This window comes from Hoplias malabaricus, chromosome X2 (assembly GCF_029633855.1).
Source record: "Hoplias malabaricus isolate fHopMal1 chromosome X2, fHopMal1.hap1, whole genome shotgun sequence".
Lineage (NCBI taxonomy): Eukaryota > Metazoa > Chordata > Actinopteri > Characiformes > Erythrinidae > Hoplias > Hoplias malabaricus.
This window is the reverse complement of record NC_089819.1, coordinates 33,242,851-33,387,029: the sequence shown is the minus strand read 5'-3', so window position 1 is coordinate 33,387,029 and position 144,179 is coordinate 33,242,851.

Here is a 144,179-nt window from a genome sequence, read left to right as displayed (position 1 = left end):
CAATCTATATCAGCGAAGTCAAATAGATTGGAAGTGCGATCCCACTTACATGTATTTGACATGACTGGAATAGACTGGAATTTGACCAGCATCCCACTTAAAATCTATTTGACAGGACTGGAATAAATTGGAATTGGACAAGCATCCAACTTACAATCTATTTGACATTACTGGAATAGACTGGAATTTCCCACTTACTATCTATTTGCCATGACTAGATTTGGACCAGCATCCCATTTACAATCTATTTGACAGGACTGGAATGAATTGGAATTGGACCAGCATCCAACTTACAATCTATTTGACATTACTGGAATAGACTGGAATTTCCCACTTACAATCTATTTCAAATGTTACTGGAATACATTGGAATTGGACCAGCATCCCACCTCCAATCTATTTCAAATGTGACTGGAATACATTGGAATTGGACCAGAATCCCACCTCCAATCTATTTCAAATGTGACTGGAATACATTGGAATTGGACCAGCATCCCACCTCCAATCTATTTCAAATATGACTGGAATACATTGGAATTGGACCAGCATCCCACCTCCAATCTATTTCAAATGTGACTGGAATACATTGGAATTGGACCAGCATCCCACCTCCAATCTATTTCAAATATGACTGGAATACATTGGAATTGGACCAGCATCCCACCTCCAATCTATTTCAAATATGACTGGAATACATTGGAATTGGACCAGCATCCCACCTCCAATCTATTTCAAATGTGACTGGAATACATTGGAATCGGACCAGCATCCCACCTCCAATCTATTTCAAAATATGACTGGAATACATTGGAATTGGACCAGCATCCCACCTCCAATCTATTTCAAATGTGACTGGAATACATTGGAATCGGACCAGCATCCCACTTCCAATCTATTTAGGTAGGCATCCCACTTCCAATTTATTTGAACGGCATCAAAATAAATTGGATCTGGGACCTCCGTTCGCCACCTGGTGCGATAGGGCCGAACTGCGGCAAAACGGCCAGAACTTTGACCATTTTTAGCTCGGAAACGGTCCGCGGCAGAGCTCCGCCGATCGTCACGGCGGCTCGTGGGGACCCCCCGAGGGCGCCTGACCCGCCCCCTGGTTCGAGAAAAATTCGTGCGCCTCGGCGCGCGCCGTCCGCCAAACGCCATCTAATAAGCTGCTCGTGGGACGTTCGGGTACTAACTAGAGACACCAGAACTCAAACGGGCAGACCCGAGAGTCCACGGTCCCACCACGTGAAATTATAGGCCGATACCCCGCCCGCTTCATGACCTTTGACCCCGTTTTCCATTCACGGCCTACAGAGCTCCATAGAGTCCAATGTAAACTGCTGTGGGAGAGTGCTCTCTTAACATCCCACTACCGACAGCTTAGCAGTAAACTCCTTCACCATAAGCGTCGCCTAGTGACCCACGCGGGTTTACCGTATCGAGGACCTCGCTTTAAGCGGGAAAGACGCGGATCGGGGGGCAGGGGTTTAGGCGGCGCAACATCTCGCGTTTCCTCCTGGAAATGCAGACCTCTAGTTATGTTGCGCCTGCTGCTTTAAGCAGCGGCGCAATATATTGTTCTTCTTAAGTCATATTATTATTTTTATTATTTTTATTATTCCGCGTTTCCTTGTCCGCCTAACTAGTCCCGCAGCTTTCGAGCTATCGACTCCGTTCCACCTGGAAATCGTGCGTCCTATAGCGACGATGTGGGCTTGTATACAGCTTTCCGATACCCGCACTCGTTCGTCCGCTACACTCGTTTATCGCTCCGTTTTTCCCCAGTCATTTCTATGGAATTAATTTTCAAAGTGCTCTAACTCGGTCATTTTTCAAGCTACGGACACGGGATTTCAGACGGTCGGACCCGGGCGTACCGGCTCCCATCACTTCCGTTTTCGGAATTTTTGCACTCATCCTTCCCTTTCTTTTCCTCCTTCAAAATCCCTCCATTCATTTCAATGGGAGGCTCTTAGAGTGGGGGTGATGTCATCCACTGTAGTTTCAGTGGCAAAAAGCCGTTTTTTCACTTTTCAGCCGAACAAATCGCCATAACTTCCTTATAGTTTCACCTAGAAACTTCATTTAAATTTTAAATGGTAGAGAAACTTGTCCTTTCTAAGACCTCTAAATTTGAACATTATTGAAAATACGGTTTTTGAGTTATGAATTTTTGTTCGGCACTAGGGAGGGTTTCGGCTCCCATAGGGTTCAATGTATTTTTGGAGCAGCTCAGAGTGCGGTTTCTAAAATTTTCTCCTGTTTTTAACTCGTCATAACATGCTCAATTCTCACTTAATCTGCTAATTTTTTATACCATATCGATCCCCAGACTCTCCTTGTCGCAACGGTATATACGGTTAAGTGATGTGGGGAAAACTTTCCGAGCTATAAGCATTTGTTCGGAGGGTGGGTACGCTCCCATAGGAACCCATTGAAATTATTTTTTTTCTTTTTCAATTTTCTGCCGAACATTTCACCATAACTTCCTTATACTTTCACCTACAGACTTCATTTAAATTTTAAATGGTAGAGAAATGTCCCCTTTCTCAAACTTGTAAGTTTCAGACCGTTTGATAATACCGTTCTTGAGTTATGAATTTTTGTTTGACACTTGGGAGGGTTTTCCTCCCATAGAGCTCAATGTATTTTAAGAGCGGCTCGGCACGCAGATTTTCAAAACTTTGCCTGTTTTTAACTCGTAATTACACCATCAAATCTCGCTCAAAGTGCAAAAATTTTTACACCATCTCGAGCACAAGACTCTCCTTGTCGCTACGGTATGCTTCGTTCAATTTTGGTTGGGAAAAGTTTTCGAGCTACGGGTGATTTTTTGGAGGGTGCTCCCCGGTCGAAATTCATTGAATCATGAGTCTGTCAGTTGTATTCTGTGAGCATGCGTGTGAGAGAGACAGACGGGGGAGGGGGAGGGGCAGAGGCAGAGACTGAGGGGAAGAGCTGTGAGGGCCACAGAAATACACAGGCAGTCTGTAACACTTTAAAGGTCATTTTTAAGGGGGACGTCTTAATTATCCAGGGTTTCTTAAGGTGGAATTTTTAAAGAATACCTCATTCACAATATACTGGCTGTCTTTTCAACATTTTAAGACGCGGATCGGGGGACGGGGGTTTAGGCGGCGCAACATCTCGCGTTTCCTCCTGGAAATGCAGACCTCTAGTGTTACGTTTGCTGCCCTTCATTCTGAGGATCGTTCATTCTTGTCCGGTTAACTCCGCCCACAGTTTTCGAGATATCGACTCCGTTCAAAGTTTCATTCGTAGGGCTTCCCTGTGGGATGCGGGCTTGTATACAGGTTTTGGAAAAGTTACATAGTTTTTGCACAGTAAGCATTTGAAGTTTCGTGTTTTCTCCCATAGGAATGAATGGAAAAATGTCCATAAACTTTTGTCAAACATTCAAACTGCTGTCAAACGCTCAGTTTTCGAGCTAGAGACACCAGAACTCAAACGGGCAGACCCGAGGGTCCACGGTCCCAGCACGTGAAACTATGGGCCGATAGCCCACCCGCTTCATGACCTTTGACCCCGTTTTCCATTCACGGCCTACACAGCTCCATAGAGTCCAATGTAAACTGCTGTGGGAGAGTGCTCTCTTAACATCCCACTACCGACAGCTTAGCAGTAAACTCCTTCACCATAAGCGTCGCCTAGTGACCCACGCGGGTTTACCGTACCGAGGACCTCGCTTTAAGCGGGAAAGACGCGGATCGGGGGGCAGGGGTTTAGGCGGCGCAACATCTCGCGTTTCCTCCTGGAAATGCAGACCTCTAGTGTTACGTTTGCTGCCCTTCATTCTGAGGATCGTTCATTCTTGTCCGGTTAACTCCGCCCACAGTTTTCGAGATATCGACTCCGTTCAAAGTTTGTTTCGTAGAGCTTCCCTGTGGGATGCGGGCTTGTATACAGCTTTTGGAAAAGTTACATAGTTTTCGCACAGTAACCATTTGAAGTTTCATCTTTTGTCCTGCCGAACATTTCACCATAACTTCCTTATACTTTCACCTACAGACTTCATTTAAATTTTAAATGGTAGAGAAATTTCCCCTTTCTCAAACTTGTAAGTTTCAGACCGTTTGAGAATACCGTTCTTGAGTTATGAATTTTTGTTTGACACTTGGGAGGGTTTTCCTCCCATAGAGCTCAATGTATTTTAAGAGCGGGTCGGCACGCAGATTTTCAAAACTTTGCCTGTTTTTAACTCGTAATTACACCATCAAATCTCGCTCAAAGTGCAAAAATTTTTACACCATCTCGAGCACAAGACTCTCCTTGTCGCTACGGTATGCTTCGTTCAATTTTGGTTGGGAAAAGTTTTCGAGCTACGGGTGATTTTTTGGAGGGTGCTCCCCGGTCGAAATTCATTGAATCATGAGTCTGTCAGTTGTATTCTGTGAGCATGCGTGTGAGAGAGACAGACGGGGGAGGGGGAGGGGCAGAGGCAGAGACTGAGGGGAAGAGCTGTGAGGGCCACAGAAATACACAGGCAGTCTGTAACACTTTAAAGGTCATTTTTAAGGGGGACGTCTTAATTATCCAGGGTTTCTTAAGGTGGAATTTTTAAAGAATACCTCATTCACAATATACTGGCTGTCTTTTCAACATTTTAAGACGCGGATCGGGGGACGGGGGTTTAGGCGGCGCAACATCTCGCGTTTCCTCCTGGAAATGCAGACCTCTAGTGTTACGTTTGCTGCCCTTCATTCTGAGGATCGTTCATTCTTGTCCGGTTAACTCCGCCCACAGTTTTTGAGATATCGACTCCGTTCAAAGTTTCATTCGTAGAGCTTCCCTGTGGGATGCGGGCTTGTATACAGCTTTTGGAAAATTTGCATAGTTTTCGCACAGTAAGCATTTGAAGTTTCATCTTTTCTCCCATAGGAATGAATGGAAAAATGTCCATAAACTTTTGTCAAACTTTCAAACTGCTGTCACACGCTCAGTTTTCGAGCTAGAGACACCAGAATTCAAACGGGCAGACCCGAGAGTCCACGGTCCCACCACGTGAAATTATGGGCCGATAGCCCACCCGCTTCATGACCTTTGACCCCATTTTCCATTCACGGCCTACAGAGCTCCATAGAGTCCAATGTAAACTGCTGTGGGAGAGTGCTCTCTTAACATCCCACTACCAACAGCTTAGCAGTAAACTCCTTCACCATAAGCATCGCCTAGTGACCCACGTGGGTTTACCGTATCGAGGACCTCGTTTTAAGCGGGAAAGACGCGGATCGGGGGGCAGGGGTTTAGGCGGCGCAACATCTCGCGTTTCCTCCTGGAAATGCAGACCTCTAGTGTTACGTTTGCTGCCCTTCATTCTGAGGATCGTTCATTCTTGTCCGGTTAACTCCGCCCACAGTTTTCGAGATATCGACTCCGTTCAAAGTTTGTTTCGTAGAGCTTCCCTGTGGGATGCGGGCTTGTATACAGCTTTTGGAAAAGTTGCATAGTTTTCGCACAGTAACCATTTGAAGTTTCATCTTTACTCCCATAGGAATGAATGGAAAAATGTCCATAAACTTTTGTCAAACTTTCAAACTGCTGTCACACGCTCAGTTTTCGAGCTAGAGACACCAGAATTCAAACGGGCAGACCCGAGAGTCCAAGGTCCCACCACGTGAAATTATAGGCCGATAGCCCACCCGCTTCATGACCTTTGACCCCATTTTCCATTCACGGCCTACAGAGCTCCATAGAGTCCAATGTAAACTGCTGTGGGAGAGTGCTCTATTAACATCCCACTACCGACAGCTTAGCAGTAAACTCCTTCACCATAAGCATCGCCTAGTGACCCACGTGGGTTTACCGTATCGAGGACCTCGTTTTAAGCGGGAAAGACGCGGATCGGGGGGCAGGGGTTTAGGCGGCGCAACATCTCGCGTTTCCTCCTGGAAATGCAGACCTCTAGTGTTACGTTTGCTGCCCTTCATTCTGAGGATCGTTCATTCTTGTCCGGTTAACTCCGCCCACAGTTTTCGAGATATCGACTCCGTTCAAAGTTTGTTTCGTAGAGCTTCCCTGTGGGATGCGGGCTTGTATACAGCTTTTGGAAAAGTTGCATAGTTTTCGCACAGTAACCATTTGAAGTTTCATCTTTACTCCCATAGGAATGAATGGAAAAATGTCCATAAACTTTTGTCAAACTTTCAAACTGCTGTCACACGCTCAGTTTTCGAGCTAGAGACACCAGAATTCAAACGGGCAGACCCGAGAGTCCAAGGTCCCACCACGTGAAATTATAGGCCGATAGCCCACCCGCTTCATGACCTTTGACCCCGTTTTCCATTCACGGCCTACACAGCTCCATAGAGTCCAATGTAAACTGCTGTGGGAGAGTGCTCTCTTAACATCCCACTACCAACAGCTTAGCAGTAAACTCCTTCACCATAAGCGTCGCCTAGTGACCCATGCGGGTTTACCGTACCGACGGCCTCTCTTTAAGCGGGAAAGACGCGGATCGGGGGACGGGGGTTTAGGCGGCGCAACATCTCGCGTTTCCTCCTGGAAATGCAGACCTCTAGTGTTACGTTTGCTGCCCTTAATTCTGAGGATCGTTCATTATTGTCCGGTTAACTCCGCCCACAGTTTTCGAGATATCGACTCCGTTCAAAGTTTGTTTCGTAGAGCTTCCCTGTGGGATGCGGGCTTGTATACAGCTTTTGGAAAAGTTACATAGTTTTCGCACAGTAAGCATTTGAAGTTTCATGTTTACTCCCATAGGAATGAATGGAAAAATGTCCATAAACTTTTGTCAAACTTTAAAACTGCTGTCACACGCTCAGTTTTCGAGCTACAGACACCAGAACTCAAACGGTCAGACCCGAGAGTCCACGGTCCCACCACGTGAAACTATAGGCCGATAGCCCACCCGCTTCATGACCTTTGACCCCGTTTTCCATTCACGGCCTACAGAGCTCCATAGAGTCCAATGTAAACTGCTGTGGGAGAGTGCTCTCTTAACATCCACCTACCAACAGCTTAGCAGTAAACTCCTTCACCATAAGCGTCGCCTAGTGACCCACGCGGGTTTACCGTATCGAGGACCTCGCTTTAAGCGGGAAAGACGCGGATCGGGGGGCGGGGGTTTAGGCGGCGCAACATCTCGCGTTTCCTCCTGGAAATGCAGACCTCTAGTGTTACGTTTGCTGCCCTTCATTCTGAGGATCGTTCATTCTTGTCCGGTTAACTCCGCCCACAGTTTTCGAGATATCGATTCCGTTCAAAGTTTGTTTCGTAGAGCTGCCCTGTGTGATGCGGGCTTGTATACAGCTTTTGGAAAAGTTACATAGTTTTCGCACAGTAAGCATTTGAAGTTTCATCTTAACTCCCATAGGAATGAATGGAAAAATGTCCATAAACTTTTGTCAAACTTTCAAACTGCTGTCACACGGTCAGTTTTCGAGCTAGAGACACCAGAACTCAAACGGGCAGACCCGAGGGTCCACGGTCCCACCACGTAAAATTATGGGCCGATAACCCACCCGCTTCATGACCTTTGACCCCGTTTTCCTTTCACGGCCTACAGAGCTCCATAGAGTCCAATGTAAACTGCTGTGGGAGAGTGCTCTCTTAACATCCCACTACCGACAGCTTAGCAGTAAACTCCTTCACCATAAGCGTCGCCTAGTGACCCACGCGGGTTTACCGTGTCGAGGACCTCGCTTTAAGCGGGAAAGACGCGGATCGGGGGAAGGGGGTTTAGGCGGCGCAACATCTCGCGTTTCCTCCTGGAAATGCAGACCTCTAGTTATGTTGCGCCTGCTGCTTTAAGCAGCGGCGCAATATATTGTTATCCGTAAGTCATATTATTATTATTATTCTTATTATTCCGCGTTTCCTTGTCCGTCTAACTAGTCCCGCAGCTTTCGAGCTATCGACTCCGTTCCACCTGGAAATCGTGCGTCCTATAGCGACGATGTGGGCTTGTATACAGCTTTCCGATACCCGCACTCGTTCGTCCGCTACACTCGTTTATCGCTCCGTTTTTCCCCAGTCATTTCTATGGAATTAATTTTCAAAGTGCTCTAACTCGGTCATTTTTCAAGCTACGGACACGGGATTTCAGACGGTCGGACCCGGGCGTACCGGCTCCCATCACTTCCGTTTTCGGAATTTTTGCACTCATCCTTCCCTTTCTTTTCCTCCTTCAAAATCCCTCCATTCATTTCAATGGGAGGCTCTTAGAGTGGGGGTGATGTCATCCACTGTAGTTTCAGTGGCCAAAAGCCGTTTTTTCACTTTTCAGCCGAACAAATCGCCATAACTTCCTTATAGTTTCACCTAGAAACTTCATTTAAATTTTAAAAGGTAGAGAAACTTGTCCTTTCTAAGACCTCTAAATTTGAACATTATTGAAAATACGGTTTTTGAGTTATGAATTTTTGTTCGGCACTAGGGAGGGTTTCGGCTCCCATAGGGTTCAATGTATTTTTGGAGCAGCTCAGAGTGCGGTTTCTAAAATTTTCTCCTGTTTTTAACTCGTCATAACATGCTCAATTCTCACTTAATCTGCAAATTTTTTATACCATATCGATCCCCAGACTCTCCTTGTCGCAACGGTATATACGGTTAAGTGATGTGGGGAAAACTTTCCGAGCTATAAGCATTTGTTCGGAGGGTGGGTACGCTCCCATAGGAACCCATTGAAATTATTTTTTGTCTTTTTCAATTTTCTGCCGAACATTTCACCATAACTTCCTTATACTTTCACCTACAGACTTCATTTAAACTTTAAATGGTAGAGAAATTTCCCCTTTCTCACACTTGTAAGTTTCAGACCGTTTGAGAATACCGTTCTTGAGTTATGAATTTTTGTTTGACACTTGGGAGGGTTTTCCTCCCATAGAGCTCAATGTATTTTAAGAGCGGGTCGGCACGCAGATTTTCAAAACTTTGCCTGTTTTTAACTCGTAATTACACCATCAAATCTCGCTCAAAGTGCAAAAATTTTTACACCATCTCGAGCACCAGACTCTCCTTGTCGCTACGGTATGCTTCGTTCAATTTTGGTTGGGAAAAGTTTTCGAGCTACGGGTGATTTTTTGGAGGGTGCTCCCCGGTCGAAATTCATTGAATCGTGAGTTTGTCAGTTGTATTCTGTGAGCATGCGTGTGAGAGAGACAGAGGGGGGAGGGGGAGGGGCAGAAGCAGAGACTGAGGGGAAGAGCTGTGAGGGCCACAGAAATACACAGGCAGTCTGTAACACTTTAAAGGTCATTTTTAAGGGGGACGTCTTAATTATCCAGGGTTTCTTAAGGTGGAATTTTTAAAAAAGACCTCATTCACAATATACTGGCTGTCTTTTCAACATTTTAAGAAGCGGATCGGGGGACGGGGGTTTAGGCGGCGCAACATCTCGCGTTTCCTCCTGGTGTTACGTTTGCTGCCCTTCATTCTGAGGATCGTTCATTCTTGTCCGGTTAACTCCGCCCACAGTTTTCGAGATATCGACTCCGTTCAAAGTTTCATTTGTAGAGCTTCCCTGTGGGATGCGGGCTTGTATACAGCTTTTGGAAAAGTTGCATAGTTTTAGCACAGTAAGCATTTGAAGTTTCATCTTTTGTCCCATAGGAATGAATGGAAATATGTCCATAAACTTTTGTCAAACTTTCAAACTGCTGTCACACGCTCAGTTTTCGAGCTAGAGACACCAGAATTCAAACGGGCAGACCCGAGAGTCCAAGGTCCCACCACGTGAAATTATAGGCCGATACCCCGCCCGCTTCATGACCTTTGACCCCGTTTTCCATTCACGGCCTACAGAGCTCCATAGAGTCCAATGTAAACTGCTGTGGGAGAGTGCTCTCTTAACATCCCACTACCGACAGCTTAGCAGTAAACTCCTTCACCATAAGCGTCGCCTAGTGACCCACGCGGGTTTACCGTATCGAGGACCTCGCTTTAAGCGGGAAAGACGCGGATCGGGGGGCAGGGGTTTAGGCGGCGCAACATCTCGCGTTTCCTCCTGGAAATGCAGACCTCTAGTGTTACGTTTGCTGCCCTTCATTCTGAGGATCGTTCATTCTTGTCCGGTTAACTCCGCCCACAGTTTTCGAGATATAGACTCCGTTCAAAGTTTGTCTCGTAGAGCTGCCCTGTGGGATGCGGGCTTGTATACAGCTTTTGGAAAAGTTACATAGTTTTCGCACAGTAAGCATTTGAAGTTTCATCTTTTGTCCCATAGGAATGAATGGAAATATGTCCATAAACTTTTGTCAAACTTTCAAATTGCTGTCACACGCTCAGTTTTCGAGCTAGAGACACCAGAATTCAAACGGGCAGACCCGAGAGTCCAAGGTCCCACCACGTGAAATTATAGGCCGATACCCCGCCCGCTTCATGACCTTTGACCCCGTTTTCCATTCACGGCCTACAGAGCTCCATAGAGTCCAATGTAAACTGCTGTGGGAGAGTGCTCTCTTAACATCCCACTACCGACAGCTTAGCAGTAAACTCCTTCACCATAAGCGTCGCCTAGTGACCCACGCGGGTTTACCGTATCGAGGACCTCGCTTTAAGCGGGAAAGACGCGGATCGGGGGGCAGGGGTTTAGGCGGCGCAACATCTCGCGTTTCCTCCTGGAAATGCAGACCTCTAGTGTTACGTTTGCTGCCCTTCATTCTGAGGATCGTTCATTCTTGTCCGGTTAACTCCGCCCACAGTTTTCGAGATATCGACTCCGTTCAAAGTTTGTTTCGTAGAGCTGCCCTGTGGGATGCGGGCTTGTATACAGCTTTTGGAAAACTTGCATAGTTTTTGCACAGGAAGCCTTTGAACTTTCATCTTTACTCCCATAGGAATGAATGGAAAAATGTCCATAAACTTTTGTCAAACTTTCAAACTGCTGTCACACGCTCAGTTTTCAAACTAGAGACACCAGAATTCAAACGGGCAGACCCGAGAGTCCAAGGTCCCACCACGTGAAATTATAGGCCGATACCCCGCCCGCTTCATGACCTTTGACCCCGTTTTCCATTCACGGCCTACAGAGCTCCATAGAGTCCAATGTAAACTGCTGTGGGAGAGTGCTCTCTTAACATCCCACTACCGACAGCTTAGCAGTAAACTCCTTCACCATAAGCGTCGCCTAGTGACCCACGCGGGTTTACCGTATCGAGGACCTCGCTTTAAGCGGGAAAGACGCGGATCGGGGGGCAGGGGTTTAGGCGGCGCAACATCTCGCGTTTCCTCCTGGAAATGCAGACCTCTAGTGTTACGTTTGCTGCCCTTCATTCTGAGGATCGTTCATTCTTGTCCAGTTAACTCCGCCCACAGTTTTCGAGATATCGACTCCGTTCAAAGTTTGTTTCGTAGAGCTGCCCTGTGGGATGCGGGCTTGTATACAGCTTTTGGAAAAGTTACATAGTTTTCGCACAGTAACCATTTGAAGTTTCATCTTTACTCCCATAGGAATGAATGGAAAAATGTCCATAAACTTTTGTCAAACTTTCAAACTGCTGTCACACGGTCAGTTTTCGAGCTAGAGACACCAGAATTCAAACGGGCAGACCCGAGGGTCCACGGTCCCACCACGTAAAATTAAGAGCCGATAGCCCACCCGCTTCATGACCTTTGACCCCGTTTTCCATTCACGGCCTACAGAGCTCCACAGAGTCCAATGTAAACTGCTGTGGGAGAGTGCTCTCTTAACATCCCACTACCGACAGCTTAGCAGTAAACTCCTTCACCATAAGCGTCGCCTAGTGACCCACGTGGGTTTGCCGTATCGAGGACCTCGCTTTAAGCGGGAAAGACGCGGATCGGGGGGCAGGGGTTTAGGCGGCGCAACATCTCGCGTTTCCTCCTGGAAATGCAGACCTCTAGTTATGTTGCGCCTGCTGCTGTAAGCAGCGGCGCGATATATTGTTATCCGTAAGTCATATTATTATTATTTTTATTATTATTTTTATTATTCCGCGTTTCCTTGTCCGCTTAACTAGTCCCGCAGCTTTTGAGCTATCGACTCCGTTCCACCTGGAAATCGTGCGTCCTATAGCGACGATGTGGGCTTGTATACAGCTTTCCGATACCCGCACTCGTTCGTCCGCTACACTCGTTTTTCGCTCTGTTTTTCCCCAGTCATTTCTATGGAATTAATTTTCGAACTGCTCTAACTCGGTCAATTTTCAAGCTACGGACACGAGATTTCAGACGGTCGGACCCGGGCGCACCGTGACCCGTCACTTCCGTTTTCGGACCTCTCGCACTCATCCCTCTCTTTCTATTCCTCCTTGAATATCCCTCCATTCACTTGTATGGAAGACATTTAGAGTGGGTGACATCATAGACACTCTGGGTTCACTGGCCAAAACCGTTTTTTCACTTTTCACCCGAACAATTCACCATAACGTTCTCATACTTTCACCTAAAAACTTCATTTAAATTTTAAATGATAGAGAAACTTGTCCTTTCTAGCATTTGTAAATTTGAACGTAATCGATAATACGGTTTTTGAGTTATGAATTTTTGTTCGGCACTAGGGAGGGTTTTGGCTCCCATAGAGTTCAATGTATTTTTGGAGCGGCTCAGAGTGCGGTTTCTAAATTTTTCTCCTGTTTTTAACTCGTCATAACATGGTCAATTCTCGCTCAAACTGCTAATTTTTTATACCAGCTTCTTCCTTGGACTCTCCTTGTCGCAACGGTATATGCAGTTTAGCCATTTGGGATATCTTTTCTGAGCTATAAGCATTTGTTCGGAGGGTGGGTACGCTCCCATAGGAATACATTGAAATGAATATGCCTGTCCTTTTTCGATATTCAACTTTTAGCCGAACATTTTGCCATAACTTCCTTATACTTTCACCTACAGACTTCATTTTACTTTCAAATGGTAGAGAAACTTCCCCTTTCTAAAATATGTAGATTTTAAATCATTTGAAGATACGGTTCTGGAGTTATGAAGATTTGTTTGGCAGTAGGACGTTTCGGCTCCCATAGAGTTCAATGTATTTTCAGAAAGCCAAATTTTCTCAAATTTGCCCTTTTTTAACTCATCTTTACACCATCAATTCTCGCTCAAACTGAAAAAATTTTTACACCATCTCGAGCACAAGACTCTCCTTGTCGCTACGGTATGCTTCGTTCAATTTTGGTTGGGAAAAGTTTTCGAGCTACGGGTGATTTTTTGGAGGGTGCTCCCCGGTCGAAATTCATTGAATCATGAGTCTGTCAGTTGTATTCTGTGAGCGTGCGTGTGAGAGAGACAGAGGGGGGAGGGGGAGGGGCAGAAGCAGAGACTGAGGGGAAGAGCTGTGAGGGCCACAGAAATACACAGGCAGTCTGTAACACTTTAAAGGTCATTTTTAAGGGGGACGTCTTAATTATCCAGGGTTTCTTAAGGTGGAATTTTTTAAGAATACCTCATTCACAATATACTGCCTGTCTTTTCGACATTTTAAGCTTTATTTCAAGTGGTCATTTTTAAAGGTGGACGTGTCAATACAACTGTGGGTTTCTTAAGGTGGAATTTTTATTAAGGTGGTATTTAAAATGTATTGGCCATCTTTTTTTGCTTTTAAGACTCTTTTGGCCTGTGATGTGGACATTTCAATACAATTCTGGGTTTCTTAAGGTGGAATTGTTTTTAAAGGTGGAATTCAGAATGTATCGTTTTCTATTCACACCCTACTGAGCTCCATAGAGTCCAATGTAAACTGCTGTGGGAGAGTGCTCTCTTAACATCCACCTACCAACAGCTTAGCAGTAAACTCCTTCACCATAAGCGTCGCCTAGTGACCCACGCGGGTTTACCGTACCGAGGACCTCGCTTTAAGCGGTAAAGACGCGGATCGGGGGACGGGGGTTTAGGCGGCGCAACATCTCGCGTTTCCTCCTGGAAATGCAGACCTCTAGTGTTACGTTTGCTGCCCTTCATTCTGAGGATCGTTCATTCTTGTCCGGTTAACTCCGCCCACAGTTTTCGAGATATCGACTCCGTTCACACACAGTGAGCATTTGAAGTTTCATCTTAACTCCCATAGGAATGAATGGAAAAATGTCCATAAACTTTTGTCAAACTTTCAAACTGCTATCACACGGTCAGTTTTCGAGCTAGAGACACCAGAACTCAAACGGGCAGACCCGAGAGTCCACGGTCCCACCACGTGAAATTATAGGCCGATACCCCGCCCGCTTCATGACCTTTGACCCCGTTTTCCATTCACTGCCTACAGAGCTCCATAGAGTCCAATGTAAACTGCTGTGGGACAGTGTTACGTTTGCTGCCCTTCATTCTGAGGATCGTTCATTCTTGTCCGGTTAACTCCGCCCACAGTTTTCGAGATATCGACTCCGTTCAAAGTTTCATTCGTAGAGCTTCCCTGTGGGATGCGGGCTTGTATACAGCTTTTGGATAAGTTGCATACTTTTCGCACAGTAACCATTTTAAGTTTCATCTTTTGTCCCTTAGGAATGAATGGGAAAATGTCCATAAACTTTTGTCAAACTTTCAAACTGCTGTCACACGCTCAGTTTTCGAGCTAGAGACACCAGAATTCAAACGGGCAGACCCGAGAGTCCAAGGTCCCACCACGTGAAACTATAGGCCGATAGCCCACCCGCTTCATGACCTTTGACCCCGTTTTCCATTCACGGCCTACACAGCTCCATAGAGTCCAATGTAAACTGCTGTGGGAGAGTGCTCTCTTAACATTCCACTACCGACAGCTTAGCAGTAAACTCCTTCACCATAAGCGTTGCCTAGTGACCCACGCGGGTTTACCGTATCGAGGACCTCGCTTTAAGCGGGAAAGACGCGGATCGGGGGGCGGGGGTTTAGGCGGCGCAACATCTCGCGTTTCCTCCTGGAAATGCAGACCTCTAGTGTTACGTTTGCTGCCCTTCATTCTGAGGATCGTTCATTCTTGTCCGGTTAACTCCGCCCACAGTTTTCGAGATATCGACTCCGTTCAAAGTTTGTTTCGTAGAGCTGCCCTGTGGGATGCGGGCTTGTATACAGCTTTTGGAAAAGTTGCATAGTTTTTGCACAGGAAGCATTTGAATTTTCATCTTTTCTCCCATAGGAATGAATGGAAAAATGTCCATAAACTTTTGTCAAACTTTCAAACTGCTGTCACACGCTCAGTTTTCGAGCTAGAGACACCAGAACTCAAACGGGCAGACCCGAGAGTCCAAGGTCCCACCACGTGAAATTATGGGCCGATAGCCCACCCGCTTCATGACCTTTGACCCCGTTTTCCATTCACGGCCTACACAGCTCCACATAGTCCAATGTAAACTGCTGTGGGACAGTGCTCTCTTAACATCCCACTACCAACAGCTTAGCAGTAAACTCCTTCACCATAAGCGTCGCCTAGTGACCCACGCGGGTTTACCGTGTCGAGGACCTCGCTTTAAGCGGGAAAGACGCGGATCGGGGGGCAGGGGTTTAGGCGGCGCAACATCTCGCGTTTCCTCCTGGTGTTACGTTTGCTGCCCTTCATTCTGAGGATCGTTCATTCTTGTCCGGTTAACTCCGCCCACAGTTTTCGAGATATCGACTCCGTTCAAAGTTTGTTTCGTAGAGCTGCCCTGTGGGATGCGGGCTTGTATACAGCTTTTGGAAAAGTTGCATAGTTTTTGCACAGGAAGCCTTTGAACTTTCATCTTTACTCCCATAGGAATGAATGGAAAAATGTCCATAAACTTTTGTCAAACTTTCAAACTGCTGTCACACGCTCAGTTTTCGAGCTAGAGACACCAGGACTCAAACGGGCAGACCCGAGGGTCCAAGGTCCCACCACGTAAAATTATAGGCCGATAGCCCACCCGCTTCATGACCTTTGACCCCGTTTTCCATTCACGGCCTACACAGCTCCATAGAGTCCAATGTGAACTGCTGTGGGACAGTGCTCTCTTAACATCCCACTACCAACAGCTTAGCAGTAAACTCCTTCACCATAAGCGTCGCCTAGTGACCCACGCGGGTTTACCGTATCGAGGACCTCGCTTTAAGCGGTAAAGACGCGGATCGGGGGGCGGGGGTTTAGGCGGCGCAACATCTCGCGTTTCCTCCTGGAAATGCAGACCTCTAGTTATGTTGCGCAAGCTGCTTCAGCAGCGCGCAATATATTGTTATCCGAAAGTCATATTATTATTATTATTATTTTTATTATTATTTTTATTATTCCGCGTTTCCTTGTCCGCTTAACTAGTCCCGCAGCTTTCGAGCTATCGACTCCGTTCCACCTGGAAATCGTGCGTCCTATAGCGACGATGTGTGCTTGTATACAGCTTTCCGATACCCGCACTCGTTCGTCCGCTACACTCGTTTTTCGCTCTGTTTTTCCCCAGTCATTTCTATGGAATTAATTTTCGAACTGCTCTAACTCGGTCAATTTTCAAGCTACGGACACGAGATTTCAGACGGTCGGACCCGGGCGCACCGGGACCCGTCACTTCCGTTTTCGGACCTCTCGCACTCATCCTTCTCTTTCTATCTCTCCTTGAATATCCCTCCATTCACTTGTATGGAAGACATTTAGAGTGGGTGACGTCATAGACACTCTGGGTTCACTGGCCAAAACCGTTTTTTCACTTTTCAGCCGAATAATTCACCATAACGTCCTCATACTTTCACCTAGAAACTTCATTTAAATTTTAAATGGTAGAGAAACTTGTCCTTTCTAAGACCTCTAAATTTGAACATTATTGAAAATACGGTTTTTGAGTTATGAATTTTTGTTCGGCACTAGGGAGGGTTTTGGCTCCCATAGAGTTCAATGTATTTTTGGAGCGGCTCAGAGTGCGGTTTCTAAATTTTTCTCCTGTTTTTAACTCGTCATAACACGGTCAATTCTCGCTCAAACTGCTAATTTTTTTATACCAGCTTCTTCCTTAGACTCTCCTTGTCGCAACGGTATATGCAGTTTAGCCATTTGGGATATCTTTTCTGAGCTATAAGCATTTGTTCGGAGGGTGGGTACGCTCCCATAGGAATACATTGAAATGAATATGCCTGTCCTTTTTCGATATTCAACTTTTAGCCGAACATTTTGCCATAACTTCCTTATACTTTCACCTACAGACTTCATTTTACTTTCAAATGGTAGAGAAACTTCCCCTTTCTAAAATATGTAGATTTGAAATCATTTGAAGATACGGTTCTGGAGTTATGAAGATTTGTTTGGCAGTAGGACGTTTCGGCTCCCATAGAGTTCAATGTATTTTCAGAAAGCCAAATTTTCTCAAATTTGCCCTTTTTTAACTCATCTTTACACCATCAATTCTCGCTCAAACTGAAAAAATTTTTACACCATCTCGAGCACAAGACTCTCCTTGTCGCTACGGTATGCTTCGTTCAATTTTGGTTGGGAAAAGTTTTCGAGCTACGGGTGATTTTTTGGAGGGTGCTCCCCGGTCGAAATTCATTGAATCATGAGTCTGTCAGTTGTATTCTGTGAGCGTGCGTGTGAGAGAGACAGAGGGGGGAGGGGGAGGGGCAGAAGCAGAGACTGAGGGGAGGAGCTGTGAGGGCCACAGAAATACACAGGCAGTCTGTAACACTTTAAAGGTCATTTTTAAGGGGGACGTCTTAATTATCCAGGGTTTCTTAAGGTGGAATTTTTTAAGAATACCTCATTCACAATATACTGCCTGTCTTTTCGACATTTTAAGCTTTATTTCAAGTGGTCATTTTTAAAGGTGGACGTGTCAATACAACTGTGGGTTTCTTAAGGTGGAATTTTTATTAAGGTGGTATTTAAAATGTATTGGCCATCTTTTTTTGCTTTTAAGACTCTTTTGGCCTGTGATGTGGACATTTCAATACAATTCTGGGTTTCTTAAGGTGGAATTGTTTTTAAAGGTGGAATTCAGAATGTATCGTTTTCTATTCACACCCTACTGAGCTCCATAGAGTCCAATGTAAACTGCTGTGGGAGAGTGCTCTCTTAACATCCACCTACCAACAGCTTAGCAGTAAACTCCTTCACCATAAGCGTCGCCTAGTGACCCACGCGGGTTTACCGTACCGAGGACCTCGCTTTAAGCGGTAAAGACGCGGATCGGGGGACGGGGGTTTAGGCGGCGCAACATCTCGCGTTTCCTCCTGGAAATGCAGACCTCTAGTTATGTTGCGCCTGCTGCTTTAAGCAGCGGCGCAATATATTGTTCTTCTTAAGTCATATTATTATTATTATTTTTATTATTCCGCGTTTCCTTGTCCGCCTAACTAGTCCCGCAGCTTTCGAGCTATCGACTCCGTTCCACCTGGAAATCGTGCGTCCTATAGCGACGATGTGGGCTTGTATACAGCTTTCCGATACCCGCACTCGTTCGTCCGCTACACTCGTTTTTCGCTCCGTTTTTCCCCAGTCATTTCTATGGAATTAATTTTCAAAGTGCTCTAACTCGGTCATTTTTCAAGCTACGGACACGGGATTTCAGACGGTCGGACCCGGGCGTACCGGCTCCCATCACCTACGTTTTCGGAATTTTTGCACTCATCCTTCCCTTTCTTTTCCTCCTTCTAAATCCCTCCATTCATTTCAATGGGAGGCTCTTAGAGTGGGGGTGATGTCATCCACTGTAGTTTCAGTGGCAAAAAGCCGTTTTTTCACTTTTCAGCCGAACAAATCGCCATAACTTCCTTATAGTTTCACCTAGAAACTTCATTTAAATTTTAAATGGTAGAGAAACTTGTCCTTTCTAAGACCTCTAAATTTGAACATTATTGAAAATACGGTTTTTGAGTTATGAATTTTTGTTCGGCACTAGGGACGGTTTCGGCTCCCATAGGGTTCAATATATTTTTGGAGCAGCTCAGAGTGCGGTTTCTAAAATTTTCTCCTGTTTTTAACTCGTCATAACATGCTCAATTCTCACTTAATCTGCATATTTTTTATACCATATCGATCCCCAGACTCTCCTTGTCGCAACGGTATATACGGTTAAGTGATGTGGGGAAAACTTTCCGAGCTATAAGCATTTGTTCGGAGGGTGGGTACGCTCCCATAGGAACCCATTGAAATTATTTTTTGTCTTTTTCAATTTTCTGCCGAACATTTCACCATAACTTCCTTATACTTTCACCTACAGACTTCATTTAAATTTTAAATGGTAGAGAAATTTCCCCTTTCTCGTACATGTAAATATCAGACCGTTTGAGAATACCGTTCCTGAGTTATGAATTTTTGTTTGACACTTGGGAGGGTTTTCCTCCCATAGAGCTCAATGTATTTTAAGAGCGGGTCTGCACGCAGATTTTCAAAACTTTGCCTGTTTTTAACTCGTAATTACACCATCAAATCTCGCTCAAAGTGCAAAAATTTTTACACCATCTCGAGCACCAGACTCTCCTTGTCGCTACGGTATGCTTCGTTCATTTTTGGACCTGGAAAAGTTTTGGAGATATTTGAGGTTTTTTGGAGGGTGCCCCACCGGTCGAAATTCATTGAATCATGAGTCTGTCAGTTGTATTCTGTGAGCGTGCGTGTGAGAGAGAGAGAGGGGGGAGGGGGAGGGGCAGAGGCAGACACTGACGGGGAGGGCTGTGAGGGCCACAGAAATACACAGGCAGTCTGTAACACTTTAAAGGTCATTTTTAAGGGGGACGTCTTAATTATCCAGGGTTTCTTAAGGTGGAATTTTTAAATAATACCTCATTCACAATATACTGGCTGTCTTCAACATTTTAAGACGCGGATCGGGGGGCAGGGGTTTAGGCGGCGCAACATCTCGCGTTTCCTCCTGGAAATGCAGACCTCTAGTGTTACGTTTGCTGCCCTTCATTCTGAGGATCGTTCATTCTTGTCCGGTTAACTCCGCCCACAGTTTTCGAGATATCGACTCCGTTCAAAGTTTGTCTCGTAGAGCTGCCCTATGGGATGCGGGCTTGTATACAGCTTTTGGAAAAGTTGCATAGTTTTCGCACAGTAAGCATTTAAAGTTTCATCTTTACTCCCTTAGGAATGAATGGAAAAATGTCCATAAACTTTTGTCAAACTTTCAAACTGCTGTCACACGCTCAGTTTTGGAGCTAGAGACACCAGAACTCAAACGGGCAGACCCGAGAGTCCACGGTCCCACCACGTAAACTTATGGGCCGATAGCCCACCTGCTTCATGACCTTTGACCCCGTTTTCCTTTCACGGCCTACTGAGCTCCATAGAGTCCAATGTAAACTGCTGTGGGAGAGTGCTCTCTTAACATCAACCTACCAACAGCTTAGCAGTAAACTCCTTCACCATAAGCGTCGCCTAGTGACCCACGCGGGTTTACCGTATCGAGGGCCTCGCTTTAAGCGGTAAAGACGCGGATCGGGGGGCAGGGGTTTAGGCGGCGCAACATCTCGCGTTTCCTCCTGGAAATGCAGACCTCTAGTGTTACGTTTGCTGCCCTTCATTCTGAGGATCTTCATTCCTTGTCCGGTTAACTCCGCCCACAGTTTTCGAGATATCGACTCCGTTCAAAGTTTGTTTCGTAGAGCTTACCTGTGGGATGCGGGCTTGTATACAGCTTTTGGAAAAGTTGCATAGTTTTCGCACAGTAAGCATTTGAAGTTTCGTGTTTTCTCCCATAGGAATGAATGGAAAAATGTCCATAAACTTTTGTCAAACTTTCAAACTGCTGTCACACGGTCAGTTTTCGAGCTAGAGACACCAGAATTCAAACGGGCAGACCCGAGAGTCCACGGTCCCGCCACGTGAAATTATGGGCCGATAGCCCACCCGCTTCATGACCTTTGACCCCGTTTTCCATTCACGGCCTACAGAGCTCCATAGAGTCCAATGTAAACTGCTGTGGGAGAGTGCTCTCTTAACATCCCACTACCAACAGCTTAGCAGTAAACTCCTTCACCATAAGCGTCGCCTAGTGACCCACGCGGGTTTACCGTATCGAGGACCTCGCTTTAAGCGGGAAAGACGCGGATCGGGGGGCGGGGGTTTAGGCGGCGCAACATCTCGCGTTTCCTCCTGGAAATGCAGACCTCTAGTGTTACGTTTGCTGCCCTTCATTCTGAGGATCGTTCATTCTTGTCCGGTTAACTCCGCCCACAGTTTTCGAGATATCGACTCCGTTCAAAGTTTGTTTCGTAGAGCTTCCCTGTGGGATGCGGGCTTGTATACAGCTTTTGGAAAAGTTGCATAGTTTTCGCACAGTAACCATTTGAAGTTTCATCTTTACTCCCATAGGAATGAATGGAAAAATGTCCATAAACTTTTGTCAAACTTTCAAACTGCTGTCACACGCTCAGTTTTCGAGCTAGAGACACCAGAATTCAAACGGACAGACCCGAGAGTCCAAGGTCCCACCACGTGAAATTATAGGCCGATAGCACACCCGCTTCATGACCTTTGACCCCGTTTTCCATTCACGGCCTACACAGCTCCATAGAGTCCAATGTAAACTGCTGTGGGAGAGTGCTCTCTTAACATCCCACTACCAACAGCTTAGCAGTAAACTCCTTCACCATAAGCGTCGCCTAGTGACCCATGCGGGTTTACCGTACCGACGGCCTCTCTTTAAGCGGGAAAGACGCGGATCGGGGGACGGGGGTTTAGGCGGCGCAACATCTCGTGTGTTACGTTTGCTGCCCTTCATTCTGAGGATCGTTCGTTCTTGTCCGGTTAACTCCGCCCACAGTTTTCGAGATATCGACTCCGTTCAAAGTTTGTTTCGTACAGCTTCCCTGTGGGATGCGGGCTTGTATACAGCTTTTGGAAAAGTTACATAGTTTTCGCACAGTAAGCATTTGAAGTTTCGTGTTTTCTCCCATAGGAATGAATGGAGAAATGTCCATAAACTTTTGTCAAACTTTCAAACTGCTGTCACACGCTCAGTTTTCGAGCTAGAGACACCAGAACTGAAACCGTCAGACCCGAGAGTCCACGGTCCCACCACGTGAAATTATAGGCCGATACCCCGCCCGCTTCATGACCTTTGACCCCATTTTCCATTCACGGCCTACACAGCTCCATAGAGTCCAATGTAAACTGCTGTGGGAGAGTGCTCTCTTAACATCCCACTACCGACAGCTTAGCAGTAAACTCCTTCACCATAAGCGTCGCCTAGTGACCCACGCGGGTTTACCATATCGAGGACCTCGCTTTAAGCGGGAAAGACGCGGATCGGGGGGCAGGGGTTTAGGCGGCGCAACATCTCGCGTTTCCTCCTGGAAATGCAGACCTCTAGTGTTACGTTTGCTGCCCTTCATTCTGAGGATCGTTCATTCTTGTCCGGTTAACTCCGCCCACAGTTTTCGAGATATCGACTCCGTTCAAAGTTTCATTCGTAGAGCTTCCCTGTGGGATGCGGGCTTGTATACAGCTTTTGGAAAAGTTACATAGTTTTCGCACAGTAAGCATTTGAAGTTTCATCTTTACTCCCATAGGAATGAATGGAAAAATGTCCATAAACTTTTGTCAAACTTTAAAACTGCTGTCACACGGTCAGTTTTCGAGCTAGACACACCAGAACTCAAACGGTCAGACCCGAGAGTCCACGGTCCCACCACCTGAAATTATAGGCCGATAGCCCACCCGCTTCATGACCTTTGACCCCATTTTCCATTCACGGCCTACACAGCTCCATAGAGTCCAATGTAAACTGCTGTGGGAGAGTGCTCTCTTAACATCCCACTACCGACAGCTTAGCAGTAAACTCCTTCACCATAAGCGTCGCCTAGTGACCCACGCGGGTTTACCGTATCGAGGACCTCGCTTTAAGCGGGAAAGACGCGGATCGGGGGGCAGGGGTTTAGGCGGCGCAACATCTCGCGTTTCCTCCTGGTGTTACGTTTGCTGCCCTTCATTCTGAGGATCGTTCATTCTTGTCCGGTTAACTCCGCCCACAGTTTTCGAGATATCGACTCCGTTCAAAGTTTGTTTCGTAGAGCTGCCCTGTGTGATGCGGGCTTGTATACAGCTTTTGGAAAAGTTACTTAGTTTTTGCACAGTAAGCATTTGAAGTTTCATCTTAACTCCCATAGGAATGAATGGAAAAATGTCCATAAACTTTTGTCAAACTTTCAAACTGCTGTCACACGGTCAGTTTTCGAGCTAGAGACACCAGATCTCAAACGGTCAGACCCGAGAGTCCACGGTCCCACCACGTAAAATTATGGGTCGATAGGCCACCCGCTTCATGACCTTTGACCCCGTTTTCCATTCACGGCCTACACAGCTCCATAGAGTCCAATGTAAACTGCTGTGGGACAGTGCTCTATTAACATCCCACTACCAACAGCTTAGCAGTAAACTCCTTCACCATAAGCGTCGCCTAGTGACCCACGCGGGTTTACCGTATCGAGGACCTCGCTTTAAGCGGGAAAGACGCGGATCGGGGGGCGGGGGTTTAGGCGGCGCAACATCTCGCGTTTCCTCCTGGAAATGCAGACCTCTAGTTATTTTTATTATTCCACGTTTCCTTGTCCGCTTAACTAGTCCCGCAGCTTTTGAGCTATCGACTCCGTTCCACCTGGAAATCGTGCGTCCTATAGCGACGATGTGGGCTTGTATACAGCTTTCCGATACCCGCACTCGTTCGTCCGCTACACTCGTTTTTCGCTCTGTTTTTCCCCAGTCATTTCTATGGAATTAATTTTCAAAGTGCTCTAACTCGGTCATTTTTCAAGCTACGGACACGGGATTTCAGACGGTCGGACCCGGGCGTACCGGCTCCCATCACTTCCGTTTTCGGAATTTTTGCACTCATCCTTCCCTTTCTATCACTCCTTCAAAATCCCTCCATTCATTTCAATGGGAGGCTCTTAGAGTGGGTGACATCATACACTGTAGATTCCTTCTCAGAAAACGGGTTTTTCACTTTTCAGCCGAACAAATTGCCATAACTTCCTCATACTTTCACCTAGAAAGTTCATTTAAATTTTAAATGGTAGAGAAACTTGTCCTTTCTAAGACCTCTAAATTTGAACATTATTGAAAATACGGTTTTTGAGTTATGAATTGTTGTTCGGCACTAGGGAGGGTTTCGGCTCCCATAGGGTTCAATGTATTTTTGGAGCAGCTCAGAGTGCGGTTTCTGAAAATTTTCTCCTGTTTTTAACTCGTCATAACATGCTCAATTCTCACTTAATCTGCAAATTTTTTATACCATATCGATCCCCAGACTCTCCTTGTCGCAACGGTATATACGGTTAAGTGATGTGAGGAAAACTTTCCGAGCTATAAGCATTTGTTCGGAGGGTGGGTACGCTCCCATAGGAACCCATTGAAATTATTTTTTTTCTTTTTCAATTTTCTGCCGAACATTTCACCATAACTTCCTTATACTTTCACCTACAGACTTCATTTAAACTTTAAATGGTAGAGAAATTTCCCCTTTCTCACACTTGTAAGTTTCAGACCGTTTGAGAATACCGTTCTTGAGTTATGAATTTTTGTTCCACACTTGGGAGGGTTTTCCTCCCATAGAGCTCAATGTATTTTAAGAGCGGCTCGGCACGCAGATTTTCAAAACTTTGCCTGTTTTTAACTCGTAATTGCACCATCAAATCTCGCTCAAAGTGCAAAAATTTTTACACCATCTCGAGCACCAGACTCTCCTTGTCGCTACGGTATGCTTCGTTCATTTTTGGACCTGGAAAAGTTTTTGAGATATTTGAGGTTTTTTGGAAGGTGCGCCACCGGTCGAAATTCATTGAATCATGAGTCTGTCAGTTGTATTCTGTGAGCGTGCGTGTGAGAGAGCGAGAGGGGGGAGGGGGAGGGGCAGAGGCAGAGACTGAGGGGAAGAGGTGTGAGGGCCACAGAAATACACAGGCAGCCTGTAACACTTTAAAGGTCATTTTTAAGGGGGACATCTTAATTATCCAGGGTTTCTTAAGGTGGAATTTTTTAAGAATACCTCATTCACAATATACTGCCTGTCTTTTCGACATTTTAAGCTTTATTTAAAGTGGTCATTTTTAAAGGTGGACGTGTCAATACAACTGTGGGTTTCTTAAGGTGGAATTTTTATTAAGGTGGTATTTAAAATGTATTGGCCATCTTTTTTTGCTTTTAAGACTCTTTTGGCCTGTGATGTGGACATTTCAATACAATTCTGGGTTTCTTAAGGTGGAATTGTTTTTAAAGGTGGAATTCAAAATGTATCGTTTTCCATTCACGGCCTACACAGCTCCATAGAGTCCAATGTAAACTGCTGTGGGAGAGTGCTCTCTTAACATCCCACTACCGACAGCTTAGCAGTAAACTCCTTCACCATAAGCGTCGCCTAGTGACCCACGCGGGTTTACCGTATCGAGGACCTCGCTTTAAGCGGGAAAGACGCGGATCGGGGGACGGGGGTTTAGGCGGCGCAACATCTCGCGTTTCCTCCTGGAAATGCAGACCTCTAGTGTTACGTTTGCTGCCCTTCATTCTGAGGATCGTTCATTCTTGTCCGGTTAACTCCGCCCACAGTTTTCGAGATATAGACTCCGTTCAAAGTTTGTCTCGTAGAGCTGCCCTGTGGGATGCGAGCTTGTATACAGCTTTTGGAAAAGTTACATAGTTTTCGCACAGTAAGCATTTGAAGTTTCATCTTTTCTCCCATAGGAATGAATGGAAAAATGTCCATAAACTTTTGTCAAACTTTCAAACTGCTGTCACACGGTCAGTTTTCGAGCTAGAGACACCAGAATTCAAACGGGCAGACCCGAGAGTCCACGGTCCCGCCACGTGAAATTATGGGCCGATAGCCCACCCGCTTCATGACCTTTGACCCCGTTTTCCTTTCACGGCCTACAGAGCTCCACAGAGTCCAATGTAAACTGCTGTGGGAGAGTGCTCTCTTAACATCCCACTACCGACAGCTTAGCAGTAAACTCCTTCACCATAAGCGTCGCCTAGTGACCCACGCAGGTTTACCGTATCGAGGACCTCGCTTTAAGCGGGAAAGACGCGGATCGGGGGGCAGGGATTTAGGCGGCGCAACATCTCGCGTTTCCTCCTGGAAATGCAGACCTCTAGTGTTACGTTTGCTGCCCTTCATTCTGAGGATCGTTCATTCTTGTCCGGTTAACTCCGCCCACAGTTTTCGAGATATCGACTCCGTTCTAAGTTTCATTCGTAGAGCTTCCCTGTGGGATGCGGGCTTGTATACAGCTTTTGGAAAAGTTGCATAGTTTTCGCACAGTAAGCATTTGAAGTTTCGTGTTTTCTCCCATAGGAATGAATGGAAAAATGTCCATAAACTTTTGTCAAACTTTCAAACTGCTGTCACACGGTCAGTTTTCGAGCTAGACACACCAGAATTCAAACGGGCAGACCCGAGAGTCCACGGTCCCGCCACGTGAAATTATGGGCCGATAGCCCACCCGCTTCATGACCTTTGACCCCGTTTTCCACTCACGGCCTACAGAGCTCCATAGAGTCCAATGTAAACTGCTGTGGGAGAGTGCTCTCTTAACATCCCACTACCAACAGCTTAGCAGGTAACTCCTTCACCATAAGCGTCGCCTAGTGACCCACGCGGGTTTACCGTATCGAGGACCTCCCTTTAAGCGGGAAAGACGCGGATCGGGGGACGGGGGTTTAGGCGGCGCAACATCTCGCGTTTCCTCCTGGAAATGCAGACCTCTAGTGTTACGTTTGCTGCCCTTCATTCTGAGGATCGTTCATTCTTGTCCGGTTAACTCCGCCCACAGTTTTCGAGATATCGACTTCGTTCAAAGTTTGTCTCGTAGAGCTTCCCTGTGGGATGCGGGCTTGTATACAGCTTTTGGAAAAGTTGCATAGTTTTCGCACAGTAAGCATTTAAAGTTTCATCTTTACTCCCATAGGAATGAATGGAAAAATGTCCATAAACTTTTGTCAAACTTTCAAACTGCTGTCACACGCTCAGTTTTCGAGCTAGAGACACCAGAACTCAAACGGGCAGACCCGAGAGTCCAAGGTCCCACCACGTGAAATTATGGGCCGATAGCCCACCCGCTTCATGACCTTTGACCCCGTTTTCCATTCACGGCCTACACAGCTCCACATAGTCCAATGTAAACTGCTGTGGGACAGTGCTCTCTTAACATCCCACTACCAACAGCTTAGCAGTAAACTCCTTCACCATAAGCGTCGCCTAGTGACCCACGCGGGTTTACCGTGTCGAGGACCTCGCTTTAAGCGGGAAAGACGCGGATCGGGGGGCAGGGGTTTAGGCGGCGCAACATCTCGCGTTTCCTCCTGGAAATGCAGACCTCTAGTGTTACGTTTGCTGCCCTTCATTCTGAGGATCGTTCATTCTTGTCCGGTTAACTCCGCCCACAGTTTTCGAGATATCGACTCCGTTCAAAGTTTCATTCGTAGAGCTGCCCTGTGGGATGCGGGCTTGTATACAGCTTTTGGAAAAGTTGCATAGTTTTTGCACAGTAAGCATTTGAAGTTTCATCTTTACTCCCATAGGAATGAATGGAAAAATGTCCATAAACTTTTGTCAAACTTTCAAACTGCTGTCACACGCTCAGTTTTCGAGCTAGAGACACCCGAATTCAAACGGGCAGACCCGAGGGTCCACGGTCCCACCACGTGAAACTATAGGCCGATAGCCCACCCGCTTCATGACCTTTGACCCCGTTTTCCATTCACGGCCTACACAGCTCCATAGAGTCCAATGTAAACTGCTGTGGGACAGTGCTCTCTTAACATCCCACTACCAACAGCTTAGCAGTAAACTCCTTCACCATAAGCGTCGCCTAGTGACCCACGCGGGTTTACCGTATCGAGGACCTCGCTTTAAGCGGTAAAGACGCGGATCGGGGGGCGGGGGTTTAGGCGGCGCAACATCTCGCGTTTCCTCCTGGAAATGCAGACCTCTAGTGTTACGTTTGCTGCCCTTCATTCTGAGGATCTTCATTCCTTGTCCGGTTAACTCCGCCCACAGTTTTCGAGATATCGACTCCGTTCAAAGTTTGTTTCGTAGAGCTTACCTGTGGGATGCGGGCTTGTATACAGCTTTTGGAAAAGTTGCATAGTTTTCGCACAGTAAGCATTTGAAGTTTCATCTTTTCTCCCTTAGGAATGAATGGAAAAATGTCCATAAACTTTTGTCAAACTTTCAAACTGCTGTCACACGCTCAGTTTTCGAGCTAGAGACACCAGAACTCAAACGGGCAGACCCGAGAGTCCACGGTCCCCCCACATGAAATTATGGGCCGATAGCCCACCCGCTTCATGACCTTTGACCCCGTTTTCCATTCACGGCCTACAGAGCTCCATAGAGTCCAATGTAAACTGCTGTGGGAGACTGCTCTCTTAACATCCCACTACCGACAGCTTAGCAGTAAACTCCTTCACCATAAGCGTGGCCTAGTGACCCACGCGGGTTTACCGTATCGAGGACCTCGCTTTAAGCGGGAAAGACGCGGATCGGGGGGCAGGGGTTTAGGCGGCGCAACATCTCGCGTTTCCTCCTGGAAATGCAGACCTCTAGTTATGTTGCGCAAGCTGCTTCAGCAGCGCGCAATATACTGTTCTTCTTAAGTCATATTATTATTATTATTATTATTCTTATTATTCCGCGTTTCCTTGTCCGCCTAACTAGTCCCGCAGCTTTCGAGCTATCGACTCCGTTCCACCTGGAAATCGTGCGTCCTATAGCGACGATGTGGGCTTGTATACAGCCTTCCGATACCCGCACTCGTTCGTCCGCTACACTCGTTTATCGCTCCGTTTTTCCCCAGTCATTTCTATGGAATTAATTTTCGAACTGCTCTAACTCGGTCAATTTTCAAGCTACGGACACGAGATTTCAGACGGTCGGACCCGGGCGCACCGTGACCCGTCACTTCCGTTTTTGGACCTCTCGCACTCATCCTTCTCTTTCTATCTCTCCTTGAATATCCCTCCATTCACTTGTATGGAAGACATTTAGAGTGGGTGACGTCATAGACACTCTGGGTTCACTGGCCAAAACCGTTTTTTCACATTTCAGCCGAATAATTCACCATAACGTCCTCATACTTTCATCTAGAAACTTCATTTAAATTTTAAATGGTAGAGAAACTTGTCCTTTCTAAGACCTCTAAATTTGAACATTATTGAAAATACGGTTTTTGAGTTATGAATTTTTGTTCGGCACTAGGGAGGGTTTCGGCTCCCATTGGGTTCAATGTATTTTTGGAGCAGCTCAGAGTGCGGTTTCTAAAATTTTCTCCTGTTTTTAACTCGTCATAACATGCTCAGTTCTCACTTAATCTGCAAATTTTTATACCATATCGATCCCCAGACTCTCCTTGTCGCAACGGTATATACGGTTAAGTGATGTGAGGAAAACTTTCCGAGCTATAAGCATTTGTTCGGAGGGTGGGTACGCTCCCATAGGAACCCATTGAAATTATTTTTTTTCTTTTTCAATTTTCTGCCGAACATTTCACCATAACTTCCTTATACTTTCACCTACAGACTTCATTTAAACTTTAAATGGTAGAGAAATGTCCCCTTTCTCAAACTTGTAAGTTTCAGACCGTTTGAGAATACCATTCTTGAGTTATGAATTTTTGTTTGACACTTGGGAGGGTTTTCCTCCCATAGAGCTCAATGTATTTTAAGAGCGGCTCGGCACGCAGATTTTCAAAACTTTGCCTGTTTTTAACTCGTAATTACACCATCAAATCTCGCTCAAAGTGCAAAAATTTTTACACCATCTCGAGCACCAGACTCTCCTTGTCGCTACGGTATGCTTCGTTCATTTTTGGACCTGGAAAAGTTTTTGAGATATTTGAGGTTTTTTGGAAGGTGCGCCACCGGTCGAAATTCATTGAATCATGAGTCTGTCAGTTGTATTCTGTGAGCGTGCGTGTGAGAGAGAGACAGAGGGGGGAGGGGGAGGGGCAGAGTCAGAGACTGAGGGGAAGAGCTGTGAGGGCCACAGAAATACACAGGCAGTCTGTAACACTTTAAAGGTCATTTTTAAGGGGGACGTCTTAATTATCCAGGGTTTCTTAAGGTGGAATTTTTAAAGAATACCTCATTCACAATATACTGGCTGTCTTTTCGACATTTTAAGCTTTTTTTAAAGTGGTCATTTTTAAAGGTGGACGTGTCAATACAACTGTGGGTTTCTTAAGGTGGAATTTTTATTAAGGTGGTATTTAAAATATATTGGCCATCTTTTTTTGCTTTTAAGACTCTTTTGGCCTGTGATGTGGACATTTCAATACAATTCTGGGTTTCTTAAGGTGGAATTGTTTTTAAAGGTGGAATACAAAATGTATCGTTTTCCATTCACGGCCTACAGAGCTCCATAGAGTCCAATGTAAACTGCTGTGGGAGAGTGCTCTCTTAACATCCCACTACCGACAGCTTAGCAGTAAACTCCTTCACCATAAGCGTCGCCTAGTGACCCATGTGGGTTTACCGTATCGAGGACCTCGCTTTAAGCGGGAAAGACGCAGATCGGGGGGCAGGGGTTTAGGCGGCGCAACATCTCGCGTTTCCTCCTGGAAATGCAGACCTCTAGTTATGTTGCGCCTGCTGCTTTAAGCAGCGGCGCAATATATTGTTATCCGTAAGTCATATTATTATTATTTTTATTATTATTTTTATTATTCCGCGTTTCCTTGTCCGCTTAACTAGTCCCGCAGCTTTCGAGCTATCGACTCCGTTCCACCTGGAAATCGTGCGTCCTATAGCGACGATGTGGGCTTGTATACAGCTTTCCGATACCCGCACTCGTTCGTCCGCTACACTCATTTTTCGCTCTGTTTTTCCCCAGTCATTTCTATGGAATTAATTTTCAAAGTGCTCTAACTCGGTCATTTTTCAAGCTACGGACACGGGATTTCAGACGGTCGGACCCGGGCGTACCGGCTCCCATCACTTCCGTTTTCGGAATTTTTGCACTCATCCTTCCCTTTCTTTTCCTCCTTCAAAATCCCTCCATTCATTTCAATGGGAGGCTCTTAGAGTGGGGGTGATGTCATCCACTGTAGTTTCAGTGGCAAAAAGCCGTTTTTTCACTTTTCAGCCGAACAAATCGCCATAACTTCCTCATAGTTTCACCTAGAAACTTCATTTAAATTTTAAATGGTAGAGAAACTTGTCCTTTCTGAGACCTCTAAATTTGAACATTATTGAAAATACGGTTTTTGAGTTATGAATTTTTGTTCGGCACTAGGGACGGTTTCGGCTCCCATACAGTTCAATGTATTTTTGGAGCAGCTCAGAGTGCGGTTTCTAAAATTTTCTCCTGTTTTTAACTCGTCATAACATGCTCAATTCTCACTTAATCTGCAAATTTTTTATACCATATCGATCCCCAGACTCTCCCTTCATTCTGAGGATCGTTCATTCTTGTCCGGTTAACTCCGCCCACAGTTTTCGAGATATCGACTCCGTTCAAAGTTTGTTTCGTACAGCTTCCCTGTGGGATGCGGGCTTGTATACAGGTTTTGGAAAAGTTACATAGTTTTTGCACAGTAAGCATTTGAAGTTTCGTGTTTTCTCCCATAGGAATGAATGGAAAAATGTCCATAAACTTTTGTCAAACTTTCAAAGTGCTGTCACACGGTCAGTTTTCGAGCTAGAGACACCAGAACTCAAACGGGCAGACCCGAGGGTCCACGGTCCCACCACGTGAAATTATGGGCCGATACCCCGCCCGCTTCATGACCTTTGACCCCGTTTTCCATTCACGGCCTACAGAGCTCCATAGAGTCCAATGTAAACTGCTGTGGGAGAGTGCTCTCTTAACATCCCACTACCAACAGCTTAGCAGTAAACTCCTTCACCATAAGCGTCGCCTAGTGACCCATGCGGGTTTACCGTACCGACGGCCTCTCTTTAAGCGGGAAAGACGCGGATCGGGGGACGGGGGTTTAGGCGGCGCAACATCTCGCGTTTCCTCCTGGAAATGCAGACCTCTAGTGTTACGTTTGCTGCCCTTCATTCTGAGGATGGTTCATTCTTGTCCGGTTAACTCCGCCCACAGTTTTCGAGATATCGACTCCGTTCAAAGTTTGTTTCGTACAGCTTCCCTGTGGGATGCGGGCTTGTATACAGCTTTTGGAAAAGTTACATAGTTTTCGCACAGTAAGCATTTGAAGTTTCATCTTAACTCCCATAGGAATGAATGGAAAAATGTCCATAAACTTTTGTCAAACTTTCAAACTGCTGTCACACGGTCAGTTTTCGAGCTAGAGACACCAGAACTCAAACGGGCAGACCCGAGAGTCCACGGTCCCACCACGTGAAATTATAGGCCGATACCCCGCCCGCTTCATGACCTTTGACCCCGTTTTCCATTCACGGCCTACAGAGCTCCATAGAGTCCAATGTAAACTGCTGTGGGAGAGTGCTCTCTTAACATCCCACTACCGACAGCTTAGCAGTAAACTCCTTCACCATAAGCGTCGCCTAGTGACCCACGCGGGTTTACCGTATCGAGGACCTCGCTTTAAGCGGGAAAGACGCGGATCGGGGGGCAGGGGTTTAGGCGGCGCAACATCTCGCGTTTCCTCCTGGAAATGCAGACCTCTAGTGTTACGTTTGCTGCCCTTCATTCTGAGGATCGTTCATTCTTGTCCGGTTAACTCCGCCCACAGTTTTCGAGATATCGACTCCGTTCAAAGTTTGTTTCGTACAGCTTCCCTGTGGGATGCGGGCTTGTATACAGGTTTTGGAAAAGTTACATAGTTTTTGCACAGTAAGCATTTGAAGTTTCGTGTTTTCTCCCATAGGAATGAATGGAAAAATGTCCATAAACTTTTGTCAAACTTTCAAAGTGCTGTCACACGGTCAGTTTTCGAGCTAGAGACACCAGAACTCAAACGGGCAGACCCGAGGGTCCACGGTCCCACCACGTGAAATTATGGGCCGATACCCCGCCCGCTTCATGACCTTTGACCCCGTTTTCCATTCACGGCCTACAGAGCTCCATAGAGTCCAATGTAAACTGCTGTGGGAGAGTGCTCTCTTAACATCCCACTACCAACAGCTTAGCAGTAAACTCCTTCACCATAAGCGTCGCCTAGTGACCCACGCGGGTTTACCGTATCGAGGACCTCGCTTTAAGCGGGAAAGACGCGGATCGGGGGGCGGGGCTTTAGGCGGCGCAACATCTCGCGTTTCCTCCTGGAAATGCAGACCTCTAGTGTTACGTTTGCTGCCCTTCATTCTGAGGATCGTTCATTCTTGTCCGGTTAACTCCGCCCACAGTTTTCGAGATATCGACTCCGTTCAAAGTTTCATTTGTACAGCTTCCCTGTGGGATGCGGGCTTGTATACAGCTTTTGGAAAAGTTACATAGTTTTCGCACAGTAAGCATTTGAAGTTTCATCTTAACTCCCATAGGAATGAATGGAAAAATGTCCATAAACTTTTGTCAAACTTTCAAACTGCTGTCACACGGTCAGTTTTCGAGCTAGAGACACCAGAACTCAAACGGTCAGACCCGAGAGTCCACGGTCCCACCACCTGAAATTATGGGCCGATAGCCCACCCGCTTCATGACCTTTGACCCCGTTTTCCATTCACGGCCTACACAGCTCCATAGAGTCCAATGTAAACTGCTGTGGGAGAGAGCTCTCTTAACATCCCACTACCGACAGCTTAGCAGTAAACTCCTTCACCATAAGCGTCGCCTAGTGACCCACGCGGGTTTACCGTATCGAGGACCTCGCTTTAAGCGGGAAAGACGCGGATCGGGGGGCGGGGGTTTAGGCGGCGCAACATCTCGCGTTTCCTCCTGGAAATGCAGACCTCTAGTGTTACGTTTGCTGCCCTTCATTCTGAGGATCGTTCGTTCTTGTCCGGTTAACTCCGCCCACAGTTTTCGAGATATCGTCTCCGTTCAAAGTTTGTTTCGTAGAGCTGCCCTGTGGGATGCGGGCTTTTATACAGCTTTTGGAAAAGTTGCATAGTTTTCGCACAGTAAGCATTTGAAGTTTCATCTTTACTCCCATAGGAATGAATGGAAAAATGTCCATAAACTTTTGTCAAACATTCAAACTGCTGTCACACGGTCAGTTTTCGAGCTAGAGACACCAGAATTCAAACGGGCAGACCCGAGAGTCCACGGTCCCGCCACGTGAAATTATAGGCCGATAGCCCACCCGCTTCATGACCTTTCACCCCGTTTTCCTTTCACGGCCTACAGAGCTCCATAGAGTCCAATGTAAACTGCTGTGGGAGAGTGCTCTCTTAACATCCCACTACCAACAGCTTAGCAGTAAACTCCTTCACCATAAGCGTCGCCTAGTGACCCACGAGGGTTTACCTACCGACGGCCTCGCTTTAAGCGGGAAAGACGCGGATCGGGGGGCGGGGGTTTAGGCGGCGCAACATCTCGCGTTTCCTCCTGGAAATGCAGACCTCTAGTGTTACGTTTGCTGCCCTTCATTCTGAGGATCGTTCATTCTTGTCCGGTTAACTCCGCCCACAGTTTTCGAGATATCGACTCCGTTCAAAGTTTCATTCGTAGAGCTTCCCTGTGGGATGCGGGCTTGTATACAGCTTTTGGAAAATTTGCATAGTTTTCGCACAGTAAGCATTTGAAGTTTCATCTTTTCTCCCATAGGAATGAATGGAAAAATGTCCATAAACTTTTGTCAAACTTTCAAACTACTGTCACACGCTCAGTTTTCGAGCTAGAGACACCAGAACTCAAACGGGCAGACCCGAGAGTCCAAGGTCCCACCACGTGAAATTATGGGCCGATAGCCCACCCGCTTCATGACCTTTGACCCCGTTTTCCATTCACGGCCTACACAGCTCCACATAGTCCAATGTAAACTGCTGTGGGAGAGTGCTCTCTTAACATCCCACTACCAACAGCTTAGCAGTAAACTCCTTCACCATAAGCGTCGCCTAGTGACCCACGCGGGTTTACCGTGTCGAGGACCTCGCTTTAAGCGGGAAAGACGCGGATCGGGGGGCAGGGGTTTAGGCGGCGCAACATCTCGCGTTTCCTCCTGGAAATGCAGACCTCTAGTGTTACGTTTGCTGCCCTTCATTCTGAGGATCGTTCATTCTTGTCCGGTTAACTCCGCCCACAGTTTTCGAGATATCGACTCCGTTCAAAGTTTGTTTCGTAGAGCTGCCCTGTGGGATGCGGGCTTGTATACAGCTTTTGGAAAAGTTGCATAGTTTTTGCACAGTAAGCCTTTGAAGTTTCATATTTTCTCCCATAGGAATGAATGGAAAAATGTCCATAAACTTTTGTCAAACTTTCAAACTGCTTTCACACGCTCAGTTTTCGAGCTACAGACACCAGAATTCAAACGGGCAGACCCGAGAGTCCACGGTCCCGCCACGTGAAATTATGGGCCGATAGCCCACCCGCTTCATGACCTTTGACCCCGTTTTCCATTCACGGCCTACAGAGCGCCATAGAGTCCAATGTAAACTGCTGTGGGAGAGTGCTCTCTTAACATCCCACTACCGACAGCTTAGCAGTAAACTCCTTCACCATAGGCGTCGCCTAGTGACCCACGCGGGTTTACCGTATCGAGGACCTCGCTTTAAGCGAGAAAGACGCGGATCGGGGGGCGGGGGTTTAGGCGGCGCAACATCTCGCGTTTCCTCCTGGAAATGCAGACCTCTAGTTATTATTATTATTTTTATTATTATTTTTATTATTCCGCGTTTCCTTGTCCGCTTAACTAGTCCCGCAGCTTTCGAGCTATCGACTCCGTTCCACCTGGAAATCGTGCGTCCTATAGCGACGATGTGTGCTTGTATACAGCTTTCCGATACCCGCACTCGTTCGTCCGCTACACTCGTTTTTCGCTCTGTTTTTCCCCAGTCATTTCTATGGAATTAATTTTCGAACTGCTCTAACTCGGTCAATTTTCAAGCTACGGACACGAGATTTCAGACGGTCGGACCCGGGCGCACCGGGACCCGTCACTTCCGTTTTCGGACCTCTCGCACTCATCCTTCTCTTTCTATCTCTCCTTGAATATCCCTCCATTCACTTGTATGGAAGACATTTAGAGTGGGTGACGTCATAGACACTCTGGGTTCACTGGCCAAAACCGTTTTTTCACTTTTCAGCCGAATAATTCACCATAACGTCCTCATACTTTCACCTAGAAACTTCATTTAAATTTGAAATGGTAGAGAAACTTGTCCTTTCTAGCATCTGTAAATTTGAACATAATCGATAATACGGTTTTTGAGTTATGAATTTTTGTTCGGCACTAGGGAGGGTTTTGGCTCCCATAGAGTTCAATGTATTTTTGGAGCGGCTCAGAGTGCGGTTTCTAAATTTTTCTCCTGTTTTTAACTCGTCATAACACTGTCAATTCTTGCTCAAACTGCTAATTTTATACCAGCTTCTTCCTTAGACTCTCCTTGTCGCAACGGTATATGCACTTAAGCCATTCGGGATATCTTTTCTGAGCTATAAGCATTTGTTCGGAGGGTGGGTACGCTCCCATAGGAATACATTGAAATGAATATGCCTGTCCTTTTTCGATATTACATTTTTAGCCGAACATTTTGCCATAACTTCCTTATACTTTCACCTACAGACTTCATTTTAATTTCAAATGGTAGAGAAATTTCCCCTTTCTAAAACATGTAGATTTGAAATCATTTGAAGATACGGTTCTGGAGTTATGAAGATTTGTTTGGCAGTAGGACGTTTCGGCTCCCATAGAGTTCAATGTATTTTCAGAAAGTAAAATTTTCTCAAATTTGGCCTTTTTTAACTCATCTTTACACCATCAATTCTCGCTCAAACTGAAAAAATTTTTACACCATCTCGAGCGCCAGACTCTCCTTGTCGCTACGGTATGTTTCGTTCAATTTTGGTTGGGAAAACTTTTCGAGCTACGGGTCATTTTTTGGAGGGTGCTCCCCGGTCGAAATTCATTGAATCATGAGTCTGTCAGTTGTATTCTGTGAGCGTGCGTGTGAGAGAGACAGAGGGGGGAGGGGGAGGGGCAGAAGCAGAGACTGAGGGGAAGAGCTGTGAGGGCCACAGAAATACACAGGCAGTCTGTAACACTTTAAAGGTCATTTTTAAGGGGGACGTCTTAATTATCCAGGGTTTCTTAAGGTGGAATTTTTAAAGAATACCTCATTCACAATATACTGGCTGTCTTTTCGACATTTTAAGCTTTATTTCAAGTGGTCATTTTTAAAGGTGGACGTGTCAATACAACTGTGGGTTTCTTAAGGTGGAATTTTTATTAAGGTGGTATTTAAAATGTATTGGCCATCTTTTTTTGCTTTTAAGACTCTTTTGGCCTGTGATGTGGACATTTCAATACAATTCTGGGTTTCTTAAGGTGGAATTGTTTTTAAAGGTGGAATTCAAAATGTATCGTTTTCCATTCACGGCCTACAGAGCTCCACAGAGTCCAATGTAAACTGCTGTGGGAGAGTGCTCTATTAACATCCCACTACCGACAGCTTAGCAGTAAACTCCTTCACCATAAGCGTCGCCTAGTGACCCACGCGGGTTTACCGTATCGAGGACCTCGCTTTAAGCGGGAAAGACGCGGATCGGGGGGCGGGGGTTTAGGCGGCGCAACATCTCGCGTTTCCTCCTGGAAATGCAGACCTCTAGTTATGTTGCGCAAGCTGCTTCAGCAGCGCGCAATATATTGTTATCCGAAAGTCATATTATTATTATTATTATTTTTATTATTATTTTTATTATTCCGCGTTTCCTTGTCCGCTTAACTAGTCCCGCAGCTTTCGAGCTATCGACTCCGTTCCACCTGGAAATCGTGCGTCCTATAGCGACGATGTGTGCTTGTATACAGCTTTCCGATACCCGCACTCGTTCGTCCGCTACACTCGTTTTTCGCTCTGTTTTTCCCCAGTCATTTCTATGGAATTAATTTTCGAACTGCTCTAACTCGGTCAATTTTCAAGCTACGGACACGAGATTTCAGACGGTCGGACCCGGGCGCACCGGGACCCGTCACTTCCGTTTTCGGACCTCTCGCACTCATCCCTCTCTTTCTATTCCTCCTTGAATATCCCTCCATTCACTTGTATGGAAGACATTTAGAGTGGGTGACATCATAGACACTCTGGGTTCACTGGCCAAAACCGTTTTTTCACTTTTCACCCGAACAATTCACCATAACGTTCTCATACTTTCACCTAAAAACTTCATTTAAATTTTAAATGATAGAGAAACTTGTCCTTTCTAGCATCTGTAAATTTGAACGTAATCGATAATACGGTTTTTGAGTTATGAATTTTTGTTCGGCACTAGGGAGGGTTTTGGCTCCCATAGAGTTCAATGTATTTTTGGAGCGGCTCAGAGTGCGGTTTCTAAATTTTTCTCCTGTTTTTAACTCGTCATAACATGGTCAATTCTCGCTCAAACTGCTAATTTTTTATACCAGCTTCTTCCTTGGACTCTCCTTGTCGCAACGGTATATGCAGTTTAGCCATTTGGGATATCTTTTCTGAGCTATAAGCATTTGTTCGGAGGGTGGGTACGCTCCCATAGGAATACATTGAAATGAATATGCCTGTCCTTTTTCGATATTCAACTTTTAGCCGAACATTTTGCCATAACTTCCTCATACTTTCACCTACAGACTTCATTTTACTTTCAAATGGTAGAGAAACTTCCCCTTTCTAAAATATGTAGATTTGAAATCATTTGAAGATACGGTTCTGGAGTTATGAAGATTTGTTTGGCAGTAGGACGTTTCGGCTCCCATAGAGTTCAATGTATTTTCAGAAAGCCAAATTTTCTCAAATTTGCCCTTTTTTAACTCATCTTTACACCATCAATTCTCGCTCAAACTGAAAAAATTTTTACACCATCTCGAGCACAAGACTCTCCTTGTCGCTACGGTATGCTTCGTTCAATTTTGGTTGGGAAAAGTTTTCGAGCTACGGGTGATTTTTTGGAGGGTGCTCCCCGGTCGAAATTCATTGAATCATGAGTCTGTCAGTTGTATTCTGTGAGCGTGCGTGTGAGAGAGACAGAGGGGGGAGGGGGAGGGGCAGAAGCAGAGACTGAGGGGAGGAGCTGTGAGGGCCACAGAAATACACAGGCAGTCTGTAACACTTTAAAGGTCATTTTTAAGGGGGACGTCTTAATTATCCAGGGTTTCTTAAGGTGGAATTTTTTAAGAATACCTCATTCACAATATACTGCCTGTCTTTTCGACATTTTAAGCTTTATTTCAAGTGGTCATTTTTAAAGGTGGACGTGTCAATACAACTGTGGGTTTCTTAAGGTGGAATTTTTATTAAGGTGGTATTTAAAATGTATTGGCCATCTTTTTTTGCTTTTAAGACTCTTTTGGCCTGTGATGTGGACATTTCAATACAATTCTGGGTTTCTTAAGGTGGAATTGTTTTTAAAGGTGGAATTCAGAATGTATCGTTTTCTATTCACACCCTACTGAGCTCCATAGAGTCCAATGTAAACTGCTGTGGGAGAGTGCTCTCTTAACATCCACCTACCAACAGCTTAGCAGTAAACTCCTTCACCATAAGCGTCGCCTAGTGACCCACGCGGGTTTACCGTACCGAGGACCTCGCTTTAAGCGGTAAAGACGCGGATCGGGGGACGGGGGTTTAGGCGGCGCAACATCTCGCGTTTCCTCCTGGAAATGCAGACCTCTAGTGTTACGTTTGCTGCCTTTCATTCTGAGGATCGTTCGTTCTTGTCCGGTTAACTCCGCCCACAGTTTTCGAGATATCGACTCCGTTCAAAGTTTGTTTCGTAGAGCTTCCCTGTGGGATGCGGGCTTGTATACAGCTTTTGGAAAAGTTACATAGTTTTCGCACAGTAAGCATTTGAAGTTTCATCTTAACTCCCATAGGAATGAATGGAAAAATGTCCATAAACTTTTGTCAAACTTTCAAACTGCTGTCACACGGTCAGTTTTCGAGCTAGAGACACCAGAACTCAAACGGGCAGACCCGAGAGTCCACGGTCCCACCACGTGAAATTATAGGCCGATACCCCGCCCGCTTCATGACCTTTGACCCTGTTTTCCATTCACGGCCTACAGAGCTCCATAGAGTCCAATGTAAACTGCTGTGGGAGAGTGCTCTCTTAACATCCCACTACCGACAGCTTAGCAGTAAACTCCTTCACCATAAGCGTCGCCTAGTGACCCACGCGGGTTTACCGTATCGAGGACCTCGCTTTAAGCGGGAAAGACGCGGATCGGGGGACGGGGGTTTAGGCGGCGCAACATCTCGCGTTTCCTCCTGGAAATGCAGACCTCTAGTGTTACGTTTGCTGCCCTTCATTCTGAGGATCGTTCATTCTTGTCCGGTTAACTCCGCCCACAGTTTTCGAGATATCGACTCCGTTCAAAGTTTCATTCGTAGAGCTTCCCTGTGGGATGCGGGCTTGTATACAGCTTTTGGAAAAGTTGCATAGTTTTCGCACAGTAAGCATTTGAAGTTTCATCTTTTCTCCCATAGGAATGAATGGAAAAATGTCCATAAACTTTTGTCAAACTTTCAAACTGCTGTCACACGCTCAGTTTTCGAGCTAGAGACACCAGAACTCAAACGGGCAGACCCGAGAGTCCAAGGTCCCACCACGTGAAATTATGGGCCGATAGCCCACCCGCTTCATGACCTTTGACCCAGTTTTCCATTCACGGCCTACACAGCTCCACATAGTCCAATGTAAACTGCTGTGGGACAGTGCTCTCTTAACATCCCACTACCAACAGCTTAGCAGTAAACTCCTTCACCATAAGCGTCGCCTAGTGACCCACGCGGGTTTACCGTGTCGAGGACCTCGCTTTAAGCGGGAAAGACGCGGATCGGGGGACGGGGGTTTAGGCGGCGCAACATCTCGCGTTTCCTCCTGGAAATGCAGACCTCTAGTGTTACGTTTGCTGCCCTTCATTCTGAGGATCGTTCATTCTTGTCCGGTTAACTCCGCCCACAGTTTTCGAGATATCGACTCCGTTCAAAGTTTCATTCGTACAGCTTCCCTGTGGGATGCGGGCTTGTATACAGCTTTTGGAAAAGTTACATAGTTTTCGCACAGTAAGCATTTGAAGTTTCATCTTTTCTCCCATAGGAATGAATGGAAAAATGTCCATAAACTTTTGTCAAACTTTAAAACTGCTGTCACACGGTCAGTTTTCGAGCTAGAGACACCTGCATTCAAACGGGCAGACCCGAGAGTCCAAGGTCCCACCACGTGAAATTATAGGCCGATACCCCGCCCGCTTCATGACCTTTGACCCCGTTTTCCATTCACGGCCTACAGAGCTCCATAGAGTCCAATGTAAACTGCTGTGGGAGAGTGCTCTCTTAACATCCCACTACCGACAGCTTAGCAGTAAACTCCTTCACCATAAGCGTCGCCTAGTGACCCACGCGGGTTTACCGTATCGAGGACCTCGCTTTAAGCGGGAAAGACGCGGATCGGGGGGCAGGGGTTTAGGCAGCGCAACATCTCGCGTTTCCTCCTGGAAATGCAGACCTCTAGTGTTACGTTTGCTGCCCTTCATTCTGAGGATCTTCATTCCTTGTCCGGTTAACTCCGCCCACAGTTTTCGAGATATCGACTCCGTTCAAAGTTTGTTTCGTAGATCTTCCCTGTGGGATGCGGGCTTGTATACAGCTTTTGGAAAAGTTGCATAGTTTTCGCACAGTAAGCATTTGAAATTTCATCTTTTCTCCCATAGGAATGAATGGAAAAATGTCCATAAACTTTTGTCAAACTTTCAAACTGCTGTCACACGCTCAGTTTTCGAGCTAGAGACACCAGAACTCAAACGGGCAGACCCGAGAGTCCAAGGTCCCACCACGTGAAATTATGGGCTGATAGCCCACCCGCTTCATGACCTTTGACCCCGTTTTCCATTCACGGCCTACACAGCTCCACATAGTCCAATGTAAACTGCTGTGGGACAGTGCTCTCTTAACATCCCACTACCAACAGCTTAGCAGTAAACTCCTTCACCATAAGCGTCGCCTAGTGACCCACGCGGGTTTACCGTGTCGAGGACCTCGCTTTAAGCGGGAAAGACGCGGATCGGGGGGCAGGGGTTTAGGCGGCGCAACATCTCGCGTTTCCTCCTGGAAATGCAGACCTCTAGTGTTACGTTTGCTGCCCTTCATTCTGAGGATCGTTCATTCTTGTCCGGTTAACTCCGCCCACAGTTTTCCAGATATCGACTCCGTTCAAAGTTTCATTCGTAGAGCTGCCCTGTGGGATGTGGGCTTGTATACAGCTTTTGGAAAAGTTACATAGTTTTCGCACAGTAAGCCTTTGAAGTTTCATCTTTTCTCCCATAGGAATGAATGGGAAAATGTCCATAAACTTTTGTCAAACTTTAAAACTGCTGTCACACAGTCAGTTTTCGAGCTAGAGACACCAGAATTCAAACGGGCACACCCGAGAGTCCACGGTCCCACCACGTGAATTTATGGGCTGATAGCCCACCCGCTTCATGACCTTTGACCCCGTTTTCCTTTCACGGCCTACAGAGCTCCATAGAGTCCAATGTAAACTGCTGTGGGAGAGTGCTCTCTTAACATCCCACTACCGACAGCTTAGCAGTAAACTCCTTAACCATAAGCGTCGCCTATTGACCCACGCTGGTTTACCGTATCGAGGGCCTCGCTTTAAGCGGGAAAGACGCGGATCGGGGGACGGGGGTTTAGGCGGCGCAACATCTCGCGTTTCCTCCTGGAAATGCAGACCTCTAGTTATGTTGCGCCTGCTGCTTTAAGCAGCGGCGCAATATATTGTTATCCGTAAGTCATATTATTATTATTTTTATTATTATTTTTATTATTCCGCGTTTCCTTGTCCGCTTAACTAGTCCCGCAGCTTTCGAGCTATCGACTCCGTTCCACCTGGAAATCGTGCGTCCTATAGCGACGATGTGGGCTTGTATACAGCTTTCCGATACCCGCACTCGTTCGTCCGCTACACTCGTTTTTCGCTCTGTTTTTCCCCAGTCATTTCTATGGAATTAATTTTCAAAGTGCTCTAACTCGGTCATTTTTCAAGCTACGGACACGGGATTTCAGACGGTCGGACCCGGGCGTACCGGCTCCCATCACTTCCGTTTTCGGAATTTTTGCACTCATCCTTCCCTTTCTTTTCCTCCTTCAAAATCCCTCCATTCATTTCAATGGGAGGCTCTTAGAGTGGGGGTGATGTCATCCACTGTAGTTTCAGTGGCAAAAAGCCGTTTTTTCACTTTTCAGCCGAACAAATCGCCATAACTTCCTCATAGTTTCACCTAGAAACTTCATTTAAATTTTAAATGGTAGAGAAACTTGTCCTTTCTGAGACCTCTAAATTTGAACATTATTGAAAATACGGTTTTTGAGTTATGAATTTTTGTTCGGCACTAGGGAGGGTTTCGGCTCCCATAGGGTTCAATGTATTTTTGGAGCAGCTCAGAGTGCGGTTTCTAAAATTTTCTCCTGTTTTTAACTCGTCATAACATGCTCAATTCTCACTTAATCTGCAAATTTTTTATACCATATCGATCCCCAGACTCTCCTTGTCGCAACGGTATATACGGTTAAGTGATGTGAGGAAAACTTTCCGAGCTATAAGCATTTGTTCGGAGGGTGGGTACGCTCCCATAGGAACCCATTGAAATTATTTTTTTTCTTTTTCAATTTTCTGCCGAACATTTCACCATAACTTCCTTATACTTTCACCTACAGACTTCATTTAAATTTTAAATGGTAGAGAAATTTCCCCTTTCTCAAACTTGTAAGTTTCAGACCGTTTGAGAATACCGTTCTTGAGTTATGAATTTTTGTTTGACACTTGGGAGGGTTTTCCTCCCATAGAGCTCAATGTATTTTAAGAGCGGGTCGGCACGCAGATTTTCAAAACTTTGCCTGTTTTTAACTCGTAATTACACCATCAAATCTCGCTCAAAGTGCAAAATTTTTTACACCATCTCGAGCACAAGACTCTCCTTGTCGCTACGGTATGCTTCGTTCAATTTTGGTTGGGAAAAGTTTTCGAGCTACGGGTGATTTTTTGGAGGGTGCTCCCCGGTCGAAATTCATTGAATCATGAGTCTGTCAGTTGTATTCTGTGAGCATGCGTGTGAGAGAGACAGAGGGGGGAGGGGGAGGGGCAGAGGCAGAGACTGAGGGGAAGAGCTGTGAGGGCCACAGAAATACACAGGCAGTCTGTAACACTTTAAAGGTCATTTTTAAGGGGGACGTCTTAATTATCCAGGGTTTCTTAAGGTGGAATTTTTAAAGAATATCTCATTCACAATATACTGGCTGTCTTTTCGACATTTTAAGCTTTATTTAAAGTGGTCATTTTTAAAGGTGGACGTGTCAATACAACTGTGGGTTTCTTAAGGTGGAATTTTTATTAAGGTGGTATTTAAAATGTATTGGCCATCTTTTTTTGCTTTTGGCCTGTGATGTGGACATTTCAATACAATTCTAGGTTTCTTAAGGTGGAATTGTTTTTAAAGGTGGAATTCAAAATTTATCGTTTTCTATTCACGTCCTACCGAGCTCCATAGAGTCCAATGTAAACTGCTGTGGGAGAGTGCTCTCTTAACATCCCACTACCAACAGCTTAGCAGTAAACTCCTTCACCATAAGCGTCGCCTAGTGACCCACGCGGGTTTACCGTATCGAGGACCTCGCTTTAAGCGGGAAAGACGCGGATCGGGGGACGGGGGTTTAGGCGGCGCAACATCTCACGTTTCCTCCTGGAAATGCAGACCTCTAGTGTTACGTTTGCTGCCCTTCATTCTGAGGATCGTTCATTCTTGTCCGGTTAACTCAGCCCACAGTTTTCGAGATATCGACTCCGTTCAAAGTTTGTTTCGTAGAGCTTCCCTGTGGGATGCGGGCTTGTATACAGCTTTTGGAAAAGTTGCATAGTTTTAGCACAGTAAGCCTTTGAAGTTTCATCTTTTCTCCCGTAGGAATGAATGGGAAAATGTCCATAAACTTTTGTCAAACTTTAAAACTGCTGTCACACGGTCAGTTTTCGAGCTAGAGACACCAGAATTCAAACGGGCACACCCGAGAGTCCACGGTCCCACCACGTGAATTTATGGGCCGATAGCCCACCCGCTTCATGACCTTTGACCCCGTTTTCCTTTCACGGCCTACAGAGCTCCATAGAGTCCAATGTAAACTGCTGTGGGAGAGTGCTCTCTTAACATCCCACTACCAACAGCTTAGCAGTAAACTCCTTCACCATAAGCGTCGCCTAGTGACCCACGCGGGTTTACCGTATCGAGGACCTCGCTTTAAGCGGGAAAGACGCGGATCGGGGGACGGGGGTTTAGGCGGCGCAACATCTCACGTTTCCTCCTGGAAATGCAGACCTCTAGTGTTACGTTTGCTGCCCTTCATTCTGAGGATCGTTCATTCTTGTCCGGTTAACTCAGCCCACAGTTTTCGAGATATCGACTCCGTTCAAAGTTTGTTTCGTAGAGCTTCCCTGTGGGATGCGGGCTTGTATACAGCTTTTGGAAAAGTTGCATAGTTTTAGCACAGTAAGCCTTTGAAGTTTCATCTTTTCTCCCGTAGGAATGAATGGGAAAATGTCCATAAACTTTTGTCAAACTTTAAAACTGCTGTCACACGGTCAGTTTTCGAGCTAGAGACACCAGAATTCAAACGGGCACACCCGAGAGTCCACGGTCCCACCACGTGAATTTATGGGCCGATAGCCCACCCGCTTCATGACCTTTGACCCCGTTTTCCTTTCACGGCCTACAGAGCTCCATAGAGTCCAATGTAAACTGCTGTGGGAGAGTGCTCTCTTAACATCCCACTACCGACAGCTTAGCAGTAAACTCCTTCACCATAAGCGTCGCCTAGTGACCCACGCGGGTTTACCGTATCGAGGACCTCGCTTTAAGCGGGAAAGACGCGGATCGGGGGGCGGGGGTTTAGGCGGCGCAACATCTCGCGTTTCCTCCTGGAAATGCAGACCTCTAGTGTTACGTTTGCTGCCCTTCATTCTGAGGATCGTTCATTCTTGTCCGGTTAACTCCGCCCACAGTTTTCGAGATATCGACTCCGTTCAAAGTTTCATTCGTAGAGCTTCCCTGTGGGATGCGGGCTTGTATACAGGTTTTGGAAAAGTTACATAGTTTTTGCACAGTAAGCATTTGAAGTTTCGTGTTTTCTCCCATAGGAATGAATGGAAAAATGTCCATAAACTTTTGTCAAACTTTCAAAGTGCTGTCACACGGTCAGTTTTCGAGCTAGAGACACCAGAATTCAAACGGGCAGACCCGAGAGTCCACGGTCCCACCACGTGAATTTATGGGCCGATAGCCCACCCGCTTCATGACCTTTGACCCCGTTTTCCTTTCACGGCCTACAGAGCTCCATAGAGTCCAATGTAAACTGCTGTGGGAGAGTGCTCCCTTAACATCCCACTACCGACAGCTTAGCAGTAAACTCCTTCACCATAAGCGTCGCCTAGTGACCCACGCGGGTTTACCGTATCGAGGACCTCGCATTAAGCGGGAAAGACGCGGATCGGGGGGCGGGGGTTTAGGCGGCGCAACATCTCGCGTTTCCTCCTGGAAATGCAGACCTCTAGTTATGTTGCGCCTGCTGCTTTAAGCAGCGGCGCAATATATTGTTATCCGTAAGTCATATTATTATTATTTTTATTATTATTTTTATTATTCCGCGTTTCCTTGTCCGCTTAACTAGTCCCACAGCTTTCGAGCTATCGACTCCGTTCCACCTGGAAATCGTGTGTCCTATAGCGACGATGTGGGCTTGTATACAGCTTTCCGATACCCGCACTCGTTCGTCCGCTACACTCGTTTTTCGCTCTGTTTTTCCCCAGTCATTTCTATGGAATTAATTTTCAAAGTGCTCTAACTCGGTCATTTTTCAAGCTACGGACACGGGATTTCAGACGGTCGGACCCGGGCGTACCGGCTCCCATCACTTCCGTTTTCGGAATTTTTGCACTCATCCTTCCCTTTCTTTTCCTCCTTCAAAATCCCTCCATTCATTTCAATGGGAGGCTCTTAGAGTGGGGGTGATGTCATCCACTGTAGTTTCAGTGGCAAAAAGCCGTTTTTTCACTTTTCAGCCGAACAAATCGCCATAACTTCCTCATACTTTCACCTAGAAACTTCATTTAAATTTTAAATGGTAGAGAAACTTGTCCTTTCTAAGACCTCTAAATTTGAACATTATTGAAAATACGGTTTTTGAGTTATGAATTTTTGTTCGGCACTAGGGACGGTTTCGGCTCCCATAGGGTTCAATGTATTTTTGGAGCAGCTCAGAGTGCGGTTTCTAAAATTTTCTCCTGTTTTTAACTCGTCATAACATGCTCAATTCTCACTTAATCTGAATTTTTTTTATACCATATCGATCCCCAGACTCTCCTTGTCGCAACGGTATATACGGTTAAGTGATGTGGGGAAAACTTTCCGAGCTATAAGCATTTGTTCGGAGGGTGGGTACGCTCCCATAGGAACCCATTGAAATTATTTTTTTTCTTTTTCAATTTTCTGCCGAACATTTCACCATAACTTCCTTATACTTTCACCTACAGACTTCATTTAAATTTTAAATGGTAGAGAAATGTCCCCTTTCTCAAACTTGTAAGTTTCAGACCGTTTGAGAATACCGTTCTTGAGTTATGAATTTTTGTTCCACACTTGGGAGGGTTTTCCTCCCATAGAGCTCAATGTATTTTAAGAGCGGGTCGGCACGCAGATTTTCAAAACTTTGCCTGTTTTTAACTCGTAATTACACCATCAAATCTCGCTCAAAGTGCAAAAATTTTTACACCATCTCGAGCACAAGACTCTCCTTGTCGCTACGGTATGCTTCGTTCAATTTTGGTTGGGAAAAGTTTTCGAGCTACGGGTGATTTTTTGGAGGGTGCTCCCCGGTCGAAATTCATTGAATCATGAGTCTGTCAGTTGTGTTCTGTGAGCGTGCGTGTGAGAGAGACAGAGAGGGGGGAGGGGGAGGGGCAGAGGCAGACACTGACGGGGAGAGCTGTGAGGGCCACAGAAATACACAGGCAGTCTGTAACACTTTAAAGGTCATTTTTAAGGGGGACGTCTTAATTATCCAGGGTTTCTTAAGGTGGAATTTTTAAAAAAGACCTCATTCACAATATACTGGCTGTCTTTTCAACATTTTAAGACGCGGATCGGGGGACGGGGGTTTAGGCGGCGCAACATCTCGCGTTTCCTCCTGGAAATGCAGACCTCTAGTGTTACGTTTGCTGCCCTTAATTCTGAGGATCGTTCGTTCTTGTCCGGTTAACTCCGCCCACAGTTTTCGAGATATCGACTCCGTTCAAAGTTTGTTTCGTAGAGCTTCCCTGTGGGATGCGGGCTTGTATACAGCTTTTGGAATAGTTACATAGTTTTTGCACAGTAAGCATTTGAAGTTTCGTGTTTTCTCCCATAGGAATGAATGGAGAAATGTCCATAAACTTTTGTCAAACTTTCAAACTGCTGTCACACGCTCAGTTTTCGAGCTAGAGACACCAGAACTCAAACGGGCAGACCCGAGGGTCCACGGTCCCAGCACGTGAAACTATGGGCCGATAGCCCACCCGCTTCATGACCTTTGACCCCGTTTTCCATTCACGGCCTACAGAGCTCCAGAGTCCAATGTAAACTGCTGTGGGAGACTGCTCTCTTAACATCCCACTACCAACAGCTTAGCAGTAAACTCCTTCACCATAAGCGTCGCCTAGTGACCCACGCGGGTTTACCGTATCGAGGACCTCGCTTTAAGCGGGAAAGACGCGGATCGGGGGGCGGGGGTTTAGGCGGCGCAACATCTCGCGTTTCCTCCTGGAAATGCAGACCTCTAGTGTTACGTTTGCTGCCCTTCATTCTGAGGATCGTTCATTCTTGTCCGGTTAACTCCGCCCACAGTTTTCGAGATATCGACTCCGTTCAAAGTTTGTTTCGTAGAGCTTCCCTGTGGGATGCGGGCTTGTATACAGCTTTTGGAAAAGTTACATAGTTTTCGCACAGTAAGCATTTGAAATTTCATCTTAACTCCCATAGGAATGAATGGAAAAATGTCCATAAACTTTTGTCAAACTTTCAAACTGCTGTCACACGGTCAGTTTTCGAGCTAGAGACACCAGAACTCAAACGGGCAGACCCGAGAGTCCACGGTCCCACCACGTGAAATTATAGGCCGATACCCCGCCCGCTTCATGACCTTTGACCCCGTTTTCCATTCACGGCCTACAGAGCTCCATAGAGTCCAATGTAAACTGCTGTGGGAGAGTGCTCTCTTAACATCCCACTACCGACAGCTTAGCAGTAAACTCCTTCACCATAAGCGTCGCCTAGTGACCCACGCGGGTTTACCGTATCGAGGACCTCGCTTTAAGCGGGAAAGACGCGGATCGGGGGGCGGGGGTTTCGGCGGCGCAACATCTCGCGTTTCCTCCTGGAAATGCAGACCTCTAGTGTTACGTTTGCTGCCCTTCATTCTGAGGATCGTTCATTCTTGTCCGGTTAACTCCGCCCACAGTTTTCGAGATATCGACTCCGTTCAAAGTTTGTTTCGTAGAGCTTCCCTGTGGGATGCGGGCTTGTATACAGCTTTTAGAAAAGTTACATAGTTTTCGCACAGGAAGCATTTGAAGTTTCATCTTTTCTCACATAGGAATGAATGGAAAAATGTCCATAAACTTTTGTCAAACATTCAAACTGCTGTCACACGGTCAGTTTTCGAGCTAGAGACACCAGAACTCAAACGGGCAGACCCGAGGGTCCACGGTCCCACCACGTAAAATTATGGGCCGATAACCCACCCGCTTCATGACCTTTGACCCCGTTTTCCTTTCACGGCCTACAGAGCTCCATAGAGTCCAATGTAAACTGCTGTGGGAGAGTGCTCTCTTAACATCCCACTACCGACAGCTTAGCAGTAAACTCCTTCACCATAAGCGTCGCCTAGTGACCCACGCGGGTTTACCGTATCGAGGACCTCGCTTTAAGCGGGAAAGACGCGGATCGGGGGACGGGGGTTTAGGCGGCGCAACATCTCGCGTTTCCTCCTGGAAATGCAGACCTCTAGTGTTACGTTTGCTGCCCTTCATTCTGAGGATCGTTCATTCTTGTCCGGTTATCTCCGCCCACAGTTTTCGAGATATCGACTCCGTTCAAAGTTTGTTTCGTAGAGCTTCCCTGTGGGATGCGGGCTTGTATACAGCTTTTGGAAAAGTTACATAATTTTTGCACAGTAAGCATTTGAAGTTTCATCTTTACTCCCATAGGAATGAATGGAAAAATGTCCATAAACTTTTGTCAAACTTTAAAACTGCTGTCACACGCTCAGTTTTCGAGCTAGAGACACCAGAACTCAAACGAGCAGACCCGAGGGTCCACGGTCCCACCACGTAAAATTATGGGCCGATAGCCCACCCGCTTCATGACCTTTGACCCCGTTTTCCTTTCACGGCCTACAGAGCTCCATAGAGTCCAATGTAAACTGCTGTGGGAGAGTGCTCTCTTAACATCCCACTACCGACAGCTTAGCAGTAAACTCCTTCACCATAAGCGTCGCCTAGTGACCCACGCGGGTTTACCGTATCGAGGACCTCGCTTTAAGCGGGAAAGACGCGGATCGGGGGACGGGGGTTTAGGCGGCGCAACATCTCGCGTTTCCTCCTGGAAATGCAGACCTCTAGTGTTACGTTTGCTGCCCTTCATTCTGAGGATCGTTCATTCTTGTCCGGTTAACTCCGCCCACAGTTTTCGAGATATCGACTCCGTTCAAAGTTTGTTTCGTAGAGCTTCCCTGTGGGATGCGGGCTTGTATACAGCTTTTGGAAAAGTTGCATAGTTTTCGCACAGGAAACATTTGAAGTTTCATCTTTACTCCCATAGGAATGAATGGAAAAATGTCCATAAACTTTTGTCAAACTTTCAAACTGCTGTCACACGGTCAGTTTTCGAGCTAGAGACACCAGAACTCAAACCGGCAGACCCGAGGGTCCACGGTCCCACCACGTAAAATTATGGGCCGATAGCCCACCCGCTTCATGACCTTTGACCCCGTTTTCCATTCACGGCCTACACAGCTCCATAGAGTCCAATGTAAACTGCTGTGGGAGAGTGCTCTCTTAACATCCCACTACCGACGGCTTAGCAGTAAACTCCTTCACCATAAGCGTCGCCTAGTGACCCACGCGGGTTTACCGTATCGAGGACCTCGCTTTAAGCGGGAAAGACGCGGATCGGGGGGCAGGGGTTTCGGCGGCGCAACATCTCGCGTTTCCTCCTGGAAATGCAGACCTCTAGTGTTACGTTTGCTGCCCTTCATTCTGAGGATCGTTCATTCTTGTCCGGTTAACTCCGCCAACAGTTTTCGAGATATCGACTCCGTTCAAAGTTTGTTTCGTAGAGCTTCCCTGTGGGATGCGGGCTTGTATACAGCTTTTGGAAAAGTTACATAGTTGTTGCACAGTAAGCATTTGAAGTTTCATCTTTACTCTCATAGGAATGAATGGAAAAATGTCCATAAACTTTTGTCAAACTTTCAAACTGCTGTCACACGCTCAGTTTTCGAGCTACAGACACCAGAATTCAAACGGGCAGACCCGAGAGTCCACGGTCCCGCCACGTGAAATTATAGGCCGATACCCCGCCCGCTTCATGACCTTTGACCCCGTTTTCCATTCACAGCCTACAGAGCTCCATAGAGTCCAATGTTAACTGCTGTGGGAGAGTGCTCTCTTAACATCCCACTACCAACAGCTTAGCAGTAAACTCCTTCACCATAAGCGTCGCCTAGTGACCCACGCGGGTTTACCGTATCGAGGACCTCGCTTTAAGCGGGAAAGACGCGGATCGGGGGACGGGGGTTTCGGCGGCGCAACATCTCGCGTTTCCTCCTGGAAATGCAGACCTCTAGTTATGTTGCGCCTGCTGCTTTAAGCAGCGGCGCAATATATTGTTCTTCTTAAGTCATATTATTATTATTTTTATTCTTATTATTCCGTGTTTCCTTGTCCGCCTAACTAGTCCCGCAGCTTTCGAGCTATCGACTCCGTTCCACCTGGAAATCGTGCGTCCTATAGCGACGATGTGGGCTTGTATACAGCTTTCCGATACCCGCACTCGTTCGTCCGCTACACTCGTTTATCGCTCCGTTTTTCCCCAGTCATTTCTATGGAATTAATTTTCAAAGTGCTCTAACTCGGTCATTTTTCAAGCTACGGACACGGGATTTCAGACGGTCGGACCCGGGCGTACCGGCTCCCATCACTTCCGTTTTCGGAATTTTTGCACTCATCCTTCCCTTTCTATCACTCCTTCAAAATCCCTCCATTCATTTCAATGGGAGGCTCTTAGAGTGGGTGACATCATACACTGTAGATTCCTTCTCAGAAAACGGGTTTTTCACTTTTCAGCCGAACAAATTGCCATAACTTCCTCATACTTTCACCTAGAAACTTCATTTAAATTTTAAATGGTAGAGAAACTTGTCCTTTCTAAGACCTCTAAATTTGAACATTATTGAAAATACGGTTTTTGAGTTATGAATTTTTGTTCGGCACTAGGGAGGGTTTCGGCTCCCATAGGGTTCAATGTATTTTTGGAGCAGCTCAGAGTGCGGTTTCTAAAATTTTCTCCTGTTTTTAACTCGTCATAACATGCTCAATTCTCACTTAATCTGCAAATTTTTTATACCATATCGATCCCCAGACTCTCCTTGTCGCAACGGTATATACGGTTAAGTGATGTGAGGAAAACTTTCCGAGCTATAAGCATTTGTTCGGAGGGTGGGTACGCTCCCATAGGAACCCATTGAAATTATTTTTTTTCTTTTTCAATTTTCTGCCGAACATTTCACCATAACTTCCTTATACTTTCACCTACAGACTTCATTTAAACTTTAAATGGTAGAGAAATTTCCCCTTTCTCACACTTGTAAGTTTCAGACCGTTTGAGAATACCGTTCTTGAGTTATGAATTTTTGTTCCACACTTGGGAGGGTTTTCCTCCCATAGAGCTCAATGTATTTTAAGAGCGGGTCGGCACGCAGATTTTCAAAACTTTGCCTGTTTTTAACTCGTAATTACACCATCAAATCTCGCTCAAAGTGCAAAAATTTTTACACCATCTCGAGCACCAGACTCTCCTTGTCGCTACGGTATGCTTCGTTCATTTTTGGACCTGGAAAAGTTTTTGAGATATTTGAGGTTTTTTGGAAGGTGCGCCACCGGTCGAAATTCATTGAATCATGAGTCTGTCAGTTGTATTCTGTGAGCGTGCGTGTGAGAGACAGAGGGGGGAGGAGGAGGGGCAGAGGCAGAGACTGAGGGGAAGAGCTGTGAGGGCCACAGAAATACACAGGCAGTCTGTAACACTTTAAAGGTCATTTTTAAGGGGGACATCTTAATTATCCAGGGTTTCTTAAGGTGGAATTTTTTAAGAATACCTCATTCACAATATACTGCCTGTCTTTTCGACATTTTAAGCTTTATTTAAAGTGGTCATTTTTAAAGGTGGACGTGTCAATACAACTGTGGGTTTCTTAAGGTGGAATTTTTATTAAGGTGGTATTTAAAATGTATTGGCCATCTTTTTTTGCTTTTAAGACTCTTTTGGCCTGTGATGTGGACATTTCAATACAATTCTGGGTTTCTTAAGGTGGAATTGTTTTAAAAGGTGGAATTCAAAATGTATCGTTTTCCATTCACGGCCTACACAGCTCCATAGAGTCCAATGTAAACTGCTGTGGGAGAGTGCTCTCTTAACATCCCACTACCGACAGCTTAGCAGTAAACTCCTTCACCATAAGCGTCGCCTAGTGACCCACGCGGGTTTACCGTATCGAGGACCTCGCTTTAAGCGGGAAAGACGCGGATCGGGGGGCGGGGGTTTAGGCGGCGCAACATCTCGCGTTTCCTCCTGGAAATGCAGACCTCTAGTGTTACGTTTGCTGCCCTTCATTCTGAGGATCGTTCGTTCTTGTCCGGTTAACTCCGCCCACAGTTTTCGAGATATCGACTCCGTTCAAAGTTTCATTCGTAGAGCTTCCCTGTGGGATGCGGGCTTGTATACAGCTTTTGGAAAAGTTGCATAGTTTTAGCACAGTAAGCATTTGAAGTTTCATCTTTTGTCCCATAGGAATGAATGGAAATATGTCCATAAACTTTTGTCAAACTTTCAAACTGCTGTCACACGCTCAGTTTTCGAGCTAGGGACACCAGAATTCAAACGGGCAGACCCGAGAGTCCAAGGTCCCACCACGTGAAATTATAGGCCGATACCCCGCCCGCTTCATGACCTTTGACCCCGCTTTCCATTCACGGCCTACAGAGCTCCATAGAGTCCAATGTAAACTGCTGTGGGAGAGTGCTCTATTAACATCCCACTACCAACAGCTTAGCAGTAAACTCCTTCACCATAAGCGTCGCCTAGTGACCCACGCGGGTTTACCGTATCGAGGACCTCGCTTTAAGCGGGAAAGACGCGGATCGGGGGGCAGGGGTTTAGGCGGCGCAACATCTCGCGTTTCCTCCTGGAAATGCAGACCTCTAGTGTTACGTTTGCTGCCCTTAATTCTGAGGATCGTTCATTCTTGTCCGGTTAACTCCGCCCACAGTTTTCGAGATATCGACTCCGTTCAAAGTTTCATTCGTAGAGCTTCCCTGTGGGATGCGGGCTTGTATACAGCTTTTGGAAAAGTTACATAGTTTTCGCACAGTAAGCATTTGAAGTTTTGTGTTTTCTCCCATAGGAATGAATGGAAAAATGTCCATAAACTTTTGTCAAACTTTCAAACTGATGTCACACGGTCAGTTTTCGAGCTAGAGACACCAGAATTCAAACGGGCAGACCCGAGAGTCCACGGTCCCACCACGTGAATTTATGGGCCGATAGCCCACCCGCTTCATGACCTTTGACCCCGTTTTCCTTTCACGGCCTACAGAGCTCCATAGAGTCCAATGTAAACTGCTGTGGGAGAGTGCTCTCTTAACATCCCACTACCGACAGCTTAGCAGTAAACTCCTTCACCATAAGCGTCGCCTAGTGACCCACGCGGGTTTACCGTATCGAGGGCCTCTCTTTAAGCGGGAAAGACGCGGATCGGGGGACGGGGGTTTAGGCGGCGCAACATCTCGCGTTTCCTCCTGGAAATGTAGACCTCTAGTGTTACGTTTGCTGCCCTTCATTCTGAGGATCGTTCATTCTTGTCCGGTTAACTCCGCCCACAGTTTTCGAGATATCGACTCCGTTCAAAGTTTCATTCGTAGAGCTTCCCTGTGGGATGCGGGCTTGTATACAGCTTTTGGAAAAGTTGCATAGTTTTCGCACAGTAAGCATTTGAAGTTTCATCTTTTCTCCCATAGGAATGAATGGAAAAATGTCCATAAACTTTTGTCAAACTTTCAAACTGCTGTCACACGCTCAGTTTTCGAGCTAGAGACACCAGAACTCAAACGGGCAGACCCGAGAGTCCAAGGTCCCACCACGTGAAATTATGGGCCGATAGCCCACCCGCTTCATGACCTTTGACCCCGTTTTCCATTCACGGCCTACACAGCTCCACATAGTCCAATGTAAACTGCTGTGGGACAGTGCTCTCTTAACATCCCACTACCAACAGCTTAGCAGTCAACTCCTTCACCATAGCGTGGCCTAGTGACCCACGAGGGTTTCCGTACCGAGGACCTCGCTTTAAGCGGAAAAGACGCGGATCGGGGGACGGGGGTTTAGGCGGCGCAACATCTCGCGTTTCCTCCTGGAAATGCAGACCTCTAGTGTTACGTTTGCTGCCCTTCATTCTGAGGATCGTTCGTTCTTGTCCGGTTAACTCCGCCCACAGTTTTCGAGATATTGACTCCGTTCAAAGTTTGTTTCGTAGAGCTGCCCTGTGGGATGCGGGCTTGTATACAGCTTTTGGAAAAGTTGCATAGTTTTCGCACAGTAACCATTTGAAGTTTCATCTTTACTCCCATAGGAATGAATGGAAAAATGTCCATAAACTTTTGTCAAACTTTCAAAGTGCTGTCACACGGTCAGTTTTCGAGCTACAGACACCAGAATTCAAACGGGTAGACCCGAGGGTCCACGGTCCCACCACGTAAAATTATGGGCCGATAGCCCGCCCGCTTCATGACCTTTGACCCCGTTTTCCTTTCACGGCCTACACAGCTCCATAGAGTCCAATGTAAACTGCTGTGGGAGAGTGCTCTCTTAACATCCCACTACCGACAGCTTAGCAGTAAACTCCTTCACCATAAGCGTCGCCTAGTGACCCACGCGGGTTTACCGTGTCGAGGACCTCGCTTTAAGCGGGAAAGACGCGGATCGGGGGGCAGGGGTTTAGGCGGCGCAACATCTCGCGTTTCCTCCTGGAAATGCAGACCTCTAGTGTTACGTTTGCTGCCCTTCATTCTGAGGATCGTTCGTTCTTGTCCGGTTAACTCCGCCCACAGTTTTCGAGATATTGACTCCGTTCAAAGTTTGTTTCGTAGAGCTGCCCTGTGGGATGCGGGCTTGTATACAGCTTTTGGAAAAGTTGCATAGCTTTCGCACAGGAAACATTTGAAGTTTCATCTTTACTCCCATAGGAATGAATGGAAAAATGTCCATAAACTTTTGTCAAACTTTCAAACTGCTGTCACACGGTCAGTTTTCGAGCTAGAGACACCAGAACTCAAACCGGCAGACCCGAGGGTCCACGGTCCCACCACGTAAAATTATGGGCCGATAGCCCACCCGCTTCATGACCTTTGACCCCGTTTTCCATTCACGGCCTACACAGCTCCATAGAGTCCAATGTAAACTGCTGTGGGAGAGTGCTCTCTTAACATCCCACTACCGACGGCTTAGCAGTAAACTCCTTCACCATAAGCGTCGCCTAGTGACCCACGCGGGTTTACCGTATCGAGGACCTCGCTTTAAGCGGGAAAGACGCGGATCGGGGGGCAGGGGTTTCGGCGGCGCAACATCTCGCGTTTCCTCCTGGAAATGCAGACCTCTAGTGTTACGTTTGCTGCCCTTCATTCTGAGGATCGTTCATTCTTGTCCGGTTAACTCCGCCAACAGTTTTCGAGATATCGACTCCGTTCAAAGTTTGTTTCGTAGAGCTTCCCTGTGGGATGCGGGCTTGTATACAGCTTTTGGAAAAGTTACATAGTTGTTGCACAGTAAGCATTTGAAGTTTCATCTTTACTCTCATAGGAATGAATGGAAAAATGTCCATAAACTTTTGTCAAACTTTCAAACTGCTGTCACACGCTCAGTTTTCGAGCTACAGACACCAGAATTCAAACGGGCAGACCCGAGAGTCCACGGTCCCGCCACGTGAAATTATAGGCCGATACCCCGCCCGCTTCATGACCTTTGACCCCGTTTTCCATTCACAGCCTACAGAGCTCCATAGAGTCCAATGTTAACTGCTGTGGGAGAGTGCTCTCTTAACATCCCACTACCAACAGCTTAGCAGTAAACTCCTTCACCATAAGCGTCGCCTAGTGACCCACGCGGGTTTACCGTATCGAGGACCTCGCTTTAAGCGGGAAAGACGCGGATCGGGGGACGGGGGTTTCGGCGGCGCAACATCTCGCGTTTCCTCCTGGAAATGCAGACCTCTAGTGTTACGTTTGCTGCCCTTCATTCTGAGGATCGTTCATTCTTGTCCGGTTAACTCCGCCCACAGTTTTCGAGATATCGACTCCGTTCAAAGTTTGTTTCGTAGAGCTGCCCTGTGGGATGCGGGCTTGTATACAGCTTTTGGAAAAGTTACATAGTCTTCGCACAGTAAGCATTTGAAGTTTCATCTTTTCTCCCATAGGAATGAATGGAAAAATGTCCATAAACTTTTGTCAAACTTTAAAACTGCTGTCACACGGTCAGTTTTCGAGCTAGAGACACCAGAATTCAAACGGGCAGACCCGAGAGTCCACGGTCCCACCACGTGAATTTATGGGCCGATAGCCCACCCGCTTCATGACCTTTGACCCCGTTTTCCTTTCACGGCCTACAGAGCTCCATAGAGTCCAATGTAAACTGCTGTGGGAGAGTGCTCCCTTAACATCCCACTACCGACAGCTTAGCAGTAAACTCCTTCACCATAAGCGTCGCCTAGTGACCCACGCGGGTTTACCGTATCGAGGACCTCGCTTTAAGCGGGAAAGACGCGGATCGGGGGGCGGGGGTTTAGGCGGCGCAACATCTCGCGTTTCCTCCTGGAAATGCAGACCTCTAGTTATGTTGCGCCTGCTGCTGTAAGCAGCGGCGCGATATATTGTTATCCGTAAGTCATATTATTATTATTATTATTATTCTTATTATTCCGCGTTTCCTTGTCCGCCTAACTAGTCCCGCAGCTTTCGAGCTATCGACTCCGTTCCACCTGGAAATCGTCCGTCCTATAGCGACGATGTGGGCTTGTATACAGCTTTCCGATACCCGCACTCGTTCGTCCGCTACACTCGTTTATCGCTCCGTTTTTCCCCAGTCATTTCTATGGAATTAATTTTCGAACTGCTCTAACTCGGTCAATTTTCAAGCTACGGACACGAGATTTCAGACGGTCGGACCCGGGCGCACCGTGACCCGTCACTTCCGTTTTCGGACCTCTCGCACTCATCCCTCTCTTTCTATTCCTCCTTGAATATCCCTCCATTCACTTGTATGGAAGACATTTAGAGTGGGTGACATCATAGACACTCTGGGTTCACTGGCCAAAACCGTTTTTTCACTTTTCAGCCGAACAATTCACCATAACGTTCTCATACTTTCACCTAAAAACTTCATTTAAATTTTAAATGATAGAGAAACTTGTCCTTTCTAGCATCTGTAAATTTGAACGTAATCGATAATACGGTTTTTGAGTTATGAATTTTTGTTCGGCACTAGGGAGGGTTTCGGCTCCCATAGGGTTCAATGTATTTTTGGAGCAGCTCAGAGTGCGGTTTCTAAAATTTTCTCCTGTTTTTAACTCGTCATAACATGCTCAATTCTCACTTAATCTGCAAATTTTTTATACCATATCGATCCCCAGACTCTCCTTGTCGCAACGGTATATACGGTTAAGTGATGTGGGGAAAACTTTCCGAGCTATAAGCATTTGTTCGGAGGGTGGGTACGCTCCCATAGGAACCCATTGAAATTATTTTTTGTCTTTTTCAATTTTCTGCCGAACATTTCACCATAACTTCCTTATACTTTCACCTACAGACTTCATTTAAACTTTAAATGGTAGAGAAATTTCCCCTTTCTCACACTTGTAAGTTTCAGACCGTTTGAGAATACCGTTCTTGAGTTATGAATTTTTGTTCCACACTTGGGAGGGTTTTCCTCCCATAGAGCTCAATGTATTTTAAGAGCGGCTCGGCACGCAGATTTTCAAAACTTTGCCTGTTTTTAACTCGTAATTACACCATCAAATCTCGCTCAAAGTGCAAAAATTTTTACACCATCTCGAGCACCAGACTCTCCTTGTCGCTACGGTATGCTTCGTTCATTTTTGGACCTGGAAAAGTTTTTGAGATATTTGAGGTTTTTTGGAAGGTGCGCCACCGGTCGAAATTCATTGAATCATGAGTCTGTCAGTTGTATTCTGTGAGCGTGCGTGTGAGAGAAACAGAGAGGGGAGGGGGAGGGGCAGAGTCAGAGACCGAGGGGGAGAGGTATGAAGGACATAGGCAGTGTCTAACACTTTAAAGGTCATTTTTAAGGGGGACGTCTTAATTATCCAGGGTTTCTTAAGGTGGAATTTTTAAAGAATACCTCATTCACAATATACTGGCTGTCTTTTCGACATTTTAAGCTTTATTTAAAGTGGTCATTTTTAAAGGTGGACATGTCAATACAACTGTGGGTTTCTTAAGGTGGAATTTTTATTAAGGTGGTATTTAAAATGTATTGGCCATCTTTTTTTGCTTTTAAGACTCTTTTGGCCTATGATGTGGACATTTCAATACAATTCTGGGTTTCTTAAGGTGGAATTGTTTTTAAAGGTGGAATTCAAAATGTATCGTTTTCCATTCACGGCCTACAGAGCTCCATAGAGTCCAATGTAAACTGCTGTGGGAGAATGCTCTCTTAACATCCCACTACCAACAGCTTAGCAGTAAACTCCTTCACCATAAGCGTCGCCTAGTGACCCACGCGGGTTTACTGTATCGAGGACCTCGCTTTAAGCGGGAAAGACGCGGATCGGGGGGCAGGGGTGTAGGCGGCGCAACATCTCGCGTTTCCTCCTGGTGTTACGTTTGCTGCCCTTCATTCTGAGGATCGTTCATTCTTGTCCGGTTAACTCCGCCCACAGTTTTCGAGATATAGACTCCGTTCAAAGTTTGTTTCGTAGAGCTTCCCTGTGGGATGCGGGCTTGTATACAGCTTTTGGAAAAGTTGCATAGTTTTTGCACAGTAAGCATTTGAAGTTTCATCTTTACTCCCATAGGAATGAATGGAAAAATGTCCATAAACTTTTGTCAAACTTTAAAACTGCTGTCACACGCTCAGTTTTCGAGCTAGAGACACCAGAACTCAAACGGGCAGACCCGAGGGTCCACGGTCCCACCACGTAAAATTATGAGCCAATAGCCCACCCGCTTCATGACCTTTGACCCCGTTTTCCTTTCACGGCCTACAGAGCTCCATAGAGTCCAATGTAAACTGCTGTGGGAGAGTGCTCTCTTAACATCCCACTACCAACAGCTTAGCAGTAAACTCCTTCACCATAAGCGTCGCCTAGTGACCCACGCGGGTTTACCGTATCGAGGACCTCGCTTTAAGCGGGAAAGACGCGGATCGGGGGACGGGGGTTTCGGCGGCGCAACATCTCGCATTTCCTCCTGGAAATGCAGACCTCTAGTGTTACGTTTGCTGCCCTTCATTCTGAGGATCGTTCGTTCTTGTCCGGTTAACTCCGCCCACAGTTTTCGAGATATCGACTCCGTTCAAAGTTTCATTCGTAGAGCTTCCCTGTGGGATGCGGGCTTGTATACAGCTTTTGGAAAATTTGCATAGTTTTCGCACAGTAACCATTTGAAGTTTCATCTTTACTCCCATAGGAATGAATGGAAAAATGTCCATAAACTTTTGTCAAACTTTCAAACTGCTGTCACACGCTCAGTTTTCGAGCTAGAGACACCAGAATTCAAACGGGCAGACCCGAGAGTCCAAGGTCCCACCACGTGAAATTATAGGCCGATAGCCCACCCGCTTCATGACCTTTGACCCCGTTTTCCATTCACGGCCTACACAGCTCCATAGAGTACAATGTAAACTGCTGTGGGAGAGTGCTCTCTTAACATCCCACTACCAACAGCTTAGCAGTAAACTCCTTCACCATAAGCGTCACCTAGTGACCCATGCGGGTTTACCGTACCGACGGCCTCTCTTTAAGCGGGAAAGACGCGGATCGGGGGACGGGGGTTTAGGCGGCGCAACATCTCGCGTTTCCTCCTGGAAATGCAGACCTCTAGTTATGTTGCGCCTGCTGCTTTAAGCAGCAGCGCGCAATATATTGTTCTTCTTAAGTCATATTATTATTATTATTATTTTTATTAATATTTTTATTATTCCGCGTTTCCTTGTCCGCCTAACTAGTCCCGCAGCTTTCGAGCTATCGACTCCGTTCCACCTGGAATTCGTGCGTCCTATAGCGACGATGTGGGCTTGTATACAGCTTTCCGATACCCGCACTCGTTCGTCCGCTACACTCGTTTATCGCTCCGTTTTTCCCCAGTCATTTCTATGGAATTAATTTTCAAAGTGCTCTAACTCGGTCATTTTTCAAGCTACGGACACGGGATTTCAGACGGTCGGACCCGGGCGTACCGGCTCCCATCACTTCCGTTTTCGGAATTTTTGCACTCATCCTTCCCTTTCTTTTCCTCCTTCAAAATCCCTCCATTCATTTCAATGGGAGGCTCTTAGAGTGGGGGTGATGTCATCCACTGTAGTTTCAGTGGCAAAAAGCCGTTTTTTCACTTTTCAGCCGAACAATTCACCATAACTTCCTCATACTTTCACCTAGAAACTTCACTTAAATTTTAAATGGTAGAGAAACTTGTCCTTTCTAAGACCTCTAAATTTGAACATTATTGAAAATACGGTTTTTGAGTTATGAATTTTTGTTCGGCACTAGGGACGGTTTCGGCTCCCATAGGGTTCAATGTACTTTTGGAGCAGCTCAGAGTGCGGTTTCTAAAATTTTCTCCTGTTTTTAACTCGTCATAACATGCTCAATTCTCACTTAATCTGCAAATTTTTTATACCATATCGATCCCCAGACTCTCCTTGTCGCAACGGTATATACGGTTAAGTGATGTGGGGAAAACTTTCCGAGCTATAAGCATTTGTTCGGAGGGTGGGTACGCTCCCATAGGAACCCATTGAAATTATTTTTTTTCTTTTTCAATTTTCTGCCGAACATTTCACCATAACTTCCTTATACTTTCACCTACAGACTTCATTTAAATTTTAAATGGTAGAGAAATGTCCCCTTTCTCAAACTTGTAAGTTTCAGACCGTTTGATAATACCGTTCTTGAGTTATGAATTTTTGTTTGACACTTGGGAGGGTTTTCCTCCCATAGAGCTCAATGTATTTTAAGAGCGGCTCGGCACGCAGATTTTCAAAACTTTGCCTGTTTTTAACTCGTAATTACACCATCAAATCTCGCTCAAAGTGCAAAAATTTTTACACCATCTCGAGCACCAGACTCTCCTTGTCGCTACGGTATGCTTCGTTCATTTTTGGACCTGGAAAAGTTTTGGAGATATTTGAGGTTTTTTGGAGGGTGCCCCACCGGTCGAAATTCATTGAATCATGAGTCTGTCAGTTGTATTCTGTGAGCGTGCGTGTGAGAGAGAGAGAGGGGGGAGGGGGAGGGGCAGAGGCAGACACTGACGGGGAGGGCTGTGAGGGCCACAGAAATACACAGGCAGTCTGTAACACTTTAAAGGTCATTTTTAAGGGGGACGTCTTAATTATCCAGGGTTTCTTAAGGTGGAATTTTTAAATAATACCTCATTCACAATATACTGGCTGTCTTCAACATTTTAAGACGCGGATCGGGGGGCAGGGGTTTAGGCGGCGCAACATCTCGCGTTTCCTCCTGGAAATGCAGACCTCTAGTGTTACGTTTGCTGCCCTTCATTCTGAGGATCGTTCATTCTTGTCCGGTTAACTCCGCCCACAGTTTTCGAGATATCGACTCCGTTCAAAGTTTGTTTCGTACAGCTTCCCTGTGGGATGCGGGCTTGTATACAGCTTTTGGAAAAGTTGCATAGTTTTTGCACAGGAAGCCTTTGAACTTTCATCTTTACTCCCATAGGAATGAATGGAAAAATGTCCATAAACTTTTGTCAAACTTTCAAACTGCTGTCACACGCTCAGTTTTCGAGCTAGAGACACCAGAACTCAAACGGGCAGACCCGAGGGTCCAAGGTCCCACCATGTAAAATTATAGGCCGATAGCCCACCCGCTTCATGACCTTTGACCCCGTTTTCCATTCACGGCCTACACAGCTCCATAGAGTCCAATGTAAACTGCTGTGGGACAGTGCTCTCTTAACATCCCACTACCGACAGCTTAGCAGTAAACTCCTTCACCATAAGCGTCGCCTAGTGACCCACGCGGGTTTACCGTATCGAGGACCTCGCTTTAAGCGGTAAAGATGCGGATCGGGGGGCGGGGGTTTAGGCGGCGCAACATCTCGCGTTTCCTCCTGGAAATGCAGACCTCTAGTTATGTTGCGCCTGCTGCTTTAAGCAGCGGCGCAATATATTGTTATCCGTAAGTCATATTATTATTATTTTTATTATTATTTTTATTATTCCGCGTTTCCTTGTCCGCTTAACTAGTCCCGCAGCTTTCGAGCTATCGACTCCGTTCCACCTGGAAATCGTGCGTCCTATAGCGACGATGTGGGCTTGTATACAGCTTTCCGATACCCGCACTCGTTCGTCCGCTACACTCGTTTTTCGCTCTGTTTTTCCCCAGTCATTTCTATGGAATTAATTTTCAAAGTGCTCTAACTCGGTCATTTTTCAAGCTACGGACACGGGATTTCAGACGGTCGGACCCGGGCGTACCGGCTCCCATCACTTCCGTTTTCGGAATTTTTGCACTCATCCTTCCCTTTCTTTTCCTCCTTCAAAATCCCTCCATTCATTTCAATGGGAGGCTCTTAGAGTGGGGGTGATGTCATCCACTGTAGTTTCAGTGGCAAAAAGCCGTTTTTTCACTTTTCAGCCGAACAAATCGCCATAACTTCCTCATAGTTTCACCTAGAAACTTCATTTAAATTTTAAATGGTAGAGAAACTTGTCCTTTCTGAGACCTCTAAATTTGAACATTATTGAAAATACGGTTTTTGAGTTATGAATTTTTGTTCGGCACTAGGGACGGTTTCGGCTCCCATAGGGTTCAATGTATTTTTGGAGCAGCTCAGAGTGCGGTTTCTAAAATTTTCTCCTGTTTTTAACTCGTCATAACATGCTCAATTCTCACTTAATCTGCAAATGTTTTATACCATATCGATCCCCAGACTCTCCTTGTCGCAACGGTATATACGGTTAAGTGATGTGAGGAAAACTTTCCGAGCTATAAGCATTTGTTCGGAGGGTGGGTACGCTCCCATAGGAACCCATTGAAATTATTTTTTTTCTTTTTCAATTTTCTGCCGAACATTTCACCATAACTTCCTTATACTTTCACCTACAGACTTCATTTAAATTTTAAATGGTAGAGAAATTTCCCCTTTCTCAAACTTGTAAGTTTCAGACCGTTTGATAATACCGTTCTTGAGTTATGAATTTTTGTTTGACACTTGGGAGGGTTTTCCTCCCATAGAGCTCAATGTATTTTAAGAGCGGGTCGGCACGCAGATTTTCAAAACTTTGCCTGTTTTTAACTCGTAATTACACCATCAAATCTCGCTCAAAGTGCAAAAATTTTTACACCATCTCGAGCACAAGACTCTCCTTGTCGCTACGGTATGCTTCGTTCAATTTTGGTTGGGAAAAGTTTTCGAGCTACGGGTGATTTTTTGGAGGGTGCTCCCCGGTCGAAATTCATTGAATCATGAGTCTGTCAGTTGTATTCTGTGAGCATGCGTGTGAGAGAGACAGAGGGGGGAGGGGGAGGGGCAGAGGCAGAGACTGAGGGGAAGAGCTGTGAGAGCCACAGAAATACACAGGCAGTCTGTAACACTTTAAAGGTCATTTTTAAGGGGGACGTCTTAATTATCCAGGGTTTCTTAAGGTGGAATTTTTAAAAAAGACCTCATTCACAATATACTGGCTGTCTTTTCAACATTTTAAGCTTTATTTAAAGTGGTCATTTTTAAAGGTGGACGTGTCAATACAACTGTGGGTTTCTTAAGGTGGAATTTTTATTAAGGTGGTATTTAAAATGTATTGGCCATCTTTTTTTGCTTTTGGCCTGTGATGTGGACATTTCAATACAATTCTGGGTTTCTTAAGGTGGAATTGTTTTTAAAGGTGGAATTCAAAATTTATCGTTTTCTATTCACGCCCTACTGAGCTCCATAGAGTCCAATGTAAACTGCTGTGGGAGAGTGCTCTCTTAACATCCACCTACCAACAGCTTAGCAGTAAACTCCTTCACCATAAGCGTCGCCTAGTGACCCACGCGGGTTTACCGTATCGAGGACCTCGCTTTAAGCGGGAAAGACGCGGATCGGGGGACGGGGGTTTAGGCGGCGCAACATCTCGTGTTACGTTTGCTGCCCTTCATTCTGAGGATCGTTCATTCTTGTCCGGTTAACTCCGCCCACAGTTTTTGAGATATCGACTCCGTTCAAAGTTTCATTCGTAGAGCTTCCCTGTGGGATGCGGGCTTGTATACAGCTTTTGGAAAAGTTGCATAGTTTTCGCACAGTAAGCATTTGAAGTTTCATCTTTTCTCTCATAGGAATGAATGGAAAAATGTCCATAAACTTTTGTCAAACTTTCAAATTGCTGTCACACGGTCATTTTTCGAGCTACAGACACCAGAATTCAAACGGTCAGACCCGAGGGTCCACGGTCCCACCACCTGAAATTACAGGCCGATAGCCCACCCGCTTCATGACCTTTGACCCCGATTTCCATTCACGGCCTACTGAGCTCCATAGAGTCCAATGTAAACTGCTGTGGGAGAGTGCTCTCTTAACATCCCACTACCGACAGCTTAGCAGTAAACTCCTTCACCATAAGCGTCGCCTAGTGACCCACGCGGGTTTACCGTATCGAGGACCTCGCTTTAAGCGGGAAAGACGCGGATCGGGGGGCGGGGGTTTAGGCGGCGCAACATCTCGCGTTTCCTCCTGGAAATGCAGACCTCTAGTGTTACGTTTGCTGCCCTTCATTCTGAGGATCGTTCGTTCTTGTCCGGTTAACTCCGCCCACAGTTTTCGAGATATCGACTCCGTTCAAAGTTTGTTTCGTAGAGCTGCCCTGTGGGATGCGGGCTTGTATACAGCTTTTGGAAAAGTTGCATAGTTTTTGCACAGTAAGCATTTGAAGTTTCATCTTTTCTCCCATAGGAATGAATGGAAAAATGTCCATAAACTTTTGTCAAACTTTCAAACTGCTGTCACACGGTCAGTTTTCCAGCTACAGACACCAGAACTCAAACGGGCAGACCCGAGAGTCCACGGTCCCACCACGTGAAATTATAGGCCGATAGCCCACCCGCTTCATGACCTTTGACCCCGTTTTCCATTCACGGCCTACACAGCTCCATAGAGTCCAATGTAAACTGCTGTGGGAGAGTGCTCTCTTAACATCCCACTACCAACAGCTTAGCAGTAAACTCCTTCACCATAAGCGTCGCCTAGTGACCCACGTGGGTTTACCGTATCGAGGACCTCGCTTTAAGCGGGAAAGATGCGGATCGGGGGGCAGGGGTTTAGGCGGCGCAACATCTCGCGTTTCCTCCTGGAAATGCAGACCTCTAGTGTTACGTTTGCTGCCCTTCATTCTGAGGATCGTTCATTCTTGTCCGGTTAACTCCGCCCACAGTTTTCGAGATATCGACTCCGTTCAAAGTTTGTTTCGTAGAGCTTCCCTGTGGGATGCGGGCTTGTATACAGCTTTTAGAAAAGTTACATAGTTTTCGCACAGGAAGCATTTGAAGTTTCATCTTTTCTCACATAGGAATGAATGGAAAAATGTCCATAAACTTTTGTCAAACATTCAAACTGCTGTCACACGGTCAGTTTTCGAGCTAGAGACACCAGAACTCAAACGGGCAGACCCGAGGGTCCACGGTCCCACCACGTAAAATTATGGGCCGATAACCCACCCGCTTCTTGACCTTTGACCCCGTTTTCCTTTCACGGCCTACAGAGCTCCATAGAGTCCAATGTAAACTGCTGTGGGAGAGTGCTCTCTTAACATCCCACTACCGACAGCTTAGCAGTAAACTCCTTCACCATAAGCGTCGCCTAGTGACCCACGCGGGTTTACCGTATCGAGGACCTCGCTTTAAGCGGGAAAGACGCGGATCGGGGGGCGGGGGTTTAGGCGGCGCAACATCTCGCGTTTCCTCCTGGAAATGCAGATCTCTAGTGTTACGTTTGCTGCCCTTCATTCTGAGGATCGTTCGTTCTTGTCCGGTTAACTCCGCCCACAGTTTTCGAGATATCGACTCCGTTCAAAGTTTGTTTCGTAGAGCTGCCCTGTGGGATGCGGGCTTGTATACAGCTTTTGGAAAAGTTGCATAGTTTTTGCACAGTAAGCCTTTGAAGTTTCATCTTTTCTCCCATAGGAATGAATGGAAAAATGTCCATAAACTTTTGTCAAACTTTCAAACTGCTGTCACACGCTCAGTTTTCGAGCTAGAGACACCAGAATTCAAACGGGCAGACCCGAGAGTCCACGGCCCCGCCACGTGAAATTATGGGCCGATAGCCCACCCGCTTCATGACCTTTGACCCCGTTTTCCATTCACGGCCTACAGAGCTCCATAGAGTCCAATGTAAACTGCTGTGGGAGAGTGCTCTCTTAACATCCCACTACCGACAGCTTAGCAGTAAACTCCTTCAGCATAAGCGTCGCCTAGTGACCCACGCGGGTTTACCGTATCGAGGACCTCGCTTTAAGCGGGAAAGACGCGGATCGGGGGACGGGGGTTTAGGCGGCGCAACATCTCGCGTTTCCTCCTGGAAATGCAGACCTCTAGTGTTACGTTTGCTGCCCTTCATTCTGAGGATCGTTCATTCTTGTCCGGTTAACTCCGCCCACAGTTTTCCAGATATCGACTCCGTTCAAAGTTTCATTCGTAGAGCTGCCCTGTGGGATGTGGGCTTGTATACAGCTTTTGGAAAAGTTACATAGTTTTCGCACAGTAAGCCTTTGAAGTTTCATCTTTTCTCCCATAGGAATGAATGGGAAAATGTCCATAAACTTTTGTCAAACTTTAAAACTGCTGTCACACAGTCAGTTTTCGAGCTAGAGACACCAGAATTCAAACGGGCAGACCCGAGAGTCCACGGTCCCACCACGTGAATTTATGGGCCGATAGCCCACCCGCTTCATGACCTTTGACCCCGTTTTCCTTTCACGGCCTACACAGCTCCATAGAGTCCAATGTAAACTGCTGTGGGAGAGTGCTCTCTTAACATCCCACTACCGACAGCTTAGCAGTAAACTCCTTCACCATAAGCGTCGCCTAGTGACCCACGCTGGTTTACCGTATCGAGGGCCTCGCTTTAAGCGGGAAAGACGCGGATCGGGGGACGGGGGTTTAGGCGGCGCAACATCTCGCGTTTCCTCCTGGAAATGCAGACCTCTAGTGTTACGTTTGCTGCCCTTCATTCTGAGGATCGTTCATTCTTGTCCGGTTAACTCCGCCCACAGTTTTCGAGATATCGACTCCGTTCAAAGTTTCATTCGTAGAGCTTCCCTGTGGGATGCGGGCTTGTATACAGCTTTTGGAAAAGTTGCATAGTTTTCGCACAGTAAGCATTTGAAGTTTCATCTTTTCTCCCATAGGAATGAATGGAAAAATGTCCATAAACTTTTGTCAAACTTTCAAACTGCTGTCACACGCTCAGTTTTCGAGCTAGAGACACCAGAACTCAAACGGGCAGACCCGAGAGTCCAAGGTCCCACCATGTGAAATTATGGGCCGATAGCCCACCCGCTTCATGACCTTTGACCCCGTTTTCCATTCACGGCCTACACAGCTCCACATAGTCCAATGTAAACTGCTGTGGGACAGTGCTCTCTTAACATCCCACTACCAACAGCTTAGCAGTAAACTCCTTCACCATAAGCATCGCCTAGTGACCCACGCGGGTTTACCGTGTCGAGGACCTCGCTTTAAGCGGGAAAGACGCGGATCGGGGGGCAGGGGTTTAGGCGGCGCAACATCTCGCGTTTCCTCCTGGAAATGCAGACCTCTAGTGTTACGTTTGCTGCCCTTCATTCTGAGGATCGTTCGTTCTTGTCCGGTTAACTCCGCCCACAGTTTTCGAGATATCGACTCCGTTCAAAGTTTCATTCGTAGAGCTTCCCTGTGGGATGCGGGCTTGTATACAGCTTTTGGAAAAGTTGCATAGTTTTAGCACAGTAAGCATTTGAAATTTCATCTTTTGTCCCATAGGTATGAATGGAAATATGTCCATAAACTTTTGTCAAACTTTCAAACTGCTGTCACACGCTCAGTTTTCGAGCTAGAGACACCAGAACTCAAACGGGCAGACCCGAGAGTCCAAGGTCCCACCACGTGAAATTATAGGCCGATACCCCGCCCGCTTCATGACCTTTGACCCCGTTTTCCATTCACGGCCTACAGAGCTCCATAGAGTCCAATGTAAACTGCTGTGGGACAGTGCTCTCTTAACATCCCACTACCAACAGCTTAGCAGTAAACTCCTTCACCATAAGCGTCGCCTAGTGACCCACGCGGGTTTACCGTGTCGAGGACCTCGCTTTAAGCGGGAAAGACGCGGATCGGGGGGCAGGGGTTTAGGCGGCGCAACATCTCGCGTTTCCTCCTGGAAATGCAGACCTCTAGTGTTACGTTTGCTGCCCTTCATTCTGAGGATCGTTCATTCTTGTCCGTTTAACTCTGCCCACAGTTTTCGAGATATCGACTCCGTTCAAAGTTTGTTTCGTAGAGCTGCCCTGTGGGATGCGGGCTTGTATACAGCTTTTGGAAAAGTTGCATAGTTTTCGCACAGGAAGCATTTGAATTTCATCTTTACTCCCATAGGAAAGAATGGAAAAATGTCCATAAACTTTTGTCAAACTTTAAAACTGCTGTCACACGCTCAGTTTTCGAGCTAGAGACACCAGAACTCAAACGGGCAGACCCGAGGGTCCACGGTCCCACCACGTGAAATTATGGGCCGATAGCCCACCCACTTCATGACCTTTGACCCCGTTTTCCTTTCACGGCCTACAGAGCTCCATAGAGTCCAATGTAAACTGCTGTGGGAGAGTGCTCTCTTAACATCCCACTACCAACAGCTTAGCAGTAAACTCCTTCACCATAAGCGTCGCCTAGTGACCCACGTGGGTTTACCGTATCGAGGACCTCGTTTTAAGCGGGAAAGACGCGGATCGGGGGGCAGGGGTTTAGGCGGCGCAACATCTCGCGTTTCCTCCTGGAAATGCAGACCTCTAGTGTTACGTTTGCTGCCCTTCATTCTGAAGATCGTTCATTCTTGTCCGGTTAACTCCGCCCACAGTTTTCGAGATATCGACTCCGTTCAAAGTTTCATTCGTAGAGCTGCCCTGTGGGATGCGGGCTTGTATACAGCTTTTGGAAAAGTTGCATAGTTTTCGCACAGTAAGCATTTGAAGTTTCATCCTTACTCCCATAGGAATGAATGGAAAAATGTCCATAAACTTTTGTCAATCTTTTAAACTGCTGTCACACGGTCAGTTTTCGAGCTAGAGACACCAGAACTCAAACGGGCAGACCCGAGGGTCCACGGTCCCACCACGTGAAATTATGGGCCGATAGCCCACCCGCTTCATGACCTTTGACCCAGTTTTCCATTCACGGCCTACACAGCTCCACATAGTCCAATGTAAACTGCTGTGGGACAGTGCTCTCTTAACATCCCACTACCAACAGCTTAGCAGTAAACTCCTTCACCATAAGCGTCGCCTAGTGACCCACGCGGGTTTACCGTGTCGAGGACCTCGCTTTAAGCGGGAAAGACGCGGATCGGGGGGCAGGGGTTTAGGCGGCGCAACATCTCGCGTTTCCTCCTGGAAATGCAGACCTCTAGTGTTACGTTTGCTGCCCTTCATTCTGAGGATCGTTCGTTCTTGTCCGGTTAACTCCGCCCACAGTTTTCGAGATATCGACTCCGTTCAAAGCTTCATTCGTAGGGCTTCCCTGTGGGATGCGGGCTTGTACACAGCTTTTGGAAAAGTTACATAGTTTTCGCACAGTAAGCATTTGAACTTTCATCTTTACTCCCATAGGAATGAATGGAAAAATGTCCATAAACTTTTGTCAAACTTTCAAACTGCTGTCACACGGTCAGTTTTCGAGCTAGAGACACCAGAACTCAAACGGGCAGACCCGAGGGTCCACGGTCCCACCACGTGAAACTATAGGCCGATAGCCCACCCGCTTCATGACCTTTGACCCCGTTTTCCATTCACGGCCTACAGAGCTCCATAGAGTCCAATGTAAACTGCTGTGGGAGAGTGCTCTCTTAACATCCCACTACCGACAGCTTAGCAGTAATCTCCTTCACCATAAGCGTCGCCTAGTGACCCACGCGGGTTTACCGTATCGAGGACCTCGCTTTAAGCGGGAAAGACGCGGATCGGGGGACGGGGGTTTAGGCGGCGCAACATCTCGCGTTTCCTCCTGGAAATGCAGACCTCTAGTGTTACGTTTGCTGCCCTTCATTCTGAGGATCGTTCATTCTTGTCCGGTTAACTCCGCCCACAGTTTTCGAGATATCGACTCCGTTCAAAGTTTCATTCGTAGAGCTGCCCTGTGGGATGCGGGCTTGTATACAGCTTTTGGAAAAGTTGCATAGTTTTAGCACAGTAAGCATTTGAAGTTTCAACTTTTCTCCCATAGGAATGAATGGAAAAATGTCCATAAACTTTTGTCAAACATTCAAAGTGCTGTCACACGGTCAGTTTTCGAGCTAGAGACACCAAAATTCAAACGGGCAGACCCGAGGGTCCACGGTCCCACCACGTAAAATTATGGGCCGATAGGCCACCCGCTTCATGACCTTTGACCCCGTTTTCCATTCACGGCCTACACAGCTCCACATAGTCCAATGTAAACTGCTGTGGGACAGTGCTCTCTTAACATCCCACTACCAACAGCTTAGCAGTAAACTCCTTCACCATAAGCGTCGCCTAGTGACCCACGCGGGTTTACCGTGTCGAGGACCTCGCTTTAAGCGGGAAAGACGCGGATCGGGGGGCAGGGGTTTAGGCGGCGCAACATCTCGCGTTTCCTCCTGGAAATGCAGACCTCTAGTTATGTTGCGCCTGCTGCTTTAAGCAGCAGCGCGCAATATATTGTTCTTCTTAAGTCATATTATTATTATTATTTTTATTATTCCGCGTTTCCTTGTCCGCCTAACTAGTCCCGCAGCTTTCGAGCTATCGACTCCGTTCCACCTGGAAATCGTGCGTCCTATAGCAACGATGTGGGCTTGTATACAGCTTTCCGATACCCGCACTCGTTCGTCCGCTACACTCGTTTATCGCTCCGTTTTTCCCCAGTCATTTCTATGGAATTAATTTTCAAAGTGCTCTAACTCGGTCATTTTTCAAGCTACGGACACGGGATTTCAGACGGTCGGACCCGGGCGTACCGGCTCCCATCACTTCCGTTTTCGGAATTTTTGCACTCATCCTTCCCTTTCTTTTCCTCCTTCAAAATCCCTCCATTCATTTCAATGGGAGGCTCTTAGAGTGGGGGTGATGTCATCCACTGTAGTTTCAGTGGCAAAAAGCCGTTTTTTCACTTTTCAGCCGAACAATTCACCATAACTTCCTCATACTTTCACCTAGAAACTTCACTTAAATTTTAAATGGTAGAGAAACTTGTCCTTTCTAAGACCTCTAAATTTGAACATTATTGAAAATACGGTTTTTGAGTTATGAATTTTTGTTCGGCACTAGGGACGGTTTCGGCTCCCATAGGGTTCAATGTATTTTTGGAGCAGCTCAGAGTGCGGTTTCTAAAATTTTCTCCTGTTTTTAACTCGTCATAACATGCTCAATTCTCACTTAATCTGCAAATTTTTTATACCATATCGATCCCCAGACTCTCCTTGTCGCAACGGTATATACGGTTAAGTGATGTGGGGAAAACTTTCCGAGCTATAAGCATTTGTTCGGAGGGTGGGTACGCTCCCATAGGAACCCATTGAAATTATTTTTTTTCTTTTTCAATTTTCTGCCGAACATTTCACCATAACTTCCTTATACTTTCACCTACAGACTTCATTTAAATTTTAAATGGTAGAGAAATGTCCCCTTTCTCAAACTTGTAAGTTTCAGACCGTTTGATAATACCGTTCTTGAGTTATGAATTTTTGTTTGACACTTGGGAGGGTTTTCCTCCCATAGAGCTCAATGTATTTTAAGAGCGGCTCGGCACGCAGATTTTCAAAACTTTGCCTGTTTTTAACTCGTAATTACACCATCAAATCTCGCTCAAAGTGCAAAAAATTTTACACCATCTCGAGCACCAGACTCTCCTTGTCGCTACGGTATGCTTCGTTCATTTTTGGACCTGGAAAAGTTTTGGAGATATTTGAGGTTTTTTGGAGGGTGCCCCACCGGTCGAAATTCATTGAATCATGAGTCTGTCAGTTGTATTCTGTGAGCGTGCGTGTGAGAGAGAGAGAGGGGGGAGGGGGAGGGGCAGAGGCAGACACTGACGGGGAGGGCTGTGAGGGCCACAGAAATACACAGGCAGTCTGTAACACTTTAAAGGTCATTTTTAAGGGGGACGTCTTAATTATCCAGGGTTTCTTAAGGTGGAATTTTTAAATAATACCTCATTCACAATATACTGGCTGTCTTCAACATTTTAAGACGCGGATCGGGGGGCAGGGGTTTAGACCTCTAGTGTTACGTTTGCTGCCCTTCATTCTGAGGATCGTTCATTCTTGTCCGGTTAACTCCGCCCACAGTTTTCGAGATATCGACTCCGTTCAAAGTTTGTTTCGTAGAGCTTCCCTGTGGGATGCGGGCTTGTATACAGCTTTTGGAAAAGTTACATAGTTTTCGCACAGTAAGCATTTGAAGTTTCATCTTAACTCCCATAGGAATGAATGGAAAAATGTCCATAAACTTTTGTCAAACTTTCAAACTGCTGTCACACGGTCAGTTTTCGAGCTAGAGACACCAGAACTCAAACGGGCAGACCCGAGAGTCCACGGTCCCACCACGTGAAATTATAGGCCGATACCCCGCCCGCTTCATGACCTTTGACCCCGTTTTCCATTCACGGCCTACAGAGCTCCATAGAGTCCAATGTAAACTGCTGTGGGAGAGTGCTCTCTTAACATCCCACTACCGACAGCTTAGCAGTAAACTCCTTCACCATAAGCGTCGCCTAGTGACCCACGCGGGTTTACCGTATCGAGGACCTCGCTTTAAGCGGGAAAGACGCGGATCGGGGGACGGGGGTTTCGGCGGCGCAACATCTCGCGTTTCCTCCTGGAAATGCAGACCTCTAGTGTTACGTTTGCTGCCCTTCATTCTGAGGATCGTTCATTCTTGTCCGGTTAACTCCGCCCACAGTTTTCGAGATATAGACTCCGTTCAAAGTTTGTCTCGTAGAGCTGCCCTGTGGGATGCGGGCTTGTATACAGCTTTTGGAAAAGTTACATAGTTTTCGCACAGTATGCATTTGAAGTTTCATCTTTTCTCCCATAGGAATGAATGGAAAAATGTCCATAAACTTTTGTCAAACTTTAAAACTGCTGTCACACGGTCAGTTTTCGAGCTAGAGACGCCAGAATTCAAACGGGCAGACCCGAGAGTCCACGGTCCCACCACGTGAATTTATGGGCCGATAGCCCACCCGCTTCATGACCTTTGACCCCGTTTTCCTTTCACGGCCTACAGAGCTCCATAGAGTCCAATGTAAACTGCTGTGGGAGAGTGCTCTCTTAACATCCCACATCCCGACAGCTTAGCAGTAAACTCCTTCACCATAAGCGTCGCCTAGTGACCCACGCGGGTTTACCGTATCGAGGACCTCGCTTTAAGCGGGAAAGACGCGGATCGGGGGGCGGGGGTTTAGGCGGCGCAACATCTCGCGTTTCCTCCTGGAAATGCAGACCTCTAGTTATGTTGCGCAAGCTGCTTCAGCAGCGCGCAATATACTGTTCTTCTTAAGTCATATTATTATTATTTTTATTATTATTATTATTATTTTTATTATTCCGCGTTTCCTTGTCCGCCTAACTAGTCCCGCAGCTTTCGAGCTATCGTCTCCGTTCCACCTGGAAATCGTGCGTCCTATAGCGACGATGTGGGCTTGTATACAGCTTTCCGATACCCGCACTCGTTCGTCCGCTACACTCGTTTATCGCTCCGTTTTTCCCCAGTCATTTCTATGGAATTAATTTTCAAAGTGCTCTAACTCGGTCATTTTTCAAGCTACGGACACGGGATTTCAGACGGTCGGACCCGGGCGTACCGGCTCCCATCACTTCCGTTTTCGGAAGTTTTGCACTCATCCTTCCCTTTCTTTTCCTCCTTCAAAATCCCTCCATTCATTTCAATGGGAGGCTCTTAGAGTGGGGGTGATGTCATCCACTGTAGTTTCAGTGGCCAAAGCCGTTTTTTCACTTTTCAGCCGAACAAATCGCCATAACTTCCTTATAGTTTCACCTAGAAACTTCATTTAAATTTTAAATGGTAGAGAAACTTGTCCTTTCTAAGACCTCTAAATTTGAACATTATTGAAAATACGGTTTTTGAGTTATGAATTTTTGTTCAGCACTAGGGACGGTTTCGGCTCCCATAGGGTTCAATGTATTTTTGGAGCAGCTCAGAGTGCGGTTTCTAAAATGTTCTCCTGTTTTTAACTCGTCATAACATGCTCAATTCTCACTTAATCTGCAAATTTTTTATACCATATCGATCCCCAGACTCTCCTTGTCGCAACGGTATATACGGTTAAGTGATGTGGGGAAAACTTTCCGAGCTATAAGCATTTGTTCGGAGGGTGGGTACGCTCCCATAGGAACCCATTGAAATTATTTTTTTTCTTTTTCAATTTTCTGCCGAACATTTCACCATAACTTCCTTATACTTTCACCTACAGACTTCATTTAAACTTTAAATGGTAGAGAAATTTCCCCTTTCTCACACTTGTAAGTTTCAGACCATTTGAGAATACCGTTCTTGAGTTATGAATTTTTGTTTGACACTTGGGAGGGTTTTCCTCCCATAGAGCTCAATGTATTTTAAGAGCGGCTCGGCACGCAGATTTTCAAAACTTTGCCTGTTTTTAACTCGTAATTACACCATCAAATCTCGCTCAAAGTGCAAAAATTTTTACACCATCTCGAGCACCAGACTCTCCTTGTCGCTACGGTATGCTTCGTTCATTTTTGGACCTGGAAAAGTTTTGGAGATATTTGAGGTTTTTTGGAGGGTGCCCCACCGGTCGAAATTCATTGAATCATGAGTCTGTCAGTTGTATTCTGTGAGCGTGCGTGTGAGAGACAGAGAGGGGGGAGGGGGAGGGGCAGAGTCAGAGACTGAGGGGAAGAGCTGTGAGGGCCACAGAAATACACAGGCAGTCTGTAACACTTTAAAGGTCATTTTTAAGGGGGACGTCTTAATTATCCAGGGTTTCTTAAGGTGGAATTTTTAAAGAATACCTCATTCACAATATACTGGCTGTCTTTTCGACATTTTAAGCTTTATTTAAAGTGGTCATTTTTAAAGGTGGACGTGTCAATACAACTGTGGGTTTCTTAAGGTGGAATTTAAAATGTATTGGCCATCTTTTTTTGCTTTTAAGACTCTTTTGGCCTGTGATGTGGACATTTCAATACAATTCTGGGTTTCTTAAGGTGGAATTGTTTTTAAAGGTGGAATTCAAAATGTATCGTTTTCCATTCACGGCCTACAGAGCTCCATAGAGTCCAATGTAAACTGCTGTGGGAGACTGCTCTCTTAACATCCACTACCGACAGCTTAGCAGTAAACTCCTTCACCATAAGCGTCGCCTAGTGACCCACGCGGGTTTACCGTATCGAGGACCTCGCTTTAAGCGGGAAAGACGCGGATCGGGGGGCAGGGGTTTAGGCGGCGCAACATCTCGCGTTTCCTCCTGGAAATGCAGACCTCTAGTGTTACGTTTGCTGCCCTTCATTCTGAGGATCGTTCATTCTTGTCCGGTTAACTCCGCCCACAGTTTTCGAGATATCGACTCCGTTCAAAGTTTGTTTCGTAGAGCTTCCCTGTGGGATGCGGGCTTGTATACAGCTTTTGGAAAAGTTGCATAGTTTTCGCACAGTAAGCATTTGAAGTTTCGTGTTTTCTCCCATAGGAATGAATGGAAAAATGTCCATAAACTTTTGTCAAACTTTCAAACTGCTGTCACACGGTCAGTTTTCCAGCTACAGACACCAGAACTCAAACGGGCAGACCCGAAAGTCCACGGTCCCACCACGTGAAATTATAGGCCGATAGCCCACCCGCTTCATGACCTTTGACCCCGTTTTCCTTTCACGGCCTACAGAGCTCCTTAGAGTCCAATGTAAACTGCTGTGGGAGAGAGCTCTCTTAACATCCCACTACCGACAGCTTAGCAGTAAACTCCTTCACCATAAGCGTCGCCTAGTGACCCACGTGGGTTTACCGTACCGAGGACCTCGCTTTAAGCGGGAAAGACGCGGATCGGGGGACGGGGGTTTAGGCGGCGCAACATCTCGCGTTTCCTCCTGGAAATGCAGACCTCTAGTGTTACGTTTGCTGCCCTTCATTCTGAGGATCGTTCATTCTTGTCCGGTTAACTCCGCCCACAGTTTTCGAGATATCGACTCCGTTCAAAGTTTGTCTCGTAGAGCTGCCCTATGGGATGCGGGCTTGTATACAGCTTTTGGAAAAGTTGCATAGTTTTCGCACAGTAAGCATTTAAAGTTTCATCTTTACTCCCGTAGGAATGAATGGAAAAATGTCCATAAACTTTTGTCAAACTTTAAAACTGCTGTCACACGCTCAGTTTTCGAGCTAGAGACACCAGAAGTCAAACGGGCAGACCCGAGGGTCCACGGTCCCACCACGTAAACTTATGGGCCGATAGCCCACCTGCTTCATGACCTTTGACCCCGTTTTCCTTTCACGGCCTACTGAGCTCCATAGAGTCCAATGTAAACTGCTGTGGGAGACTGCTCTCTTAACATCCCACTACCAACAGCTTAGCAGTCAACTCCTTCACCATAGCGTGGCCTAGTGACCCACGAGGGTTTCCGTACCGAGGACCTCGCTTTAAGCGGAAAAGACGCGGATCGGGGAACGGGGGTTTCGGCGGCGCAACATCTCGCGTTTCCTCCTGGAAATGCAGACCTCTAGTGTTACGTTTGCTGCCCTTAATTCTGAGGATCGTTCATTCTTGTCCGGTTAACTCCGCCCACAGTTTTCGAGATATCGACTCCGTTCAAAGTTTCATTCGTAGAGCTGCGGGATGCGGGCTTGTATACAGCTTTTGGAAAAGTTACATAGTTTTCGCACAGGAAGCATTTGAAGTTTCATCTTTACTCCCATAGGAATGAATGGAAAAATGTCCATAAAGTTTTGTCAAACTTTCAAACTGCTGTCACACGCTCAGTTTTCGAGCTAGAGACACCAGAATTCAAACGGGCAGACCCGAGAGTCCAAGGTCCCACCACGAGAAATTATAGGCCGATAGCCCACCCGCTTCATGACCTTTGACCCCGTTTTCCATTCACGGCCTACAGAGCTCCATAGAGTCCAATGTAAACTGCTGTGGGAGAGTGCTCTCTTAACATCCCACTACCGACAGCTTAGCAGTAAACTCCTTCACCATAAGCGTCGCCTAGTGACCCACGCGGGTTTACCGTATCGAGGACCTCGCTTTAAGCGGGAAAGACGCGGATCGGGGGGCGGGGGTTTAGGCGGCGCAACATCTCGCGTTTCCTCCTGGAAATGCAGACCTCTAGTGTTACGTTTGCTGCCCTTCATTCTGAGGATCGTTCATTCTTGTCCGGTTAACTCCGCCCACAGTTTTCGAGATATCGACTCCGTTCAAAGTTTCATTCATAGAGCTTCCCTGTGGGATGCGGGCTTGTATACAGCTTTTGGAAAAGTTGCATAGTTTTCGCACAGGAAGCATTTGAATTTCATCTTTACTCCCATAGGAAAGAATGGAAAAATGTCCATAAACTTTTGTCAAACTTTAAAACTGCTGTCACACGCTCAGTTTTCGAGCTAGAGGCACCAGAACTCAAACGGTCAGACCCGAGGGTCCACGGTCCCACCACGTGAAATTATGGGCCGATAGCCCACCCGCTTCATGACCTTTGACCCCATTTTCCATTCACGGCCTACAGAGCTCCATAGAGTCCAATGTAAACTGCTGTGGGAGAGTGCTCTCTTAACATCCCACTACCGACAGCTTAGCAGTAAACTCCTTCACCATAAGCGTCGCCTAGTGACCCACGCGGGTTTACCGTATCGAGGACCTCGCTTTAAGCGGGAAAGACGCGGATCGGGGGACGGGGGTTTAGGCGGCGCAACATCTCGCGTTTCCTCCTGGAAATGCAGACCTCTAGTGTTACGTTTGCTGCCCTTCATTCTGAGGATCGTTCATTCTTGTCCGGTTAACTCCGCCCACAGTTTTCGAGATATCGACTCCGTTCAAAGTTTGTTTCGTAGAGCTTCCCTGTGGGATGCGGGCTTGTATACAGCTTTTGGAAAAGTTACATAGTTTTCGCACAGTAAGCATTTGAAGTTTCATCTTAACTCCCATAGGAATGAATGGAAAAATGTCCATAAACTTTTGTCAAACTTTCAAACTGCTGTCACACGGTCAATTTTCGAGCTAGAGACACCAGAACTCAAACGGGCAGACCCGAGAGTCCACGGTCCCACCACGTGAAATTATGGGCCGATACCCCGCCCGCTTCATGACCTTTGACCCCGTTTTCCATTCACGGCCTACAGAGCTCCATAGAGTCCAATGTAAACTGCTGTGGGAGAGTGCTCTCTTAACATCCCACTACCGACAGCTTAGCAGTAAACTCCTTCACCATAAGCGTCGCCTAGTGACCCACGCGGGTTTACCGTATCGAGGACCTCGCTTTAAGCGGGAAAGACGCGGATCGGGGGGCAGGGGTTTAGGCGGCGCAACATCTCGCGTTTCCTCCTGAAAATGCAGACCTCTTGTGTTACGTTTGCTGCCCTTCATTCTGAGGATCGTTCGTTCTTGTCCGGTTAACTCCGCCCACAGTTTTCGAGATATCGACTCCGTTCAAAGTTTGTTTCGTAGAGCTGCCCTGTGGGATGCGGGCTTGTATACAGCTTTTGGAAAAGTTGCATAGTTTTTGCACAGTAAGCATTTGAAGTTTCATCTTTTCTCCCATAGGAATGAATGGAAAAATGTCCATAAACTTTTGTCAAACTTTCAAACTGCTGTCACACGCTCAGTTTTCGAGCTAGAGACACCAGAATTCAAACGGGCAGACCCGAGAGTCCACGGTCCCGCCACGTGAAATTATGTGCCGATAGCCCACCCGCCTTATGACCTTTGACCCCGTTTTCCATTCACGGCCTACAGAGCTCCATAGAGTCCAATGTAAACTGCTGTGGGAGAGTGCTCTCTTAACATCCCACTACCGACAGCTTAGCAGTAAACTCCTTCAGCATAAGCGTCGCCTAGTGACCCACGCGGGTTTACCGTATCGAGGACCTCGCTTTAAGCGGGAAAGACGCGGATCGGGGGACGGGGGTTTAGGCGGCGCAACATCTCGCGTTTCCTCCTGGAAATGCAGACCTCTAGTGTTACGTTTGCTGCCCTTCATTCTGAGGATCGTTCGTTCTTGTCCGGTTAACTCCGCCCACAGTTTTCGAGATATCGACTCCGTTCAAAGTTTCATTCGTAGAGCTTCCCTGTGGGATGCGGGCTTGTATACAGCTTTTGGAAAAGTTGCATAGTTTTAGCACAGTAAGCATTTGAAGTTTCATCTTTTGTCTTATAGGAATGAATGGAAATATGTCCATAAACTTTTGTCAAACTTTCAAACTGCTGTCACACGCTCAGTTTTCGAGCTAGAGACACCAGAATTCAAACGGGCAGACCCGAGAGTCCAAGGTCCCACCACGTGAAATTATGGGCCGATACCCCGCCCGCTTCATGACCTTTGACCCCGTTTTCCATTCACGGCCTACAGAGCTCCATAGAGTCCAATGTAAACTGCTGTGGGAGAGTGCTCTCTTAACATCCCACTACCGACAGCTTAGCAGTAAACTCCGTCACCATAAGCGTCGCCTAGTGACCCACGCGGGTTTACCGTATCGAGCACCTCGCTTTAAGCGGGAAAGACGCGGATCGGGGGGCGGGGGTTTAGGCGGCGCAACATCTCGCGTTTCCTCCTGGAAATGCAGACCTCTAGTGTTACGTTTGCTGCCCTTCATTCTGAGGATCGTTCGTTCTTGTCCGGTTAACTCCGCCCACAGTTTTCGAGATATCGACTCCGTTCAAAGTTTCATTCGTAGAGCTTCCCTGTGGGATGCGGGCTTGTATACAGCTTTTGGAAAAGTTGCATAGTTTTAGCACAGTAAGCATTTGAAGTTTCATCTTTTGTCCCATAGGAATGAATGGAAATATGTCCATAAACTTTTGTCAAACTTTCAAACTGCTGTCACACGCTCAGTTTTCGAGCTAGAGACACCAGAATTCAAACGGGCACACCCGAGAGTCCAAGGTCCCACCACGTGAAATTATGGGCCGATACCCCGCCCGCTTCATGACCTTTGACCCCGTTTTCCATTCACGGCCTACAGAGCTCCATAGAGTCCAATGTAAACTGCTGTGGGAGAGTGCTCTCTTAACATCCCACTACCGACAGCTTAGCAGTAAACTCCTTCACCATAAGCGTCGCCTAGTGACCCACGCGGGTTTACCGTATCGAGGACCTCGCTTTAAGCGGGAAAGACGCGGATCGGGGGGCAGGGGTTTAGGCGGCGCAACATCTCGCGTTTCCTCCTGGTGTTACGTTTGCTGCCCTTCATTCTGAGGATCGTTCATTCTTGTCCGGTTAACTCCGCCCACAGTTTTCGAGATATCGACTCCGTTCAAAGTTTGTTTCGTAGAGCTTTCCTGTGGGATGCGGGCTTGTATACAGCTTTTGGAAAATTTGCATAGTTTTCGCACAGTAAGCATTTGAAGTTTCATCTTTTCTCCCATAGGAATGAATGGAAAAATGTCCATAAACTTTTGTCAAACTTTCAAACTGCTGTCACACGCTCAGTTTTCGAGCTAGAGACACCAGAACTCAAACGGGCAGACCCGAGAGTCCAAGGTCCCACCACGTGAAATTATGGGCCGATAGCCCACCCGCTTCATGACCTTTGACCCCGTTTTCCATTCACGGCCTACACAGCTCCACATAGTCCAATGTAAACTGCTGTGGGACAGTGCTCTCTTAACATCCCACTACCAACAGCTTAGCAGTAAACTCCTTCACCATAAGCGTCGCCTAGTGACCCACGCGGGTTTACCGTGTCGAGGACCTCGCTTTAAGCGGGAAAGACGCGGATCGGGGGGCAGGGGTTTAGGCGGCGCAACATCTCGCGTTTCCTCCTGGAAATGCAGACCTCTAGTGTTACGTTTGCTGCCCTTCATTCTGAGGATCGTTCATTCTTGTCCGGTTAACTCCGCCCACAGTTTTCGAGATATAGACTCCGTTCAAAGTTTGTCTCGTAGAGCTGCCCTGTGGGATGCGGGCTTGTATACAGCTTTTGGAAAAGTTACATAGTTTTCGCACAGGAAGCATTTGAAGTTTCATCTTTTCTCCCATAGGAATGAATGGAAAAATGTCCATAAACTTTTGTCAAACTTTAAAACTGCTGTCACACGGTCAGTTTTCGAGCTAGAGACACCAGAATTCAAACGGGCAGACCCGAGAGTCCAAGGTCCCACCACGTGAAATTATGGGCCGATAGCCCACCCGCTTCATGACCTTTGACCCCGTTTTCCATTCACGGCCTACACAGCTCCACATAGTCCAATGTAAACTGCTGTGGGACAGTGCTCTCTTAACATCCCACTACCAACAGCTTAGCAGTAAACTCCTTCACCATAAGCGTCGCCTAGTGACCCACGCGGGTTTACCGTGTCGAGGACCTCGCTTTAAGCGGGAAAGACGCGGATCGGGGGGCAGGGGTTTAGGCGGCGCAACATCTCGCGTTTCCTCCTGGAAATGCAGACCTCTAGTGTTACGTTTGCTGCCCTTAATTCTGAGGATCGTTCCTTCTTGTCCGGTTAACTCCGCCCACAGTTTTCGAGATATCGACTCCGTTCAAAGTTTGTTTCGTAGAGCTGCCCTGTGGGATGCGGGCTTGTATACAGGTTTTGGAAAAGTTACATAGTTTTTGCACAGTAAGCATTTGAAGTTTCGTGTTTTCTCCCATAGGAATGAATGGAAAAATGTCCATAAACTTTTGTCAAACTTTAAAACTGCTGTCACACGGTCAGTTTTCGAGCTAGACACACCAGAACTCAAACGGTCAGACCCGAGAGTCCACGGTCCCACCACCTGAAATTATAGGCCGATAGCCCACCCGCTTCATGACCTTTGACCCCGTTTTCCATTCACGGCCTACACAGCTCCATAGAGTCCAATGTAAACTGCTGTGGGAGAGTGCTCTCTTAACATCCCACTACCGACAGCTTAGCAGTAAACTCCTTCACCATAAGCGTCGCCTAGTGACCCACGCGGGTTTACCGTACCGAGGACCTCGCTTTAAGCAGGAAAGACGCGGATCGGGGGACGGGGGTTTAGGCGGCGCAACATCTCGCGTTTCCTCCTGGAAATGCAGACCTCTAGTGTTACGTTTGCTGCCCTTCATTCTGAGGATCGTTCATTCTTGTCCGGTTATCTCCGCCCACAGTTTTCGAGATATCGACTCCGTTCAAAGTTTGTTTCGTAGAGCTTCCCTGTGGGATGCGGGCTTGTATACAGCTTTTGGAAAAGTTACATAATTTTTGCACAGTAAGCATTTGAAGTTTCATCTTTACTCCCATAGGAATGAATGGAAAAATGTCCATAAACTTTTGTCAAACTTTAAAACTGCTGTCACACGCTCAGTTTTCGAGCTAGAGACACCAGAACTCAAACGAGCAGACCCGAGGGTCCACGGTCCCACCACGTAAAATTATGGGCCGATAGCCCACCCGCTTCATGACCTTTGACCCCGTTTTCCTTTCACGGCCTACAGAGCTCCATAGAGTCCAATGTAAACTGCTGTGGGAGAGTGCTCTCTTAACATCCCACTACCGACAGCTTAGCAGTAAACTCCTTCACCATAAGCGTCGCCTAGTGACCCACGCGGGTTTACCGTATCGAGGACCTCGCTTTAAGCGGGAAAGACGCGGATCGGGGGACGGGGGTTTAGGCGGCGCAACATCTCGCGTTTCCTCCTGGAAATGCAGACCTCTAGTGTTACGTTTGCTGCCCTTCATTCTGAGGATCGTTCATTCTTGTCCGGTTAACTCCGCCCACAGTTTTCGAGATATCGACTCCGTTCAAAGTTTGTTTCGTAGAGCTTCCCTGTGGGATGCGGGCTTGTATACAGCTTTTGGAAAAGTTGCATAGTTTTCGCACAGGAAACATTTGAAGTTTCATCTTTACTCCCATAGGAATGAATGGAAAAATGTCCATAAACTTTTGTCAAACTTTCAAACTGCTGTCACACGGTCAGTTTTCGAGCTAGAGACACCAGAACTCAAACCGGCAGACCCGAGGGTCCACGGTCCCACCACGTAAAATTATGGGCCGATAGCCCACCCGCTTCATGACCTTTGACCCCGTTTTCCATTCACGGCCTACACAGCTCCATAGAGTCCAATGTAAACTGCTGTGGGAGAGTGCTCTCTTAACATCCCACTACCGACGGCTTAGCAGTAAACTCCTTCACCATAAGCGTCGCCTAGTGACCCACGCGGGTTTACCGTATCGAGGACCTCGCTTTAAGCGGGAAAGACGCGGATCGGGGGGCAGGGGTTTCGGCGGCGCAACATCTCGCGTTTCCTCCTGGAAATGCAGACCTCTAGTGTTACGTTTGCTGCCCTTCATTCTGAGGATCGTTCGTTCTTGTCCGGTTAACTCCGCCCACAGTTTTCGAGATATCGACTCCGTTCAAAGTTTGTTTCGTAGAGCTGCCCTGTGGGATGCGGGCTTGTATACAGCTTTTGGAAAAGTTGCATAGTTTTTGCACAGTAAGCATTTGAAGTTTCATCTTTACTCCCTTAGGAATGAATGGAAAAATGTCCATAAACTTTTGTCAAACTTTCAAACTGCTGTCACACGGTCAGTTTTGGAGCTAGAGACACCAGAACTCAAACGGGCAGACCCGAGGGTCCACGGTCCCACCACGTGAAACTATAGGCCGATAGCCCACCCGCTTCATGACCTTTGACCCCGTTTTCCTACACAGCTCCATAGAGTCCAATGTAAACTGCTGTGGGAGAGTGCTCTCTTAACATCCCACTACCGACAGCTTAGCAGTAAACTCCTTCACCATAAGCGTCGCCTAGTGACCCACGCGGGTTTACCGTACCGAGGACCTCGCTTTAAGCGGGAAACACGCGGATCGGGGGGCGGGGGTTTAGGCGGCGCAACATCTCGCGTTTCCTCCTGGAAATGCAGACCTCTAGTGTTACGTTTGCTGCCCTTCATTCTGAGGATCTTCATTCCTTGTCCGGTTAACTCCGCCCACAGTTTTCGAGATATCGACTCCGTTCAAAGTTTGTTTCGTAGAGCTTACCTGTGGGATGCGGGCTTGTATACAGCTTTTGGAAAAGTTGCATAGTTTTTGCACAGTAAGCATTTGAAGTTTCATCTTTACTCCCATAGGAATGAATGGGAAAATGTCCATAAACTTTTGTCAAACTTTCAAACTGCTGTCACACGCTCAGTTTTCGAGCTAGAGACACCAGAATTCAAACGGGCAGACCCGAGAGTCCACGGTCCCGCCACGTGAAATTATGGGCCGATAGCCCACCCGCTTCATGACCTTTGACCCCGTTTTCTATTCACGGCCTACACAGCTCCATAGAGTCCAATGTAAACTGCTGTGGGAGAGTGCTCTCTTAACATCCCACTACCGACAGCTTAGCAGTAAACTCCTTCACCATAAGCGTCGCCTAGTGACCCATGTGGGTTTACCGTATCGAGGACCTCGCTTTAAGCGGGAAAGACGCGGATCGGGGGGCAGGGGTTTAGGCGGCGCAACATCTCGCGTTTCCTCCTGGAAATGCAGACCTCTAGTTATGTTGCGCCAGCTGCTTTAGCAGCGCGCAATATATTGTTCTTCTTAAGTCATATTATTATTATTTTTATTCTTATTATTCCGCGTTTCCTTGTCCGCCTAACTAGTCCCGCAGCTTTCGAGCTATCGACTCCGTTCCACCTGGAAATCGTGCGTCCTATAGCGACGATGTGGGCTTGTATACAGCTTTCCGATACCCGCACTCGTTCGTCCGCTACACTCGTTTATCGCTCCGTTTTTCCCCAGTCATTTCTATGGAATTAATTTTCAAAGTGCTCTAACTCGGTCATTTTTCAAGCTACGGACACGGGATTTTAGACGGTCGGACCCGGGCGTACCGGCTCCCATCACTTCCGTTTTCGGAATTTTTGCACTCATCCTTCCCTTTCTATACCTCCTTCAAAATCCCTCCATTCATTTCAATGGGAGGCCCTTAGAGTGGGGGTGATGTCATCCACTGTAGTTTCAGTGGCCAAAGCCGTTTTTTCACTTTTCAGCCTAACAAATCGCCATAACTTCCTCATACTTTCACCTAGAAACTTCATTTAAATTTTAAATGGTAGATAAACTTGTCCTTTCTAAGACCTCTAAATTTGAACATTATTGAAAATACGGTTTTTGAGTTATGAATTTTTGTTCGGCACTAGGGAGGGTTTCGGCTCCCATAGGGTTCAATGTATTTTTGGAGCAGCTCAGAGTGCGGTTTCTAAAAATTTCTCCTGTTTTTAACTCGTCATAACATGCTCAATTCTCACTTAATCTGCAAATGTTTTATACCATATCGATCCCCAGACTCTCCTTGTCGCAACGGTATATACGGTTAAGTGATGTGAGGAAAACTTTCCGAGCTATAAGCATTTGTTCGGAGGGTGGGTACGCTCCCATAGGAACCCATTGAAATTATTTTTTTTCTTTTTCAATTTTCTGCCGAACATTTCACCATAACTTCCTTATACTTTCACCTACAGACTTCATTTAAACTTTAAATGGTAGAGAAATTTCCCCTTTCTCACACTTGTAAGTTTCAGACCGTTTGAGAATACCGTTCTTGAGTTATGAATTTTTGTTTGACACTTGGGAGGGTTTTCCTCCCATAGAGCTCAATGTATTTTAAGAGCGGGTCTGCACGCAGATTTTCAAAACTTTGCCTGTTTTTAACTCGTAATTACACCATCAAATCTCGCTCAAAGTGCAAAAATTTTTACACCATCTCGAGCACAAGACTCTCCTTGTCGCTACGGTATGCTTCGTTCAATTTTGGTTGGGAAAAGTTTTCGAGCTACGGGTGATTTTTTGGAGGGTGCTCCCCGGTCGAAATTCATTGAATCGTGAGTCTGTCAGTTGTATTCTGTGAGCGTGGGTGTGAGAGAAACAGAGAGGGGAGGGGGAGGGGCAGAGTCAGAGACCGAGGGGGAGAGGTATGAAGGACATAGGCAGTGTCTAACACTTTAAAGGTCATTTTTAAGGGGGACGTCTTAATTATCCAGGGTTTCTTAAGGTGGAATTTTTAAAGAATACCTCATTCACAATATACTGGCTGTCTTTTCGACATTTTAAGCTTTATTTAAAGTGGTCATTTTTAAAGGTGGACGTGTCAATACAACTGTGGGTTTCTTAAGGTGGAATTTTTATTAAGGTGGTATTTAAAATGTATTGGCCATCTTTTTTTGCTTTTAAGACTCTTTTGGCCTGTGATGTGGACATTTCAATACAATTCTGGGTTTCTTAAGGTGGAATTGTTTTTAAAGGTGGAATTCAAAATGTATCGTTTTCCATTCACGGCCTACAGAGCTCCATAGAGTCCAATGTAAACTGCTGTGGGAGAATGCTCTCTTAACATCCCACTACCAACAGCTTAGCAGTAAACTCCTTCACCATAAGCGTCGCCTAGTGACCCACGCGGGTTTACCGTATCGAGGACCTCGCTTTAAGCGGGAAAGACGCGGATCGGGGGGCAGGGGTTTAGGCGGCGCAACATCTCGCGTTTCCTCCTGGTGTTACGTTTGCTGCCCTTCATTCTGAGGATCGTTCATTCTTGTCCGGTTAACTCCGCCCACAGTTTTCGAGATATCGACTCCGTTCAAAGTTTGTTTCGTACAGCTTCCCTGTGGGATGCGGGCTTGTATACAGCTTTTGGAAAAGTTGCATAGTTTTCGCACAGTAACCATTTGAAGTTTCATCTTTACTCCCATAGGAATGAATGGAAAAATGTCCATAAACTTTTGTCAAACTTTCAAACTGCTGTCACACGCTCAGTTTTCGAGCTAGAGACACCAGAATTCAAACGGGCAGACCCGAGAGTCCAAGGTCCCACCACGTGAAATTATAGGCCAATAGCCCACCCGCTTCATGACCTTTGACCCCGTTTTCCATTCACGGCCTACAGAGCTCCATAGAGTCCAATGTAAACTGCTGTGGGAGAGTGCTCTCTTAACATCCCACTACCGACAGCTTAGCAGTAAACTCCTTCACCATAAGCGTCGCCTAGTGACCCGCGCGGGTTTACCGTGTCGAGGACCTCGCTTTAAGCGGGAAAGACGCGGATCGGGGGGCAGGGGTTTAGGCGGCGCAACATCTCGCGTTTCCTCCTGGAAATGCAGACCTCTAGTGTTACGTTTGCTGCCCTTCATTCTGAGGATCGTTCATTCTTGTCCGGTTAACTCCGCCCACAGTTTTCGAGATATCGACTCCGTTCAAAGTTTGTTTCGTAGAGCTGCCCTGTGTGACGCGGGCTTGTATACAGCTTTTGGAAAAGTTACATAGTTTTCGCACAGTAAGCATTTGAAGTTTCATCTTAACTCCCATAGGAATGAATGGAAAAATGTCCATAAACTTTTGTCAAACTTTCAAACTGCTGTCACACGGTCAGTTTTCGAGCTAGAGACACCAGAACTCAAACGGTCAGACCCGAGAGTCCACGGTCCCACCACGTAAAATTATGGGCCGATAGGCCACCCGCTTCATGACCTTTGACCCCGTTTTCCATTCACGGCCTACACAGCTCCATAGAGTCCAATGTAAACTGCTGTGGGACAGTGCTCTATTAACATCCCACTACCGACAGCTTAGCAGTAAACTCTTTCACCATAAGCGTCGCCTAGTGACCCACGCGGGTTTACCGTATCGAGGACCTCGCTTTAAGCGGGAAAGACGCGGATCGGGGGACGGGGGTTTCGGCGGCGCAACATCTCGCGTTTCCTCCTGGAAATACAGACCTCTAGTGTTACGTTTGCTGCCCTTCATTCTGAGGATCGTTCATTCTTGTCCGGTTAACTCCGCCCACAGTTTTTGAGATATCGACTCCGTTCAAAGTTTGTTTCGTAGAGCTTCCCTGTGGGATGCGGGCTTGTATACAGCTTTTGGAAAAGTTACATAGTTTTCGCACAGGAAGCATTTGAAGTTTCATCTTTACTCCCATAGGAATGAATGGAAAAATGTCCATAAACTTTTGTCAAACTTTAAAACTGCTGTCACACGGTCAGTTTTCGAGCTAGAGACACCAGAACTCAAACGGGCAGACCCGAGGGTCCACGGTCCCAGCACGTGAAACTATGGGCCGATAGCCCACCCGCTTCATGACCTTTGACCCCGTTTTCCTTTCACGGCCTACAGAGCTCCATAGAGTCCAATGTAAACTGCTGTGGGAGAGTGCTCTCTTAACATCCCACTACCGACAGCTTAGCAGTAAACTCCTTCACCATAAGCGTCGCCTAGTGACCCACGCGGGTTTACCGTATCGAGGACCTCGCTTTAAGCGGGAAAGACGCGGATCGGGGGGCAGGGATTTAGGCGGCGCAACATCTCGCGTTTCCTCCTGGAAATGCAGACCTCTAGTGTTACGTTTGCTGCCCTTCATTCTGAGGATCGTTCGTTCTTGTCCGGTTAACTCCGCCCACAGTTTTCGAGATATCGACTCCGTTCAAAGTTTGTTTCGTAGAGCTTCCCTGTGGGATGCGGGCTTGTATACAGCTTTTGGAAAAGTTACATAGTTTTCGCACAGTAAGCATTTGAAGTTTCATCTTAACTCCCATAGGAATGAATGAAAAAATTTGTCCATAAACTTTTGTCAAACTTTCAAACTGCTGTCACACGGTCAGTTTTCGAGCTAGAGACACCAGAACTCAAACGGGCAGACCCGAGAGTCCACGGTCCCACCACGTGAAATTATAGGCCGATACCCCGCCCGCTTCATGACCTTTGACCCCGTTTTCCATTCACGGCCTACAGAGCTCCATAGAGTCCAATGTAAACTGCTGTGGGAGAGTGCTCTCTTAACATCCCACTACCGACAGCTTAGCAGTAAACTCCTTCACCATAAGCGTCGCCTAGTGACCCACGCGGGTTTACCGTATCGATGACCTCGCTTTAAGCGAGAAAGACGCGGATCGGGGGGCAGGGGTTTAGGCGGCGCAACATCTCGCGTTTCCTCCTGGAAATGCAGACCTCTAGTGTTACGTTTGCTGCCCTTCATTCTGAGGATCGTTCGTTCTTGTCCGGTTAACTCCGCCCACAGTTTTCGAGATATCGACTCCGTTCAAAGTTTCATTCGTATAGCTTTCCTGTGGGATGCGGGCTTGTATACAGCTTTTGGAAAAGTTGCATAGTTTTCGCACAGTAACCATTTGAAGTTTCATCTTTACTCCCATAGGAATGAATGGAAAAATGTCCATAAACTTTTGTCAAACTTTAAAACTGCTGTCACACGCTCAGTTTTCGAGCTAGAGACACCAGAACTCAAACGGGCAGACCCGAGGGTCCACGGTCCCACCACGTAAAATTATGGGCCGATAGCCCACCCGCTTCATGACCTTTGACCCCGTTTTCCTTTCACGGCCTACAGAGCTCCATAGAGTTCAATGTAAACTGCTGTGGGAGAGTGCTCTCTTAACATCCCACTACCGACAGCTTAGCAGTAAACTCCTTCACCATAAGCGTCGCCTAGTGACCCACGCGGGTTTACCGTATCGAGGACCTCGCTTTAAGCGGGAAAGACGCGGATCGGAGGGCGGGGGTTTAGGCGGCGCAACATCTCGCGTTTCCTCCTGGAAATGCAGACCTCTAGTTATGTTGCGCCTGCTGCTGTAAGCAGCGGCGCGATATATTGTTATCCGTAAGTCATATTATTATTATTTTTATTATTATTTTTATTATTCCGCGTTTCCTTGTCCGCCTAACTAGTCCCGCAGCTTTCGAGCTATCGACTCCGTTCCACCTGGAAATCGTGCGTCCTATAGCGACGATGTGGGCTTGTATACAGCTTTCCGATACCCGCACTCGTTCGTCCGCTACACTCGTTTTTCGCTCTGTTTTTCCCCAGTCATTTCTATGGAATTAATTTTCAAAGTGCTCTAACTCGGTCATTTTTCAAGCTACGGACACGGGATTTCAGACGGTCGGACCCGGGCGTACCGGCTCCCATCACTTCCGTTTTCGGAATTTTTGCACTCATCCTTCCCTTTCTTTTCCTCCTTCAAAATCCCCCCATTCATTTGAATGGAGGATGGGTACAGTGCGTGACATCATCGCCACTCTAGAATTCATGGCCAAAACCGTTTTTTCACTTTTCAGCCGAACAATTCACCATAACTTCCTCATACTTTCACCTAGAAACTTCATTTAAATTTTAAATGGTAGAGAAACTTGTCCTTTCTAAGACCTCTAAATTTGAACATTATTGAAAATACGGTTTTTGAGTTATGAATTTTTGTTCGGCACTAGGGACGGTTTCGGCTCCCATAGGGTTCAATGTATTTTTGGAGCAGCTCAGAGTGCGGTTTCTAAAATTTTCTCCTGTTTTTAACTCGTCATAACACGGTCAATTCTCACTTAATCTGAAAATTTTTTATAGCATATCGATCCCCAGACTCTCCTTGTCGCAACGGTATATACGGTTAAGTGATGTGGGGAAAACTTTCCGAGCTATAAGCATTTGTTCGGAGGGTGGGTACGCTCCCATAGGAACCCATTGAAATGATTTTTTTTCTTTTTCAATTTTCTGCCGAACATTTCACCATAACTTCCTTATACTTTCACCTACAGACTTCATTTAAATTTTAAATGGTAGAGAAATGTCCCCTTTCTCAAACTTGTAAGTTTCAGACCGTTTGATAATACCGTTCTTGAGTTATGAATTTTTGTTTGACACTTGGGAGGGTTTTCCTCCCATAGAGCTCAATGTATTTTAAGAGCGGCTCGGCACGCAGATTTTCAAAACTTTGCCTGTTTTTAACTCGTAATTACACCATCAAATCTCGCTCAAAGTGCAAAAATTTTTACACCATCTCGAGCACCAGACTCTCCTTGTCGCTACGGTATGCTTCGTTCATTTTTGGACCTGGAAAAGTTTTGGAGATATTTGAGGTTTTTTGGAGGGTGCCCCACCGGTCGAAATTCATTGAATCGTGAGTCTGTCAGTTGTATTCTGTGAGCGTGCGTGTGAGAGAGAGAGGGGGGAGGGGGAGGGGCAGAGGCAGACACTGACGGGAGAGGTGTGAGGGCCACAGAAATACACAGGCAGTCTGTAACACTTTAAAGGTCATTTTTAAGGGGGACGTCTTAATTATCCAGGGTTTCTTAAGGTGGAGTTTTTAAAAAAGACCTCATTCACAATATACTGCCTGTCTTTTCAACATTTTAAGAAGCGGATCGGGGTACGGGGGTTTCGGCGGCGCAACATCTCGCGTTTCCTCCTGGAAATGCAGACCTCTAGTTATGTTGCGCCTGCTGCTTTAAGCAGCAGCGCGCAATATATTGTTCTTCTTAAGTCATATTATTATTATTATTATTATTATTCTTATTATTCCGCGTTTCCTTGTCCGCCTAACTAGTCCCGCAGCTTTCGAGCTATCGACTCCGTTCCACCTGGAAATCGTGCGTCCTATAGCGACGATGTGGGCTTGTATACAGCTTTCCGATACCCACACTCGTTCGTCCGCTACACTCGTTTATCGCTCCGTTTTTCCCCAGTCATTTCTATGGAATTAATTTTCAAAGTGCTCTAACTCGGTCATTTTTCAAGCTACGGACACGGGATTTCAGACGGTCGGACCCGGGCGTACCGGCTCCCATCACTTCCGTTTTCAGAATTTTTGCACTCATCCTTCCCTTTCTATACCTCCTTCAAAATCCCTCCATTCATTTCAATGGGAGGCCCTTAGAGTGGGGGTGATGTCATACACTGTAGTTTCAGTGGCAAAAAGCCGTTTTTTCACTTTTCAGCCTAACAAATCGCCATAACTTCCTTATAGTTTCACCTAGAAACTTCATTTAAATTTTAAATGGTAGAGAAACTTGTCCTTTCTAAGACCTCTAAATTTGAACATTATTGAAAATACGGTTTTTGAGTTATGAATTTTTGTTCGGCACTAGGGACGGTTTCGGCTCCCATAGGGTTCAATGTATTTTTGGAGCAGCTCAGAGTGCGGTTTCTAAAATTTTCTCCTGTTTTTAACTCGTCATAACATGCTCAATTCTCACTTAATCTGCAAATTTTTTATACCATATCGATCCCCAGACTCTCCTTGTCGCAACGGTATATACGCTTAAGTGATGTGGGGAAAACTTTCCGAGCTATAAGCATTTGTTCGGAGGGTGGGTACGCTCCCATAGGAACCCATTGAAATTATTTTTTTTCTTTTTCAATTTTCTGCCGAACATTTCACCATAACTTCCTTATACTTTCACCTACAGACTTCATTTAAATTTTAAATGGTAGAAAAATGTCCCCTTTCTCAAACTTGTAAGTTTCAGACCGTTTGATAATACCGTTCTTGAGTTATGAATTTTTGTTTGACACTTGGGAGGGTTTTCCTCCCATAGAGCTCAATGTATTTTAAGAGCGGGTCGGCACGCAGATTTTCAAAACTTTGCCTGTTTTTAACTCGTAATTACACCATCAATTCTCGCTCAAACTGAAAATTTTTTTACACCATCTCGAGCGCCAGACTCTCCTTGTCGCTACGGTATGCTTCGTTCAATTTTGGTTGGGAAAAGTTTTCGAGCTACGGGTCATTTTTTGAAGGGTCCCCCCGGTCGAAATTCATTGAATCATGAGTCTGTCAGTTGTGTTCTGTGAGCGTGCGTGTGAGAGAGACACAGAGGGGGGAGGGGGAGGGGCAGAGGCAGACACTGACGGGGAGAGATGTGAGGGCCACAGAAATACACAGGCAGTCTGTAACACTTTAAAGGTCATTTTTAAGGGGGACGTCTTAATTATCCAGGGTTTCTTAAGGTGGAATTTTTAAAGAATGCCTCATTCACAATATACTGGCTGTCTTTTCAACATTTTAAGACGCGGATCGGGGGACGGGGGTTTAGGCGGCGCAACATCTCGCGTTTCCTCCTGGAAATGCAGACCTCTAGTGTTACGTTTGCTGCCCTTCATTCTGAGGATCGTTCATTCTTGTCCGGTTAACTCCGCCCACAGTTTTCGAGATATCGACTCCGTTCAAAGTTTGTTTCGTAGAGCTGCCCTGTGGGATGCGGGCTTGTATACAGCTTTTGGAAAAGTTACATAGTTTTCGCACAGTAAGCATTTGAACTTTCATCTTTACTCCCATAGGAATGAATGGAAAAATGTCCATAAACTTTTGTCAAACTTTCAAACTGCTGTCACACGGTCAGTTTTCGAGCTAGACACACCAGAACTCAAACGGGCAGACCCGAGAGTCCACGGTCCCACCACGTGAAATTATAGGCCGATACCCCGCCCGCTTCATGACCTTTGACCCCGTTTTCCATTCACGGCCTACAGAGCTCCATAGAGTCCAATGTAAACTGCTGTGGGAGAATGCTCTCTTAACATCCCACTACCGACAGCTTAGCAGTAAACTCCTTCACCATAAGCGTCGCCTAGTGACCCACGCGGGTTTACCGTGTCGAGGACCTCGCTTTAAGCGGGAAAGACGCGGATCGGGGGACGGGGGTTTAGGCGGCGCAACATCTCGCGTTTCCTCCTGGAAATGCAGACCTCTAGTGTTACGTTTGCTGCCCTTCATTCTGAGGATCGTTCATTCTTGTCCGGTTAACTCCGCCCACAGTTTTCGAGATATCGACTCCGTTCAAAGTTTGTTTCGTAGAGCTGCCCTGTGGGATGCGGGCTTGTATACAGCTTTTGGAAAAGTTGCATAGTTTTTGCACAGTAAGCCTTTGAAGTTTCATCTTTTCTCCTATAGGAATGAATGGAAAAATGTCCATAAACTTTTGTCAAACTTTCAAACTGCTTTCACACGCTCAGTTTTCGAGCTACAGACACCAGAATTCAAACGGGCAGACCCGAGAGTCCACGGTCCCGCCACGTGAAATTGTGGGCCGATAGCCCACCCGCTTCATGACCTTTGACCCCGTTTTCCATTCACGGCCTACAGAGCGCCATAGAGTCCAATGTAAACTGCTGTGGGAGAGTGCTCTCTTAACATCCCACTACCGACAGCTTAGCAGTAAACTCCTTCACCATAAGCGTCGCCTAGTGACCCACGCGGGTTTACCGTACCGAGGACCTCGCTTTAAGCGGGAAAGACGCGGATCGGGGGACGGGGCTTTAGGCGGCGCAACATCTCGCGTTTCCTCCTGGAAATGCAGACCTCTAGTGTTACGTTTGCTGCCCTTCATTCTGAGGATCGTTCATTCTTGTCCGGTTAACTCCGCCCACAGTTTTCGAGATATCGACTCCGTTCAAAGTTTGTTTCGTAGAGCTTCCCTGTGGGATGCGGGCTTGTATACAGCTTTTGAAAAAGTTGCATAGTTTTCGCACAGGAAGCATTTGAAGTTTCATCTTTACTCCCATAGGAATGAATGGAAAAATGTCCATAAACTTTTGTCAAACTTTCAAACTGCTGTCACACGGTCAGTTTTCGAGCTACAGACACCAGAATTCAAACGGGCACACCCGACAGTCCACGGTCCCACCACGTAAAATTATGGGCCGATAGGCCTCCCGCTTCATGACCTTTGACCCCGTTTTCCATTCACGGCCTACAGAGCTCCATAGAGTCCAATGTAAACTGCTGTGGGAGAGTGCTCTCTTAACATCCCACTACCGACAGCTTAGCAGTAAACTCCTTCACCATAAGCGTCGCCTAGTGACCCACGCGGGTTTACCGTATCGAGGACCTCGCTTTAAGCGGGAAAGACGCGGATCGGGGGAAGGGGGTTTAGGCGGCGCAACATCTCGCGTTTCCTCCTGGAAATGCAGACCTCTAGTGTTACGTTTGCTGCCCTTCATTCTGAGGATCGTTCATTCTTGTCCGGTTAACTCCGCCCACAGTTTTCGAGATATCGACTCCGTTCAAAGTTTGTTTCGTAGAGCTTCCCTGTGGGATGCGGGCTTGTATACAGCTTTTGGAAAAGTTGCATAGTTTTCGCACAGGAAGCCTTTGAACTTTCATCTTTACTCCCATAGGAATGAATGGAAAAATGTCCATAAACTTTTGTCAAACTTTCAAACTGCTGTCACACGCTCAGTTTTCGAGCTAGAGACACCAGAACTCAAACGGGCAGACCCGAGGGTCCAAGGTCCCACCACGTGAAATTATAGGCCGATAGCCCACCCGCTTCATGACCTTTGACCCCGTTTTCCATTCACGGCCTACACAGCTCCATAGAGTCCAATGTAAACTGCTGTGGGACAGTGCTCTCTTAACATCCCACTACCAACAGCTTAGCAGTAAACTCCTTCACCATAAGCGTCGCCTAGTGACCCACGCGGGTTTACCGTATCGAGGACCTCGCTTTAAGCGGTAAAGACGCGGATCGGGGGGCGGGGGTTTAGGCGGCGCAACATCTCGCGTTTCCTCCTGGAAATGCAGACCTCTAGTGTTACGTTTGCTGCCCTTCATTCTGAGGATCGTTCGTTCTTGTCCGGTTAACTCCGCCCACAGTTTTCGAGATATCGACTCCGTTCAAAGTTTGTCTCGTAGAGCTTCCCTGTGGGATGCGGGCTTGTATACAGCTTTTGGAAAAGTTGCATAGTTTTCGCACAGTAAGCATTTGAAGTTTCGTGTTTTCTCCCATAGGAATGAATGGAAAAATGTCCATAAACTTTTGTCAAACTTTCAAACTGCTGTCACACGCTCAGTTTTCGAGCTAGAGACACCAGAATTCAAACGGGCAGACCCGAGAGTCCACGGTCCCGCCACATGAAATTATGGGCCAATAGCCCTTCCGCTTCATGACCTTTGACCCCGTTTTCCATTCACGGCCTACAGAGCTCCATAGAGTCCAATGTAAACTGCTGTGGGAGAGTGCTCTCTTAACATCCCACTACCGACAGCTTAGCAGTAAACTCCTTCACCATAAGCGTCGCCTAGTGACCCACGCGGGTTTACCGTATCGAGGACCTCGCTTTAAGCGGTAAAGACGCGGATCGGGGGGCGGGGGTTTAGGCGGCGCAACATCTCGCGTTTCCTCCTGGAAATGCAGACCTCTAGTGTTACGTTTGCTGCCCTTCATTCTGAGGATCGTTCATTCTTGTCCGGTTAACTCCGCCCACAGTTTTCGAGATATCGACTCCGTTCAAAGTTTGTTTCGTAGAGCTGCCCTGTGTGATGCGGGCTTGTATACAGCTTTTGGAAAAGTTACATAGTTTTCGCACAGTAAGCATTTGAAGTTTCATCTTAACTCCCATAGGAATGAATGGAAAAATGTCCATAAACTTTTGTCAAACTTTCAAACTGCTGTCACACGGTCAGTTTTCGAGCTAGAGACACCAGAACTCAAACGGGCAGACCCGAGGGTCCACGGTCCCACCACGTAAAATTATGGGCCGATAACCCACCCGCTTCATGACCTTTGACCCCGTTTTCCTTTCACGGCCTACAGAGCTCCATAGAGTCCAATGTAAACTGCTGTGGGAGAGTGCTCTCTTAACATCCCACTACCGACAGCTTAGCAGTAAACTCCTTCACCATAAGCGTCGCCTAGTGACCCACGCGGGTTTACCGTGTCGAGGACCTCGCTTTAAGCGGGAAAGACGCGGATCGGGGGAAGGGGGTTTAGGCGGCGCAACATCTCGCGTTTCCTCCTGGAAATGCAGACCTCTAGTGTTACGTTTGCTGCCCTTCATTCTGAGGATCGTTCATTCTTGTCCGGTTAACTCCGCCCACAGTTTTCGAGATATCGACTCCGTTCAAAGTTTGTCTCGTAGAGCTGCCCTGTGGGATGCGGGCTTGTATACAGCTTTTGGAAAAGTTGCATAGTTTTCGCACAGGAAACATTTGAAGTTTCATCTTTACTCCCATAGGAATGAATGGAAAAATGTCCATAAACTTTTGTCAAACTTTCAAACTGCTGTCACACGGTCAGTTTTCGAGCTACACACACCAGAATTCAAACGGGCAGACCCGAGGGTCCACGGTCCCACCACGTAAAATTATGAGCCGATACCCCACCCGCTTCATGACCTTTGACCCCGTTTTCCATTCACGGCCTACACAGCTCCAAAGTCCAATGTAAACTGCTGTGGGAGACTGCTCTCTTAACATCCCACTACCAACAGCTTAGCAGTAAACTCCTTCACCATAAGCGTCGCCTAGTGACCCACGCGGGTTTACCGTATCGAGGACCTCGCTTTAAGCGGGAAAGACGCGGATCGGGGGGCAGGGGTTTAGGCGGCGCAACATCTCGCGTTTCCTCCTGGAAATGCAGACCTCTAGTTATGTTGCGCCTGCTGCTTTAAGCAGCGGCGCAATATATTGTTCTTCTTAAGTCATATTATTATTTTTATTATTTTTATTATTCCGCTTTTCCTTGTCCGCCTAACTAGTCCCGCAGCTTTCGAGCTATCGACTCCGTTCCACCTGGAAATCGTGCGTCCTATAGCGACGATGTGGGCTTGTATACAGCTTTCCGATACCCGCACTCGTTCGTCCGCTACACTCGTTTATCGCTCCGTTTTTCCCCAGTCATTTCTATGGAATTAATTTTCAAAGTGCTCTAACTCGGTCATTTTTCAAGCTACGGACACGGGATTTCAGACGGTCGGACCCGGGCGTACCGGCTCCCGTCACTTCCGTTTTCGGAATTTTTGCACTCATCCTTCCCTTTCTATCACTCCTTCAAAATCCCTCCATTCATTTCAATGGGAGGCTCTTAGAGTGGGTGACATCATACACTGTAGATTCCTTCTCAGAAAACGGGTTTTTCACTTTTCAGCTGAACAAATCGCCATAACTTCCTCATACTTTCACCTAGAAACTTCATTTAAATTTTAAATGGTAGAGAAACTTGTCCTTTCTAAGACCTCTAAATTTGAATATTATTGAAAATACGGTTTTTGAGTTATGCATTTTTGTTCGGCACTAGGGACGGTTTCGGCTCCCATAGGGTTCAATGTATTTTTGGAGCGGCTCAGAGTGCGCTTTCTAAAATTTTCTCCTGTTTTTAACTCGTCATAACATGCTCAATTCTCACTTAATCTGCAATTTTTTATACCATATCGATCCCCAGACTCTCCTTGTCGCAACGGTATATACGGTTAAGTGATGTGGGGAAAACTTTCCGAGCTATAAACATTTGTTCGGAGGGTGGGTACGCTCCCATAGGAACCCATTGAAATTATTTTTTTTCTTTTTCAATTTTCTGCCGAACATTTCACCATAACTTCTTTATACTTTCACCTACAGACTTCATTTAAACTTTAAATGGTAGAGAAATTTCCCCTTTCTCACACTTGTAAGTTTCAGACCGTTTGAGAATACCGTTCTTGAGTTATGAATTTTTGTTCCACACTTGGGAGGGTTTTCCTCCCATAGAGCTCAATGTATTTTAAGAGCGGGTCTGCACGCAGATTTTCAAAACTTTGCCTGTTTTTAACTCGTAATTACACCATCAATTCTCGCTCAAAGTGCAAAAATTTTTACACCATCTCGAGCACCAGACTCTCCTTGTCGCTACGGTATGCTTCGTTCAATTTTGGTTGGGAAAAGTTTTCGAGCTACGGGTGATTTTTTGGAGGGTGCTCCACCGGTCGAAATTCATTGAATCATGAGTCTGTCAGTTGTATTCTGTGAGCGTGCGTGTGAGAGAGAGAGAGGGGGGAGGGGCAGTGGCAGAGGCAGAGACCGAGGGGGAGAGGTATGAAGGACAGACATACATAGGCAGTGTCTAACACTTTAAAGGTCATTTTAAGGGGGACGTCTTAATTATCCAGGGTTTCTTAAGGTGGAATTTTTTTTTAGAATACCTCGTTCACAATATACTGGCTGATCATTTCAACATTTTAACCTTTATTTCAAGTGGTCATTTTTAAAGGTGGACGTCTCAATACAACTGTGTGTTTCTTAAGGTGGAATTTTTATTAAGGTGGTATTTAAAATGTATTGGCCATCTTTTTTTGCTTTTAAGACTCTTTTGGCCTGTGATGTGGACATTTCAATACAATTCTGGGTTTCTTAAGGTGGAATTGTTTTTAAAGGTGGAATTCAAAATGTATCGTTTTCCATTCACGGCCTACAGAGCTCCATAGAGTCCAATGTAAACTGCTGTGGGAGAATGCTCTCTTAACATCCCACTACCAACAGCTTAGCAGTAAACTCCTTCACCATAAGCGTCGCCTAGTGACCCACGCGGGTTTACCGTATCGAGGACCTCGCTTTAAGCGGGAAAGACGCGGATCGGGGGGCAGGGGTTTAGGCGGCGCAACATCTCGCGTTTCCTCCTGGAAATGCAGACCTCTAGTTATGTTGCGCCTGCTGCTTTAAGCAGCGGCGCAATATATTGTTATCCGTAAGTCATATTATTATTATTTTTATTATTATTTTTATTATTCCGCGTTTCCTTGTCCGCTTAACTAGTCCCGCAGCTTTCGAGCTATCGACTCCGTTCCACCTGGAAATCGTGCGTCCTATAGCGACGATGTGGGCTTGTATACAGCTTTCCGATACCCGCACTCGTTCGTCCGCTACACTCGTTTTTCGCTCTGTTTTTCCCCAGTCATTTCTATGGAATTAATTTTCAAAGTGCTCTAACTCGGTCATTTTTCAAGCTACGGACACGGGATTTCAGACGGTCGGACCCGGGCGTACCGGCTCCCATCACTTCCGTTTTCGGAATTTTTGCACTCATCCTTCCCTTTCTTTTCCTCCTTCAAAATCCCTCCATTCATTTCAATGGGAGGCTCTTAGAGTGGGGGTGATGTCATCCACTGTAGTTTCAGTGGCAAAAAGCCGTTTTTTCACTTTTCAGCCGAACAAATCGCCATAACTTCCTCATAGTTTCACCTAGAAACTTCATTTAAATTTTAAATGGTAGAGAAACTTGTCCTTTCTGAGACCTCTAAATTTGAACATTATTGAAAATACGGTTTTTGAGTTATGAATTTTTGTTCGGCACTAGGGACGGTTTCGGCTCCCATAGGGTTCAATGTATTTTTGGAGCAGCTCAGAGTGCGGTTTCTAAAATTTTCTCCTGTTTTTAACTCGTCATAACATGCTCAATTCTCACTTAATCTGCAAATTTTTTATACCATATCGATCCCCAGACTCTCCTTGTCGCAACGGTATATACGGTTAAGTGATGTGAGGAAAACTTTCCGAGCTATAAGCATTTGTTCGGAGGGTGGGTACGCTCCCATAGGAACCCATTGAAATTATTTTTTTTCTTTTTCAATTTTCTGCCGAACATTTCACCATAACTTCCTTATACTTTCACCTACAGACTTCATTTAAATTTTAAATAGTAGAGAAATTTCCCCTTTCTCAAACTTGTAAGTTTCAGACCGTTTGAGAATACCGTTCTTGAGTTATGAATTTTTGTTTGACACTTGGGAGGGTTTTCCTCCCATAGAGCTCAATGTATTTTAAGAGCGGGTCGGCACGCAGATTTTCAAAACTTTGCCTGTTTTTAACTCGTAATTACACCATCAAATCTCGCTCAAAGTTCAAAAATTTTTACACCATCTCGAGCACAAGACTCTCCTTGTCGCTACGGTATGCTTTGTTCATTTTTGGTTGGGAAAAGTTTTCGAGCTACGGGTGATTTTTTGGAGGGTGCTCCCCGGTCGAAATTCATTGAATCATGAGTCTGTCAGTTGTATTCTGTGAGTATGCGTGTGAGAGAGACAGAGGGGGGAGGGGGAGGGGCAGAGGCAGAGACTGAGGGGAAGAGCTGTGAGGGCCACAGAAATACACAGGCAGTCTGTAACACTTTAAAGGTCATTTTTAAGGGGGACGTCTTAATTATCCAGGGTTTCTTAAGGTGGAATTTTTAAAGAATACCTCATTCACAATATACTGGCTGTCTTTTCGACATTTTAAGCTTTATTTAAAGTGGTCAATTTTAAAGGTGGACGTGTCAATACAACTGTGGGTTTCTTAAGGTGGAATTTTTATTAAGGTGGTATTTAAAATGTATTGGCCATCTTTTTTTGCTTTTAAGACTCTTTTGGCCTGTGATGTGGACATTTCAATACAATTCTGGGTTTCTTAAGGTGGAATTGTTTTTAAAGGTGGAATTCAAAATGTATCGTTTTCCATTCACGGCCTACAGAGCTCCATAGAGTCCAATGTAAACTGCTGTGGGAGAGTGCTCTCTTAACATCCCACTACCGACAGCTTAGCAGTAAACTCCTTCACCATAAGCGTCGCCTAGTGACCCACGCGGGTTTACCGTATCGAGGACCTCGCTTTAAGCGGGAAAGACGCGGATCGGGGGGCAGGGGTTTAGGCGGCGCAACATCTCGCGTTTCCTCCTGGAAATGCAGACCTCTAGTGTTACGTTTGCTGCCCTTCATTCTGAGGATCGTTCATTCTTGTCCGGTTAACTCCGCCCACAGTTTTCGAGATATCGACTCCGTTCAAAGTTTCATTCGTAGAGCTTCCCTGTGGGATGCGTGCTTGTATACAGCTTTTGGAAAAGTTGCATAGTTTTCGCACAGTAAGCATTTGAAGTTTCGTGTTTTCTCCCATAGGAATGAATGGAAAAATGTCCATAAACTTTTGTCAAACTTTAAAACTGCTGTCACACGGTCAGTTTTCGAGCTAGAGACACCAGAACTCAAACGGTCAGACCCGAGAGTCCACGGTCCCCCCACGTGAAATTATAGGCCGATACCCCACCCGCTTCATGACCTTTGACCCCGTTTTCCATTCACGGCCTACTGAGCTCCATAGAGTCCAATGTAAACTGCTGTGGGAGAGTGCTCTCTTAACATCCCACTACCGACAGCTTAGCAGTAAACTCCTTCACCATAAGCGTCGCCTAGTGACCCACGCGGGTTTACCGTATCGAGGACCTCGCTTTAAGCGGGAAAGACGTGGATCGGGGGGCAGGGGTTTAGGCGGCGCAACATCTCGCGTTTCCTCCTGGAAATGCAGACCTCTAGTGTTACGTTTGCTGCCCTTCATTCTGAGGATCGTTCATTCTTGTCCGGTTAACTCCGCCCACAGTTTTTGAGATATCGACTCCGTTCAAAGTTTCATTCGTAGAGCTTCCCTGTGGGATGCGGGCTTGTATACAGCTTTTGGAAAATTTGCATAGTTTTCGCACAGTAAGCATTTGAAGTTTCATCTTTTCTCCCATAGGAATGAATGGAAAAATGTCCATAAACTTTTGTCAAACATTCAAACTGCTGTCACACGCTCAGTTTTCGAGCTAGAGACACCAGAATTCAAACGGGCAGACCCGAGAGTCCACGGTCCCACCACGTGAAATTATGGGCCGATAGCCCACCCGCTTCATGACCTTTGACCCCATTTTCCATTCACGGCCTACAGAGCTCCATAGAGTCCAATGTAAACTGCTGTGGGAGAGTGCTCTCTTAACATCCCACTACCAACAGCTTAGCAGTAAACTCCTTCACCATAAGCATCGCCTAGTGACCCACGTGGGTTTACCGTATCGAGGACCTCGTTTTAAGCGGGAAAGACGCGGATCGGGGGGCAGGGGTTTAGGCGGCGCAACATCTCGCGTTTCCTCCTGGAAATGCAGACCTCTAGTGTTACGTTTGCTGCCCTTCATTCTGAGGATCGTTCATTCTTGTCCGGTTAACTCCGCCCACAGTTTTCGAGATATCGACTCCGGTCAAAGTTTGTTTCGTAGAGCTTCCCTGTGGGATGCGGGCTTGTATACAGCTTTTGGAAAAGTTACATAGTTTTCGCACAGGAAGCATTTGAAGTTTCATCTTTCCTCCCATAGGAATGAATGGAGAAATGTCCATAAACTTTTGTCAAATTTTTAAACTGCTGTCACACGGTCAGTTTTCGAGCTAGACACACCAGAATTCAAACGGGCAGACCCGAGGGTCCACGGTCCCACCACGTGAAACTATAGGCCGATAGCCCACCCGCTTCATGACCTTTGACCCCGTTTTCCATTCACGGCCTACAGAGCTCCATAGAGTCCAATGTAAACTGCTGTGGGAGAGTGCTCTCTTAACATCCCACTACCGACGGCTTAGCAGTAAACTCCTTCACCATAAGCGTCGCCTAGTGACCCACGTGGGTTTACCGTATCGAGGACCTCGCTTTAAGCGGTAAAGACGCGGATCGGGGGGCAGGGGTTTAGGCGGCGCAACATCTCGCGTTTCCTCCTGGAAATGCAGACCTCTAGTGTTACGTTTGCTGCCCTTCATTCTGAGGATCGTTCGTTCTTGTCCGGTTAACTCCGCCCACAGTTTTCGAGATATTGACTCCGTTCAAAGTTTCATTCGTAGAGCTTCCTTGTGGGATGCGGGCTTGTATACAGCTTTTGGAAAAGTTACATAGTTTTAGCACAGTAAGCATTTGAAGTTTCATCTTTTGTCCCATAGGAATGAATGGAAATATGTCCATAAACTTTTGTCAAATTTTTAAACTGCTGTCACACGGTCAGTTTTCGAGCTAGACACACCAGAATTCAAACGGGCAGACCCGAGGGTCCACGGTCCCACCACGTGAAACTATAGGCCGATAGCCCACCCGCTTCATGACCTTTGACCCCGTTTTCCATTCACGGCCTACAGAGCTCCATAGAGTCCAATGTAAACTGCTGTGGGAGAGTGCTCTCTTAACATCCCACTACCGACGGCTTAGCAGTAAACTCCTTCACCATAAGCGTCGCCTAGTGACCCACGTGGGTTTACCGTATCGAGGACCTCGCTTTAAGCGGTAAAGACGCGGATCGGGGGGCAGGGGTTTAGGCGGCGCAACATCTCGCGTTTCCTCCTGGAAATGCAGACCTCTAGTTATGTTGCGCCTGCTGCTTTAAGCAGCGGCGCAATATATTGTTCTTCTTAAGTCATATTATTATTTTTATTATTTTTATTATTCCGCGTTTCCTTGTCCGCCTAACTAGTCCCGCAGCTTTCGAGCTATCGACTCCGTTCCACCTGGAAATCGTGCGTCCTATAGCGACGATGTGGGCTTGTATACAGCTTTCCGATACCCGCACTCGTTCGTCCGCTACACTCGTTTATCGCTCCGTTTTTCCCCAGTCATTTCTATGGAATTAATTTTCAAAGTGCTCTAACTCGGTCATTTTTCAAGCTACGGACACGGGATTTCAGACGGTCGGACCCGGGCGTACCGGCTCCCGTCACTTCCGTTTTCGGAATTTTTGCACTCATCCTTCCCTTTCTATCACTCCTTCAAAATCCCTCCATTCATTTCAATGGGAGGCTCTTAGAGTGGGTGACATCATACACTGTAGATTCCTTCTCAGAAAACGGGTTTTTCACTTTTCAGCCGAACAAATCGCCATAACTTCCTCATACTTTCACCTAGAAACTTCATTTAAATTTTAAATGGTAGAGAAACTTGTCCTTTCTAATACCTCTAAATTTGAATATTATTGAAAATACGGTTTTTGAGTTATGCATTTTTGTTCGGCACTAGGGACGGTTTCGGCTCCCATAGGGTTCAATGTATTTTTGGAGCGGCTCAGAGTGCGCTTTCTAAAATTTTCTCCTGTTTTTAACTTGTCATAACATGCTCAATTCTCACTTAATCTGCAATTTTTTTATACCATATCGATCCCCAGACTCTCCTTGTCGCAACGGTATATACGGTTAAGTGATGTGGGGAAAACTTTCCGAGCTATAAGCATTTGTTCGGAGGGTGGGTACGCTCCCATAGGAACCCATTGAAATTATTTTTTTTCTTTTTCAATTTTCTGCCGAACATTTCACCATAACTTCCTTATACTTTCACCTACAGACTTCATTTAAACTTTAAATGGTAGAGAAATTTCCCCTTTCTCACACTTGTAAGTTTCAGACCGTTTGAGAATACCGTTCTTGAGTTATGAATTTTTGTTCCACACTTGGGAGGGTTTTCCTCCCATAGAGCTCAATGTATTTTAAGAGCGGGTCTGCATGCAGATTTTCAAAACTTTGCCTGTTTTTAACTCGTAATTACACCATCAATTCTCGCTCAAAGTGCAAAAATTTTTACACCATCTCGAGCACCAGACTCTCCTTGTCGCTACGGTATGCTTCGTTCAATTTTGGTTGGGAAAAGTTTTCGAGCTACGGGTGATTTTTTGGAGGGTGCTCCACCGGTCGAAATTCATTGAATCATGAGTCTGTCAGTTGTATTCTGTGAGCGTGCGTGTGAGAGAGAGAGAGGGGGGAGGGGCAGTGGCAGAGGCAGAGACCGAGGGGGAGAGGTATGAAGGACAGACATACATAGGCAGTGTCTAACACTTTAAAGGTCATTTTAAGGGGGACGTCTTAATTATCCAGGGTTTCTTAAGGTGGAATTTTTTTTTAGAATACCTCGTTCACAATATACTGGCTGATCATTTCAACATTTTAACCTTTATTTCAAGTGGTCATTTTTAAAGGTGGACGTCTCAATACAATTGTGGGTTTCTTAAGGTGGAATTTTATTAAGGTGGTATTTAAAATGTATTGGCCATCTTTTTGGCTTTGAAGACTCTTTTGGCCTGCAATGTGGACATCTCAATACAATTCTGGGTTTCTTAAGGTGGAATTGTTTTTAAAGGTGGAATTCAAAATGTATCGTTTTCCATTCACGCCCTACAGAGCTCCATAGTGTCCAATGTAAACTGCTGTGGGAGAGTGCTCTCTTAAGATCCCACTACCAACAGCTTAGCAGTAAACTCCTTCACCATAAGCGTCGCCTAGTGACCCACGCGGGTTTACCGTATCGAGGACCTCGCTTTAAGCGGGAAAGACGCGGATCGGGGGGCAGGGGTTTAGGCGGCGCAACATCTCGCGTTTCCTCCTGGAAATGCAGACCTCTAGTGTTACGTTTGCTGCCCTTCATTCTGAGGATCGTTCGTTCTTGTCCGGTTAACTCCGCCCACAGTTTTCGAGATATCGACTCCGTTCAAAGTTTCATTCGTAGAGCTTCCTTGTGGGATGCGGGCTTGTATACAGCTTTTGGAAAAGTTACATAGTTTTAGCACAGTAAGCATTTGAAGTTTCATCTTTTGTCCCATAGGAATGAATGGAAATATGTCCATAAACTTTTGTCAAATTTTTAAACTGCTGTCACACGGTCAGTTTTCGAGCTAGACACACCAGAATTCAAACGGGCAGACCCGAGGGTCCACGGTCCCACCACGTGAAACTATAGGCCGATAGCCCACCCGCTTCATGACCTTTGACCCCGTTTTCCATTCACGGCCTACAGAGCTCCATGGAGTCCAATGTAAACTGCTGTGGGAGAGTGCTCTCTTAACATCCCACTACCGACGGCTTAGCAGTAAACTCCTTCACCATAAGCGTCGCCTAGTGACCCACGTGGGTTTACCGTATCGAGGACCTCGCTTTAAGCGGTAAAGACGCGGATCGGGGGGCAGGGGTTTAGGCGGCGCAACATCTCGCGTTTCCTCCTGGAAATGCAGACCTCTAGTTATGTTGCGCCTGCTGCTTTAAGCAGCGGCGCAATATATTGTTCTTCTTAAGTCATATTATTATTTTTATTATTTTTATTATTCCGCGTTTCCTTGTCCGCCTAACTAGTCCCGCAGCTTTCGAGCTATCGACTCCGTTCCACCTGGAAATCGTGCGTCCTATAGCGACGATGTGGGCTTGTATACAGCTTTCCGATACCCGCACTCGTTCGTCCGCTACACTCGTTTATCGCTCCGTTTTTCCCCAGTCATTTCTATGGAATTAATTTTCAAAGTGCTCTAACTCGGTCATTTTTCAAGCTACGGACACGGGATTTCAGACGGTCGGACCCGGGCGTACCGGCTCCCGTCACTTCCGTTTTCGGAATTTTTGCACTCATCCTTCCCTTTCTATCACTCCTTCAAAATCCCTCCATTCATTTCAATGGGAGGCTCTTAGAGTGGGTGACATCATACACTGTAGATTCCTTCTCAGAAAACGGGTTTTTCACTTTTCAGCCGAACAAATCGCCATAACTTCCTCATACTTTCACCTAGAAACTTCATTTAAATTTTAAATGGTAGAGAAACTTGTCCTTTCTAATACCTCTAAATTTGAATATTATTGAAAATACGGTTTTTGAGTTATGCATTTTTGTTCGGCACTAGGGACGGTTTCGGCTCCCATAGGGTTCAATGTATTTTTGGAGCGGCTCAGAGTGCGCTTTCTAAAATTTTCTCCTGTTTTTAACTTGTCATAACATGCTCAATTCTCACTTAATCTGCAATTTTTTTATACCATATCGATCCCCAGACTCTCCTTGTCGCAACGGTATATACGGTTAAGTGATGTGGGGAAAACTTTCCGAGCTATAAGCATTTGTTCGGAGGGTGGGTACGCTCCCATAGGAACCCATTGAAATTATTTTTTTTCTTTTTCAATTTTCTGCCGAACATTTCACCATAACTTCCTTATACTTTCACCTACAGACTTCATTTAAACTTTAAATGGTAGAGAAATTTCCCCTTTCTCACACTTGTAAGTTTCAGACCGTTTGAGAATACCGTTCTTGAGTTATGAATTTTTGTTCCACACTTGGGAGGGTTTTCCTCCCATAGAGCTCAATGTATTTTAAGAGCGGGTCTGCACGCAGATTTTCAAAACTTTGCCTGTTTTTAACTCGTAATTACACCATCAATTCTCGCTCAAAGTGCAAAAATTTTTACACCATCTCGAGCACCAGACTCTCCTTGTCGCTACGGTATGCTTCGTTCAATTTTGGTTGGGAAAAGTTTTCGAGCTACGGGTGATTTTTTGGAGGGTGCTCCACCGGTCGAAATTCATTGAATCATGAGTCTGTCAGTTGTATTCTGTGAGCGTGCGTGTGAGAGAGACAGAGGGGGGAGGGGCAGTGGCAGAGGCAGAGACCGAGGGGGAGAGGTATGAAGGACAGACATACATAGGCAGTGTCTAACACTTTAAAGGTCATTTTAAGGGGGACGTCTTAATTATCCAGGGTTTCTTAAGGTGGAATTTTTTTTTAGAATACCTCGTTCACAATATACTGGCTGATCATTTCAACATTTTAACCTTTATTTCAAGTGGTCATTTTTAAAGGTGGACGTCTCAATACAATTGTGGGTTTCTTAAGGTGGAATTTTATTAAGGTGGTATTTAAAATGTATTGGCCATCTTTTTGGCTTTGAAGACTCTTTTGGCCTGCAATGTGGACATCTCAATACAATTCTGGGTTTCTTAAGGTGGAATTGTTTTTAAAGGTGGAATTCAAAATGTATCGTTTTCCATTCACGCCCTACAGAGCTCCATAGTGTCCAATGTAAACTGCTGTGGGAGAGTGCTCTCTTAACATCCCACTACCAACAGCTTAGCAGTAAACTCCTTCACCATAAGCGTCGCCTAGTGACCCACGCGGGTTTACCGTATCGAGGACCTCGCTTTAAGCGGGAAAGACGCGGATCGGGGGGCAGGGGTTTAGGCGGCGCAACATCTCGCGTTTCCTCCTGGAAATGCAGACCTCTAGTGTTACGTTTGCTGCCCTTCATTCTGAGGATCGTTCGTTCTTGTCCGGTTAACTCCGCCCACAGTTTTCGAGATATCGACTCCGTTCAAAGTTTGTTTCGTAGAGCTGCCCTGTGGGATGCGGGCTTGTATACAGCTTTTGGAAAAGTTGCATAGTTTTTGCACAGGAAGCATTTGAAGTTTCATCTTTTCTCCCATAGGAATGAATGGAAAAATGTCCATAAACTTTTGTCAAACTTTCAAACTGCTGTCACACGCTCAGTTTTCGAGCTAGAGACACCAGAATTCAAACGGGCAGACCCGAGAGTCCACGGTCCCGCCACGTGAAATTATGGGCCGATAGCCCACCCGCTTCATGACCTTTGACCCCGTTTTCCATTCACGGCCTACAGAGCTCCATAGAGTCCAATGTAAACTGCTGTGGGAGAGTGCTCTCTTAACATCCTACTACCGACAGCTTAGCAGTAAACTCCTTCACCATAAGCGTCGCCTAGTGACCCACGCGGGTTTACCGTATCGAGGACCTCGCTTTAAGCGAGAAAGACGCGGATCGGGGGGCAGGGGTTTAGGCGGCGCAACATCTCGCGTTTCCTCCTGGAAATGCAGACCTCTAGTGTTACGTTTGCTGCCCTTCATTCTGAGGATCGTTCGTTCTTGTCCGGTTAACTCCGCCCACAGTTTTCGAGATATCGACTCCGTTCAAAGTTTCATTCGTATAGCTTTCCTGTGGGATGCAGGCTTGTATACAGCTTTTGGAAAAGTTGCATAGTTTTCGCACAGTAACCATTTGAAGTTTCATCTTTACTCCCATAGGAATGAATGGAAAAATGTCCATAAACTTTTGTCAAACTTTAAAACTGCTGTCACACGCTCAGTTTTCGAGCTAGAGACACCAGAACTCAAACGGGCAGACCCGAGGGTCCACGGTCCCACCACGTAAAATTATGGGCCGATAGCCCACCCGCTTCATGACCTTTGACCCCGTTTTCCATTCACGGCCTACAGAGCTCCATAGAGTTCAATGTAAACTGCTGTGGGAGAGTGCTCTCTTAACATCCCACTACCGACAGCTTAGCAGTAAACTCCTTCACCATAAGCGTCGCCTAGTGACCCACGCGGGTTTACCGTATCGAGGACCTCGCTTTAAGCGGGAAAGACGCGGATCGGGGGGCGGGGGTTTAGGCGGCGCAACATCTCGCGTTTCCTCCTGGAAATGCAGACCTCTAGTGTTACGTTTGCTGCCCTTCATTCTGAGGATCGTTCATTCTTGTCCGGTTAACTCCGCCCACAGTTTTCGAGATATCGACTCCGTTCAAAGTTTGTTTCGTAGAGCTGCCCTGTGTGATGCGGGCTTGTATACAGCTTTTGGAAAAGTTACATAGTTTTCGCACAGTAAGCATTTGAAGTTTCATCTTAACTCCCATAGGAATGAATGGAAAAATGTCCATAAACTTTTGTCAAACTTTCAAACTGCTGTCACACGGTCAGTTTTCGAGCTAGAGACACCAGAACTCAAACGGGCAGACCCGAGGGTCCACGGTCCCACCACGTAAAATTATGGGCCGATAACCCACCCGCTTCATGACCTTTGACCCCGTTTTCCTTTCACGGCCTACAGAGCTCCATAGAGTCCAATGTAAACTGCTGTGGGAGAGTGCTCTCTTAACATCCCACTACCGACAGCTTAGCAGTAAACTCCTTCACCATAAGCGTCGCCTAGTGACCCACGCGGGTTTACCGTACCGAGGACCTCGCTTTAAGCGGGAAAGACGCGGATCGGGGGACGGGGGTTTAGGCGGCGCAACATCTCGCGTTTCCTCCTGGAAATGCAGACCTCTAGTTATGTTGCGCCTGCTGCTTTAAGCAGCGGCGCAATATATTGTTATCCGTAAGTCATATTATTATTATTTTTATTATTATTTTTATTATTCCGCGTTTCCTTGTCCGCTTAACTAGTCCCGCAGCTTTCGAGCTATCGACTCCGTTCCACCTGGAAATCGTGCGTCCTATAGCGACGATGTGGGCTTGTATACAGCTTTCCGATACCCGCACTCGTTCGTCCGCTACACTCGTTTTTCGCTCTGTTTTTCCCCAGTCATTTCTATGGAATTAATTTTCAAAGTGCTCTAACTCGGTCATTTTTCAAGCTACGGACACGGGATTTCAGACGGTCGGACCCGGGCGTACCGGCTCCCATCACTTCCGTTTTCGGAATTTTTGCACTCATCCTTCCCTTTCTTTTCCTCCTTCAAAATCCCTCCATTCATTTCAATGGGAGGCTCTTAGAGTGGGGGTGATGTCATCCACTGTAGTTTCAGTGGCAAAAAGCCGTTTTTTCACTTTTCAGCCGAACAAATCGCCATAACTTCCTCATAGTTTCACCTAGAAACTTCATTTAAATTTTAAATGGTAGAGAAACTTGTCCTTTCTGAGACCTCTAAATTTGAACATTATTGAAAATACGGTTTTTGAGTTATGAATTTTTGTTCGGCACTAGGGACGGTTTCGGCTCCCATAGGGTTCAATGTATTTTTGGAGCAGCTCAGAGTGCGGTTTCTAAAATTTTCTCCTGTTTTTAACTCGTCATAACATGCTCAATTCTCACTTAATCTGCAAATGTTTTATACCATATCGATCCCCAGACTCTCCTTGTCGCAACGGTATATACGGTTAAGTGATGTGAGGAAAACTTTCCGAGCTATAAGCATTTGTTCGGAGGGTGGGTACGCTCCCATAGGAACCCATTGAAATTATTTTTTTTCTTTTTCAATTTTCTGCCGAACATTTCACCATAACTTCCTTATACTTTCACCTACAGACTTCATTTAAATTTTAAATGGTAGAGAAATTTCCCCTTTCTCAAACTTGTAAGTTTCAGACCGTTTGAGAATACCGTTCTTGAGTTATGAATTTTTGTTTGACACTTGGGAGGGTTTTCCTCCCATAGAGCTCAATGTATTTTAAGAGCGGGTCGGCACGCAGATTTTCAAAACTTTGCCTGTTTTTAACTCGTAATTACACCATCAAATCTCGCTCAAAGTGCAAAAATTTTTACACCATCTCGAGCACAAGACTCTCCTTGTCGCTACGGTATGCTTCGTTCAATTTTGGTTGGGAAAAGTTTTCGAGCTACGGGTGATTTTTTGGAGGGTGCTCCCCGGTCGAAATTCATTGAATCATGAGTCTGTCAGTTGTATTCTGTGAGCATGCGTGTGAGAGAGACAGAGGGGGGAGGGGGAGGGGCAGAGGCAGAGACTGAGGGGAAGAGCTGTGAGGGCCACAGAAATACACAGGCAGTCTGTAACACTTTAAAGGTCATTTTTAAGGGGGACGTCTTAATTATCCAGGGTTTCTTAAGGTGGAATTTTTAAAAAAGACCTCATTCACAATATACTGGCTGTCTTTTCAACATTTTAAGCTTTATTTAAAGTGGTCATTTTTAAAGGTGGACGTGTCAATACAACTGTGGGTTTCTTAAGGTGGAATTTTTATTAAGGTGGTATTTAAAATGTATTGGCCATCTTTTTTTGCTTTTGGCCTGTGATGTGGACATTTCAATACAATTCTGGGTTTCTTAAGGTGGAATTGTTTTTAAAGGTGGAATTCAAAATTTATCGTTTTCTATTCACGCCCTACTGAGCTCCATAGAGTCCAATGTAAACTGCTGTGGGAGAGTGCTCTCTTAACATCCCACTACCAACAGCTTAGCAGTAAACTCCTTCACCATAAGCGTCGCCTAGTGACCCACGCGGGTTTACCGTATCGAGGACCTCGCTTTAAGCGGGAAAGACGCGGATCGGGGGACGGGGGTTTAGGCGGCGCAACATCTCGTGTTACGTTTGCTGCCCTTCATTCTGAGGATCGTTCATTCTTGTCCGGTTAACTCCGCCCACAGTTTTTGAGATATCGACTCCGTTCAAAGTTTCATTCGTAGAGCTTCCCTGTGGGATGCGGGCTTGTATACAGCTTTTGGAAAAGTTGCATAGTTTTCGCACAGTAAGCATTTGAAGTTTCATCTTTTCTCTCATAGGAATGAATGGAAAAATGTCCATAAACTTTTGTCAAACTTTCAAATTGCTGTCACACGGTCATTTTTCGAGCTACAGACACCAGAATTCAAACGGTCAGACCCGAGGGTCCTCGGTCCCACCACCTGAAATTACAGGCCGATAGCCCACCCGCTTCATGACCTTTGACCCCGATTTCCATTCACGGCCTACTGAGCTCCATAGAGTCCAATGTAAACTGCTGTGGGAGAGTGCTCTCTTAACATCCCACTACCGACAGCTTAGCAGTAAACTCCTTCACCATAAGCGTCGCCTAGTGACCCACGCGGGTTTACCGTATCGAGGACCTCGCTTTAAGCGGGAAAGACGCGGATCGGGGGGCGGGGGTTTAGGCGGCGCAACATCTCGCGTTTCCTCCTGGAAATGCAGACCTCTAGTGTTACGTTTGCTGCCCTTCATTCTGAGGATCGTTCGTTCTTGTCCGGTTAACTCCGCCCACAGTTTTCGAGATATCGACTCCGTTCAAAGTTTGTTTCGTAGAGCTGCCCTGTGGGATGCGGGCTTGTATACAGCTTTTGGAAAAGTTGCATAGTTTTTGCACAGTAAGCATTTGAAGTTTCATCTTTTCTCCCATAGGAATGAATGGAAAAATGTCCATAAACTTTTGTCAAACTTTCAAACTGCTGTCACACGGTCAGTTTTCCAGCTACAGACACCAGAACTCAAACGGGCAGACCCGAGGGTCCACGGTCCCACCACGTGAAATTATAGGCCGATAGCCCACCCGCTTCATGACCTTTGACCCCGTTTTCCATTCACGGCCTACACAGCTCCATAGAGTCCAATGTAAACTGCTGTGGGAGAGTGCTCTCTTAACATCCCACTACCAACAGCTTAGCAGTAAACTCCTTCACCATAAGCGTCGCCTAGTGACCCACGTGGGTTTACCGTATCGAGGACCTCGCTTTAAGCGGGAAAGATGCGGATCGGGGGGCAGGGGTTTAGGCGGCGCAACATCTCGCGTTTCCTCCTGGAAATGCAGACCTCTAGTGTTACGTTTGCTGCCCTTCATTCTGAGGATCGTTCATTCTTGTCCGGTTAACTCCGCCCACAGTTTTCGAGATATCGACTCCGTTCAAAGTTTGTTTCGTAGAGCTTCCCTTTGGGATGCGGGCTTGTATACAGCTTTTAGAAAAGTTACATAGTTTTCGCACAGGAAGCATTTGAAGTTTCATCTTTTCTCACATAGGAATGAATGGAAAAATGTCCATAAACTTTTGTCAAACATTCAAACTGCTGTCACACGGTCAGTTTTCGAGCTAGAGACACCAGAACTCAAACGGGCAGACCCGAGGGTCCACGGTCCCACCACGTAAAATTATGGGCCGATAACCCACCCGCTTCTTGACCTTTGACCCCGTTTTCCTTTCACGGCCTACAGAGCTCCATAGAGTCCAATGTAAACTGCTGTGGGAGAGTGCTCTCTTAACATCCCACTACCGACAGCTTAGCAGTAAACTCCTTCACCATAAGCGTCGCCTAGTGACCCACGCGGGTTTACCGTATCGAGGACCTCGCTTTAAGCGGGAAAGACGCGGATCGGGGGGCGGGGGTTTAGGCGGCGCAACATCTCGCGTTTCCTCCTGGAAATGCAGATCTCTAGTGTTACGTTTGCTGCCCTTCATTCTGAGGATCGTTCGTTCTTTTCCGGTTAACTCCGCCCACAGTTTTCGAGATATCGACTCCGTTCAAAGTTTGTTTCGTAGAGCTGCCCTGTGGGATGCGGGCTTGTATACAGCTTTTGGAAAAGTTACATAGTTTTCGCACAGTAAGCATTTGAAGTTTCATCTTAACTCCCATAGGAATGAATGGAAAAATGTCCATAAACTTTTGTCAAACTTTCAAACTGCTGTCACACGGTCAGTTTTCGAGCTAGAGACACCAGAACTCAAACGGGCAGACCCGAGGGTCCACGGTCCCACCACGTAAAATTATGGGCCGATAACCCACCCGCTTCATGACCTTTGACCCCGTTTTCCTTTCACGGCCTACAGAGCTCCATAGAGTCCAATGTAAACTGCTGTGGGAGAGTGCTCTCTTAACATCCCACTACCGACAGCTTAGCAGTAAACTCCTTCACCATAAGCGTCGCCTAGTGACCCACGCGGGTTTACCGTGTCGAGGACCTCGCTTTAAGCGGGAAAGACGCGGATCGGGGGAAGGGGGTTTAGGCGGCGCAACATCTCGCGTTTCCTCCTGGAAATGCAGACCTCTAGTGTTACGTTTGCTGCCCTTCATTCTGAGGATCGTTCATTCTTGTCCGGTTAACTCCGCCCACAGTTTTCGAGATATCGACTCCGTTCAAAGTTTGTCTCGTAGAGCTGCCCTGTGGGATGCGGGCTTGTATACAGCTTTTGGAAAAGTTGCATAGTTTTCGCACAGGAAACATTTGAAGTTTCATCTTTACTCCCATAGGAATGAATGGAAAAATGTCCATAAACTTTTGTCAAACTTTCAAACTGCTGTCACACGGTCAGTTTTCGAGCTACACACACCAGAATTCAAACGGGCAGACCCGAGGGTCCACGGTCCCACCACGTAAAATTATGAGCCGATACCCCACCCGCTTCATGACCTTTGACCCCGTTTTCCATTCACGGCCTACACAGCTCCAAAGTCCAATGTAAACTGCTGTGGGAGACTGCTCTCTTAACATCCCACTACCAACAGCTTAGCAGTAAACTCCTTCACCATAAGCGTCGCCTAGTGACCCACGCGGGTTTACCGTATCGAGGACCTCGCTTTAAGCGGGAAAGACGCGGATCGGGGGGCAGGGGTTTAGGCGGCGCAACATCTCGCGTTTCCTCCTGGAAATGCAGACCTCTAGTTATGTTGCGCCTGCTGCTTTAAGCAGCGGCGCAATATATTGTTCTTCTTAAGTCATATTATTATTTTTATTATTTTTATTATTCCGCTTTTCCTTGTCCGCCTAACTAGTCCCGCAGCTTTCGAGCTATCGACTCCGTTCCACCTGGAAATCGTGCGTCCTATAGCGACGATGTGGGCTTGTATACAGCTTTCCGATACCCGCACTCGTTCGTCCGCTACACTCGTTTATCGCTCCGTTTTTCCCCAGTCATTTCTATGGAATTAATTTTCAAAGTGCTCTAACTCGGTCATTTTTCAAGCTACGGACACGGGATTTCAGACGGTCGGACCCGGGCGTACCGGCTCCCGTCACTTCCGTTTTCGGAATTTTTGCACTCATCCTTCCCTTTCTATCACTCCTTCAAAATCCCTCCATTCATTTCAATGGGAGGCTCTTAGAGTGGGTGACATCATACACTGTAGATTCCTTCTCAGAAAACGGGTTTTTCACTTTTCAGCTGAACAAATCGCCATAACTTCCTCATACTTTCACCTAGAAACTTCATTTAAATTTTAAATGGTAGAGAAACTTGTCCTTTCTAAGACCTCTAAATTTGAATATTATTGAAAATACGGTTTTTGAGTTATGCATTTTTGTTCGGCACTAGGGACGGTTTCGGCTCCCATAGGGTTCAATGTATTTTTGGAGCGGCTCAGAGTGCGCTTTCTAAAATTTTCTCCTGTTTTTAACTCGTCATAACATGCTCAATTCTCACTTAATCTGCAATTTTTTATACCATATCGATCCCCAGACTCTCCTTGTCGCAACGGTATATACGGTTAAGTGATGTGGGGAAAACTTTCCGAGCTATAAACATTTGTTCGGAGGGTGGGTACGCTCCCATAGGAACCCATTGAAATTATTTTTTTTCTTTTTCAATTTTCTGCCGAACATTTCACCATAACTTCTTTATACTTTCACCTACAGACTTCATTTAAACTTTAAATGGTAGAGAAATTTCCCCTTTCTCACACTTGTAAGTTTCAGACCGTTTGAGAATACCGTTCTTGAGTTATGAATTTTTGTTCCACACTTGGGAGGGTTTTCCTCCCATAGAGCTCAATGTATTTTAAGAGCGGGTCTGCACGCAGATTTTCAAAACTTTGCCTGTTTTTAACTCGTAATTACACCATCAATTCTCGCTCAAAGTGCAAAAATTTTTACACCATCTCGAGCACCAGACTCTCCTTGTCGCTACGGTATGCTTCGTTCAATTTTGGTTGGGAAAAGTTTTCGAGCTACGGGTGATTTTTTGGAGGGTGCTCCACCGGTCGAAATTCATTGAATCATGAGTCTGTCAGTTGTATTCTGTGAGCGTGCGTGTGAGAGAGAGAGAGGGGGGAGGGGCAGTGGCAGAGGCAGAGACCGAGGGGGAGAGGTATGAAGGACAGACATACATAGGCAGTGTCTAACACTTTAAAGGTCATTTTAAGGGGGACGTCTTAATTATCCAGGGTTTCTTAAGGTGGAATTTTTTTTTAGAATACCTCGTTCACAATATACTGGCTGATCATTTCAACATTTTAACCTTTATTTCAAGTGGTCATTTTTAAAGGTGGACGTCTCAATACAACTGTGTGTTTCTTAAGGTGGAATTTTTATTAAGGTGGTATTTAAAATGTATTGGCCATCTTTTTTTGCTTTTAAGACTCTTTTGGCCTGTGATGTGGACATTTCAATACAATTCTGGGTTTCTTAAGGTGGAATTGTTTTTAAAGGTGGAATTCAAAATGTATCGTTTTCCATTCACGGCCTACAGAGCTCCATAGAGTCCAATGTAAACTGCTGTGGGAGAATGCTCTCTTAACATCCCACTACCAACAGCTTAGCAGTAAACTCCTTCACCATAAGCGTCGCCTAGTGACCCACGCGGGTTTACCGTATCGAGGACCTCGCTTTAAGCGGGAAAGACGCGGATCGGGGGGCAGGGGTTTAGGCGGCGCAACATCTCGCGTTTCCTCCTGGAAATGCAGACCTCTAGTTATGTTGCGCCTGCTGCTTTAAGCAGCGGCGCAATATATTGTTATCCGTAAGTCATATTATTATTATTTTTATTATTATTTTTATTATTCCGCGTTTCCTTGTCCGCTTAACTAGTCCCGCAGCTTTCGAGCTATCGACTCCGTTCCACCTGGAAATCGTGCGTCCTATAGCGACGATGTGGGCTTGTATACAGCTTTCCGATACCCGCACTCGTTCGTCCGCTACACTCGTTTTTCGCTCTGTTTTTCCCCAGTCATTTCTATGGAATTAATTTTCAAAGTGCTCTAACTCGGTCATTTTTCAAGCTACGGACACGGGATTTCAGACGGTCGGACCCGGGCGTACCGGCTCCCATCACTTCCGTTTTCGGAATTTTTGCACTCATCCTTCCCTTTCTTTTCCTCCTTCAAAATCCCTCCATTCATTTCAATGGGAGGCTCTTAGAGTGGGGGTGATGTCATCCACTGTAGTTTCAGTGGCAAAAAGCCGTTTTTTCACTTTTCAGCCGAACAAATCGCCATAACTTCCTCATAGTTTCACCTAGAAACTTCATTTAAATTTTAAATGGTAGAGAAACTTGTCCTTTCTGAGACCTCTAAATTTGAACATTATTGAAAATACGGTTTTTGAGTTATGAATTTTTGTTCGGCACTAGGGACGGTTTCGGCTCCCATAGGGTTCAATGTATTTTTGGAGCAGCTCAGAGTGCGGTTTCTAAAATTTTCTCCTGTTTTTAACTCGTCATAACATGCTCAATTCTCACTTAATCTGCAAATTTTTTATACCATATCGATCCCCAGACTCTCCTTGTCGCAACGGTATATACGGTTAAGTGATGTGAGGAAAACTTTCCGAGCTATAAGCATTTGTTCGGAGGGTGGGTACGCTCCCATAGGAACCCATTGAAATTATTTTTTTTCTTTTTCAATTTTCTGCCGAACATTTCACCATAACTTCCTTATACTTTCACCTACAGACTTCATTTAAATTTTAAATAGTAGAGAAATTTCCCCTTTCTCAAACTTGTAAGTTTCAGACCGTTTGAGAATACCGTTCTTGAGTTATGAATTTTTGTTTGACACTTGGGAGGGTTTTCCTCCCATAGAGCTCAATGTATTTTAAGAGCGGGTCGGCACGCAGATTTTCAAAACTTTGCCTGTTTTTAACTCGTAATTACACCATCAAATCTCGCTCAAAGTTCAAAAATTTTTACACCATCTCGAGCACAAGACTCTCCTTGTCGCTACGGTATGCTTTGTTCATTTTTGGTTGGGAAAAGTTTTCGAGCTACGGGTGATTTTTTGGAGGGTGCTCCCCGGTCGAAATTCATTGAATCATGAGTCTGTCAGTTGTATTCTGTGAGTATGCGTGTGAGAGAGACAGAGGGGGGAGGGGGAGGGGCAGAGGCAGAGACTGAGGGGAAGAGCTGTGAGGGCCACAGAAATACACAGGCAGTCTGTAACACTTTAAAGGTCATTTTTAAGGGGGACGTCTTAATTATCCAGGGTTTCTTAAGGTGGAATTTTTAAAGAATACCTCATTCACAATATACTGGCTGTCTTTTCGACATTTTAAGCTTTATTTAAAGTGGTCAATTTTAAAGGTGGACGTGTCAATACAACTGTGGGTTTCTTAAGGTGGAATTTTTATTAAGGTGGTATTTAAAATGTATTGGCCATCTTTTTTTGCTTTTAAGACTCTTTTGGCCTGTGATGTGGACATTTCAATACAATTCTGGGTTTCTTAAGGTGGAATTGTTTTTAAAGGTGGAATTCAAAATGTATCGTTTTCCATTCACGGCCTACAGAGCTCCATAGAGTCCAATGTAAACTGCTGTGGGAGAGTGCTCTCTTAACATCCCACTACCGACAGCTTAGCAGTAAACTCCTTCACCATAAGCGTCGCCTAGTGACCCACGCGGGTTTACCGTATCGAGGACCTCGCTTTAAGCGGGAAAGACGCGGATCGGGGGGCAGGGGTTTAGGCGGCGCAACATCTCGCGTTTCCTCCTGGAAATGCAGACCTCTAGTGTTACGTTTGCTGCCCTTCATTCTGAGGATCGTTCATTCTTGTCCGGTTAACTCCGCCCACAGTTTTCGAGATATCGACTCCGTTCAAAGTTTCATTCGTAGAGCTTCCCTGTGGGATGCGTGCTTGTATACAGCTTTTGGAAAAGTTGCATAGTTTTCGCACAGTAAGCATTTGAAGTTTCGTGTTTTCTCCCATAGGAATGAATGGAAAAATGTCCATAAACTTTTGTCAAACTTTAAAACTGCTGTCACACGGTCAGTTTTCGAGCTAGAGACACCAGAACTCAAACGGTCAGACCCGAGAGTCCACGGTCCCCCCACGTGAAATTATAGGCCGATACCCCACCCGCTTCATGACCTTTGACCCCGTTTTCCATTCACGGCCTACTGAGCTCCATAGAGTCCAATGTAAACTGCTGTGGGAGAGTGCTCTCTTAACATCCCACTACCGACAGCTTAGCAGTAAACTCCTTCACCATAAGCGTCGCCTAGTGACCCACGCGGGTTTACCGTATCGAGGACCTCGCTTTAAGCGGGAAAGACGTGGATCGGGGGGCAGGGGTTTAGGCGGCGCAACATCTCGCGTTTCCTCCTGGAAATGCAGACCTCTAGTGTTACGTTTGCTGCCCTTCATTCTGAGGATCGTTCATTCTTGTCCGGTTAACTCCGCCCACAGTTTTTGAGATATCGACTCCGTTCAAAGTTTCATTCGTAGAGCTTCCCTGTGGGATGCGGGCTTGTATACAGCTTTTGGAAAATTTGCATAGTTTTCGCACAGTAAGCATTTGAAGTTTCATCTTTTCTCCCATAGGAATGAATGGAAAAATGTCCATAAACTTTTGTCAAACATTCAAACTGCTGTCACACGCTCAGTTTTCGAGCTAGAGACACCAGAATTCAAACGGGCAGACCCGAGAGTCCACGGTCCCACCACGTGAAATTATGGGCCGATAGCCCACCCGCTTCATGACCTTTGACCCCATTTTCCATTCACGGCCTACAGAGCTCCATAGAGTCCAATGTAAACTGCTGTGGGAGAGTGCTCTCTTAACATCCCACTACCAACAGCTTAGCAGTAAACTCCTTCACCATAAGCATCGCCTAGTGACCCACGTGGGTTTACCGTATCGAGGACCTCGTTTTAAGCGGGAAAGACGCGGATCGGGGGGCAGGGGTTTAGGCGGCGCAACATCTCGCGTTTCCTCCTGGAAATGCAGACCTCTAGTGTTACGTTTGCTGCCCTTCATTCTGAGGATCGTTCATTCTTGTCCGGTTAACTCCGCCCACAGTTTTCGAGATATCGACTCCGGTCAAAGTTTGTTTCGTAGAGCTTCCCTGTGGGATGCGGGCTTGTATACAGCTTTTGGAAAAGTTACATAGTTTTCGCACAGGAAGCATTTGAAGTTTCATCTTTCCTCCCATAGGAATGAATGGAGAAATGTCCATAAACTTTTGTCAAATTTTTAAACTGCTGTCACACGGTCAGTTTTCGAGCTAGACACACCAGAATTCAAACGGGCAGACCCGAGGGTCCACGGTCCCACCACGTGAAACTATAGGCCGATAGCCCACCCGCTTCATGACCTTTGACCCCGTTTTCCATTCACGGCCTACAGAGCTCCATAGAGTCCAATGTAAACTGCTGTGGGAGAGTGCTCTCTTAACATCCCACTACCGACGGCTTAGCAGTAAACTCCTTCACCATAAGCGTCGCCTAGTGACCCACGTGGGTTTACCGTATCGAGGACCTCGCTTTAAGCGGTAAAGACGCGGATCGGGGGGCAGGGGTTTAGGCGGCGCAACATCTCGCGTTTCCTCCTGGAAATGCAGACCTCTAGTGTTACGTTTGCTGCCCTTCATTCTGAGGATCGTTCGTTCTTGTCCGGTTAACTCCGCCCACAGTTTTCGAGATATCGACTCCGTTCAAAGTTTCATTCGTAGAGCTTCCTTGTGGGATGCGGGCTTGTATACAGCTTTTGGAAAAGTTACATAGTTTTAGCACAGTAAGCATTTGAAGTTTCATCTTTTGTCCCATAGGAATGAATGGAAATATGTCCATAAACTTTTGTCAAATTTTTAAACTGCTGTCACACGGTCAGTTTTCGAGCTAGACACACCAGAATTCAAACGGGCAGACCCGAGGGTCCACGGTCCCACCACGTGAAACTATAGGCCGATAGCCCACCCGCTTCATGACCTTTGACCCCGTTTTCCATTCACGGCCTACAGAGCTCCATAGAGTCCAATGTAAACTGCTGTGGGAGAGTGCTCTCTTAACATCCCACTACCGACGGCTTAGCAGTAAACTCCTTCACCATAAGCGTCGCCTAGTGACCCACGTGGGTTTACCGTATCGAGGACCTCGCTTTAAGCGGTAAAGACGCGGATCGGGGGGCAGGGGTTTAGGCGGCGCAACATCTCGCGTTTCCTCCTGGAAATGCAGACCTCTAGTTATGTTGCGCCTGCTGCTTTAAGCAGCGGCGCAATATATTGTTCTTCTTAAGTCATATTATTATTTTTATTATTTTTATTATTCCGCGTTTCCTTGTCCGCCTAACTAGTCCCGCAGCTTTCGAGCTATCGACTCCGTTCCACCTGGAAATCGTGCGTCCTATAGCGACGATGTGGGCTTGTATACAGCTTTCCGATACCCGCACTCGTTCGTCCGCTACACTCGTTTATCGCTCCGTTTTTCCCCAGTCATTTCTATGGAATTAATTTTCAAAGTGCTCTAACTCGGTCATTTTTCAAGCTACGGACACGGGATTTCAGACGGTCGGACCCGGGCGTACCGGCTCCCGTCACTTCCGTTTTCGGAATTTTTGCACTCATCCTTCCCTTTCTATCACTCCTTCAAAATCCCTCCATTCATTTCAATGGGAGGCTCTTAGAGTGGGTGACATCATACACTGTAGATTCCTTCTCAGAAAACGGGTTTTTCACTTTTCAGCCGAACAAATCGCCATAACTTCCTCATACTTTCACCTAGAAACTTCATTTAAATTTTAAATGGTAGAGAAACTTGTCCTTTCTAATACCTCTAAATTTGAATATTATTGAAAATACGGTTTTTGAGTTATGCATTTTTGTTCGGCACTAGGGACGGTTTCGGCTCCCATAGGGTTCAATGTATTTTTGGAGCGGCTCAGAGTGCGCTTTCTAAAATTTTCTCCTGTTTTTAACTTGTCATAACATGCTCAATTCTCACTTAATCTGCAATTTTTTTATACCATATCGATCCCCAGACTCTCCTTGTCGCAACGGTATATACGGTTAAGTGATGTGGGGAAAACTTTCCGAGCTATAAGCATTTGTTCGGAGGGTGGGTACGCTCCCATAGGAACCCATTGAAATTATTTTTTTTCTTTTTCAATTTTCTGCCGAACATTTCACCATAACTTCCTTATACTTTCACCTACAGACTTCATTTAAACTTTAAATGGTAGAGAAATTTCCCCTTTCTCACACTTGTAAGTTTCAGACCGTTTGAGAATACCGTTCTTGAGTTATGAATTTTTGTTCCACACTTGGGAGGGTTTTCCTCCCATAGAGCTCAATGTATTTTAAGAGCGGGTCTGCATGCAGATTTTCAAAACTTTGCCTGTTTTTAACTCGTAATTACACCATCAATTCTCGCTCAAAGTGCAAAAATTTTTACACCATCTCGAGCACCAGACTCTCCTTGTCGCTACGGTATGCTTCGTTCAATTTTGGTTGGGAAAAGTTTTCGAGCTACGGGTGATTTTTTGGAGGGTGCTCCACCGGTCGAAATTCATTGAATCATGAGTCTGTCAGTTGTATTCTGTGAGCGTGCGTGTGAGAGAGAGAGAGGGGGGAGGGGCAGTGGCAGAGGCAGAGACCGAGGGGGAGAGGTATGAAGGACAGACATACATAGGCAGTGTCTAACACTTTAAAGGTCATTTTAAGGGGGACGTCTTAATTATCCAGGGTTTCTTAAGGTGGAATTTTTTTTTAGAATACCTCGTTCACAATATACTGGCTGATCATTTCAACATTTTAACCTTTATTTCAAGTGGTCATTTTTAAAGGTGGACGTCTCAATACAATTGTGGGTTTCTTAAGGTGGAATTTTATTAAGGTGGTATTTAAAATGTATTGGCCATCTTTTTGGCTTTGAAGACTCTTTTGGCCTGCAATGTGGACATCTCAATACAATTCTGGGTTTCTTAAGGTGGAATTGTTTTTAAAGGTGGAATTCAAAATGTATCGTTTTCCATTCACGCCCTACAGAGCTCCATAGTGTCCAATGTAAACTGCTGTGGGAGAGTGCTCTCTTAAGATCCCACTACCAACAGCTTAGCAGTAAACTCCTTCACCATAAGCGTCGCCTAGTGACCCACGCGGGTTTACCGTATCGAGGACCTCGCTTTAAGCGGGAAAGACGCGGATCGGGGGGCAGGGGTTTAGGCGGCGCAACATCTCGCGTTTCCTCCTGGAAATGCAGACCTCTAGTGTTACGTTTGCTGCCCTTCATTCTGAGGATCGTTCGTTCTTGTCCGGTTAACTCCGCCCACAGTTTTCGAGATATCGACTCCGTTCAAAGTTTCATTCGTAGAGCTTCCTTGTGGGATGCGGGCTTGTATACAGCTTTTGGAAAAGTTACATAGTTTTAGCACAGTAAGCATTTGAAGTTTCATCTTTTGTCCCATAGGAATGAATGGAAATATGTCCATAAACTTTTGTCAAATTTTTAAACTGCTGTCACACGGTCAGTTTTCGAGCTAGACACACCAGAATTCAAACGGGCAGACCCGAGGGTCCACGGTCCCACCACGTGAAACTATAGGCCGATAGCCCACCCGCTTCATGACCTTTGACCCCGTTTTCCATTCACGGCCTACAGAGCTCCATGGAGTCCAATGTAAACTGCTGTGGGAGAGTGCTCTCTTAACATCCCACTACCGACGGCTTAGCAGTAAACTCCTTCACCATAAGCGTCGCCTAGTGACCCACGTGGGTTTACCGTATCGAGGACCTCGCTTTAAGCGGTAAAGACGCGGATCGGGGGGCAGGGGTTTAGGCGGCGCAACATCTCGCGTTTCCTCCTGGAAATGCAGACCTCTAGTTATGTTGCGCCTGCTGCTTTAAGCAGCGGCGCAATATATTGTTCTTCTTAAGTCATATTATTATTTTTATTATTTTTATTATTCCGCGTTTCCTTGTCCGCCTAACTAGTCCCGCAGCTTTCGAGCTATCGACTCCGTTCCACCTGGAAATCGTGCGTCCTATAGCGACGATGTGGGCTTGTATACAGCTTTCCGATACCCGCACTCGTTCGTCCGCTACACTCGTTTATCGCTCCGTTTTTCCCCAGTCATTTCTATGGAATTAATTTTCAAAGTGCTCTAACTCGGTCATTTTTCAAGCTACGGACACGGGATTTCAGACGGTCGGACCCGGGCGTACCGGCTCCCGTCACTTCCGTTTTCGGAATTTTTGCACTCATCCTTCCCTTTCTATCACTCCTTCAAAATCCCTCCATTCATTTCAATGGGAGGCTCTTAGAGTGGGTGACATCATACACTGTAGATTCCTTCTCAGAAAACGGGTTTTTCACTTTTCAGCCGAACAAATCGCCATAACTTCCTCATACTTTCACCTAGAAACTTCATTTAAATTTTAAATGGTAGAGAAACTTGTCCTTTCTAATACCTCTAAATTTGAATATTATTGAAAATACGGTTTTTGAGTTATGCATTTTTGTTCGGCACTAGGGACGGTTTCGGCTCCCATAGGGTTCAATGTATTTTTGGAGCGGCTCAGAGTGCGCTTTCTAAAATTTTCTCCTGTTTTTAACTTGTCATAACATGCTCAATTCTCACTTAATCTGCAATTTTTTTATACCATATCGATCCCCAGACTCTCCTTGTCGCAACGGTATATACGGTTAAGTGATGTGGGGAAAACTTTCCGAGCTATAAGCATTTGTTCGGAGGGTGGGTACGCTCCCATAGGAACCCATTGAAATTATTTTTTTTCTTTTTCAATTTTCTGCCGAACATTTCACCATAACTTCCTTATACTTTCACCTACAGACTTCATTTAAACTTTAAATGGTAGAGAAATTTCCCCTTTCTCACACTTGTAAGTTTCAGACCGTTTGAGAATACCGTTCTTGAGTTATGAATTTTTGTTCCACACTTGGGAGGGTTTTCCTCCCATAGAGCTCAATGTATTTTAAGAGCGGGTCTGCACGCAGATTTTCAAAACTTTGCCTGTTTTTAACTCGTAATTACACCATCAATTCTCGCTCAAAGTGCAAAAATTTTTACACCATCTCGAGCACCAGACTCTCCTTGTCGCTACGGTATGCTTCGTTCAATTTTGGTTGGGAAAAGTTTTCGAGCTACGGGTGATTTTTTGGAGGGTGCTCCACCGGTCGAAATTCATTGAATCATGAGTCTGTCAGTTGTATTCTGTGAGCGTGCGTGTGAGAGAGACAGAGGGGGGAGGGGCAGTGGCAGAGGCAGAGACCGAGGGGGAGAGGTATGAAGGACAGACATACATAGGCAGTGTCTAACACTTTAAAGGTCATTTTAAGGGGGACGTCTTAATTATCCAGGGTTTCTTAAGGTGGAATTTTTTTTTAGAATACCTCGTTCACAATATACTGGCTGATCATTTCAACATTTTAACCTTTATTTCAAGTGGTCATTTTTAAAGGTGGACGTCTCAATACAATTGTGGGTTTCTTAAGGTGGAATTTTATTAAGGTGGTATTTAAAATGTATTGGCCATCTTTTTGGCTTTGAAGACTCTTTTGGCCTGCAATGTGGACATCTCAATACAATTCTGGGTTTCTTAAGGTGGAATTGTTTTTAAAGGTGGAATTCAAAATGTATCGTTTTCCATTCACGCCCTACAGAGCTCCATAGTGTCCAATGTAAACTGCTGTGGGAGAGTGCTCTCTTAACATCCCACTACCAACAGCTTAGCAGTAAACTCCTTCACCATAAGCGTCGCCTAGTGACCCACGCGGGTTTACCGTATCGAGGACCTCGCTTTAAGCGGGAAAGACGCGGATCGGGGGGCAGGGGTTTAGGCGGCGCAACATCTCGCGTTTCCTCCTGGAAATGCAGACCTCTAGTGTTACGTTTGCTGCCCTTCATTCTGAGGATCGTTCGTTCTTGTCCGGTTAACTCCGCCCACAGTTTTCGAGATATCGACTCCGTTCAAAGTTTGTTTCGTAGAGCTGCCCTGTGGGATGCGGGCTTGTATACAGCTTTTGGAAAAGTTGCATAGTTTTTGCACAGTAAGCATTTGAAGTTTCATCTTTTCTCCCATAGGAATGAATGGAAAAATGTCCATAAACTTTTGTGAAAATTTCAAACTGCTGTCACACGCTCAGTTTTCGAGCTAGAGACACCAGAATTCAAACGGGCAGACCCGAGAGTCCACGGTCCCGCCACGTGAAATTATGGGCCGATAGCCCACCCGCTTCATGACCTTTGACCCCGTTTTCCATTCACGGCCTACAGAGCTCCATAGAGTCCAATGTAAACTGCTGTGGGAGAGTGCTCTCTTAACATCCTACTACCGACAGCTTAGCAGTAAACTCCTTCACCATAAGCGTCGCCTAGTGACCCACGCGGGTTTACCGTATCGAGGACCTCGCTTTAAGCGAGAAAGACGCGGATCGGGGGGCAGGGGTTTAGGCGGCGCAACATCTCGCGTTTCCTCCTGGAAATGCAGACCTCTAGTGTTACGTTTGCTGCCCTTCATTCTGAGGATCGTTCGTTCTTGTCCGGTTAACTCCGCCCACAGTTTTCGAGATATCGACTCCGTTCAAAGTTTCATTCGTATAGCTTTCCTGTGGGATGCGGGCTTGTATACAGCTTTTGGAAAAGTTGCATAGTTTTCGCACAGTAACCATTTGAAGTTTCATCTTTTCTCCCATAGGAATGAATGGAAAAATGTCCATAAACTTTTGTCAAACTTTAAAACTGCTGTCACACGCTCAGTTTTCGAGCTAGAGACACCAGAACTCAAACGGGCAGACCCGAGGGTCCACGGTCCCACCACGTAAAATTATGGGCCGATAGCCCACCCGCTTCATGACCTTTGACCCCGTTTTCCTTTCACGGCCTACAGAGCTCCATAGAGTTCAATGTAAACTGCTGTGGGAGAGTGCTCTCTTAACATCCCACTACCGACAGCTTAGCAGTAAACTCCTTCACCATAAGCGTCGCCTAGTGACCCACGCGGGTTTACCGTATCGAGGACCTCGCTTTAAGCGGGAAAGACGCGGATCGGGGGGCGGGGGTTTAGGCGGCGCAACATCTCGCGTTTCCTCCTGGAAATGCAGACCTCTAGTGTTACGTTTGCTGCCCTTCATTCTGAGGATCGTTCATTCTTGTCCGGTTAACTCCGCCCACAGTTTTCGAGATATCGACTCCGTTCAAAGTTTGTTTCGTAGAGCTGCCCTGTGTGATGCGGGCTTGTATACAGCTTTTGGAAAAGTTACATAGTTTTCGCACAGTAAGCATTTGAAGTTTCATCTTAACTCCCATAGGAATGAATGGAAAAATGTCCATAAACTTTTGTCAAACTTTAAAACTGCTGTCACACGCTCAGTTTTCGAGCTAGAGACACCAGAACTCAAACGGGCAGACCCGAGGGTCCACGGTCCCACCACGTAAAATTATGGGCCGATAGCCCACCCGCTTCATGACCTTTGACCCCGTTTTCCTTTCACGGCCTACAGAGCTCCATAGAGTTCAATGTAAACTGCTGTGGGAGAGTGCTCTCTTAACATCCCACTACCGACAGCTTAGCAGTAAACTCCTTCACCATAAGCGTCGCCTAGTGACCCACGCGGGTTTACCGTATCGAGGACCTCGCTTTAAGCGGGAAAGACGCGGATCGGGGGGCGGGGGTTTAGGCGGCGCAACATCTCGCGTTTCCTCCTGGAAATGCAGACCTCTAGTTATGTTGCGCCTGCTGCTTTAAGCAGCGGCGCAATATATTGTTATCCGTAAGTCATATTATTATTATTTTTATTATTATTTTTATTATTCCGCGTTTCCTTGTCCGCTTAACTAGTCCCGCAGCTTTCGAGCTATCGACTCCGTTCCACCTGGAAATCGTGCGTCCTATAGCGACGATGTGGGCTTGTATACAGCTTTCCGATACCCGCACTCGTTCGTCCGCTACACTCGTTTTTCGCTCTGTTTTTCCCCAGTCATTTCTATGGAATTAATTTTCAAAGTGCTCTAACTCGGTCATTTTTCAAGCTACGGACACGGGATTTCAGACGGTCGGACCCGGGCGTACCGGCTCCCATCACTTCCGTTTTCGGAATTTTTGCACTCATCCTTCCCTTTCTTTTCCTCCTTCAAAATCCCTCCATTCATTTCAATGGGAGGCTCTTAGAGTGGGGGTGATGTCATCCACTGTAGTTTCAGTGGCAAAAAGCCGTTTTTTCACTTTTCAGCCGAACAAATCGCCATAACTTCCTCATAGTTTCACCTAGAAACTTCATTTAAATTTTAAATGGTAGAGAAACTTGTCCTTTCTGAGACCTCTAAATTTGAACATTATTGAAAATACGGTTTTTGAGTTATGAATTTTTGTTCGGCACTAGGGACGGTTTCGGCTCCCATAGGGTTCAATGTATTTTTGGAGCAGCTCAGAGTGCGGTTTCTAAAATTTTCTCCTGTTTTTAACTCGTCATAACATGCTCAATTCTCACTTAATCTGCAAATGTTTTATACCATATCGATCCCCAGACTCTCCTTGTCGCAACGGTATATACGGTTAAGTGATGTGAGGAAAACTTTCCGAGCTATAAGCATTTGTTCGGAGGGTGGGTACGCTCCCATAGGAACCCATTGAAATTATTTTTTTTCTTTTTCAATTTTCTGCCGAACATTTCACCATAACTTCCTTATACTTTCACCTACAGACTTCATTTAAATTTTAAATGGTAGAGAAATTTCCCCTTTCTCAAACTTGTAAGTTTCAGACCGTTTGAGAATACCGTTCTTGAGTTATGAATTTTTGTTTGACACTTGGGAGGGTTTTCCTCCCATAGAGCTCAATGTATTTTAAGAGCGGGTCGGCACGCAGATTTTCAAAACTTTGCCTGTTTTTAACTCGTAATTACACCATCAAATCTCGCTCAAAGTGCAAAAATTTTTACACCATCTCGAGCACAAGACTCTCCTTGTCGCTACGGTATGCTTCGTTCAATTTTGGTTGGGAAAAGTTTTCGAGCTACGGGTGATTTTTTGGAGGGTGCTCCCCGGTCGAAATTCATTGAATCATGAGTCTGTCAGTTGTATTCTGTGAGCATGCGTGTGAGAGAGACAGAGGGGGGAGGGGGAGGGGCAGAGGCAGAGACTGAGGGGAAGAGCTGTGAGGGCCACAGAAATACACAGGCAGTCTGTAACACTTTAAAGGTCATTTTTAAGGGGGACGTCTTAATTATCCAGGGTTTCTTAAGGTGGAATTTTTAAAAAAGACCTCATTCACAATATACTGGCTGTCTTTTCAACATTTTAAGCTTTATTTAAAGTGGTCATTTTTAAAGGTGGACGTGTCAATACAACTGTGGGTTTCTTAAGGTGGAATTTTTATTAAGGTGGTATTTAAAATGTATTGGCCATCTTTTTTTGCTTTTGGCCTGTGATGTGGACATTTCAATACAATTCTGGGTTTCTTAAGGTGGAATTGTTTTTAAAGGTGGAATTCAAAATTTATCGTTTTCTATTCACGCCCTACTGAGCTCCATAGAGTCCAATGTAAACTGCTGTGGGAGAGTGCTCTCTTAACATCCCACTACCAACAGCTTAGCAGTAAACTCCTTCACCATAAGCGTCGCCTAGTGACCCACGCGGGTTTACCGTATCGAGGACCTCGCTTTAAGCGGGAAAGACGCGGATCGGGGGACGGGGGTTTAGGCGGCGCAACATCTCGTGTTACGTTTGCTGCCCTTCATTCTGAGGATCGTTCATTCTTGTCCGGTTAACTCCGCCCACAGTTTTTGAGATATCGACTCCGTTCAAAGTTTCATTCGTAGAGCTTCCCTGTGGGATGCGGGCTTGTATACAGCTTTTGGAAAAGTTGCATAGTTTTCGCACAGTAAGCATTTGAAGTTTCATCTTTTCTCTCATAGGAATGAATGGAAAAATGTCCATAAACTTTTGTCAAACTTTCAAATTGCTGTCACACGGTCATTTTTCGAGCTACAGACACCAGAATTCAAACGGTCAGACCCGAGGGTCCTCGGTCCCACCACCTGAAATTACAGGCCGATAGCCCACCCGCTTCATGACCTTTGACCCCGATTTCCATTCACGGCCTACTGAGCTCCATAGAGTCCAATGTAAACTGCTGTGGGAGAGTGCTCTCTTAACATCCCACTACCGACAGCTTAGCAGTAAACTCCTTCACCATAAGCGTCGCCTAGTGACCCACGCGGGTTTACCGTATCGAGGACCTCGCTTTAAGCGGGAAAGACGCGGATCGGGGGGCGGGGGTTTAGGCGGCGCAACATCTCGCGTTTCCTCCTGGAAATGCAGACCTCTAGTGTTACGTTTGCTGCCCTTCATTCTGAGGATCGTTCGTTCTTGTCCGGTTAACTCCGCCCACAGTTTTCGAGATATCGACTCCGTTCAAAGTTTGTTTCGTAGAGCTGCCCTGTGGGATGCGGGCTTGTATACAGCTTTTGGAAAAGTTGCATAGTTTTTGCACAGTAAGCATTTGAAGTTTCATCTTTTCTCCCATAGGAATGAATGGAAAAATGTCCATAAACTTTTGTCAAACTTTCAAACTGCTGTCACACGGTCAGTTTTCCAGCTACAGACACCAGAACTCAAACGGGCAGACCCGAGGGTCCACGGTCCCACCACGTGAAATTATAGGCCGATAGCCCACCCGCTTCATGACCTTTGACCCCGTTTTCCATTCACGGCCTACACAGCTCCATAGAGTCCAATGTAAACTGCTGTGGGAGAGTGCTCTCTTAACATCCCACTACCAACAGCTTAGCAGTAAACTCCTTCACCATAAGCGTCGCCTAGTGACCCACGTGGGTTTACCGTATCGAGGACCTCGCTTTAAGCGGGAAAGATGCGGATCGGGGGGCAGGGGTTTAGGCGGCGCAACATCTCGCGTTTCCTCCTGGAAATGCAGACCTCTAGTGTTACGTTTGCTGCCCTTCATTCTGAGGATCGTTCATTCTTGTCCGGTTAACTCCGCCCACAGTTTTCGAGATATCGACTCCGTTCAAAGTTTGTTTCGTAGAGCTTCCCTTTGGGATGCGGGCTTGTATACAGCTTTTAGAAAAGTTACATAGTTTTCGCACAGGAAGCATTTGAAGTTTCATCTTTTCTCACATAGGAATGAATGGAAAAATGTCCATAAACTTTTGTCAAACATTCAAACTGCTGTCACACGGTCAGTTTTCGAGCTAGAGACACCAGAACTCAAACGGGCAGACCCGAGGGTCCACGGTCCCACCACGTAAAATTATGGGCCGATAACCCACCCGCTTCTTGACCTTTGACCCGGTTTTCCTTTCACGGCCTACAGAGCTCCATAGAGTCCAATGTAAACTGCTGTGGGAGAGTGCTCTCTTAACATCCCACTACCGACAGCTTAGCAGTAAACTCCTTCACCATAAGCGTCGCCTAGTGACCCACGCGGGTTTACCGTATCGAGGACCTCGCTTTAAGCGGGAAAGACGCGGATCGGGGGGCGGGGGTTTAGGCGGCGCAACATCTCGCGTTTCCTCCTGGAAATGCAGATCTCTAGTGTTACGTTTGCTGCCCTTCATTCTGAGGATCGTTCGTTCTTTTCCGGTTAACTCCGCCCACAGTTTTCGAGATATCGACTCCGTTCAAAGTTTGTTTCGTAGAGCTGCCCTGTGGGATGCGGGCTTGTATACAGCTTTTGGAAAAGTTACATAGTTTTCGCACAGTAAGCCTTTGAAGTTTCATCTTTTCTCCCATAGGAATGAATGGGAAAATGTCCATAAACTTTTGTCAAACTTTAAAACTGCTGTCACACAGTCAGTTTTCGAGCTAGAGACACCAGAATTCAAACGGGCACACCCGAGAGTCCACGGTCCCACCACGTGAATTTATGGGCCGATAGCCCACCCGCTTCATGACCTTTGACCCCGTTTTCCTTTCACGGCCTACAGAGCTCCATAGAGTCCAATGTAAACTGCTGTGGGAGAGTGCTCTCTTAACATCCCACTACCGACAGCTTAGCAGTAAACTCCTTCACCATAAGCGTCGCCTAGTGACCCACGCTGGTTTACCGTATCGAGGGCCTCGCTTTAAGCGGGAAAGACGCGGATCGGGGGACGGGGGTTTAGGCGGCGCAACATCTCGCGTTTCCTCCTGGAAATGCAGACCTCTAGTGTTACGTTTGCTGCCCTTCATTCTGAGGATCGTTCATTCTTGTCCGGTTAACTCCGCCCACAGTTTTCGAGATATCGACTCCGTTCAAAGTTTCATTCGTAGAGCTTCCCTGTGGGATGCGGGCTTGTATACAGCTTTTGGAAAAGTTGCATAGTTTTCGCACAGTAAGCATTTGAAGTTTCATCTTTTCTCCCATAGGAATGAATGGAAAAATGTCCATAAACTTTTGTCAAACTTTCAAACTGCTGTCACACGCTCAGTTTTCGAGCTAGAGACACCAGAACTCAAACGGGCAGACCCGAGAGTCCAAGGTCCCACCATGTGAAATTATGGGCCGATAGCCCACCCGCTTCATGACCTTTGACCCCGTTTTCCATTCACGGCCTACACAGCTCCACATAGTCCAATGTAAACTGCTGTGGGAGAGTGCTCTCTTAACATCCCACTACCAACAGCTTAGCAGTAAACTCCTTCACCATAAGCATCGCCTAGTGACCCACGCGGGTTTACCGTGTCGAGGACCTCGCTTTAAGCGGGAAAGACGCGGATCGGGGGGCAGGGGTTTAGGCGGCGCAACATCTCGCGTTTCCTCCTGGAAATGCAGACCTCTAGTGTTACGTTTGCTGCCCTTCATTCTGAGGATCGTTCGTTCTTGTCCGGTTAACTCCGCCCACAGTTTTCGAGATATCGACTCCGTTCAAAGTTTCATTCGTAGAGCTTCCCTGTGGGATGCGGGCTTGTATACAGCTTTTGGAAAAGTTGCATAGTTTTAGCACAGTAAGCATTTGAAATTTCATCTTTTGTCCCATAGGAATGAATGGAAATATGTCCATAAACTTTTGTCAAACTTTCAAACTGCTGTCACACGCTCAGTTTTCGAGCTAGAGACACCAGAATTCAAACGGGCAGACCCGAGAGTCCAAGGTCCCACCACGTGAAATTATAGGCCGATACCCCGCCCGCTTCATGACCTTTGACCCCGTTTTCCATTCACGGCCTACAGAGCTCCATAGAGTCCAATGTAAACTGCTGTGGGACAGTGCTCTCTTAACATCCCACTACCAACAGCTTAGCAGTAAACTCCTTCACCATAAGCGTCGCCTAGTGACCCACGCGGGTTTACCGTGTCGAGGACCTCGCTTTAAGCGGGAAAGACGCGGATCGGGGGGCAGGGGTTTAGGCGGCGCAACATCTCGCGTTTCCTCCTGGAAATGCAGACCTCTAGTGTTACGTTTGCTGCCCTTCATTCTGAGGATCGTTCATTCTTGTCCGTTTAACTCTGCCCACAGTTTTCGAGATATCGACTCCGTTCAAAGTTTGTTTCGTAGAGCTGCCCTGTGGGATGCGGGCTTGTATACAGCTTTTGGAAAAGTTGCATAGTTTTCGCACAGGAAGCATTTGAATTTCATCTTTACTCCCATAGGAAAGAATGGAAAAATGTCCATAAACTTTTGTCAAACTTTAAAACTGCTGTCACACGCTCAGTTTTCGAGCTAGAGACACCAGAACTCAAACGGGCAGACCCGAGGGTCCACGGTCCCACCACGTGAAATTATGGGCCGATAGCCCACCCACTTCATGACCTTTGACCCCGTTTTCCTTTCACGGCCTACAGAGCTCCATAGAGTCCAATGTAAACTGCTGTGGGAGAGTGCTCTCTTAACATCCCACTACCAACAGCTTAGCAGTAAACTCCTTCACCATAAGCGTCGCCTAGTGACCCACGTGGGTTTACCGTATCGAGGACCTCGTTTTAAGCGGGAAAGACGCGGATCGGGGGGCAGGGGTTTAGGCGGCGCAACATCTCGCGTTTCCTCCTGGAAATGCAGACCTCTAGTGTTACGTTTGCTGCCCTTCATTCTGAAGATCGTTCATTCTTGTCCGGTTAACTCCGCCCACAGTTTTCGAGATATCGACTCCGTTCAAAGTTTCATTCGTAGAGCTGCCCTGTGGGATGCGGGCTTGTATACAGCTTTTGGAAAAGTTGCATAGTTTTCGCACAGTAAGCATTTGAAGTTTCATCCTTACTCCCATAGGAATGAATGGAAAAATGTCCATAAACTTTTGTCAATCTTTTAAACTGCTGTCACACGGTCAGTTTTCGAGCTAGAGACACCAGAACTCAAACGGGCAGACCCGAGGGTCCACGGTCCCACCACGTGAAATTATGGGCCGATAGCCCACCCGCTTCATGACCTTTGACCCAGTTTTCCATTCACGGCCTACACAGCTCCACATAGTCCAATGTAAACTGCTGTGGGACAGTGCTCTCTTAACATCCCACTACCGACAGCTTAGCAGTAATCTCCTTCACCATAAGCGTCGCCTAGTGACCCACGCGGGTTTACCGTATCGAGGACCTCGCTTTAAGCGGGAAAGACGCGGATCGGGGGGCAGGGGTTTAGGCGGCGCAACATCTCGCGTTTCCTCCTGGAAATGCAGACCTCTAGTGTTACGTTTGCTGCCCTTCATTCTGAGGATCGTTCGTTCTTGTCCGGTTAACTCCGCCCACAGTTTTCGAGATATCGACTCCGTTCAAAGTTTCATTCGTAGAGCTTCCCTGTGGGATGCGGGCTTGTATACAGCTTTTGGAAAAGTTGCATAGTTTTAGCACAGTAAGCATTTGAAATTTCATCTTTTGTCCCATAGGAATGAATGGAAATATGTCCATAAACTTTTGTCAAACTTTCAAACTGCTGTCACACGCTCAGTTTTCGAGCTAGAGACACCAGAATTCAAACGGGCAGACCCGAGAGTCCAAGGTCCCACCACGTGAAATTATAGGCCGATACCCCGCCCGCTTCATGACCTTTGACCCCGTTTTCCATTCACGGCCTACAGAGCTCCATAGAGTCCAATGTAAACTGCTGTGGGACAGTGCTCTCTTAACATCCCACTACCAACAGCTTAGCAGTAAACTCCTTCACCATAAGCGTCGCCTAGTGACCCACGCGGGTTTACCGTGTCGAGGACCTCGCTTTAAGCGGGAAAGACGCGGATCGGGGGGCAGGGGTTTAGGCGGCGCAACATCTCGCGTTTCCTCCTGGAAATGCAGACCTCTAGTGTTACGTTTGCTGCCCTTCATTCTGAGGATCGTTCATTCTTGTCCGTTTAACTCTGCCCACAGTTTTCGAGATATCGACTCCGTTCAAAGTTTGTTTCGTAGAGCTGCCCTGTGGGATGCGGGCTTGTATACAGCTTTTGGAAAAGTTGCATAGTTTTCGCACAGGAAGCATTTGAATTTCATCTTTACTCCCATAGGAAAGAATGGAAAAATGTCCATAAACTTTTGTCAAACTTTAAAACTGCTGTCACACGCTCAGTTTTCGAGCTAGAGACACCAGAACTCAAACGGGCAGACCCGAGGGTCCACGGTCCCACCACGTGAAATTATGGGCCGATAGCCCACCCACTTCATGACCTTTGACCCCGTTTTCCTTTCACGGCCTACAGAGCTCCATAGAGTCCAATGTAAACTGCTGTGGGAGAGTGCTCTCTTAACATCCCACTACCAACAGCTTAGCAGTAAACTCCTTCACCATAAGCGTCGCCTAGTGACCCACGCGGGTTTACCGTATCGAGGACCTCGCTTTAAGCGGGAAAGACGCGGATCGGGGGACGGGGGTTTAGGCGGCGCAACATCTCGTGTGTTACGTTTGCTGCCCTTCATTCTGAGGATCGTTCGTTCTTGTCCGGTTAACTCCGCCCACAGTTTTCGAGATATCGACTCCGTTCAAAGTTTGTTTCGTACAGCTTCCCTGTGGGATGCGGGCTTGTATACAGCTTTTGGAAAAGTTACATAGTTTTCGCACAGTAAGCATTTGAAGTTTCGTGTTTTCTCCCATAGGAATGAATGGAAAAATGTCCATAAACTTTTGTCAAACTTTCAAACTGCTGTCACACGCTCAGTTTTCGAGCTAGAGACACCAGAACTGAAACCGTCAGACCCGAGAGTCCCACCACGTGAAATTATAGGCCGATACCCCGCCCGCTTCATGACCTTTGACCCCATTTTCCATTCACGGCCTACACAGCTCCATAGAGTCCAATGTAAACTGCTGTGGGAGAGTGCTCTCTTAACATCCCACTACCAACAGCTTAGCAGTAAACTCCTTCACCATAGGCGTCGCCTAGTGACCCACGCGGGTTTACCGTATCGAGGACCTCGCTTTAAGCGGTAAAGACGCGGATCGGGGGGCGGGGGTTTAGGCGGCGCAACATCTCGCGTTTCCTCCTGGAAATGCAGACCTCTAGTTATGTTGCGCCTGCTGCTTTAAGCAGCGGCGCAATATATTGTTATCCGTAAGTCATATTATTATTATTTTTTTTATTATTTTTATTATTCCGCGTTTCCTTGTCCGCTTAACTAGTCCCGCAGCTTTCGAGCTATCGACTCCGTTCCACCTGGAAATCGTGCGTCCTATAGCGACGATGTGGGCTTGTATACAGCTTTCCGATACCCGCACTCGTTCGTCCGCTACACTCGTTTTTCGCTCTGTCTTTCCCCAGTCATTTCTATGGAATTAATTTTCAAAGTGCTCTAACTCGGTCATTTTTCAAGCTACGGACACGGGATTTCAGACGGTCGGACCCGGGCGTACCGGCTCCCATCACTTCCGTTTTCGGAATTTTTGCACTCATCCTTCCCTTTCTTTTCCTCCTTCAAAATCCCTCCATTCATTTCAATGGGAGGCTCTTAGAGTGGGGGTGATGTCATCCACTGTAGTTTCAGTGGCAAAAAGCCGTTTTTTCACTTTTCAGCCGAACAAATCGCCATAACTTCCTCATAGTTTCACCTAGAAACTTCATTTAAATTTTAAATGGTAGAGAAACTTGTCCTTTCTGAGACCTCTAAATTTGAACATTATTGAAAATACGGTTTTTGAGTTATGAATTTTTGTTCGGCACTAGGGACGGTTTCGGCTCCCATAGGGTTCAATGTATTTTTGGAGCAGCTCAGAGTGCGGTTTCTAAAATTTTCTCCTGTTTTTAACTCGTCATAACATGCTCAATTCTCACTTAATCTGCAAATGTTTTATACCATATCGATCCCCAGACTCTCCTTGTCGCAACGGTATATACGGTTAAGTGATGTGAGGAAAACTTTCCGAGCTATAAGCATTTGTTCGGAGGGTGGGTACGCTCCCATAGGAACCCATTGAAATTATTTTTTTTCTTTTTCAATTTTCTGCCGAACATTTCACCATAACTTCCTTATACTTTCACCTACAGACTTCATTTAAATTTTAAATGGTAGAGAAATTTCCCCTTTCTCAAACTTGTAAGTTTCAGACCGTTTGAGAATACCGTTCTTGAGTTATGAATTTTTGTTTGACACTTGGGAGGGTTTTCCTCCCATAGAGCTCAATGTATTTTAAGAGCGGGTCGGCACGCAGATTTTCAAAACTTTGCCTGTTTTTAACTCGTAATTACACCATCAAATCTCGCTCAAAGTGCAAAAATTTTTACACCATCTCGAGCACAAGACTCTCCTTGTCACTACGGTATGCTTTGTTCATTTTTGGTTGGGAAAAGTTTTCGAGCTACGGGTGATTTTTTGGAGGGTGCTCCCCGGTCGAAATTCATTGAATCATGAGTCTGTCAGTTGTATTCTGTGAGCATGCGTGTGAGAGAGACAGAGGGGGGAGGGGGAGGGGCAGAGGCAGAGACTGAGGGGAAGAGCTGTGAGGGCCACAGAAATACACAGGCAGTCTGTAACACTTTAAAGGTAATTTTTAAGGGGGACGTCTTAATTATCCAGGGTTTCTTAAGGTGGAATTTTTAAAGAATACCTCATTCACAATATACTGGCTGTCTTTTCGACATTTTAAGCTTTATTTAAAGTGGTCGTTTTTAAAGGTGGACGTGTCAATACAACTGTGGGTTTCTTAAGGTGGAATTGTTTTTAAAGGTGGAATTCAAAATGTATCGTTTTCCATTCACGGCCTACAGAGCTCCATAGAGTCCAATGTAAACTGCTGTGGGAGAGTGCTCTCTTAACATCCCACTACCGACAGCTTAGCAGTAAACTCCTTCACCATAAGCGTCGCCTAGTGACCCACGCGGGTTTACCGTATCGAGGACCTCGCTTTAAGCGGGAAAGACGCGGATCGGGGGGCAGGGGTTTAGGCGGCGCAACATCTCGCGTTTCCTCCTGGAAATGCAGACCTCTAGTGTTACGTTTGCTGCCCTTCATTCTGAGGATCTTCATTCCTTGTCCGGTTAACTCCGCCCACAGTTTTCGAGATATCGACTCCGTTCAAAGTTTGTTTCGTAGAGCTTACCTGTGGGATGCGGGCTTGTATACAGCTTTTGGAAAAGTTGCATAGTTTTTGCACAGTAAGCATTTGAAGTTTCATCTTTACTCCCATAGGAATGAATGGGAAAATGTCCATAAACTTTTGTCAAACTTTCAAACTGCTGTCACACGCTCAGTTTTCGAGCTAGAGACACCAGAATTCAAACGGGCAGACCCGAGAGTCCAAGGTCCCACCACGTGAAACTATAGGCCGATAGCCCGCCCGCTTCATGACCTTTGACCCCGTTTTCCATTCACGGCCTACACAGCTCCATAGAGTCCAATGTAAACTGCTGTGGGAGAGTGCTCTCTTAACATCCCACTACCGACAGCTTAGCAGTAAACTCCTTCACCATAAGCGTCGCCTAGTGACCCACGCGGGTTTACCGTATCGAGGACCTCGCTTTAAGCGGGAAAGACGCGGATCGGGGGGCGGGGGTTTAGGCGGCGCAACATCTCGTGTTACGTTTGCTGCCCTTCATTCTGAGGATCGTTCATACTTTTCCGGTTAACTCCGCCCACAGTTTTCGAGATATAGACTCCGTTCAAAGTTTGTCTCGTAGAGCTGCCCTGTGGGATGCGGGCTTGTATACAGCTTTTGGAAAAGTTGCATAGTTTTCGCACAGTAAGCATTTGAAGTTTCATCTTTTCTCTCATAGGAATGAATAGAAAAATGTCCATAAACTTTTGTCAAACTTTAAAACTGCTGTCACACGGTCAGTTTTCGAGCTAGAGACACCAGAACTCAAACGGGCAGACCCGAGGGTCCACGGTCCCAGCACGTGAAACTATGGGCCGATAGCCCACCCGCTTCATGACCTTTGACCCCGTTTTCCATTCACGGCCTACACAGCTCCATAGAGTCCAATGTAAACTGCTGTGGGTGACTGCTCTCTTAACATCCCACTACCGACAGCTTAGCAGTAAACTCCTTCACCATAAGCGTCGCCTAGTGACCCACGCAGGTTTACCGTATCGAGGACCTCGCTTTAAGCGGGAAAGACGCGGATCGGGGGGCGGGGGTTTAGGCGGCGCAACATCTCGCGTTTCCTCCTGGAAATGCAGACCTCTAGTGTTACGTTTGCTGCCCTTCATTCTGAGGATCGTTCATTCTTGTCCGGTTAACTCCGCCCACAGTTTTCGAGATATCGACTCCGTTCAAAGTTTGTTTCGTAGAGCTTCCCTGTGGGATGCGGGCTTGTATACAGCTTTTGGAAAAGTTGCATAGTTTTCGCACAGTAAGCCTTTGAAGTTTCATCTTTTCTCCCATAGGAATGAATGGGAAAATGTCCATAAACTTTTGTCAAACTTTAAAACTGCTGTCACACAGTCAGTTTTCGAGCTAGAGACACCAGAATTCAAACGGGCACACCCGAGAGTCCCCGGTCCCACCACGTGAATTTATGGGCCGATAGCCCACCCGCTTCATGACCTTTGACCCCGTTTTCCTTTCACGGCCTACAGAGCTCCATAGAGTCCAATGTAAACTGCTGTGGGAGAGAGCTCTCTTAACATCCCACTACCGACAGCTTAGCAGTAAACTCCTTCACCATAAGCGTCGCCTAGTGACCCACGTGGGTTTACCGTATCGAGGACCTCGCTTTAAGCGGGAAAGACGCGGATCGGAGGACGGGGGTTTAGGCGGCTCAACATCTCGCGTTTCCTCCTGGTGTTACGTTTGCTGCCCTTCATTCTGAGGATCGTTCGTTCTTTTCCGGTTAACTCCGCCCACAGTTTTCGAGATATCGACTCCGTTCAAAGTTTCATTCGTAGAGCTTCCCTGTGGGATGCGGGCTTGTATACAGCTTTTGGAAAAGTTGCATAGTTTTAGCACAGTAAGCATTTGAAGTTTCATCTTTTGTCCCATAGGAATGAATGGAAATATGTCCATAAACTTTTGTCAAACTTTCAAACTGCTGTCACACGCTCAGTTTTCGAGCTAGAGACACCAGAATTCAAACGGGCAGACCCGAGAGTCCAAGGTCCCACCACGTGAAATTATAGGCCGATACCCCGCCCGCTTCATGACCTTTGACCCCGTTTTCCATTCACGGCCTACAGAGCTCCATAGAGTCCAATGTAAACTGCTGTGGGAGAGTGCTCTCTTAACATCCCACTACCGACAGCTTAGCAGTAAACTCCTTCACCATAAGCGTCGCCTAGTGACCCACGCGGGTTTACCGTATCGAGGACCTCGCTTTAAGCGGGAAAGACGCGGATCGGGGGGCAGGGGTTTAGGCGGCGCAACATCTCGCGTTTCCTCCTGGAAATGCAGACCTCTAGTTATGTTGCGCCTGCTGCTTTAAGCAGCGGCGCAATATATTGTTATCCGTAAGTCATATTATTATTATTTTTATTATTATTTTTATTATTCCGCGTTTCCTTGTCCGCTTAACTAGTCCCGCAGCTTTCGAGCTATCGACTCCGTTCCACCTGGAAATCGTGCGTCCTATAGCGACGATGTGGGCTTGTATACAGCTTTCCGATACCCGCACTCGTTCGTCCGCTACACTCGTTTTTCGCTCTGTTTTTCCCCAGTCATTTCTATGGAATTAATTTTCAAAGTGCTCTAACTCGGTCATTTTTCAAGCTACGGACACGGGATTTCAGACGGTCGGACCCGGGCGTACCGGCTCCCATCACTTCCGTTTTCGGAATTTTTGCACTCATCCTTCCCTTTCTTTTCCTCCTTCAAAATCCCTCCATTCATTTCAATGGGAGGCTCTTAGAGTGGGGGTGATGTCATCCACTGTAGTTTCAGTGGCAAAAAGCCGTTTTTTCACTTTTCAGCCGAACAAATCGCCATAACTTCCTCATAGTTTCACCTAGAAACTTCATTTAAATTTTAAATGGTAGAGAAACTTGTCCTTTCTGAGACCTCTAAATTTGAACATTATTGAAAATACGGTTTTTGAGTTATGAATTTTTGTTCGGCACTAGGGACGGTTTCGGCTCCCATAGGGTTCAATGTATTTTTGGAGCAGCTCAGAGTGCGGTTTCTAAAATTTTCTCCTGTTTTTAACTCGTCATAACATGCTCAATTCTCACTTAATCTGCAAATTTTTTATACCATATCGATCCCCAGACTCTCCTTGTCGCAACGGTATATACGGTTAAGTGATGTGAGGAAAACTTTCCGAGCTATAAGCATTTGTTCGGAGGGTGGGTACGCTCCCATAGGAACCCATTGAAATTATTTTTTTTCTTTTTCAATTTTCTGCCGAACATTTCACCATAACTTCCTTATACTTTCACCTACAGACTTCATTTAAATTTTAAATGGTAGAGAAATTTCCCCTTTCTCAAACTTGTAAGTTTCAGACCGTTTGATAATACCGTTCTTGAGTTATGAATTTTTGTTTGACACTTGGGAGGGTTTTCCTCCCATAGAGCTCAATGTATTTTAAGAGCGGGTCGGC